Raw genomic sequence first — 144,179 nt, 5'->3', positions numbered from 1 at the left:
CATGATATGAGACGAGATATCGTCTTAGATTTGGATATCGTTATATCGTGATATGGCCTAAGTGTCTTTTACTGGTTTTAGTTGCAGTGAAGAGATGTATTTACCAGACTATAATGGCTGTTCTACTCTTAAACATACCCACTTGGTTATTATATTCACATTACTGATGATTATTTGTGTTAATATTCTGAGAAAGCATTAATAGTCATCCCTATTGCCCCATTATCGATAGAGGCATTTGGTCAAGAATGTTGTGATATTTGATTTTTATTTGATTTTTTTTTTTCCATATTGCCCAGCCCTCCTTTATATACTGTTGGGTGGTATAATCTACAGCAGTGCGTCACATTCTATAAGATCAACACTAGAATTTATAAGAAATAAGCAGAGCCTAAAATGATTGCAGTATTGTTTGTAAACCATATCACCCAGTCCTAATTCCCACCTTTGGTGAACAGGAATAGGCCTTAGGGCCCTTACAACGCCATCCTTTATAATCTCTTTGAATCAAGACATGAGGTTATAATTCCAAGTGGACACCATCATAGGTCAGGGGAGCATCTTGTGCTGCTGCAGAGATGAGGCATCACATCATTATGTACGTTTTTATTCTGGGGCTGGGCGATACGGCATACAAATATTTTAGGCTTTTACGCGATTATATTCTCAATTAGCACAGTTCTCTCTCTAAAATAACATACTGTAAATTCTCAAGCAGTGCAAACATGATGATCTTGTAGAATATGATGCATTGTTGAAGGTTTAACTACCCAACAGTAAATAAAGTAGTTAAAATTAGCTCAGCCGTAAACATCTACATCAATAAAATGCAACACACTCATTGCTGTATCAATAATATTAATCCAAAAACATATTACAATAGTTAAACATTGACAGTAGAACTGGGAAATGTAGACCAGTTCAAACATCTTGATGTTTTTAAACATATACCTGCTGTAGTCTTGGGTCTTAGTTTTGTTTGACATATGTGACAACACCTATTGATATTGCAACAATATCATAGGTATAATAAATAATCATTAGTAATGTGGGTATAATGACAAATATGTAGGCAAATGCAAATAACAGAACTGTTACAACAGTCTGTTAAGTTTACATCAATTTACTGTAATGCAGCCTTTAAAATCAGGAAGAGGCAACACTGTAATGATATAAAGATATCCAAAATCTTAGACAATATCTAGTTATTGTACATTATGCAGCCGTAGTCGTCGTAGGATAAACAGTCTTTTTTTTTTCTTCATAACGCATTTGTCATGTCCTCTGTGAGGGCTGAAGTCACTAGTCTTGAGGCTAAGGGAGGGTAGGGTGAACAGCAGAACAAGGGAGCATCACTGAATCTCGCTGTTGTTCTCTCCTGGAAGCAGGCAGTGGGATGCAGTCACATGGCGCTGGGCCATCCCTGTCTTGTGGTTCAGTCAGTGGGAATACAAAGGCTTGCAGCATTTGGTGTCCTAAATGGATGTTTATTTGGGTGAAATGAAGAAGTCCAGTATCTTGGTGGTGTGTGTGTGTGTATTAGCAGACAGACCCAGAGGAAAGAGCAGCAATAGTGAAGCTCACATGAAGGTTCAGCTTATTCAATACTGTTGGGGCCTATATGTGTTAGTAGCCTTTGGCGTCAGGTTTCTCATGTGATTTGCACATAGGGTGTGTGTGTTTGCGAGCATTTGTGTGACTGGGTGTGCTTAAAGGGCTCCTGTGGTGTTTCACCAACCTTTAGTTTAGGATAGGAGTTAGACTTGGATAGTTTGGATTTTTCTGAATTAGGGTTGTGTGAGGTACGTATACATAGTCAGTGTATTACTCGCAGTAGATGGTGGTCAGTTTGGAAAAGCAGCAGGGGTTCGGGTTGGGCAATATGGCTTATAAATAAAATCTTGATATTTTAGGCTATGCACATGCACTAGGTTATGCATATACAATATATATATATATATATCTCAACATACACATTTTCTCTAAAATAACAACTGTAAAATTTCAGATATTGCAATATGATGCAAGGAATGAACTGCCGCGGACAGAGTGGATTTTAGCCACCTAAAAAAACAATATCAGTTTATATCAGTAGCTGAGAAATACACACACACAGGATCTCTGCCTCGGTCTTGAGAAGCAGCAGGTTTTAGTCACCGACAAACTCAAACCCAAACTGTACATATCCAGCACCATCGCTGTACATTTACTGCCAGACTGACAACTTCACTGCTGACCTTTTCCTCCACTCAGCGTACATTCACCGTTTCTCTCTGCTACCATAGACAGTAATTAGTCTGTCAGTCGTCCACTCCACACTCCCCAAAGTAACAGACTCAGTACAATACACTACTCTAACTGGTTGGTAGTTTGCGGTTTTTGTTAGCTTACCTTTATTATCAAGACTATATCCAAAATACTCCCAGGGCAGTGGTGTTTTTCTTCTCTTTTACTAGTTAATTTGACCTCTGAACTGCACTACCTCACAGAGACTGACCCCTGGTGGCATGAGCTGTGCACTACAATACTGCATCTCCCTATCTGTTTTATAAAAAGAGGAGCGTCTGTATTTAGGACAGTACTGAAAATCATACCGTTGGGATTTCTCTCCCTGGTATACCGTAAGACCTTTTTACTGCTCAAGCATAATTTTCACCGCTTTACAACCTTTTCCGACAGTTCTATAAGCTAAATGTTACCATTTTCAAAGCAACCAAACTCGCAAAAACAGTCATTTTACTACACAGGACAGGATGTTCTCTTAGGTTGTTTGTGTCACTGTGTGGCTTCAGTGAATGCACTAACCCTTTCCAAACACCAAAAGTGGGGCGTGCAGACCACCATCTACTCTAGATAATACACTGACTATGGATAAATACCACAAACAGCTCAACTTCAAAAAATCCACTGCCACTTTAACCCCTTGCTTTGATTAGAATATGGGGTTCCATTAAACCTCAACAGACAACCAACCCTGTTGGTACACACATCAAAAAGATCAACACAGGATCAGCAGCACTGATCAGAAATTTTTTTTTTTTTCAATTATGTTGTTGTTTTTGTTTTTGGCTCATTGCCTCTTTTGTACAATCTGCTGCTTTTTTATCAGGGTTCTAAACCAACCCTTTTTGCTTTCCATTTTCTTTAACAGCACTTAGATAATCCTGTTTTTTAGATAATAAAAACTATTCTTCAGGCACACCAACATCTGACATCCAATAGCACACATTATGAGAAACAGAAAGTTGATTGTCCTCTGTGTAAGATTTTCACGTGAAAGCACGCAAGATTAAGCACGAACGATTGGATGTATGATATGCTTAAGAGTGGACACAAGGTCTAGGCAGAGAGAGAGAGTGTGTAAGTTACACTGGCGGTGTTGCAGCGCACGGGATGCTTAGTATTAGACTTAAAGCCCTAAATCTTCTTATCTACCCACCCGTTACAGGAGCAGATCAAGCTAGGCTGTGGCTGACAGGGAGAAAAGAAAGGGTAGAAAGACAAGATTGTGAGAAAGGGAATAATATATATTTGTATAAGATGACCTTTTTAACCTGCCATCTTTTCACACTGTCTGTCCTCCTCAATGTGGATGCAGCCCATGGTGAAGCCGTCTCCATGGGGCGGGCACCAGGGAAATGGCTGGGGCTCCGGGGGGGTGTCCTGGGGCCGGGACCACCGCAGAGGGAGTGGCATGGGCGTACCTGGCTCAGTCAGTCATGTCTCACCTCTGAAGAAGCCCTTCTCGAGCAACGTCATTGCTCCTCCCAAGTTCCCACGCTCTGGAGGATCACTTGGGCCTAAATCCTGGATAGAGGAGAACATGTTTCGCACAGACAGCAACAGCAACACTTTGTTGCCCCTGCAGGTAAATGTTTTGGGTTGTTACTGAATTGACTGGTATTGGTGGTTTTATAGGACAATTGGTTTAATGTTTGTGTGTGTATGTTGTGGTGTGGGTGGAGTTTTGTGTTACAGTGTGAGAATCAATGGTTTTAAAGGTGGGAAAGGATGCATACCCAATCATTTGAAATAGAGACTGGACAAAGGGACTGATGAAGAGGTGTGTGTTGATGTGTGTATGAGAGTTTCATTTGAGATCTGTTCATGAAATAGAAACCAAAAGAGAACAAGAATTATTTTTATCAAGAGAGAGACTGAAAGCAAAGGATTCTGTAGACATGCAGGGCAATGTATAGATGTAAATTACCATAAGCACAAGCATGGTTAGCATTTCAATCACATGGGGGGAGTTAGCATTGATTTGCTCTGCAGGTTTCAGTAAAGGTGTAACATAGTGGGGGTTGGGCTGAATTCATTTCATCTTGTAGGTGAGATCTATTTCAGGTATTGCTAAAGCTCTTGTTGTAAAGGAACCAGAGGATAATCTTATTCCATGTTATATGTACCAAATTGTGTGTTTTGATAAGATTTTGGAGGCTCACAGGTCTGTCAGAAAGGTGTGTTGGTGGTTATTACATGCTGCTGGAATCTGTATGATGTAACCATAATTAACGCCCCTTAATTTCCACTGTAAGAGGGTTTTCACCATTTGTTCATGTTTTGACAATTTATCTCTGATATTTGGTTTTCTGCCACTTTGCCAACAGCTTAATCTCAATTAGTTCTCTAAATTAGATTAATTAATTTTCTTGGACAAAAACATTTCTTTAGTGATTTAAATTACATCTGAATTATAAGCATGGCTGACATCAACTTGGTGTCTCTTTGTGGTTTGTGCATTTAGTCACTGTATTGATGCAGTGAACCAGAAGTTAGCTAAAATAACATTATCAGTAAATGATTTTTTTGGACATGTGAATGGTATGCAAACAGAATTGTATTGACAGAAATACACTTAATTTTAAGTTTTGAAATATACACATTATGATACAACATATAAACAACACATACACAACAACACATATATCATATACTACTATCAAATAGGTAGGCTACTAATAATGTTGATTATTCGGGCAAGACACATTATTTAAGTAGTTTTATAGTGGTCTAACTGGATTGTTTTTTATTGCCCATGTTTAATTTATGTGTAGTTTATCATTTCTGATACTACTTTGTATATTATTGGCAGTCAGGATAAAATGAGGTTTTAATTCTGATGTAATAACAGTAGTGTGGTGTGGGGTGTCACGATACGCCTGCATTGACAATAACCCTAAAAAATATATTGATATAATGTTAATAATATACAGTGATAGCTTAATATTATATAATAAATACACACTGGCCCATGGGCCATCAAGCTGATACTGCAGTAGCCCTGACATGTTAGTAGCTGACTGGTGATAAGAACTGTTATTTAGACAGAATGTTGAATTAAAAGGCACGGAGGAATCTGAATGGTTGGGGAGTTGTAACACTGTGTTGCTAAAGGCTTGCGGTTTGTGGATAAAACTTGGTGGCCACAGAGGGCCGCCTACGTGGGGTATTTGGTGGCCTTAGATTATTTTTTTGTAGCCATGGGCCATAGAGCCATGGTTAATGTTGAACCCTGGTATACATCCATAATATTGTGTAAATAATCCAGCACCTCTTAAAATACTATATGCTCTTAAATCCCCCAACATTACCCTCACACACCTAATCACCATCCATTGTGTAATAACAGTGTAATAACACTGTCTGCATACTTTTGCACAGTTATGGTGATAGAATGGTTCTCCCTACACTGATATTTTGAATCTAATTCATTTGCCAGATAGAGACTAAATGCACAATAAAGAAACTTAAAGACAAATTGACTGATATAATTTTTTGTTTTTCAAATTTTCTATAGATATTGGGTTAATATAATTATCATAAATTCTTCTGACCACAATAATCCTGTAGAGACTGCACTACAGTTTGTATTACAGTGTTCCTCTTAAGGACAGATATTTAATACTCAGTAAAAGGCACGAAACTTTAAACTTGTTTAATAAATTAGTGTGTATTAATATGTATATGTCTCCATTGTGTCCTTTTAATGGCCTCTAACAGAAAACACATTCATGAATGATAATCACAATGACATCAGCTACATGATGGTGTCACCATGTGGTATTACTGTTGCTATGAGCTCAAATTATTAGTGATATCAGTGCCAAGAAGTACAACACTTCCTATTCCAGGAAACAGGCCTGACTCCATGGATTGTTAATTTCCATAAACAGTCTCAGACCCAGAATTTTTTAGATTCCAAGTCTTTTCCTTCCTTCCTTTCTGTTTAATGTTTGGCAGTCAGTGACACATCTCTGCTGTGTCATGTTTTAGATATCACACAGAGGTAGACTGAGGAAGAAAGGAGAGAGTCGCTCCTAGTTTCAGTGAGAGTATTTTACCTTTAGTCTTTCTTGACTTCTAAATTGTACAGCAATCTTCTACCATTAATGTATACTATCACCCTGGAAACTATATTCTTAAACTAAAAGAGAATATCCACCTCAACAGACATTTGTAGAACTTTTTTATGTTACAAATTCCTCCTGATACATAATGGCAACTGACTGATTTTACACTTTAACATCTGTTTACAGATGTTGGGAAGTACTATTACATATGTGAAAGATGTTGGATAAAGCTTTTTGTAGCTGCAGCTGTGTGAAGTCTGATAAATAGCCTCAAGTGATGTCACTTGACTCAGCATCAGTGCGGCCTGAAGTTTGAAAATGAAAAAAATCTGCAGATGTGTAGTTAGAAAGCTTAATTGACCTCTGTAGGCGGCTCCACGTCTCTGCTTGAGGCTAACAACTCTAGGCTACAATAGCTGCCTCTAGCAAAACACACCTTGGCTGATATCAGAGTAACTGACAACTCATTACACTCCAACTCAGTTGAGTGGGTGGATTCAAACCTTTAGGCCCGGGAAAAAGCACACCCAAATCAGTCAGGTTAATCGAGTCGAGTTGCATTTTTTGTCATGCAGGCAGCAGGTTTTAACAAGGCAGAAAATACATGGGATGAAAAAAGATTATGTCTGCTGCATTCGTTTTGTTCCTTTATCTCAAACTGTCCATCATGAGTCTGAATTGGTCTAGAAGTGAAATTCTGAATCAGTAGGGTACTCATTTAACTGGGTTTGCATGCACACTAGTTTCTGGTTTTGTCTTCTTAAGGATATGTCATTTACATGCAACATCAGAAACCTAATTATTCATATCCCTGCATACATGATTTGGACATTATCCATGTTTCTGATCGTCTGTGTGCTGTTGTATCTTGATGTCAACCTTTTTGTTCTGTACCAATAAAAATGTTCAGAAATTAGATAAGGTGTTTACAGGCCACAGTATCCTGGATTCCATCAGAGAACTCCAGGTTTCTGAAACCAGGATAAGACATTTACATGCTCAAAACCAATCAGAATACTAAAAAAAAAAAAAGATCATAATTACACATGTAAACACACCCAGTGACTAACAGATCAGTGGACAACCTAATTACTTTGCTTTAAAGGGTCAGTTCTCTTTTTTATTTATTTATCCAGCTTTAAGATATCCAGTTAGAGTTATAACATTGAATATTTCCATTTTAAAAAAGCAGTGTGCCTTTCCAGGAACATTGTCCTCATTACTGTGGATATTCCACAGACCTCAAAGTTTTCACTGGAGGAACTTTTGACTGAAGAAATTATCCCCACTGACAGTGTTGGCAGAGGGTTTACCTAGAGTAAAAGCCATACTGGAAAGAGATGATGCTATATAGCAGTGCTTCATTAAGCAACATCCAGCTCCATTTTATTGATGCAATGAAAAGTTTCTTGATTGTATTTCTGGCCTAACCTCTGTTAAAATGACATTTTAGATGTAAATCTGTCTATTATATGCCACCTAATGTAACTCTTTATTCTCCATTTTATGAATTACTGTTTTTTTGTACTAAACTAACAAATGTGAAAACAAATCCAACCCAATCAATCCATCTCTGTCAGCGTATGAAGAATTGACGTTTACGCTCCCACTATGTTGGGTGTGGTGCGGCAGGTCGCCAGAATATTACCAGATGAGTCTGTCATAGTCGGTCATTGAGGAGAACTATCTCAATGGCCTGCTGATGAGCTCATAACCTCCATCTCAGCCCTGCAGCTGAATGCCACTCCTGCTTTTGGTTTCCATTCTCTCTTGGTCTGTCTGTGGGAACAAGTCCAGTGATCCTGGGGAACCCGTCCTATAGGCCACTCACAAATATCCCTTCAGAATAAATGCGGAAAGAATGTTAATCCAAGCTACTTGCTCTTTTAAATCTCTTACATGTTAAGCCAAATACCAACACTTCAGAGGCTTTGTTATGTGTAAGCCAAATCGCAAAAGTGTGTTAGAAACGTGAGGAATTAGATTGTGTGTTTGCGTCATCGGCCCTGACTCTGGTCTGATATAAAACCTCACACCTGTGTGTTTTTTCAGGACCGCTCGAGAATGTACGACAGTCTGAACATGCACTCTCTGGAGAGCTCCCTGATCGACATCATGCGAGCTGAGCAGGATCCGATGAAAGGTAAGACTGCCTTTCCCTTTCTATCTGCGTTCGGGGGGCAGGGGTCAGAGGGAGGTGATCATGTTCGGTGAGGAGGCCTGAGTGCAGCGAAGTGACAGACCCATTGCTCCGAGAGCTGTGTTGTTTTTCCACACGCCAGCTTATTTTCTCCCCCACTGAGAGAGCTTAATACTTCTGCCACCAGCTGCACATTTACATGACCTTCCAGCTCTGATCCTGCTGCTACTTAACCTGGGCAGTACACACAGTGCCGAGGAAGGAATGGAGGAGAGATATGATTGTACTTTTCATCACTGTCAGTATCTCTAATTAGTTACAGATGTTTTCTGACAGATTACATGTGACTCTGTATTTTTTAACGAGAAGGAAACTGAACTGCAAGACTAGAAATAGATTTCTTTTAAATTATTCCTCATGGTTTGGCAGCAGCATGCAGAGAATGGACTGTAGTGTGACACTGTCCTGCCCTCCTGGGCTCAGCTGCTGGACATCAGAGGAGCAGTGTCAAATAACAGCACCGTTCTTACCCTCCTCTCCTACAGACGGCTGCTCATTTACAGCCTCACAGGCCAGCTACACTTTCACTTTAAAACATGACCTAGAAATAACAACACCGTCATATGTGTAGGAGCACCAGAATTCTCAAGCAGATTTGTTTTTCTTTTTATTTGTGTTTCCGTTGAGACTGGATTAAAATCAGTACTGAACCTGTGCTGGCCTCCTTTCCTGGGCGAGTTTCTTGTTTTTCCTGCCGGAGCAGATGGAGAGGACATGGGCCAGTGTGCACAGCAGAGAGAGGGGGATCTGGACTAATTTTAGACGTGATCACACTTTCACACACTGTGCTTGACAGCCAAGAGAGGAGATGAGAGGGAAGGAGGGCTTGCAAGGGGTGGGCTCTGCCATTTATAGGGCTGACAGATCCAACACAACAGTGTACAGTATCCTGACGAGCTGCTCCAAAATACAAGAGGTCATAAACAATTTTACTGTGTTACGTTGATATGTTGAATTAAGTTTTTGTCTTTGTTTTTTTAAACCAGCCAATGAAGACTGAACACTTTAAAGTTTTTTTTTCGGAAAATCCATGTGTAATTTTTAATATTATTGTTAAAATAGTTGACATAACACTTACGGTTGCTATTTAAAATATTAGAAAAATAAAGCTACTGTGTGGAATTTAAACAGTTCTGATTTTAGTGCCACCCAGTGGTAGAATCAAAAAATGACACTGGTAGACAGCAATACACACCTATACACAGATAGTCAGTCAGAATCAGTGACTCAGTGACAACACACAATATGTTTTCCCTGGTATTGTCTATTTTTTTCCACAAAAAATGAGAACAGTCTAAAAGACGCTATAATCACACAGAAAATAATAAAATGAAAAAAGAAAAATGAAAATGTAGACACTTTAACATGTAAACTTTGAGACATTCGGATGTGTTAAAATGACTTAACTGAACTTCACCGAACAAAGCATTTTCTTGACCTAGAGAGTACAGAGAGATCAAAAACAAAAATTGCCACCCCAAAGATTACAGTCTAACTCAAATATTATTGAAATTAGAATTAACCTAATGATTAATTTCATTATTTATGAATATATATGTTATTTGCTTGATTAATGTTTGGTTTTAAAATGTCTTAAAAAGTGAAAAATGTTCATTCCACAGAGTTTAAGCTGACATTTTTTTAATTTGCTTGTTTTCCCCAACCAACAATCCAAAGGGACAACTTCCAGGGGTCGCCAGATTGTTACTGAGAATAAATTATAATGAGATACTGTGGCATGTAGCATGGAATGAGACCCAGGAAGCCATTCAACATAAGGGACAAGCACTCAAACATATCTCAGCTGCCTCACATGGCTGGTTTGGAAAACAAGTACAACAGCAAAAAAACAAACAAAAAAGACATGATTTCTTATCAAATTCATCAAATTTGCAAATTACTGTAATATGCTGTCGATCAAGTAATTGGTTAATAGATGAATTGTAGAATTGAAATATAGATTTTGACTAGAATATTGCATCTTACGCTGATATGATATGATGTTGTTAACTTGAATTTACTTAACCTGTATGTTATAAACATTTGTTTCCTCCAATCAGGCAGCTCCTGCTTCAGTTACATGGTAACAGCACGCTCAGGTGGACAAGTCACAACCTTTCAGGGTCCGATTCTTAGATCTAAAAAGGAAATGATCCATTTTGTCTAAAGACCCCAATCCTGCTGTGATACTGTTGATGAAAACAAAGTGTTTCATTCTGCTAATATATCAAGTCAAGGTATCTTTGGGGATAAGGAGAGCTTTGTTTCCTTTCGCTGACTGCAGTGCTCGCTGTAGACATGTGAGAAGGCTGTTGTAACACATTCACAGAAAGGCATTGTAGTTATAGTTTGTGTGTGTGCGTCTGTGTGTGTTCTCGCTCTCATGTACACACATTGGCCTCGCCCTGTCCACTCCATCTGCTCTGTATCTCATCCCTGTTTGTGTGTGTGTGTGTGTGTGTGTGTGTGTGTGTGTGTGTGTGTGTGTGTGTGTGTGTGTGTGTGTGTACAACATGTGTATGTGTGTCTATTTCTCATGTCAGGCCGTGTGGGATGCCCTAACCCTGGGGCCGACGGCCTACTCATGCTCAATGGTAATTATATCTTAGCACCATCATCTTTCTCTGTTGTGAATTTTAAGTGTTTTCATCCAGTTGCTTTTATGGGCAAATTAAAAATAGGGACCCAGTTCTAAGAATGGCAGTAAAAGCATCATGAGAACTGGAGACTCGGTTCTCATGGTGCTTCCACTGTTAGTCGTTAGCCTCATTAGACACACTTACCAGACTCATAGTGGTACAACAAGGTCACACGAGGTGGCATGTAGTAGACCTGGTGTAGAGAAGAAGATCCACTAGTATTTGTTCATTTGTTTCCTGTTTTCTTTAACACACACATATTATCAGAAAGTACAATTTGTAATGTATTGCCACCAGATTCTGTAAACCTCATTATTTATGTTTTGTAATGTTACTATCAGTGCAGCATTTAGGTTTGGGCGGTATATATTTTTTCTTTCCTGACATTTTACAACAGTATTTGTGTAAAACCTGTGTAAAACAGCTCACATTTTGGGACATTTCTTGATACCTTGCTAGGCCATAATACCTTGACACCATCCAAGCCTAGTTGTATTTTCAAACATTTCAACTGCCACACAACGCAATATGATTTGTGATGGCGCTCACATGATCGAGATTGTTTCCAGTGTTATACGAGGTCACCTGAGGACTTTGAATGCACCACAGATAGGACTTAATAACATCCCTTAATTAAAATGTAGATTTTCAGTGCCAGTTAGTGTATTTGTAGCCCTGCAGACTCTTTTTTTCCCTCACATGTGGACACGCGTCCTGTTCGTGTCAAAAATAAAATCTTGTTTTATAACAGCCTCAATAGGACACAAATCTGGGTCAGACAGCATTTGCAAATAATTGCGAGCACGCTTTTTATTGTTTCTGGTGCTTGCTGTGTCCTTCTGAGATCCAGCAATCAGCCATTCATTTCTGCCCCGTGTTGGAGGCAGTTTTTGGCTCATGTCTCTGAGGCTGAACATGTTGCTGAGATGAGCCTTTCTGTCCCTGACAGAGGACATGCAAGGCTTTTCAGTGATGTAACATATGTGGAGTTGGACCCTGACAAGTTTATTTTTATGGTTTTCCGAATAGCTTCCATCAGATCTGGCACATTTTATGGAAAGAAGAAAGTCAAGCTGTAGAAACTGTGTAAATCGTAGTTAAATGAGTTTTCAGAGGAGTGAAGTGATTGGGAAATGCCTTTATATGTGTCATCTGTAGAGACATCTGGCATTTTATGTTTAGTTGATGTGCTTTATGACACATATAAATGTTCAGACATTTAGTCTTTGTCTTTATGTCCTCAGCAAATAATTGTTGTTTGTTTTGTTGCTATTATTATCATTATTTATTTAATCCAAAGATGTGATGTAGAAAAAAATCTTGTTATGGGTCTATGGTGAATGTAAGCCACTGTAAAAGGTATTAGTGTATGAACAACTCAATTTAGAGCACTTTTTTGTGATTGACAGCTTGTAATTGAGGTCACGAGATTAGATAGAGGTTACATGTACCTTTTGAAAATGTCTGCATAGCTGAAACTTGCACTCTGTACTTTTCTACATGCAGCCAGGAGCTATGGGAGACGTCGAGGTAAACTCAGCTTTCTACAACGTGTCTTTTTCCTTGTGGCTTATTCTCTTGTAGCATGCTTTATTGCTTGAACCGATACCAAACTGAGGCCTTAAGTCTGGAGCCAGACTTCAAATTGTCTTTGAGTTCAAATTTTGCCCAAAAAATTATTATTGGCTATCAAAAAATGTAACAAACATACCTTCCAATTGTTGTTTTAGTATCCAGACATGCCTGGTGTCAAGGGTTTCACGTTTGGTCATGTTTACCTTAAGCATCATGTTGTGTGCACACACACACACACACACACACACACACACACACACACACACACACACACACACACACAGTTGTGTCTCTGCTCTATGGAACCCCAAAGTGTTTAATATTTAAATAAATGAAAAAAACTTATTTTTATGAAATATTATTTTATAATTAGTTTCTCTAATCAGATATCATATCATAAGATACCTATAAGATCTATAGCTGTATTGGATAGGCCTATAATTTTTTACTTTTTATAGACATTGTTATTTCCAAATGCCCTTTTTCAAAAGTCTGTGTTTATTTCATAATGACATTTCGCCAGTGACACTTTAATTTCATATAAAGACTTATTTCACAATGTCACTTTTCATAATGACATATTTTATTTCAAAATATTTAGTCCATTAGCTTCTGTTAGCTAAAGCAACAGCAATGTAACGTTATTCCGAATCAACCAACTATAGTTTGCTGCTGTAAATAAATGCTGTTCTCAGAATCCTTGTCTAAACCTCTTTATTGTGTTTAAGCCTTAGCTTAACATGGCTGCACATGCTGCTGACTGTACCTCGCTGACTTGCTAGTTAAACCGGCTTGTGAACTTTGATGGTTATTCAGCATCAAAGTGTGAAGCCAGCGTTAGCTAGCTCCTGATTGCTAGAGCCACAGAAAAACGAATGTCAAAACACAGCTGTTTGTTTAACCACATGGCGTTTTTATGTTTTTAATAGTTTTTTTTTTCTTTGTCTTTGTTAATATATTTTAACTCCTTTCCACTAAGGATAAAAATGTAACAGCACAGGTAAACATACAATCACCATATAACACACAACAGGCTAATCACTTTGGGGCTCCATACTGTTCAGCGGTGTTATTAACAGCTTTGGTCCACACAGCCTGGCTTTCCACACCCGCTTTATTTGCCTCACTGCTCAGAGCGGAGCACATGTGATTCCTCACTTTAAGCTGGTGCTTTGTCTCACAACTGTGCAGCGTAATAAAAGCAGAAACACCACTTTATTTACAGCATCTCCTCTGGATTTGTCCTTGTCCTAGCAGAGATATGGGATTCCATAAAGGAGAGGCACACACTTTAATTTGAATGTGTGTGATTTGTGATTCTGCTTGCATGTGTTTGTGTGAACGCCTCAAGCTTGCCGTAGTCATAACAGCCCTTTTTTCTCCACCAGGCCGCTCCTCCCTCTTCCCTATTGATGACAATCTCCTTGATGATGGCCATGGCAACCAGGGTGTCCCAGGGGTCCTCGGCTCCCCCAACTGTTACCCCCATCAAAACGGGGAACGCATCGAACGCTTCTCTCGTAAGGTGTTTGTGGGAGGTTTGCCCCCTGACATAGATGAAGGTAAGGACAACTACAAGACCACGGTCTCTCAGGATTTCATTATACTGCTTTTTTTTGTTTTATTTACCCGTCTGTTGTTTCTTTTTCTACTCTCCCTCAGATGAAATAACATCAAGCTTCCGCCGCTTTGGTCACCTGGTGGTCGACTGGCCACACAAAGCTGAGAGCAAATCCTATTTTCCACCTAAAGGTACCGACGAAAGCAGCAAGCCTCCACTTTAAACAAATTTACAACTCTTTTTTACATTGAGCTTTGATACTGTGAAGCTCTGATGCTAATAAATAAGGCAGCTTTGAATACTGATAACATTTTTTGTACAGTCTATTTCTCCGTCCTTAAAGCACATACTCAGGCTGTGGATGTGCGTCTTTCCTAGGATACGCATTCCTGCTGTTCCAGGAGGAGAGCTCGGTGCAGGCTCTGATTGAAGCCTGCATGGAGGAGGATGGGAAGCTCTACCTGTGTGTCTCTAGCCCCACCATCAAGGACAAGCCTGTGAGTTCATCAACAGCAGCTCACACTGAACAGACACACAGCATAGTGTGAGCATTAAAAAAAAGTTCCCTTAATGAAGAGAGAGTGGATTTAAAGTTACATTTTTGCTTTGTTTCAGGTCCAAATTCGACCTTGGAACCTGAGCGACAGTGATTTTGTGATGGATGGATCTCAGCCCCTCGATCCCCGCAAGACCATCTTTGTGGGAGGTGTCCCTCGTCCCCTGAGAGCAAGTAATTACACACCCTTTGTTTCTTTATAAGCAATGCCATCAGTTTTCTGTAGCAATAGATGATCAGCTATATGTTGATGACATCTCCCCATCTGTCTTAACACCTGTAGCGTGGGGACAGGAATCGATAACCTGTTTCAGTTGAGAACTGGTTCCAAATTTTACAATTCACTGGAATTTTTGTCTCTGAGGTTATCGATTGCTTTTTTCATTGCTGGCATGTTTTTCTGACAGTTGTGCTTTGAAAAAATGATGGCAAACTCATGCATGTGTGCCCCTGGAAACTTGCAACAGGAAGGAGTCATGGCAGAGAGAAGAAAACGGTTTAAAGTGTGGCTTCATTTTACAAAGATGTCGAGAGTGCCTCTTGAAATGTCTGTTAAAATATAATTTCCACTTTCTACAGAGCATGGGCTTATATTCCAGAAATGGCATGTATTTGACTCTCAATGCATGAGTGCCACTGCTCTCCATGGCAACATGTTACTGTCACACAAATCACAATATCCTGTTATAGTAACATTAGCTCCACAAGGCAAGTTAAGAAGCCTTTTTTACTTAAAAGTACTCATAACTAACAACTACTTTAAAACCTAAATGAATATGAATGCTGTGAAACGGCATCTGCGTAGGCCCACTACATTCCACACAGAAAACTGATCAAGAATCAATAAGAGAATTGATTAGGGTATTCGATAATCATGATGGCATTGATATCAATAAAATCTTATCAATTTACATCCTTACTGTAGTGTAATTTTCTCACATCATCTCTGACTGTGTCTCCATCCTTTTAATCATCTAAATATATATTTTTTTCTCCTCTTCTTTTCACCCTGACTAGTCGAGCTGGCCATGATTATGGATCGTCTCTATGGTGGAGTCTGCTACGCGGGAATCGACACCGATCCAGAGCTCAAGTACCCCAAGGGGGCGGGGCGAGTGGCCTTCTCCAATCAACAGAGTTACATTGCCGCCATCAGCGCGAGATTCGTCCAGCTGCAGCACGGAGACATTGACAAGCGGGTACAGCCTCCTGTTCATGAACTGTTCCCAAATTTACAGTTTTTTGTAAAGCGTGTATGAATCCTTCATCATTAGGATGTGTCAGTCACACAACTTGTGAATGCAAATCTGTGTGTGTGTACCAGAGGAAGAGAGACTGTTTTTTATTCTGTGCATTGACACACTTTCTCTAAAATGTGTGCGGGCAGGTGGAGGTGAAGCCCTACGTCCTGGATGATCAGCTGTGCGATGAGTGCCAGGGTGCCCGCTGCGGAGGCAAATTCGCTCCCTTTTTCTGCGCTAACGTCACCTGTCTGCAGTACTACTGCGAGTTCTGCTGGGCCAACATCCACTCCCGCGCCGGACGAGAGTTTCACAAGCCGCTGGTCAAAGAGGGAGCCGACCGCCCGCGCCAGATTCACTTCCGCTGGAACTAGAGATGCAACCGCAGCCATGGTGACACAGTCAGAGGGAAGGGAAATGAAACACTGGCTAACAGGAAAAAGAGCGTCGTTCTGCCTCTCCTGCTCTCCTAAGCTATCAGTATAATCGAGTACGTAACACTATACAGTATATATACTATATATATCTATATATCTTTTGTAGCAGCCAAACACCACAAGCCTCAGTTTTTCACCAAAACCCCCCTCACATCTCAGGCTCTGACAACTCTACAACTCTTTTTGTGGTACTTTCATCTTTTTCTAAGAGGAGATTTAAAAAAAAGAGATTGATTTTTGTAGGTTTTTTTATTATTATTATTTTTGTATGTGAGATTTAAAGTGGATATGGGAATGTTTTTGCATGGGGGCAGCTCGTCTGTCTGTTCGTCTGCTGCTAGCCACCCTACAGTGCGTGTAGTGCACACTTGTTTCTGGGAAAACCTTGATTCTCTAATGTTGACACCTGCCCCGGGTCATTAACCAAAGGTAGCAAAAAGATAGGAAGTATCAAATTGACACATTTTCTTGCCGCAAAACAAAACAGTTGTTTTTTAACGTTACCATGGGCTCTTTCTTCTTGTTAGAGGGTTTATTAAAAACAGAAAAAACGATAGGGTTATTTCTGCGCTCATACTGACCCATAGAGTGATACCTCAAAATACTAAATCTGGTTTCTGCTAACTGTATTCAACATTTATACTTAACAAGCTATTTTAGAAGCTTTGCTGCTATATATACAGTACATATATATGAATAAATGTGTAGGTATTATATTTAATGCCATTTATAAACCAGAATCATGTAAAATGAAATGCAGTATGCACTCAACCACTAATGGCCCCCATTGCCATGGAAAGTGCATGTTATGACAATAGGGTTAGTAACACAAATAGCATGCAGGATAGATGTGAGAAAAAAAAACAAACCACTGAAATTATAATTAAAGATAAAGACAAGACATAAAAGTCTAGTAGCATGATCATCTAAGAGGGAAAAAAATCAGACAAAGCTAAATAAATAAAAAAAAGAACATATTTAAACTTGCATGCATTGATGTTTATCTGTTGTTTGATCCGTTTACATACTTAACAATACAAAAAGTGATATTGGTTCTACTGTAGACGTAGTGGACGCCATCTTTTTGTGACACACGATGGCTTGTATGGCAAAAAAAAGAAAAAAATCCAGTTGAGAAGCAGAGTGGTGTTCAGTGGTTTGTGTTTGTGTCGTCCCTGTGCCGTGTGACTGTTCTTAGTGTAGACTGAGGCTCTAGTTTAGTTACCAACAGATTAAGTAGAGGAGAATTCAAACATCAAAATTGACTCCTGCCTTCACCTTTCCTTTCCCGCGTCTTTGTGTGGTTCCAAAGGTTAATATGATACAGCGTCGCCCTCCCAGACCAAATGCATACAAAGAGACTCATTCAGGTTGGATTTAACTTGGAGAAAACTGACGGTCATGTTAATAAGCATCCTGAGAACATTTTATAATGACAGTCAGGCTTTCTTTCACACTGTGTGGCTGCAGCTCAGTAAATCTGGGGAATCTCTGGCTCAGCTACAATGAGGACGATGATTCTTTGCTACGACAGTGTCTGCTGTCACATCAGAAAAAGATACATGGATCAGTATAATATAACATAACATGAAAAGTTAATTATTGTAACAACTTGTTTTTTCACGTTATTATGACAAACAAACTTATCACATTATAAGAATATACTATTCATGTTCTTATGTTTCACGTATGAACAGGATAACTATGAACATGATAAGTTTTCACTTTATAAGACTATAAATAGTTTATTATTATTATTATTATTATTATTATTATTATTATTATTATTATTATTATTAAGAAAAGTTTCTTGTTTCAATATGACATATTAAATATAATACAATATTACAGTATAACGAAAAACATTTAATGTTATAACAATAAATTATGACATTATAATGTGAAACTTTTAATGTTATAACAAGAAAAGTTTCCTGTTATAACATGAAAATATCTTGTTATAATTTGTTATAAATTATGAAACGTTTTATGACGGAACCTTTCAAGACATTTATGACACAGACATGCCATAGAAATTTCAAAATAAAGGTGTATTTTAAAGATGACAGTATAGTTCGATTTCTTGAGCACTGGATGAATATTTCAATTCAAATCAATGTGTCATTACACTCCAAGTTATAATGTGAAAATATCTTGTTATAACAAGAAAATATCTTATTATAACGTAGAAAACATTTTGTTACAACAATAAACTTGTCATGTTATGACATGATACTTGCCCGGTTTCTCTTCTGGCCTGGCAGAAATGCACTTCCGTACTTGGTTCGTGCTAAAGATGAAACTCTCCTCTCTTTGTTTGTATTCTTCATCTGTTTGTTTTCCACCGTGACCCTTGAATTCCTATAATTATTTTTTTTTAAATAACTATTTAGGGACAATCTTTCTGTGAGGACGGTGGCCCAGCCGTCCGCCTGGTACTGTACAAGTGTATCGCTCTCGTGTCATCGTGGTTTTCGTGCTCCATGCCCTGGTGTGTGCTCCTTGGTATAGGTGTTCAAGGTGTCAAGTGTGTACTGTTAAAAAAACCTTAATGAAACTGAGACTCTAAGTTTATTTACTTATAGTTGAGTCATATAATTGAATTTGTTTGTGTCAACTTACTACTTACCCATCACTATATTATGCACTACTTTTCTATATATCCCCACTCATTTGATTTCTTATCTAACCCCCTTAAGTGATTTCAGTGCAGATGTGGACACCTATTTATAATTCTACAGATGATTTATTAAATTTTATTTTTTCATGATTACTTATTTAAGATGTAGCGTGAAGCAGTGGTCTTAAGTTATCTATATTCTGTATGAGTAGAGCAGGAATCCGATATGTTCTAATATATTTTAATGTAGTCTGGATGTTTGTGAGGACTGGGAGTGTGACAGTTAAAGACCGAGCTCCCATCATCCCCCTCGTGGCTTTAGTTCTCATGATGCGAACATGTTTGAATATTGTCACCTGTAACACTTGACTCGTGCTGTTTTTGTGAGGTTCTATTTTCTATGTTGAACACTGTTACTTTGTTCTGTACGTGTCTTTGTTTTTGTAAAAATCATATTTATTTCACTATTTTTGTAGACAAAAAAAAAACTATTTGATTTTGATTGTATTTTTCTATTTGAATAGGACTATTATACAATTTATTTCCCCCCACCTCCCCTCCAGTGCTTATTATATCCAAAAACTTCTGTTCAAAGACAAAGAATCATGTCATTAGTAACAACATCAAAGGTTTTGATATACAGTTGACTTTTATTTTGATACACATGACACACTTCATTTGAAGGAAGGAAACATGAAGGTTTTATTATATTCTTGGAAGACACTTGAGATTCTCCCCTGTCGCATCGAGGCCCCAGCTGCCTGTCCTCGTAGATGCTCTGAAACTTGAATATAACACATTTTGAAAGGCTGACTAACCTCGAATCTGTGTTGTGATGTGCAATACTGTTTCTAATGTTTGTATAAAAATTAAGAACTACAGTGTAAACCTTTTTAATGCAGATTTATTTTTTTCATTGCATATTTTGCAGATTTCTGATCCACAGTGTCATTTTTTACTGTCAGAAAAATAAACCCCGTTTTTTCATTGCAACTATTTTTAAATCCAGATATCTTTGTACTGATGTAAATGATTGTAGTTATTTTGGATAGTGTTTTGCTAACAAAAGGAGAGACTTTTTCATGCATATTTCTATTTCATTTCATCTTGTTTTATCCCACGTTTTGTTGCGTTTAGTAGCAGAATTCTTGGAATAATTTTTCATATTTAAATGTCATTGGTATTATTTTGTATTTTTATGTGGAAATACACTATATATAAATTTAAAAATGCTAATTGCTAAGATATTATTTTGAGTTTAATTATTTTTAAAGCTAAATATTTGTAATTTTATTGTTAAAGTGACTAATTTCTAAATCAGAGTTTGTGTATAGATTCACAAAAGTGGTTTATGAGGTGTTTGGATTGTAATTATTACTGAATGGTTCTTTGATATGCAAAATGAATATCATGTTTATTTTTATTTTTGTTGGTTTTGTATTTAAATGGGGTGTTGATTACAATCTTTTTTCTTTTCTTTCACTTCCTGAATAAAGACCCATTCTGTTTGGACACAACATGACTGCTGCTGCATGAGCTTTACAAAACAAAACAAAAAAAAAATCAAACAAGGGTACAAACAGGAGAATATGCTCAACAACAACAAAAACAATAATACTTGTTTAAGTCCATTACACCCCATTGTCTTATATCAGTCATCCCAGTTACAGTGTTTTGAACACATGTAAAACAAGTACAAGACAATTACTTAAATATATAAATACTAGTCTCCCCGTACCATTTGGAATCTGGTTAGATATGTTAGCTTTTTACTAAATCAGCGCAAATCAGCAGTGGAAAGTAATTAAGTACATTTACTCAAGTTTTGTATTTGAATACAATTATTGTACTTAAAACGGGTAACTAAATTTTCTGCTTCTTTATGTTTCTACTCTGCTACATTTCAAAGGGCAATATTGTACTTTTCACTCCACTACATTTATCAGACTGGAGACTGATAGCATATGGGAACACTCTGTGTCTCCGTCACTCTGAAATTTTGCAAGGCTGGGATAAGTTTATTGTCCCCCATGAACCGTGGCATAAAATATCTGCCCTTGTTTACATTGAAAACCCGATGAAAGGCCTCTTACATTGAATGCATTATTAAAGATTAAACCAGTGACTCACTGTTTGACTCGTGATCCCTCAGAGACAAACATTGGCTATTTTGGGCCCTTTGTCATATTTTTATGTGATGATTAATTGTTAGCAATTCCAACAAAGACACATTTCCCCCTCTAAACGTCTCAGATGGTTTCTATTAAATAACTGTCTGCAGTCCAAAATATTTATTATTTCACATAACATCAGAGAAAAGTCCCCAAAATTTGACTATAAATGTGTGAAGCAGAACTTTTTCACTGTCTTGACAACCCTCATCAATCACCTCTTTCAGAGGAGGCCAGGTCCCTAGATTGTGAACCACTAATCAAGTTTACTGTATATAAAGTGGTTGAAATAGTTCTCCATCTCTGTATCACTGTAAATGCAATATGTGCATTGATGTGTAGTTGTTAACAATCTAATAATAATCATATGTAATCATATATCACTAATGAAGGGCATTCTCTGTACAGTTAGTACTTTAGATACTTCAAATGTATTTCACTGATAACCCAGAGCAGAGGTGGGACCAAGTCATTGCTTTGCAAGTCACAAGTCAAGTCCCAAGTCAAGACAGGCAAGACCCGAGTCAAGTCAAGTACACAAATCAGACTTGGAGTAAAAAAAAACACAGAAGTGTACATTAATATTATGATTCATGATCATAAAAAGTTTTTTATATCAAGTCAACACATCTGTCCATATTCTCTCTCTCTCTCTCTTTTTACTTTTACCTGGTTTCAGGTGGAGCTGCAGTTCATCTCCCTCCTCATATACTTGTGTTTCTTTGCACTGAGTCAGTTGCCTAAACAGACAAACCTGTTTACATTGTCGTTTGACAGAAACTTGCGTCTTCGCGACTGCGAGCTGATTTATTCGTCGAGTTGCGCGGCAGCTGTCGCAGTGCATTGTGGGACTTGTAGAATTAGTGGTGGGACTGCTATTTACCGACGGGCCATTCATAATAGACACATGAAATTATCTGGCGGGCAGTGTTGTGCTAGTTACTGAAAACCAGTAACTAGTTACCGTTACCAGTTACTTTATTTCAAAAGTAACTCAGTTACTTTACTGACACCAAAAAGTAATGCAGTACTTTGAAAAGTAACTTTTTAGTTACTATGAATAAAAAGGTTTCCCATTAAGTTTTGAGTTAAATTTTCTTTAGCTCAGGTAGTTAGAAAAAGTGTTTCGTCCCATTTGCCGTGTGACGCCCGGTATCATGCTAACTAGCTTCCTGAAAGCGAGCGACTCCACAGTAGAAACTGGCTGCATGTCTTCTACAACATACCTTGTAATGACTTTATCAACTTTTTCCTGGTTAGCAGGAGCAGTCAGTCCCTCGGTTCAAATCCAGCTGCTGTTGCTGAGGTGGTGGAGGTGAAGTGGCATCAGAGTCTGTGTCTGTACTCTTAGCTACTAGCATCGTCGCAGCACGTTGTTTCTGTAGGTGTTTCAACAGGTTTGAATTGCTATTTTGGGCAGTAGATAAGATCTTTGATCCAAGACACAACTTATATTTAACTAAAACGTTCTTGTCTTTGTGCTCGACAAAAGTAAAGTAGTGAGAATATCTCCATTTAAGAAACTTGACTTGGGCTCCGCCGCCGACGCCATGATGATACCAGTCTTGTAAACAGACACGCCCACACAGCGTGTCTTCTCCCGTCTCCCCGCTGACACACACACACACACACACACACACACACACACACACACACACACACAAATGCGCAGAGAGAGAGAGAGATGCAGAGCGTTTTAATCTTTGTGTTTTGGTGAAAGTAGCAAGTCTTTCCGAGTCAAAGGGCTCAAGTCCAAGTGAAGTCACGAGTCATTAGTGTTCAAGTCCAAGTCGAGTTGCAAGTCTTTTAACATTTTGTCATGTCGAGTCGAAAGTCATCAAATTCATGACTCGAGTCTGACTCGAGTCCAAGTCATGCGACTCCAGTCCACACCTCTGACCCAGAGGATAGGAAAAGTTCAAAATAAGGTTTCGTCTTTGTCTAGCCTGTGTCTCCAAGACGTAAATGAGCTTTTAATTGAACCAGTATGAGACCATTCCCTCATTTTTTTTTTTTAAATTCGCCTCCTGAGAAATACCCTTTGTCTTGTCTCAGCCCGAGGCTAATTAAAGCCCAACTGAAGATCTGAAAATGTTCTCTTTTGTCTCACTTAAATTTTTTTGGTCAATATTGTACGCACTGAGGTATTTATTGGTCCAAGTGACTGCATTTACCATTGTCAGTGACTGGACATCCACATGAAAAGTGTCAAATCCTTCCTGTAATATATCATTTTAATGTCGGAGACATATTTTAAAGGACCAGTGTGTAGGATTTAGTGGCATGGGCTTGCAGATTGCAAACACCTCCCCTCATCCTTCCATTCTAAATGTGTTGGAGAGCTTATGGTGGCTACGAAATGTGTGGAAAAACACAAAAAAATCCTCCAGAGAGTCTGTATTTGGTTGCTGCCATGTTGCACTGCTGTGTTGCAATATGGCGACGGCCTCTGTGGACGAGAACCCCTCTCTAGATATAAACCTCTCACGCTGAGGTAACAAAAACACAACAATTTGTATTTTCAGGTGATTATACACAACTGAAATCATACTTGTATATTATATTCTGCTATATCTGCCACCAATAAACCCTTGTAAATGTTCCTCATAAGAACTTTAAGATGGTATCTTCATGAATTGTCTCAACTTTATCGTGTGTAGCACCTAAGAAGAAATCCAAGACCCCAACACACTTCCACACATCAGTTCTGGCCCCATCTAGAGGTGAATATCAGAAATACAAGTGAGATCATCACTGAGGTCAACAAGGCTCAAATGACTTTTGCCATTTATCCATCTAACTTTTCATGGAACAACAGCCTTGTTCTACAGGATCCAAGCTGCTGACTTCCACACGGCTGTCTCATATTTAAGGAGTCTTCATCCATGACATCATGGAGTTGTTTCTGTATGCACACACTGTGCTGGCCTGCATGATAGTTGTTTGCCTTGGGAAGTTTATGAGGCAGAGAGAAGGGAGTGGATAAGGGGAGAAGGGGTGGGAGGAGGGTTGGGTTGGATGGAGCGAGTCCAGGCTGCTGGCTGCTGCTGCAGCTCCACAAGACGCTGTCAGAAACACAGCAGCTGAGCTCTGCACACAGATGTTGTGAGAGCCACAGCAGAAAAAAAAACAGGAGTAACATGTTAACCGCAGGGGCAAATCATCAGAAAGACCGGAATCTGAGCAGATAGGACCAAGACACCCAACAGTGAGAAGTTTGATCAGCTTTGGACATGAACAGCTGCCAAGTGTGGGGTAAGAACACTGGTGACATAACTCTGTCTGTGCTGTTCATTGACTATCACAGAACATTTCATTCACAACATTAACAAAAATGATAGAAATACTGTTAAATTTTCAGTAGAACATGCTAAGTGAATACCTTTAATACCGGTTTCTGTGTGTCAGTATTTGTATATGGTTGTCTCATGCATATATGCATGCATGGCTTCAAAGTATGTGTAGTTACATTTATATAGATTACAAATATGTTATATATGGTAAATAATCTAATTGAAAGAAGCTTTTTTAAAAATTTGACACGCATGACAAGTCTCTTGGGATTTATTAGGAGATTTCAGTCTGACATCAATTACAAGCCCCATCATCACTGGAAAAAAAACAGAGAAAGAAATTAAGAAAACATAAAAAGTAAAGCAACCAGTGGCATATCCCATTTTGATTTACCCAGCTAAGGACTTTTATGTAGTACCGTTGATTATTTTTTAATCCACAAGAACACCCAGTGTCCAGTTCATCTAATATAATAATAAAAGTTCATGAGTAGATATGAATAGTAATGTTGAATCTGACAAACTTCAGAGAGTACTTTGAGTGAACTACAGTACATGTAGGCATGAATAGAAATATTAAGTTTGAGAAACTAAAATCTGTCCCTTACATGAACTCACATGAAGTGAAGTAACATGAGTAGATCTAAATGGTAATGTTAAGTTTGATGAACTTAAAATAGCACTTTAGGTGATCTTCTTCATCTAAACTGACACAACAAATTAGTCTTTAGTTGAGTGAACTCAAAAAGCTGCTGGTCGTTTTACTTGTTTAAGTTTTCTCAACTTTTCTATTTTTTACAGTGTAGAGGCTGCCATTGCTCAAAGTGGACACAGACATTTTCAGTGAAGCCAAACACAATCTTTTCATTTTAATGCTCCACCTGTTCACTGTGAGAAAAATACAACGAGAAACATGAGTGTTTAGTAGAGTTCCTAGTGGGACGTTGATGTCTTTATTCTGTGGTTGTTAACAAAGAAGAATTGCAGCCAGAGTTTAAAAAATGTCTATATTTTGAAATTAAAGCTGATTTTTTCCCTCCTTTTTGCATGCATTTACAGTATATCTCCATGCACATGTACATGCACATGTTTGTACCATTTTTTTAATAATGGCTATTTTACTAATGCTGACATCATTGCTGCAGAGCGGAATCGGCGGGCGGGGTTTCTCTCTCGCAGGACCTCACACTGGCTCTGTGACCAGTTCATTACCCTTTAAATCAAAAACATGCTACACTAAGGACATGAAGGGGCCGTGTGCGTGTTTTCATGTTGTGTGTGTGTGCATAAGTGTAGTTCCTGTTTATCTAATTGTGTTTACTGTTGCGTAGTACAGACAAGGGAAACATGCTGCAATAAAAAGACACACTTATTTTTAAAGACAGACGGGGGGATGACCCGTCCCTGTAAACCTGACACACATGTTCCGACGCCCCCACTGATCAGAGACAGCCGGCCAGGCCAAAGAGCAGATGCAGAACTCATATTCTCACACCCACATGGGCAAATGTGCAAAGGACACGCATGTGCCTTCATAAAATCCATAACTCCTAATGATGTGCATTTTTTAAAACTCCCTAAAGATTTCCTTGTAGAAAACTCATCTTGTTGGTAAGCTTCCACAGATGGTTCTATCATGGAATGCTGAAAACATGTGAAGGGTTGCCAGACTGGATTTAAGTGTGTAGCTCCTCATTCACCACTGATTTCCGTCAGTGTTATTACTTTTGAACTCATGGTTATTGTCTGTCAGTAACATAGAGTTATGCATGATAGAGATCATGTCTCAGGCTTTCTGTCTGTGTAAATGTATAGGCTTAATGTTTGTGTGTGCTTGAGTGCCATTGCTTCATGATTAAGTTCCCCTGACAGACGTTTTGCTAGATATTATGTCATAACATGGGAATGTCTTGGCAAAAAATGAAGACTTGGAACAGGGACAAAGGTTTCGTTTGAGGTCTTACATGCGATTGTGTGGTGGATGAGAACATCAGTGTGTGAGACAGTCAGATAGCAATTGCTTCTCATTACAAGACTCACATCTGGACTCATGCTGTACTTCGAAAAATTAGACCCGCTGATAGGTTTTTGTTCTGGCTGCACAAATGACAGCACCACTGTAAGTGTTTGATAGCATTGTGCAAAGACTTTATCTTTCCCTTTTGCTCAACATTTCTGCAAACACAAAATTATTTTAGCCTTGTTTGCACTGCATGAACTAGGAACTAGGAACCTTTGGAAGAAATGCGCTTCCACCACAGGGACCAAGATCTAAATTAAGCTCCAAAGACATTATTTTGGCCCACAGAAAGTCCCTGCTTGGAAGGTTGTATCTTCCAACAGTACAGGGACTTTTGGGGAAATTTCTGATTTGTCCAGCACTCGCAGCATTTTATTTCAGCCAAAAAATCTGCAACCACAAACCAATTTGCTTTTTGTTCACTGTACTTCAACACAACAGAGTGAAGAAACCTTTTAACTCCTTGAAAAAAAGTTCTTTGGGTGGACACACAGCTAAAGGTTCCTTCAGCCTGTCACTGTCTGTGTTTCCACTGCAGTCTGAAAACCTGCAAAGGAGAGGCAAATTGGAGAAATTAGAGAATTATTCTGCAACTCCATGTCGATGTGTCAGACAACAGTGAACAAAAACAAACTGGTTTGCAGCTGCAGATTTTTAAAAATGGTGTCTCAACCAATCAGAAATGTTCAGCGCTGCAAGCCCCACCCCCAAATGTCCCCAGACTTTAATTTAGACCCTGCAGTGGAGATACTTCTCCAGTTCCTCCATAGCTTTCTAGTCCCTATGGAAGTTCTTGCAGTGGAAACATGGCCATTTCTGTCTTATGTTCACTTTATCCTTCCCACAAATATCTGCTAACACAAAACTGTTTTGTTCTGTTTCTTCTATTCTAATATAAATGTGGCATCACATGGTTCAGATGTCCCTAAAATCATGGTAGATGTTAGTAAATTTCTCTAAAAATTGCTGTTTGCATTTACAGATGTGAAGATGTGGGCGTTGATGGGAGTAGTCTGTCTGTGCCACTGTATCTTTGGACAGCTGTTTGACACCAAACTGAAAGGAGCACCCCGTCTGATCTGCAGTGTGCCCGGGTCACCGGGCCTGCCAGGCAAACCTGGTCCCAGTGGGCCCCCGGGAGCAGATGGGAATGTGGGTATCCCAGGAAGAGATGGCAGAGATGGCAGGAAGGGTGAAAAGGGAGAAAAGGGAGACACAGGTATATTATGAAACATAAACAGATACAGCATCAGTGTATGTGTGCAGTTTAATAAACACTACCGCTCTGTGCGCGACTAGCTGGCACAGAAAAGTTTCCTGAGCTGACAGCTGGTTTAGAGAAGATTAACTGATGAGTTCCACAGAAGAACTCCTTGACATTACTGGGATAGTTATGAAATGAATAGTCAGTTTGAGTTGTTTAGAGCAGCACACACTGAAGGCTTGAAGATGACAATCTATAGAAATCAGTTCTCTGACTCCCCCAAAGGACCATGATCATCACAGACAGTGCAAAGGACACTCATTAAAGATATACAAGGCAGGATTTTCAAAAAGAAAAGGCAAAACGTTGTATAGACTCGTCCTTCTATGTCATCACTTCTCTTCTAACCCACCAGAAGTGTGGTGGCATGTGTATCTGCAAAGACACTCCTCTGCCTGTCTTAATTTCTTAGATTTTGTTGTGTTCAGAATGTTTCTGGGCTCCAGCCTGTTTGCCAGTTGCAATAACAGCAAGCAGTTTTTGAGGTTGGGTCTCCATAAAAACATAGTTACCAACGATTACATCAGCGTCTGTGTTTCCTTCCTTTGCTCTCTGTTTGTGAGAGCTGCAGAGAGAGAAACACACACATACACACAGAGAGAACAGACTGAGGACTGCTTCAGTTGTTTTCACTCAAAAACTGGTGTTGTGCAGAGGTGTGGGTGTGTTAATTTGTGCTTCAGGATGTAACCACGGTGAAACAATCAGAAAATGTTTCTTTTTTTTTCCATTTCTCACAAACAGTGCATTCACAAATACAATTTCTGTACCTCTATACCTCTGTAGCTAGCTTTTTTTCTAGAGTTTTAACCAACAGTAGTGTGCTGACTTACCATTTCCCATGTTTTTCTCTCTCATTTTTCTCTACAGTCCCTATCTAATAAAGTCATAACATGCCATGTAAACCAGGCCAAATCACAGTCTAAGATCCATAGTTTCTATCAGTTATGTTGCAAAACACAAGTTAATGGGTGCTACAGACGTAGCCATTTAAAGGTGCAGTAAGCGGTTCTCGAGACAGAGTTGATTGTTGAGTCTCTTTCATAGGTAATTAATTTACGGATATTTTGGATTGGTGGATGGAAGATGGTTGATTGCTGAGTCTCATTCCCAGATCATCAAACATTTTGGAAATGAGACTCAACAATCAGCTTATCGTCTTCTATGATCGGTCAGTCTCCTGGCGCAAGCTAGATTTTCTAAAAACTGACGACAGAGCCAAGAGGAGGAAAAGAAATAATAAGAAGAGAAGAAGAAAAATAAACTGAGTATCCCGGCCTTAATTTCAGCACAATAAAAACAACATATAATGGATGTATTTACAGCTTGGTAAAGATTTGTTATTCAGATGATGAACATTTTTACATAGGTAAGGCAGCCTTGAAGTTGCAAAAAAAAATGGAAGCACTGCATTTGTTGATCTCCTCCAACAGATCCACTGTACCTATATTATCTATCTCTGCAGCCTGAATAAATCTGTCAGTGAAAAATAAACGTCATGCACCTGTGTTTTCCATTATGTGTGGAAACAGGAATTCAGCCGCACACCTTCATCTGAACATGAAACTACATATTCCGAATAGCCCAGTGCTCTTGCACAAACATACAGTATGTGATTCACAGTGTTTTTTTGCTCTGGGGTATTTACAGTGCGGCTGTAGTCAATTGGATATAAAATTGTTGCTGCTCAAATGTCAAGGCGGCTGCATTCCAGGGGTGACTTAATACAGGACATTGGGTGGAGTTTTGTATTTCCGTTGACTATTCTTTTATTAGTCAAGTTCAGCAAGTGCAAAAGAAACTATTTTACCTTTTCCACAGCAGCCATATTGATATGAAATGTTAGGGTAAACACAGATGTTACCAATGATGCTAATTAAGGTCCTGTTCCGTTTACTGCAGCAGAGGAACTTAACTTTAATTAGCATCATTGGTAACACCTGTGTTTACTCCCTGCTCCATATATTACACTGAATGTTATCAGTTCTTCTCTTGTGTGTACTTACCTGTAGCTGCTAAGTTAGCAGTGGTTGTAGCACGGCTAATGCAATCTGCAGTTTCGCCGGAGGTCTCTGAGGTGAAGGGCACGTCACAGTCTGGCTTGTGAAGTTACAAAACAAAATCCATTGTCACTCTTACAAAAGTCCATATGCCTGGAATAATAATATCTGGCCAGTATATTTCTATAATATGTGGCTAACTAGTTAGCCGTTACAGATAGGTGCCACATAGTGATTTAGGAGCAGGCTTGGGGAGTCACAGGATTACATTAAAAAAGATAACTGTATTCCATTACAGTGATTACATTAGTGAACATGGGGATTATTAGCAGGAGTAAAATTCAAAAATGAATTTTAAAATAAAGAAGAATATACTGCCATGCCCAGTGCATACACATTACAACACTTCATGAGTCTCAAAACACCATTCTGGTCTTGACTAAAATCAGCCAATCTTGTAAAGTCCAACATAATTTTGTCTTTAATTGAGAAAAGGGAACATCTGCGTACAGTCGGTTCTTCTAGCTGTGAAAATGCTGTCATTACACAATGACTTCATGACTTGCAGGTATTGTAACTACACAGAAATCCGTTAGCTAGCTAACAACCCCTAAGCTAGGTGCAGTGACAGAACCACCATATATGCAGGTAATGCAGCTGCATTAGCCCCTACAAAACAAAATAAGTTTTACATATACAAGCATATAGTTTATTGTGTCATACATCTATGCCATTTTTCTAAATTAAGTTCAAATAAGGATTGATGGGTAATTCTCTACTGAAGACCCATGGTCTAAAGTTAACTGTTAAATACAGTAATTCTACAGCAGCATACTAGTGAATTACAGTAATATATGACATGGCATAACTACTGTGAGGTCACAGTATAGAGCTGTCATTTTACAATAATTTACAGTAAAAAGATACTGTAATTTACTGTGAAAGTAATGCATGTGATAGCTGGTAATTTATTGTAAATGTACAATCAAATATTTTCCAGAGTGCTATTTCATATCAAAAAAGCAGTTGTGAAAATGGTCTGTTGGCAAAAATATATCAAATTGTGAGTAACTGTCCTGAAATGATGATCCAAGCATATTTTTCTGTTCCAGGGTTAAAAGGTAGAGTTGGCCCAACAGGTAAAATTGGAACCCGAGGTGATCGCGGCCCTGCTGGGAAACGAGGCCCTACAGGGGGGACTGGAGATGTGGGGCTACTTGGTCCTCCAGGCCGTGACGGAGAGAAAGGGGAGAAGGGTGAGAGAGGACCACCTGGAACTGCAGGTATCTGCAAGTGTGGCAGCCTGTTGCCTAAATCTGCCTTCTCTGTGGGGATCACCAGCAGCTACCCTGCAGAGAAAACCCCCATCAAGTTCAACAAGATCCTGTTTAATGAGGGTGGACACTACAACCCACAGACAGGCAAGTTCATCTGCGCGTATCCCGGCGTTTATTATTTCTCCTATGACATTACACTGGCCAACAAACACCTGGCCATCAGTCTGGTGCAGAACGGTCAGTATCGCATCAAAACCTTCGATGCCAACACAGGGAACCATGATGTGGCATCTGGCTCCACTGTGATGTACCTGAACCCAGAAGATGAGGTGTGGATGGAGATCTTCTTCAATGATCAGAATGGTTTATTTGCAGACCCGGGCTGGGCTGACAGCTTGTTCTCTGGCTTTCTTCTCTATGCAGACACAAACTATTTTGACTTACTGGCAGAGGACTATGCATAGAACCCAGAAAACATAAAACAGAAACTGCTAGTCACTTTTGTTTTATCACACATACGGTATGGTCAAACTATATTTTTATACAAATGTTTGTACTGCTAGTTATATTATTACTATAGAGACTTATCTACTGATCTGAAATTATATTATTTAATAAAGCTTGAACAAGTTTCTGATTTATTTTGTTTTGGATGGATCAATAGTAACTTAAAATAAACACTGTTGACAGATAAAGCTTGGATTGGAGGTTTCTGTTGCAAAATGGCTGAACTGAAGCATGTGTGACACAAAGGAATTGCAAAATGTAATAAGAAAAGTTAAAACAGGTCAACCGTAATGTTTTTATTGGCATTACTGCCAAAAACAACAGCTAGAGGGGAGTATACTGGGTTATTGTTATTGTTACAGCAGATGTACACCAAATGGACGTCCCCACACAAATTCCAGTGTGTACAGAGTGCATATCAATCCAACTCAATATGAAAAGTAAATACATTGAATTGTGTAAATAAAGCATCTGAACATAACAATCAGTGGTGGACAAAGTACTCAACCCCAGTACTTGAGTCAAAGTATAGATACTCCTGGTCAAATATTACTCAACTACAAGTGAAAGTTGCTCAGTCAAAATTTTACTTGAGTTAAAGTACTAGAGTTCTTACTTTTAAAAATACTGAAGTATTCAAAAGTACATGTTTTTAAAAATACTTAAGTATTCAAAAGTACAAATTACAAAGTACATTTTCTAATATCAATACATGCTGTATTGTTTTCATAATGCATTTACAGAAGCTTGTAACTCTGAAACCATCTAATGATGCACTGATGCTTGTAGAACCACTCTGCTACACAAAGTCTATAGAAACACCTATAAACACTTCTACATAGAAATACAATCAAAAAACAAAAAGGACAGCTGTTGTCATTTTCTGATGTAACTGTATTAAAATCACCACATAAAATTAGATTTAAGCTAACTGTAAGGAGTCTCCAAGTCTGTTAAATAACTGAGATTTCTTTGTCTTCAGAGGCAGTATGTACATGGATTATGTGGTATTTTTCACCCCAATAAAAAAACCCGTCACCATTACCGCTTTTTTGTTCGAATGAAAGAGGGAGAGTTTGCTTGTTCTTGTTACAGAGCACCTGGATGTATTTCTGCTTTTACATCAGTCCCATTTGAGAGGAGCTACTGTGATTGAACAGCATGTGACCAGCTGCATTTTAGAAAAGAAAAAACACCAACAGCTGACTTCAAAGCTTAGTCGAAAAGTAACAACAACCTTCCTAGAAATCTAGTGGAGTGAAAGTCATAAGTTTCCAAAAAAACAAATACTCAAGTAAAGTACAGATACTCAAAAAATTTACTTAAGTACAGTACTCAAGTAAATGTACTTCACTACTGTCCACCACTGATAACAATACACAATGAGATCAATGAGATCACTAAAATCACTATATCTTAATCAGACAGGGACCAATTACAAGTACTTGTCATGAAACTCAACGGTTTATTATTACATTCAAATTGAGTAATAATGATTTCAGACATAATTATTACAAATGTCCAATCTTGTTGTGAACAAACTTCTCTATGTCAGGAATAATAATTCAAAATATTTCATTGACAAAATTATTTGAAAACGCTATTCCTATATTTGCTATCTAAATAAGATAATGCTATATCAAAAATATGTTGATATTATATGTATGTATCTTTTTGAATATATGTACCTTAATTCCAGATTGACCACTTACATTTTTTCTTTTATCTCATAATTATTTATTTTTGTCATTGTTCTTTTTGTTTAACTATTTGTGCCACTCAGTTGTTCTGTTGTTGTAAACTGTATTCTCCTGAAAATGACTTTTGATTCTTCTATAGATAGATAGATAGATAGATAGATAGATAGATAGATAGATAGATAGATAGATAGATAGATAAACAAACAAATAAATAAATAAATATAAGATGGCCACAAATATATCAAAAAGTGTCTTGCTACAAATTAGAATTACTTGTTCATCAGTTGCATGAATATGAAACGCAAAACTCATGTTAAAACGTTTGAATACATGACTGGTTCTGGTATCTGTGTCAATAAGGTGGAAATCATTGTTTTACTGGGTGGTATCATGTGGTGCTATGGATTGGTAATGCGCACTTGGGGCTTCCCGGACACCGTAGTGGGCAGACCCATATGGCCCCAGGATATTTGATTGACAGTCCACTGGGCGAATGGAAATCCAAAACAGTTGAAAGTGTTTGTCTGCTTCAGCGCCTAGTTTCAAGGTAGGTAGAGATGTAGTTTATCTGGTTACCAGGCAGCGATAGCGGTTTTATTTAGAGAAAATATCTTGCTTGGCAAATTACAAACTCGAGCACAAGCGTCCCCTCATTTTAGCGAGTTAGCCGCTACTAATCCAGAGTAACGTTAGAGCACAACAACAGAGCTCACAGTCAGGTCGCTTTTAGCATTTATTAAGCGCTGTAAAGAAAACTATCATCGCCTCCACCATGTCTTCTTCAAGGTACCGTTAGTTGTTGCTGTCTCGGTTCTTCATTGTTAGCTGTACATAAGTAAGCTAACGTTAGCTCAGTAACTGCCTCTGTTCTGTTCCAGTGACATCCGAGATAAACTGCGAAAGAAAGGGCGAGCTTTGCAGGACAGTTTGGTAAAAAACAAAGATGAAGACGACGTTCAGGTAAAGTTTATATTCTAATTTAATGTTATCAGAGATGAACATAAGATCCTCCGTTATTTCTGTGGTCTGACAGGAGACTTTTTTATGGAAGCACATTTCCACCAATGCGATGAAAATAAAAAGAAATGAGAAACTTTCTCGCAATAAGTTGGTATCTTGAAACAACGAGTCAGTATCGCTAATGTCACACTCTCAAAATTACGACGCTGTTTCTCAAAATAGTGAGTTAGATACTAAACCATTATTTTGACATACTAACTCATTATTTTGAGATAAATACGTCATCATTTTGAGACTATCTCATCATGTTGACACACCAACTACTCATTATTTGGACATACATACGTTTTTTGAGAAAGTTTGGAATTATTTTGAGAAAGTTAGTCATTATTTTGAGATACTAAGTCAGTTGCTTACTTTTTCTTTCATCACATTGGCGGAAATGGGCTTCCCCCTGTAGAGTTGATCCAACACTAACTAAACAACCTTCTTGACAAGACTCAACATGACTTGGAGGGGTGGCTCCTCACTTTATACACAGTCAAAGTCAGAAACACACAGGAACACAGATGAAGGAGCTGCTAACACTTTAGTAAATCTAATTATACTTGACAGGCTCTGGTTCCATCTACCAAATTGATAAAGGGAAAACTACAAACTACAATGAAGGTTGGTGTGTCCTTTGTAGCTTTGCCTGTAGCCTGTAGTTACCCTCCAGTGTGTGCTGCTGCTAACCGCTCAACAATAATCTCCTCTCTCTCTTCCCTCTGCCAATGAAACAGCTGTGCTTAATAGCAGTGTGGACAAAAGTTCAGTTTGCATACGCAGTACTGTTGTTGCTTTTTGTCATTTTAACTGTTTGCTTGTGTTGCACAAGGAATCTCAAAGCAGTGAGGAAGATCCTGGGGAGACACTGAAACGCACAATGACGGCTCAGAGACAGAGGCGAAAGAAAAGGGTACTTCCTTTTGCCCCCTCAGTTCTGTTATTATCGCTGTTTGTAATAACCATAGTGCCAACATATATAACAGTATATAGTTGTTCCATATCTTCGCATACATCAGGTACTTGAACGGTCTTCAGCCCAGGAGTCCCGTGATGATGATGTGGAGGAGATCTCCACCGTTCAGCACCACAGTGAAGATGAAAGACCAGCTGAAAAGGCAGCCGAACCTGTGGTTTTGTCAAGACCGCCGACTGGTTCTCTGAGAGGTTAGTGTCCATTTTATCTCTAAACTTGCCTTTATGTTTTTTAGCTGTTTTATTGCGTCATTAAAAATGACTTGTACCAAAGTCTGTGTGATCCTTTACCCAAGTTTAATAACAAAAATAGGATTTAAATCTTTAATCTTAATATCATGTGAAAGAAAAAGTGTCCAAAACTGAGAGTCTGACAAATCACTTGGTGCAAATATTTTAAATGAGACAGTCAATGTTAGTAATAATACCACACTGATTAACACATGTAATTAGTGTCTAATGATATGTCTTCTTTGTCTTCCAGGTCTCGCCTTGAGAATTCAGCAGACTTCTGGATCTCAGCATTTAGATGACTTTGTGACACGGCGCTTGGAAGAGAGACTGAGAGCAGCCAGAGTAAACACAGCTTTTTTTTCCACAAACCAGCTTGTAGGGATGCACCATATTGAATTTATCCCACTACCTGATGTGACAATATTTTAAAGATTATTTTGGCAGATTGCTGATGCTGATATTGATCATCTCTGCAGATAGGAACAAATGCTATATTTTTGGCTCTGAAGGTTCGTAGTAATTCTCACTGGAAAATCATCATGGCAGAAGTCAAGCGCTAAAGTTAGCGTCCAGCTCACACTGAGGCTGCTGTTGCTGTCTTTGTCAGAAACACTGGTTTGACAGACAGTGGAGGCAGTTAGGGCAAAATAAGTCCAAGGCAGCAGCGTTGTTAGAGACAGAGAGGGAGAAGCAGGCAGGTGCACATGACTGAAACAGCAACTCCAGCTTGATACAGACCAATTAAACAACGGCAGCACAAGTGACACCAAGGCAGCCAACAGGGAAGAGATATATATCTATATGAACAATCAAATACTATTTTTGCTGTTGAATACCATGGCAGCAAACAAAGCTTCAAATAATGTGGTGCATCCCTAGATGGCATGCTGATATTATTAAGCATCCCAACTATCTTCTATATGAACAAGTTTATGAAAACCACCTGTTTGGCAAAAATGTGTATTTGTAAATTAGTATTGAAGTCTGGCCTCTTGTGTTCAGTCTAAAGGTGAGAGCCTTCAGCAGCAGGAGTCGTCTCTCGAGCCAGCCAGTCGTCTACAGAGTCTCAGAGACAGAGACACTGTCACAAGGTTTGACAGAGAGGTGAGCGTCTACCTCAGCTGTGGCCGCACAGGGTTCTCTAGCCACGATTGTACCCATGTAATCTAATCCAGAGGTGGAGCTTTAACTCTCAGTGTTTTACAGGTCGATCTGGACAAAGCTGGAAGACATGAAGTCCCTCCGGGCCTCAGCACCAGGGTCAAGTTCAGAGAAGCAGCAAGACGAGTAAGGCTGGAGACATGATCGCGATCATTTTAAAGACAAATCATTTGTGTTGTTGTATTTATTTCTGTATTCTGTGTGAATTCAGGCTGAAAAGGGCCTCCCAACTGCTGAGGAGGCATACAATTTCTTCACATTCAACTTTGAGCCAGAGCCACAAGAGACGGTTAAGAAGAGCAGCAAGAAAAGAAAAAAACAGAAAAAAGCAGCTGACGAGGACAGAGATGAAGAAAGGGGAGAAGATGTCGAAGAGCAGGAAGATGCTGAGGTTGATGAAGATAATCAAGATGAACATGAAGACCAGGTAATAGATAAGAAGTTTGCTGTGTGCGTCATGATTATTTCCACCTGTTCTATACCTGCAGTTGTGTAAGACCGAGTAGATTCCCAGTGCCTCATGTTCTTCATCCCACCATAGAGGGAAGAAGCTCCTCTAGTGCGAGACGAAGAGGAAGATTTGTTCGTCATTGAACAATCGTCCCAAGACTTTGTTGAAGTGAAGAAAGCAGAGTATGTCAGCTACAGTAAACGTGTTCAGCAAGAAAGTGAGCTCCTCTTCACGCCAAGTTTTCGAACAGGTACAAAAGCACCTGAATCACATGTAGAAATAATGTGATGTCAGTTTCAATATTCTGCCTGAAAAAAATTCTCCCTCTTTTCTTCCCTCTATTTTTTTCATAATCTCAGACAATGTGTCAGTTTTTCCATTATGTAGGTTTCCTCTACTATTTCTATCCATTGTTCCCAGATAAGGAAGGACAACTGTACCCCAGGTCCTTGAGATAGCTTTTTTTTACCAGCTATTACCAATATTTTGATACCTATTCCTTATTCACATATTCTCTCGCTCAACATTAAAATTACACAGATAAAGGACCATGTAGCTCATAGGGATATCATACTGTAGTATCTTTTTGCATAGTTTTGTATACATTTTTCCAGAATATTAATATTTTGTGGCATTTCCAAAATATGAGTGCATCTACTTCAATATCTACGTCTGCATCTGTTACTCCACACTCTCTCCAGCATGTTGAATTCTAGAACTGCAACAATTAATCAGCAATAGAAATGATTATTAAATTAATCATCAGCTATTTTGATAATGAATTAATTGGTTTGAGCAATTTGTTTGGGGAAAAAAGTTATAATTCTCTGATTCCAGCCTCTTAAATGTGAATAGTTTCTGGTTTCTTAACTCTTTTCTGTCAATTAAGTGAATATCTTGGGATTGTGGCCAAAACAAAACATTTGAGGACATCATCTTGGGCTTTGGGGAACACTGATCTACCTTTTTCACCATTTTCTGACAATTTATGAACCAAACAACTAAATGATTAATCAAGAGAAAAGTCAACAGATTAATTGACAATGAAAAGAATCGTTAGTTGCTGCTTTAGTAAATTAATGTTTAAATATTTACTCTTAATATTGGGCGTGTTTTTAAAAATTTGCATCAAAATTTTCCAAGAGAATTCCCCCATATCTGTGAATTAGTGGATGTCTGATGTATTTTCCACAAGTCTTGCCAACGATCACCTGAAATTTTCAGAATATTTACTATTTTTATTTCATTGTCACAGTCCCGACCTCCACTAAGCTGCCTGAAAACATGAAGCCTCGTTTTCTGGAGGATGAGGGTCTATATGTGGGCGAGAGGCCTCCTGTGTCCCTGACCAATGAGAACATTCTGGAGAACCGTGTTTTGAAAACGGAGGAGGTAATGTCAACCGACATGCCAGACAGTGTGTAACTAGTACTGACTTTATTAAGGAACCCTTAAAAATATGTGCATTTTTTTAAATGATTTCTAAAGGGTAAGAAGTGGTTTGGAGACGACGGCAGGATCATGGCTCTGCCTGACCCCATAAAGGAATCATCCACTCGACCTCCTCTCTTCCACATGGAGGAGGACCTGGACCCTGCACTGCACACTGTGTACAGGAAGGTCAGACACACGTCTGCTGTGACTCTCACTTTGATCACTCCACTCATTTGCCATATTTGAAGCACTGTGTGCGTTCATACACTGAAAGTGTTGAGACTCCATTGGACTTGAGTGTTCTCTAATCCCTCTGCCATTATGAAAAAAAGAGAAAGGGCAGTTTGGCATTTGGTACAAAGGGAGGAGGAGGCGTTATCAGGGAATAGAGCAGAGGTGGAGGCTGACACGTGTGATATCATCTTCACAGACAGTATAAAGCTACAACTCCAGCTGGGCATTGTGGGCACTGTGGATTTGTCTTTTGAAGAAGAAGAAGAAGAAGCTGGAATTAAAATTGAATGTTAGCTTTTATATGCATTTCTCTGTCTTTTTATAGCTCCTTTAAGAGTTTAAAACTAAACTCTCTAGTACCTGCACCTGCGGTCTTGAGCGTGATGACCGATAGTATGCACGTCAAAAAATAGGCTTGTTCGAGACGGACTGCGCTTCAGCTAGAAAGTAGATGAGATCAGGCGGCCACAGCAGGAGGCAGGGTCAAAAAGCTGAAGTCAAGTCGGACAGTTTCTAACAACCATCAGAGAATATAGAGGAAGTGGCACAAATATTTGCATCGTGTTAGATCCACCTGTAGTTTGCAGTTCACATACTTAAAAAAAATCAATATAATTTTAAGTATATGCTATATTTTGACAGCAAACTGAAGTTATATCTGCGATTGTATTTCTTAAAGCCATCAGACTAATTTGACAAAAACAGTAATTTAACCTTGCAGAACATGGAAGTTGCTGTAATGTTTTTAAAATGTTACAAGTCTTGTGTTTCTTTGTAACTTAAACCTGTGATTTGTAGGTGGCTAAAACGTGTTGCTGCTGAACCTGTCCACTTTAGTACATTCCTTAGTTTCCAGGCTGACTGCCATCTACTGTAGTACATTGATTATGAATGAGCACATCACTGAATCCACACTTCAAAAAAACTGAACTATCCCTTCAAGTATAATGAATGCTACAGTGCATCTTTAGAGGCTAGAATCACATTATTGAGTGCTGTCAAAATTATTTGTTTTATGTAAATGTTGGCTAATGGCTGTAAAATATTTAATGTGTTGTGTGTTATAGTAATTGACCTGTTATTCATAAATGATCTGCATCTGCATCCTCATTGGAAGCAGCTGATTCTAGACTCTCTTCGCACTAATAAATTGATAAAACTCAGGTTTTGCAATGGCGTGACTGACCATAGAGACACAAGATATGTAAACACAGATCCAAAACAGTGTTCAGATGTGGTTCACTGGTTGGGAGAGTCAGAGTGGGAAGCTTCTCTGTATCCAGTCTGTATCATCAAACTACTCCTGTCTTCTCATGACAGTTTTTTTTTAATTCTGAAGGTACAGCTGCTGTATGTGATCATCTGAAAATGGAGCATTCATTGTAGTTCAGTTGGGTGTTTATGATTCATTGTTGTCATGCATGACTTTTCATTACAGCATTCCCTGTTGTGCTGTCAGTCTTGCCAGCTATTTCATGCTTTCTTTAAGCCTACACACACTCTTAAACACACACACAAGCACAGAGTATATTTCATTATGATTATCATTTTCCAGAACATTGCATGATGGATGATGTTGTTCTATTCTCCAGGCGCTGAAGTCCAAGTACGCTAATCTCTATATCGCTGGAGCGGCGGACCCCGAAGGAGACTACCAGCTGGATGTTGATGTCTCTGGGCTGATCTTCTCCCATCACCCTCTCTTCAGTCGTGAACATGTCCTGGGGGCTCGTCTGGCTCAGCTGTATGATCAGTACCTCACCAGGCAGCACAATAATCTCACAGGACACCTTACTGACAAGGTAAAATTCACTCTCACACTGTCACAACCACTCACTTAACATTCCTGACTATATTTAGAAATTTCTCAGTCACATATATACATCAGATGTGTCTTGTGTTTCCTGTTTGCTGTAGTTGAATGGATTGAGGAGTGCAATGCGGAATATGCTCGACATCCATGGCAGGCAGAGCCTTACTCAAGCCATGCAGCAGAGGATATCTGAGTACAGCCTGGAGGTTAGGTGAGTGTCACCCCCCCGTCTCCCCAACACACACACACACACACACACACACACACACACACACACACCCAAAGACTGTGTTTCATCCGTGTCCTGTTCAGTCTAGAAACAGGCACGATGACTTCAACATTCCTGCTGTGTGTTTTCCTTGAATATCACAGGAATACTCGGCAGCTGCGAGACAGTGAGCAGGAGAAGGACAGGACTCTGCTGAAGAACATAGTTAAAGTGTGGAAGGAGCTCAAGGCCCTAAGAGACTTTCAGAAGTTTGCCAACACACCTTATAAACTCTACCTCAGAAGGTAACTGGCCTGTGATAGTGCATTTGCTGCTGCTGCTCCACAGAACTTACAAAAATATGTGTAGAGAAGTCTTTTCAGAAGGTATAAATCTATCTCTATCTATCTAAAACCAGAGTACATATTCACTACCAGCAAATGCTCGCTGGATAATGTATGTATTTTGTTCTAAAGATTTTTTTTTTTTCAATCCTGCTTCAGAGAGAATGTGGACCGGGCAACAGATGAGAGAGAGTACGAAGATGAGATCTTGGCAGAAGTAGTGGAATTGGAGGCAGAGAGTGAAGAGGACTACCAGAAGAAGTTTGCAGAGTACAGGAAACAGCTGGAGGAGTGGAAGCTCTGGAGGAGGAAACAGGTACCTGCTAGAACCAGACTGATAAACCGCCTGATATGAGCCTAGTGCAGATATATATCAGTATGGTATAGGCTGCCCAGTAAGGAACAATAAATTGCAGTTAGTCTTTTCAGCAGAGAGCACTGACAAGTTGATTTTTCAACTGTTAAATATTCATCTCAGTATGTATCTTGTTTTAGAAAAGAAAAACAAATCTAAGCAATCTGTATCATGTTTATTTGTTTATGTTACGCATTTACATTTTAAAACACAACTTCCCCACCCCCACCTCCACCCACCATACAGTACTTTTGTCATTTTAAGGGGGGCATTGGATTTTTTCTAGTCATCAATCTGTAATGAACATTGTGTTTTGGTTGGGTACCTTCTCCTATTTTGAAAGTTCAGAGTGCAAAATTGCTTAAAACAAGAGGATGCAGGTTATTATGGCCCATGCTCAGTTATGTCTCATAAGTTGTTTGTGGGTTTATACCATTTGCATTTTTCGATAATTGGATAGTGAATACATCTGTTCTTGGGATTGGTCAGAGACCCCCTTATTATCAATATGCACAGAAAAGCCATCCATCCTCTAAGTGACCCAGGTCTCTGGTTTGTAGTTGTGAAATTTCACGAGGCTGTGATTATCCTAGAAGTCGCAGCAGGTCGTTTTATAATATAATATATATATATATATTATATTTTAGAGGTCAAGTTTCAAAAAATGGTCTCACTACAATGAAATGGCTGCTGTGGGGAATAACATCATCACACATCAATACAGGTGCCTCGGCTTTCCAGCCCTACCCAGTTTATGATATCCCAATACTGTTTAGGGATTCAAGTATGCAGAAATATTGAAATATTCATTCAGATGTCCTCAATAAAAAGTTCAATGGACTCATTTGAAAATCGCAATGCCAGTTTTTCACTCGCCAAAATATAGTCTTTAGAGTGTTCTTTAGTCAACTGTATGTACCAATGGATTCCTTTTGTCTACTAGTTTCATACAATACCAGTATCTTCTTCTGGTTTCAAAATCGAGACATCTTTTTACCTTGTGTGAATAAACACACATACATTCATACACACACATCCTATGTTTGCTGTGTTCAGAAAGCCAAAAAGAAGAAGAGAAAAAAGAAGAAGAAAGGCCAGGCACAGGACGACACAGAAGAAGAGGATGAAGACCAGGAGGCAAGCGAATCAGAAGGGCCCACTGAAGAAGGTCCCCCAAAGCCGGAGCCCCCCGAGAAGCCAGAGTTTGACTCTATAGAGCAGCGGGTCAGAGAGAAAGCCTTGAGGATACGCAGGAAACCAGGAGAAGCCATCCTGATCCCCGAGCTGTCTGCATCTGGAAACATCACCGCCAGTGAACTCTGTCCCAGGTATGAGCAAGACTTTTTAGAGACATTTTGAAATATTGCATGTAAATCAGAAATAAAAGGGCTTCACTGTTACTGTGCTACTGTGGGCATTTTTCATCTTGTTTGTTTACTTCTTGTTTCAGGGCTGAAGTAGCTCGAAGAGAGGATGTTGCAAGGCGCTCTCTTTTCACCAAGATCCTGTACAATGGCAAAGAAGTTTCCCGAACAGACAGCCGCTCCCTGAACACTGATTTCAGAGTGCACTTTGGCCAGATTTTCAATCTCAAGATAGTTAACTGTCCCCAAAGCATCAATTTGCAGGTACAGCACAGAAACATTTAGCTGCCACTTTGTCTAATCCACACATCTGCTTGATAGATTGCTACATGACCTGTGTTTTTTCCTCATTCCTTCATACGTGTGTGTGTGTGTACTCTGTGCGAGTAGGTGTTTGAGGAGATTGGCTCATCGTGCTCCCTCCTGGCTCAAGTCTTTATTCCAGTACCAGAGCCCTCAGTTTTAACTGGCAATGGCCCTCTGGAGGAATTTGAGTTTAGCAGCAATCAGAGAGTGATGTTCGACCATGAGGGTGTTGGAAGTGGTAAATGAAGAACAAAATATGTTCCCACTACAAGGATAACATCTGTATTTGAGTGTGAATCATTGCCCACACATTTGTTGGACAGGCATTTTTCAGTTGTCTCAGGTGTCCTTGTCTCCCTGTCTCTCCTCTGTCTGTGTGCCTCATCAGATGTGCCGCTCTCCTTTGAGGCTGACGGCAGTAACAAACAGACCCTGTTGACCTCTGGGAAGCTGTCATGCTGTGTTTCTTGGGGTATTGGACCAGATGATGTACCACTTGCCCCTCCTGTGTCTCAACAACCTGGCGGCATACACAGGTAATATCACTTCGAGGAATAGTTCGGGTTGTATGAGGTACTTATCCATGTTCCGCTGTGTAAAATGAGCCAGTGGAGTCTGGTGATTTGGAGAGAGTGATATTCGGCTTATATAACAGCGGTTTCCCTTCAGAAAAGTAAAACTTAAACTGCATGTGCACTTGAACAGATAATGATTTTTTTAGACTGGCCTTTTTAGGTAGTTAAAATATGTTTTGTTGCTGACCCTGTCAACAGCAGCACGTTGCTTAGCTTCCTTCACCAGCGCTCCTGCTGCCTCTCCAAACTGGGGTCGTTTCATCTGCCATCTACTATAGATAAAACAGTCACTATGGATACGTACCTCACACAAGCCCAGTTTTAATAATGCAAACTATCCCTTTAAAGAATTGTACTGGTGGTTTTGCAAGTTTTAGCCCATGAACTGTATATCCTGTATGATTTACATCATTGCAGATTGTATCCCACAGCGTACCACAGGTGTTTATAATCATGAATGCATATGGTGTCAGTTTATGTCCGCGTGGCAACTACCTCAGACTTTAAACTTTTTTAAGAGCGGTCAGTTGTGTTGAACTTTTGGCTTTATTTTTGCATCAAAGACTAAGCAGCAGGTGAAGTTTCTGTAAAGCATCTGTGTTGATGCCTTTAGCAGCAGCTTATGGGAAATGCTTTAAAGTGGGGTTCCATGAGGTATTTATCCAAAGTCAGTGTATTACCTACAGTTGATGGCGGGTGACAATCCTCCAGTTTTGAAAAGCAACAGGAGTAATGGTGTAGGGCCAGCAGTAAAACTTATTTTAGCCACCTAAAGAAATCTATATCTATATTTAGAATATTTTCACTGCTTTCTCTTGCTGTCAGATGGCCTGCAGGTCACTGTTATGCATGTTAAATATCGCGCTCTTCAGTGCAACCACATTCCTTTAACAAAATCAGTAATTTTATCTCATAGAACATGGGAGCTGCAGACTTGCTGCTGCCTGAACTGGGTAGTTTGTGTTACTAGAATATATAGTGTGTCGACCACCATCTACTGCAGGTAATACACTGACTGTCAATAAATACTACCAACCCCACTTCAATTAATTGGAACTGTCCCTTTAATACTGCCATGCCACAAATATTCCCATGTTTGTATTTTCAACAGCTCATTCATTCTTTATGCAAATTCTCAAAACACTGATGTCAGATCGTCCTCCAAGCACCTGAATGCATCTGTCTGAGGGAAAGCTCAAGACTGTCATGAGTGAAGTGTCATACGACCTTAAAATAAGCTTCAGCTTCTGTGTTGTGCTTGTAGTGTACAGTTTACGGGCTAAAACATGGCAAAATACTTGTGTGGTCCTTTAAGTCTGTCGCTCAAGTTTGAACCTTGTCTATGTAACAAATTATCCACAGGTAATTAGTCTTCAGTAGCATTAATCAATTTCCCCCTCTCTCTGTTTTTAGTGGCTTGAGCCGTCTTGATGCTGTCACATATATTGGAGCATCTGGACTATATGACATGAAGAAAATTGGAGAGTGGGCCACACAGTCCCGTCTTGACCCCAACGATCCAAAAAACGCCTCAATCATGCAGCTGCTAAAAGTGGGTATCAGACTATAGAACTATGCATAAAGCAAGAGATCTTGACAGTGAAAACACAAAACGGTGTCTTTCTTTGTACCTGTGCTTGGCCAGGTTGCCAGTAGTGGAGAGGTGACGGCTCCGGAGTACTTCCGTCTAGAGCAGCTGCAGGAGGAGTTTAACTTTGTGACTGATGAAGAGTTGGACAGGTCCAAAAGATTTCGCCTCCTCAGGCTCAGGAACAAGGAAGTGGCAGAGTTTCGAAATTACAAGTGTGTTCCTGCGCTGGAGAGGGAGGTCACCGATAAGGTGTTCCAGGTCAGCATTCCACACGCTTACTTAAGCAAAAAATTGACCTTTTTCACAGCAGTCACATTGATGTGAAATAGTAGATGAACACAGGTGTTACCACTGCTGCTAATTCAATTTAGTTTATTAGAGCCATGGATGTAGACGCCACATTGACCGGATCAGCCTCACCACCAACATATTGTACCGGGCAAGGCCTGCTGCTGATTTTCTGGATGAAAAGCACTGTAATGTTTACATCTCTCAACCAATTTCAATAAGTCATGATATAAGTAATGGTTTATGATCTACATGAAGAAGGAAAAAAGTTTTTTTAAACCAACTCCATGTAGATCATGAATCTTTGAGTTTAAGAACAATACACTGTAATCAGTTGAGAAATGTGAACGTTTTAGTGCTTTTTAACCAGAAAAAACACTTTTATTTGTTTACAGGCCAGTCTTGCTCTTCTTAATATGGCGGTGACGCTGATGTATGTCCAAAGGCCAGTGTGGCATCTATATGTCAGTGGATCCAACATGCATAGCAACAGCAGCACCCTGACTCTGTTTGACCCGAATGGAACAGAACCTAAACTGGCATCATTGGTAATTGTGTTTACTCTGTACATCAAAGTGGCTGCTGTGAAAAAGGTCATGTTACGACTATGGCAGAATGAGAAGGCATTAGCTCCATAAGAAGCTGTTTTTTTCTCTTTCGTTTGAAAATTATTTCAGGAATATGAGAAGAGACTGAAAGAAGGAGAGATAATTGACACTAAAGAACATCTGGATTCACACCGAGCCTTAGTAGCCAAATACCTGCAGAAGGTGAGCAGCCCTTGTGATGTAAACTTGTTTGTATTACACCAATTTTTTTTTGTGCTAAGCGTTAATTTTGGCATCTTCCCACAGGTCAGAGAGTCAGTCATGAACAGATTTATTCTGGCCAAGCATCACTACCTTCTGTCAGACTTGGTGATAGAAGAGGAGATACCAAGCATCGGGTAAACACTCCCACAGGCATTATAGAAGTCTGTTTCACTTTTAACTCCCATCTTTCATAACTGCCATTCCTTCATGTTTGTGTTCTGCATGTTACAGTAATGTGTCTTTCCTGCCAATCACAGAATAGTTTTTCAAGCATGTATACAAAGTGCTACTTCCCGTTCAGTAATTGATCATATCTGTGTATCTTAAGCTTATTCCTCTTGTCAAAACGAATTGAAAAATTACAAAGAGTGCCTGAACTCTCCGCTTAAGTTGTAAAGACCAAGCTTAGATAAGTTGGATTACTTTGCACTGTGGGATCAACAGCCAAATCAAGCTATCAGAGAGACTGACAGGGCCGGTATAAATCAAGTATGTTTCTTGGCCTGGAGCGTCTTCGGTCTATTTGATCTTGAACTCAACACTACATTCCCCTGGCTGACTAATACTCTCCTCTGGAACTCTTCAAGGCTGTGTTTAAGTGCTGATTTCATAACATGTGGACATGATAACAGAAAATCAGAATTTCATTTAAGTTTCTGACGACATGTGCGCAGATTTATACATGATAATGTACGTCAACGCCAATCACACTGCGGGGTGTTACTTTGCACATTTTTTTCATTATTGAAAGTGAATGTTATAATCTTTTCTGTTCCATTCTTTTTCTGTTATTCTTCTGCTATGCATTTTTAACAGTGGTGCAGGTCCGGGGTATGTGCTTAGAGTTTCTTTCTTTTTCTTCCACCCTCTGTGTCTTTGTTCTGTTCCTCCATTTAGTTTGAACCCACAGTACCAGTACAGTAGTGACCATCACTGTGTAGTATTCAGTCCCTTCAGGATTTTGCAGAGATTATTTCGCCAAAACAATTGATTTTGTGGGGGACTTCTGAAAAATTAAGATGAATATAGGCTTGAGATGGGCCTTGACACATCAAAATGTATCTTGTTACAAATATTAAATCCTCCTCAAATAAATGTATAAAATTTAAATACAAAATACTGGTGATAGAAAATGTATTAGGAATACATGTATTTTGTATTTTCAAAATTCAGGAAAATACTTCTGTAGCAGTGGGTATTCTCAATTTGTACAAAATGCTACTGCATCTAAGAAAATAGCATGTGTTGTACATGATGTACAAACTTTCTCTCTGTCTAGTTTCAAAGACATGGCCGCTGAGATCCAACCACTTCAGTTAGAAGCCTTTAATTGACTTTAAGAGAAACTAACTTTTTTTTTTTAACCGCCTCCTGTAGGGATGGAATATTGTTCCTGCAAGAGAACAATCTCTCAGTCACATTTTAAGATGGGAGGATTGTGTTTAATCTAGCAAAATAAGAGTTTTATGAGTCATAAAGAAAGTATTCTAAAAAAAAAAAAAACCCACTTGAGAGTATCTTGTTACAAATTACATTTTACAAAATACTCAAAAGTATTTCAAATATTGTTTTAAATACAAGTACTAGAAATACTGCCCGTCTCTGTTTATATATTATAATAATATCATATATTCACAACTACAACCTCACAATCCATGCTTTAACACTTGGCAAGACACCATGAGACTTGTACAGGTTTGTCTGTCTGGTATGTTTTTCCTTTGTTCAAACAAGTGAAACATTCTTTGTCCTGGTAGACGCCACAATTTAATCCTGCATATTTTCCAGTAGTAGTAGTAGACAGTGGATACATACCAAGCAACAGTTTTCACTCTGCCATAAAAGTTCACAAAAAAGAAAATGTCAAGGGAAACATGCCCTCAAAATTGTGATCATAAAATCGCAAATACCTGGAGGGACTGAGTACTGTTGGTGGTAATAATTTGGGCTGTACCTAATGTTTTGAAGCTTGGAAACTTCATTCATAACGTTGACATTCAAATTCTAAATCAACACTCAAATGCCGCACAGTGTTTTTAGCTATTCATTCTGTTTAAACATGATTTTTCTGGACAGCTGCAGATAAATATTAAACTACACTAAGATTATCAGTTACTCCAGAGCATTGTGGAGTCTAAATTTAATGGAAAAAAGATGAAAGATATAATCATTTTTAAAATTCTCAAACAAAATAATCTGCTTCAGTCCATATTTATTTGTACTAGAAACAGTTTGCTTGCTGTACACAAAGGGAAGCATGCACTTGTATTAACAAGGCGGTCTATCAGCAAACTAAACAGCATCATAAATTACTTTTATATAACCAAAATAATAAAAAAAATATTTCAGCTCTAATACTGTTATAGTAAATTACTTAAGTCCATCTATAAAAAGATCATATTACTTGTTCAAATTGAGTTGGTTAGTTTTTTTTTTTTAGGGTGATGACATAAAATATGACAGGACATCCAAAACTTCATTCAAAAGCCTCAACAGAAGGTTTAAATGTAAAAAAAAAAAAAAAAAAAAAAGACATTTGGTACAGCCCTAGTATTAATCCTATCCCACAATATAAAATGAAAATATATGATTTCCACTCAGTATGATATCAGTTTAAATTATTTGCAGTCCCTTGTAGGTTATTTACTAAATAATAACAGCTGTTTGTTGTGACAATCAGGATTCTGGGACTAAACCTTTTCAAGCTGGCTGAACCCAAGCGACCGCTGAAACCTCAGAGGAAAGAAAGAAAGAAGGTGACGGCTCAGAACCTGTCTGACGGAGACATTAAACTGCTGATCAACATCATCCGGGCATACGACGTCCCCATCCGCAGACCCCACAGCAAGTGAGTGTCCAGCACACCCAGTCAGATGCATGTAGAGTTTAAAAAAATCCTCATTTGCCCTCAGAAATAAGAGTAAAGAATTATTTTTTACCCGTGTGCCTAACTTGTCGGGTTTTTTTATTCCAGTAAACCAGGACAGACCTCTCAGAGTGCCATCCAGGGCAGCGATTGGCTCCTCAGCCAGGTACAACATACGTTAACTGCATTTTACAGCCGAACGGCAGCAAGATCTTTGCTGGCACTTGATCTACATGTGTGTGTTTGTTGTTGGTGTGATCTAAGGTACAAGTGAGGCCCTTTGTGGAGGTTTCCTTCCAGCGCACAGTACTACAAACAACCACAGCTGATGGACCAAACCCCTGCTGGAACGAGGAGCTGCAGCTCCCATTCAGGTGACATCTGTGTATTTCATGTCTCAGCTTTTATCTTTTATGGTAAACTTTAACTTTGCGTTGAGATGCAGGAAAGCACTGATACATTCAGTAGCTTGTGATCTGTTTATCCGAGACAAATCTAAAAATAGCAGCTCTTAGCAACTGCATCAGAGTAATGCTTTGGAGACAACATTGGGAAAGTGTAAACACACTGTAAAATACTGGAAATGGTTCCAGGAAATATAATTTCTGTCTGTGTTTTATGGCCACTGAGTGCTGCTTGTGCTCACTCCCAAATCAGCTTTATCCACTTGCATACCTTGAAAACCTACAGTTCATTCCAGATACTGCAGCTAAGGGCACTTAAAGGTTAACTTTGTTATTTTTCAACCTGAATCCTATTTTACCATGTTTTTATGTCTAAGTGACTAATCCCTACAGAGAGAGACCTTTTTTTTAAAAAAAAAAAGTAACACGTCTGTTTAACCAGAAATCACTGATTTATTGCTCTTGCTCAAGTACCCAGACTCTCTTTACAGAAATCGTAAAACACATTTCACTCAAACTCAACAGAAACAAAATAAAACTCACCAAAAATGTCTTGGTTCATCTTTCCAATGTTCCACCAATAATACAGCACTGGGTTTTTGGTCAAAATAAACCCTTGGTTCACTGAGGTAGATATGAAAATATTCTGGCAGTACACGCCGTCTCTCTTCACTGCTTCTTACTCCTCTCCTGATATTTTCTCATCTAACATAGAGAAGTCAGGGTTTATTTTGACTAAATCAGATTAAGTAATTGCTGGAACAGTGACAAGAGCAACAACACAGCTGTTTCTAACCAATCTTACATCGGAACAATCAGAATCTGTCACTGCACTTTCAGTGGACATACTTTGACGGTGCGCAGTTGCCCATAAGCAGCGGTCTGCAACCTGCGGCTCCCGAGCTGCGTGTGTCTCTTTTGCCTCTCTCCAGTGGCTACCTGTGGCTCTGACAGAGAATTAAATTGAAATGAATTACAGTTCTTATTGTAACATTTGTAGGCCTAAAGTGATTCTAACATTCCCCAGTTGTAGAAATGTGCAGGCTCTATACCCAATGACAAAATGTTTTTAAAATTTTGTCAACTAAAATGTGCATCAAAGCGCACATCTATGGCTCAGCACCTCTTCCTGTAAATTTTGCCAGTGGTAGGTCTTAGTCTAGGTTAGCTATGGAGTTATGCCAAATTAAAAAAAAGGGGAAAAAAGAGAATTTAGTAGTTGTGGCTCCCAGCATATTTTTCATTTCCCCAGACAAAAATGGTTATTTTGATAGTAGAGGCTGAAGACCCCTGCCCCTGATAAAGTTTTGCTTCTGCTGGCTGCAGCATTCTGACTTGGACTAATTTCAAACATTGTTGAAACTCCCTTCAGTGCCCCAAACGGTGACTACAGCACTGCTAGCTTGCAGTCAGTCAGAGACGAAGTGTTCATCAACATATTTGATGAGGTGGTTTATGAAACTGGAGTGGTGAGTAAAACATTGTTCATGTTTATATCAGAATCTGTCCCTTGAATTGTTCTTTGCTTCATAAATGAACTTTTGCTCCTCAGACTGACAAAGACAAAGCGAAATCAGTGCACACTCGGGTAGAGAAGCACTGGTTGGGCTCTGTCAAGATTCCTTTCAGCACCATTTACTCTCAGTCCAGGGTGAGTCTTTATTTTTGTGTATTTATTAACACACATTTATTAGCATGCTGACCGCCTGAACTGCTCGCTGATTTTTATTGTTTTTAATTCCACTGGATAGATTGATGGAACATTCAAGGTGAACACGCCTGCAGTGTTGCTGGGGTACAGCAAGGAGCGCAGCCACGGCACTAATGGTGGTTATGACACCTTGCGAAGCCTGAGCGAGGGAGCATTCATCACACTCTTCATCACCATTGAACCTCAGCTGGTGCCTGGAGAGTCTATCAGAGAGAAGGTAAGACGTGTTTAAAGTGATAGTTCACCCAAAAATGAAATTTCACTCAATATCTCCTCACCCCTGTGCTGATGTGAGGATGGGTGAAGATCTCCAGTTCACAAAACACTCCTGGAGCTTCATCAGGTCTGAGAGGCTACAGTTGACATTTAGGCTAAAAACATGGTGTAAATTATGTCTTTTTGGGTCAGATTTTAATGTTGTGACTTATAGACACTTGATTACACCACACGAGCAGTATGAAGACATTTTCTGGGTTTTTTTGGTGTTCTTTTTTTACATTTTAAAACTGGTCACCATTCACTTCAGTTGAACTGGATTTGGCTGCAACGCTGTTTTTCGTTGAAGCTCCAGGAGTGTTTTATGAACTGGAGATCTTCACCCATCCTCACATCAGCACAGGGGTGAGGAGATATTGAGTGAAATTTCATTTTTGGGTGAACTATCGCTTTAAGTACCAAACTCAAGGACAGATCCTGTCTGCTTGTAGTAGCCTGCTTCTATCACTGTGTGCTAGTTTGACTTAGTGCATGTGTGTATTTTCATCCACCTTATTTAAGTTTCTATGTGGATTTTCTGTCAGATATGTTTACTTTAAGTGTCTGTATTGTCAGTTCACATGAGAGACTAGTTTATTTGAAGTGGAGGTTGTATGAGGTACTTATTCATAGTCAGTGTATTACCTTCAGTAGATGGCAGTCAGCACTGCCCCAGTTTGGAGAAGTACCAGTGTAGGAAGCTAAGCAGTGGACTGTTGTGGACAGGATCAGCAGCAAAATGTATTTTAGCCCCTTACAAAAGGTCCACCCAGAAGAAATCAAAATCAGTTTGAGTGTACACTATATTTAGAATATTTTTACCACTTTATTTTGCCCTCAGACAGCCTTTTCTGATGAGAAAGCATCATTATATAAGCCAAATATCACTCTATCACACTCTGCAAGGTTCTGCAAGGTTAAATTACTGATTTTGCCAAGGGAGCCTGGTTAAGGAAGAGAGCGTTATGTGGATTATATAACAGCAGTTTCCTGTCACAAAAGGCTGTCTGACGGCAAGGTAAAGCGGTGAAGATCTTCTAAATATAGCTTACACTTTAACTGATGTTTTTTTAGGAGGCTAAAATGTGTTTTGTTCCTGACCCTGTCCACAGCAATGCTTAGCTTCCATGCTGGTGCTGCTCTCTGGGTGTCAACCTCCATCTACTGTAGGTAATACATTGACTGTGGATGAGCACCTTGAACAACACCACTTCAAATAATCCAAATTATCCCTTTAAATCTTTAAGTTTAAAACTTCTACTCACCCTGAAGTGGAAAAAATTGTCCCTTGTTTTGAAGTTTAGTTGTCCATACTCTTAAAAATAGGTGGTTATGTGTCGGTGTATTAATTTCTTCTTTTGTTTGTCATCCTTTTCTGTCACTTATATTTTTACATTCTGCTGCATGTGCTAGATAAAGGAATTGAAGGTAACACTCGCCCTTTTTTATCCACCAAATTCATCGCATCACTCTTAAGGTGTATTAATACATTTACACAGTGCTGCTGATGTGTATTCCTCTGTTGCTAACTTTGACCTTTTCATGCAGTTCGACAGCCAGGAGGACGAGCATCTGCTGCAAGCTTCAGAGAAGTTTGAGAGGGACGCAGCACAGTCTTACCCAGACCGACCCTGCATGACCACTGTCGTAGACCTCAGTGGGAAGACGGTCTTCATCACGCGTTACATTCGACCGCTCAACCCCCCGCAGGAGTTGCTGAATGCATTCCCCAACAGCCCCCAGGAGGCCACGGTCGGTGGCTCGATCGAAGTGAATGTAGAAAGAGGCTGCTGTAATTGTTTCTTATCTGATTGGATACTCCGTAGTGACACTCTGACTTGATCCTCACACAGGCCCTGGTTGCCCGGTTTGTCTCGCTCATCCCTTCGCTGCCAGACAGAGTTTCATTTTCTGGCGCCTGTGACCTGTGGAGCACCTGCGATGTGAGTGAGCCCCTCTCTGAGGTATGGGTTGTGGTAAAAGGAGGGAAAATGCCCTTTTCACAGAGCCTTGTGTTTCCTCTTCTTGTTTGTAGCAATTCCTCACCCTCCTAGCAGGAGACGAAGAAGAACATGCTGTCCTGCTGTGCAACTACTTCCTGTCTATGGGCAAGAAAGCCTGGCTCATCATTGGCACTGCTATACCAGAGGTGTGTAACAATCACTTAAGGAGATTTCAGATATGTGATGATCTGTCACAACAGTACCTACTAGGAGCAGAGATCTAATAAATATGTTATAAATAAGATTTCTGATCTCTTTCTTTCTTTTGTAGGGCCCCACAGCGTATGTCTTGACTTACGAGCAGAGTCGCTACCTGATCTGGAACCCCAGCACTGGACAGTTCTATGGACAGTATGACACCTTCTGTCCACTGCAGACAGTTGGTTCTCTGGTCAATGCTGACAATGTGAGTGAAAAGAGAGTAATGCATGATATCAGATTAGCAATTCATGATGTGTCATTTAACTTTTTAATATTTTTAAAGGTGCAATGTGTAAGATATGACCAGAACATTCAAAACATTACGAATAGAGTTTGAAGGAGTAACAGTTAAGGCGTTATGTCAAAGACACTTGCAGAGACATCTACTGAAATTAGCATGCTAACCAGCTAGCCTCGGCCTGTCCTGTCTGCTGATATCACTTTGTGCTCCAAGAAGCGATAGTCCAATCACCCCACAGTTTCAGCTGGGAGAACTATGCAAGTTTGCTACATTCACAGGCTCTCTTAGCTTTTATAGTTTGATAAATAAACAAAATAAACTCACAAAAGAGAGGAAATATTCTTACACTTATTGTCTGTAATAAATCATGTTCCTTCTGAATTCAAGTTCCTCTCTTTTACTGAATGAAGATGAGCTTACTTGACTTCAGTCATAGTGAAACACACTTCAAACGCAACAAAAAACAAATAAAACTCACCAAAAACATCTAGGTTTGTATTCATTTGTCTTCAACAGTCACAAACTCTGTTTTGGTTGAGATAAATTCTTAATTCACCACATTAGATGTAAAGATATTCTGGCTCCTCGCTGCCTCACTGATACCTGACCTCCCTCTCGCTCCTCTCTGCTATATTCCTCTTTTCCTCTTTTCCTGTCCCCGCCTCAGTGCGCCGTGTCTTTGCCGTCGATGTAGTCGTGTCACAGTCTTGGCTAGAGCCACTGTAATTCACCTTGGTACTGTATTCCCTGATGTCAAGCGGGCCTCCAGCTGTTTCACTGAAAACCCCTTTTCACCTCAGTTAACCTCAATTAGCTTTGGTTCTGGAACCGGTTCAGTTCAAAGTTCTTGGAGTCTTGATGCTATTTAGTGAACCACCTCATGTTTCCACCAGTTTTTTCTTAAGTGGAACATTTGTAGTCAAGGATGTCATCAACAAAGGGCATTGCACTATGCAACCTGTAGAGGAACATACAAACTGTCATTTAAACACAAACACTCCCTCAGTGGTCTGAGCTGCAGGTTCAGGAAGGCTTGACGAGCTACACGGTTAACTGAGCTAATGGCAGCTGGTGGCTACAGCCAAAGGCAGTCGCAGCAAAGACTAGAGTGTTACTCTAATGATTAGCTGCTGCCCGACTTGTTCAGAGTTTGCTTTAACAGGTTGCCATATCTTACACATTGTTCCTTTAATGTCGGAGCGGATTATTTTATTTTCTCTGAATTTTTATTCAGGTGTGGTTCAACATTCAAGAATACACATCGCCAATGACGATGAGTTTCGATGTTACAAAAGCCAATTTGTGGAAGCCGTTTTTCTCCCGATCCTTCTCTCACCCTGGGCTGTCAAGTGTACAAGTGAGCGTTGAACCTTTCTGTATAATCTTTTTGTACATTTAGCTGTATATATTTTTTAATATTTTCCTCTAAATATGCTTCTCTTTAGCCGGAGGAGTTGGTGTATCGGCGCAAAGATAAAGCAGCTGCAGCAGAGCTTCAGGACAGGCAAGTCGATGTTGTTCACAGTGAGTTCATTTTGATTTGTCAGGCTGCAGTACAAAGCAGGCTTACCATTTTGTTCTGCGTAGAATTGAGAAGATCTTGAAGGAGAAGATCATGGAGTGGCGGCCTCGTCACCCGACCCGCTGGAACCGCTACTGCACCAGCACCCTGAAACAATTCCTGCCCAAACTGGAGCTGAGAGGTGGGCGGGACATGGCTGAGGGACACCGCCATGAGTTGCAGAGCCAGCTGGGAGACAACAGGGTAAGAAATGAAATGAGAAAAAAAGGACTGGACTGAGTCACTGAATGATGTCAGCTGGCAGAAAACACCCAGTGTCACATTAATAAATCCCTATCATAAATTACCATTAATAGGCTTTTTTTTTTTGTCCTTATTTTTAGATTTCAGGATTCCCCTTGCATCTGCCGTTCTCTGAGATCCGTCCCATCATAGAGGCCGTGTACAGCACCGGAGTTCACAACGTTCAGGCATCAAATGTGGAGTTTGCCCTGGCTGTGTATGTGCACCCCTACCCTAATAATGTCCTGTCTGTGTGGGTGTACCTGGCCTCACTTGTGCGCTTGTGATAACAAGACTCACCTCACTGTTTTTGTATTTGAATGAGTTTTTGCTGTATTTAAGTCGTTGACTGTAATTACATTACTCACACTGTTTGCACACTGATGTACTGTATATATAAATATGTATATTTGATAAATCTTGATAATTGTTACCAGTTTTCTATTTGTACATCAAATCCAGTACAATGCTGTAACTGTGCATTGAATCCCACCTTTCTGAGCTTTTTATTAAAGGGAAAATTTGGCATTTTTTATGTGGCTGTCCACTCAGTGTTGATGGTAAATGTAGTACTTTGAAGTCCATCTCCAGCAGATGTTTTTATTTTTCTACCTGACATTTTAAAACAAGAACCCTGTGAAGGTGTAGTGAATATGTAAAGTTACTTAGCCCTTCATACATTGATATCCTGTATACTGAAGCTAAAGCTAGCTAACACCCTCATGACAGACAAATATGATAGAAAACTTTCACACCTTATTCTTTCTGAAGTCCTCAAAAATAAATCATGGCTCCACTGCACCCCCTGAGGCAGAGATACTCCTAAATTCCACAATATAAAATATGATTCATTATTTATTCACCCATTTTCTGTAAGATTTTTGTGAGTAACATAAAGGGAACTACAACTAACATCTCATTAAACAACCCTGTGTTGTAAAATCATCCATAAATTAAATTAACCTTAGCCTACATTCAATGGAAAACAATGTAGATATTTAAAAATACTCATTGAACAGCTGGTTAAAACTTAATGTAACGTTCCCTGAATGTTACTTTCTTAATGTTTTTTGACCTTTTTCACAGCAGCAATTTTGACATGAAATAATTTGTTTTTACATCTTCAAAAGTTCAGTAACGCTCCTTGGCTGTTAGTCAGGCAGTCGCATATATCGTTCCTGTCCCTGATGGAGCAGTTTATAATTCTGACATTTGAGTGACTTCATGATGAAGAGGTTCCAGCCATGTTTTATCAGAACCAGACAGATTTATCAGTCGGATCAATATTGTCCTTCCACAGCTCTATCAGTCTGTTACAGTATGATTTATCTTTCATTCATATAGACCTAGTGTGAGTCCTTGTACCAAGTAAATTTAGTTAGTTACTTGAGTAATTTTACCATTACCAGAGTGCAGGTATACCAGGAATTCATATATAAACATTGACAGTTTGTGTTGCCTTTTTTCTTTTGGAAATCTGTGATAAAAGTGGGTCGTTCTGTCATAAACCTACAGCTGATGAAAGCATAAATACAACAGATATGGGAAGTAACTAAGTACAAATATTTCATTACCGTACTTAGAGTAAGTAGATTTTTCAAGTACTTGTATTTCTTTTTCGGACAACATTTTACTTTTACTCCCTACATTATAACACAAACATCTGTACTTTCTACTCCTCACATTTTCCCAAACAGGGTCGGTACTTTAATTTAATACAAGAAGATGTGACAAAACAAAAGCAAGATGAAAACAATGTAAAGTGACATAACACAATTAAACAAATAAAAACAATGTAAAAAGTTGTAACAAAATGAAAACAAGATGAATACACTGTAAAAAAGATGTAAAAAAAAGATGAAAAGACGTAACAGGGTGAGAGATGGAACATGAAGAAGACAACATTATAATACACAACAAGACAAAAGCAGTGTAATGAGGTGTAATGAGACAAAAACAACATTACACTACATACAATAAAAGCAGTGTAACCAGACGTAACAAGATGAAAACATTGCAATACATAACAAGACAAAAACAAGATGTGACAAAACAAAACAGACAGGAAGGAGACTTGACTGTGGAGAAAAGTTTAGGTTCAGTTAGTTTTGCACAACAGTCAGTGGAAATTTTGTGACTTTTTACTTTGATGCATTTCAGAGGCTGTACCTTTTTATTTTTACTTGAGTGAAGAAATTGAAGTATCTGTACTTCTACTTGAGTACAGAATATGAGTACATTTGCCACCTCTGAAACAGAGTCAGTCACAGAGGTATCACTCTGTAGGTTAGTCCCCGCCTCTGACAGCTGAAAGAATCATGGCTGCTACAGTGGCTGTGCTGATGGAGGCCAAGACACGGTGCAATCTCTAAATCATATTCATAAACCATAAATCAAAGCCTGCATATAAAACAGGTAGTCAAACCCCTGCCATGATCTCATTCTGCAACAGGGTCCTGTAAATTATGCATGATCTAATCCATGTGCATTGCTCTCATGGTGCTGAGGACATGTTTGTTATTCTGTCAGCATTCAAGCCTGATATAGAGCTTTACACTGAGGTTTGTGTACCCATCAGTCCTTTGTGTCACAGTGGACACTGAGAGGGCTTCCTCTGAAACCATGTCAGTTCAAGGGTTTTAAATGGTGGGGAGAAATACAAAATTTATTAATATTCTTACAATAACTGCATGAGCACATTCATAGGTTATTAAGAGTATACAAGTGTCAACCAAGTTTTCATTTTTATCATTTATACAGTATATATGTGCTATGACCATGTTGACTGAAAGGATATCATACATAGATATCATATCATACATTAAGTACCATTCTTTTGTCTCTGAGTTTACAGACAATACACAGCTGCAGTAATGAAAATGACCACTGGGAGTCACTGTAAGCACACAAAGCTTTAGGCATAGAGACTTTTCTCAGGGTGATTTCTCTCTCGCTTTTTGTATTCTGGATTATTTATTTCACATTATACTGTAGATAATATACAGACACTGTTGAGCTAAAATAATTATCATAGAACAGTGGCTCACAAATCTTTTGACTCGTGACTAAATAAACACGAGTCAAGATGTAACAGTGCATTCAGTGAAAGTGGGGACCATTAGAACGATTTTTCAATCTCAAAATAAAGTACAGTATCCTACCATGTACAGTTCACACACAGTTGCTGATTCATTATCATGACCTCTAGTGAATAAATGTTTCACTTGGTGAAAATATCACCATTTTTTGTCTTTAAATCAATCAATCAATAAATTGCAAATAGTAAAGGAAGGGACATCTGGACAAACTAATAAACTTAACAACAAACATAAAACAATTAGAGTGGCAATAATCAATCTATTGTTAATCAACTATTAAATTAATTTGCATCTTTTGATAATTGATTAATTGTTTTGAGTCATTTTTAAGAAAAAATGTCGAGATTTTCAGCCTCTTAAATGTGAATATTTTCTGGTTTCTTTACTCCTCTTCTTCCTCTTCTTCCTCTTTACTTTACAGTAAACTGAATATCTTTGGGTTGAGGACAAAACAAGACATCTGAGGACGTCATCTTGGACTTTGAGAAACACCAATCAACACTTTTCACCATTTACTGACATTTTATGGATCAAAAAAAAAAAAAAAAAAAAAAAAAAAAAATCAGTCAGTGGAGAAAATGATTGACAGATGCATCAATAATGAAAATAATTGTCACAAGAAAGAAAGGAAAACTTCCAAGATTGTGACAGAGTTAGTCAACCGATTAACTGTTTTTACTATGTTACTTGATTGACTGAAAATATAATGGACCAATCAATCAATGGTGAAAATATTTGTTAGTTGCAGCCCTAAAAAAACCCGACATCACTACTGATTACACTTTTTAACAGGTAATCAGTAACTGTATCAGAATATATTTTTAAGCAACCGTCTCAACCCTGGTTACATTTGACTGATTTATTCCAAAAAAGCAAGAACTTTCCAGTAAATCACAAACACAAACCAAAGACTGGAGAAAAGCTTTGACATGAGGTGCTCCACCTAGACCAGCTGTTCACGTGTTAATGCAATCAACACAACAGCATTTAATTTAACAATGTTAAAATAATATTATATGATATATGGTAACACAGTGTTTATCAAACTTTTTACATGGTGCACCATCTCGTACATGTTTCAGTAAAAATATATATATTTCTGGCATTCTCCCATGTACCACTAGGGGGAGCTGTTGTACCACCAGTGGTACAGGTAGCACAGTTTGAGAATGTGGGTAATAACATAAAATTTGAAGAATCTGCCCAATGAGTGCTTCTACTTTTGACACATAAAGTACATTTATCTGTATATTACTCTGGTACTTTTAGTTAAAGCATCTATACTCAATATTTTGAAAATAAGACAAGATGTGAAAACAGTGTGACATGAGAAGCAACAGAAGATGAAGATGAGGGGTTTAGCAGCAGCTGATTCAGGAAAAGCTCTGACACTGGACATTAGGTCATTTCCTCCTACTGTACATGTGATAATCTACGGTTATATCATTTCCCCCCCAGCCATTTGATACGGATTAAGAGTGCCTAAAATTGACATCATCATTGCAAGTCTCTTTTCCTGGAACAAATCAATTAACCTCAATTGTTCTGTTGGCAGTTTGGGAATGTGACTGCAGGGTGGTACAGAGTTCAGGAGAGGACACTGAAGGTTGTATGTCTGTAGCGTGGACTGTAGGATTATTAGCTCATGGTTGTTAAGTGATTCCTGGCAGTGTGCCAGACATCAAGCAGAGACAGGGGTCACTCAGGCAATCAAGACAGAGCGGACGTCTTCAGGATACATGAGCATCTCTGATCAGCCCTCTCTCACCTCTGGCTCAGGGGATTTTCAACTCTGCCGAGGGTATGTGAATGTTGACATCATCAAAAGAAGCGGGCAAACGGTCGACCGAAATGTTTACGAGGCAAAAGCAAGGAAGTTGCTTATATCCTAGTTTGTGCCTCGCAGTTTTCACAACCGTGCCCCACAGGATGTCCCACCCAGAGACACAGAGTGATGAGGAGCGGCGTCCATGGTCTCTTGAGACAGATGGTCTGCATGGAAAATAGAAAATAAACACCGACAGTCAGAAAAAGAGGAATTTTAAAGAGGAGTTTGGAGTTTTGGTTTGGAATCCCCAGATGACTCAGGGAACACGCTGGCACGCTTTGGCTGCTGTTTCCCTGTCCAACTTTTTAATATATATATTTTTTTGTATTACAACTTGTTTCGTTTGATGTAATACTCTATTTACCACCAGGGCACTTTGGACCAGCTTCTGCTGTGTAAAGTGTCTTTCAGTAACTTTTTAAGTGCTTATTATTATTATTATTATTATTATTATTATTATTATTATTATTACAACATCCATATAATGGTCACTAGTCCAGACTGAAATATCTCCACAATTGCTGTACTGGATCAATCTGACAGATGGTTTGTTACACAGAACTACCTGGGAAGAAGAAACTGTTTGGAAAAGGGCAGGCACTTTTCTTTAAAAAAAAAAAAAAAAAGGTGAACCATTTGTCTATCACAACTAACACTGGCTTTGTATTTAGTGCTAATTAGTATGCTAAATTACCAAACAAAGATGCTGAAGCTGGCAAACATTGCAGCTTCTAAACATCACCATGTTAGCATTGTCGTTTAGAGGAATATTGTTAGCATTTAGCTCTACCACTACTGCCTCACAGAACTGCTAGAGTGCCAGTCACATAATAACCCAGACTAACCAACAGACCAAAGCAGTGGTTGACCAGCAACTGCTGTGATCTGCAAAGTAAAATTGCATTTTTCTCCCATGGAGTTAGGTTGGTTTAGTAAATTGAAAATTTAGTAATTTAGTAAAATTTTCTTTTTTTAGGGGGACCCTTTTTAAGAAGCTGAAATTCAATATTTGTGGCTGATCCCATCCATAGCAAATCATTGCTTAGCATCCGTGCTAATGCCTGTTTCTGCTACTCCAAACAGTGGTTTGACACTATAATATGCAACATTTCTAAATTCAAATGTGTAAAAAAATATGTCAATGCTTTATATTTTGTTAAATAGTGTCCTCATGTTATCCCAAGTGTTTCTAACAATGTCCAAATGCAGATAAATCCATTATTTATTAGCGTTTCCTGCTAGCTTCTTGCTACTTGCTAGAACTTTTATGAAAACTGGGGCACGGAAAATATGTCAGAAAGTGAAGACTGGAAAGTATGGAGGTTGTTTAAGATGACAGCTCCCATCATCCCTTGTTACCTCATGACATCATCAAGCTATGTCTTTTGTTATTGTTCTCATGTGATGCACAGGTGCACTCCAGGACAGTGTGACCTCACAGCTGGGTGTGGTTACAGATGCTAAACCACGCCCATCAGTAATTCAGGCTGTGGTTTAAACTTTGAACCAGAGAGAGTGCAGTGAAACACTTCTTTCCAGTCCAGTGTTAAGTGTTAAATTATCACACAAATATTTATAATTATTAGTCATGTTTTTTTTTTTCCCCTAAGTGCTCCTGTTTCCTCCTACAGGTGAACTGGAGACTATAAATTACCTGTAGGTGTTTGTCTATCAGTGTGCGTATCGTTGTGCGTCCCTGCTGTTTCTGTTGGATGGATTCCCGTGTCAGTGGGAAGTTCGACTGAAAAAGAGCAGTAATGCTTTGGCTATGACACTCCTACGTGACTGTGCAGAATGGAGCCTTACAATTCCTCCACCAACTGGAAGACAGATGGCCCCGGCTCACAAAAAGGCCTTCATTTGTTATTTGGAATCACAAGCGATGCGGCGTATATCTGCGCTGGTATAAATGAACGAGTCCTCAAGCCTTCGCCGTGGAGTGGTGAGGCTGCAAGGCTTCTTAAAACATAAACAATTCCCATAATCCAGCTCTCTGACGGCTTCATTGGACCAGATTATATACGAGGCAGCCTGGGAAATTGAAAACGTCCTGATTTAAGCTTGTTAAAACAATGGGTCATGAGGCGGGTCAAGATGACTTTAATGACCAGAATCAATGAAGGTCCTCTATGATAAAATGCTAATCAAACTCCATTAGCTTCTGCAGAATTAGTCTCCTGTCTGTGTGTGGACTGCAGGTAATCAAAAAAGTCATTAAAGAAAATGAAAGAAGACGAGAGGAGACTGTGAGGAATCCTTCATTTCCAGAGAGCAGCCAAAAACAAGGAGGAGGAGAGCGAGAGTTTAATTATATTATCAATCTTTTACATGAATTCCTGTATATCAAAATGTGACACGTGATAAAAATCCATTTAATTCACCATATTCACATGGCAGCCATTTTTCTATGACATCACCCACAGGGTGGGACGCTCAGATGACACACTGCTGTGCTTCAGGTTACAAGACATATAACGTTAAGTAATCTGACAAACCATTATCATTTCACCAATTGATCAGCAACTTAAAGGGATAGTTCACCCAAAAATGAAAACTCAGTCATTATCTTCTCACTCTCTAGACCAGTTGTTCCCAAAGACTGGGTCGTGACCCACAGGTGGGTCACAGGAGACTTTATTTGGGTCCCCAAATAAATAAAAGACTATGGAAATTCTGCAAATTTAAGATTTATATCTGCAGAACACCTTTCATATTATTTTACTGTTAAGAGGAAAAAATAAGAGCCTGTTAATTCTGCCTAAAAACACTTATTTTGTCTCATTTATGAAGCTAAAATGTCATGTAATGTTTTCCTGATGAAAGGAATTAACAATGAAATGGCCTGATAACTCAGCTTAAATGATTTTATCTCTCAGTTACAAAGTTTTAACATAAAGTGTCAAGATAGATAATAAGATAATAAGATAATAAGATAATACAGGGTGTGGAAAAAGCAGTAAAAATCATCAAGAATACTTATCTACGCATGAATGAACTTTTCCCAGAATTGGTTAAAGCTTATTCTGTCTTGGTTGCGATGGTTTGTCATTTTTAAAAAGTGGGTCCCCAGGAAAAAAGTTTGGGAAACACTGCTCTAGACTACACTACATCTGTTTTTTCAACAAAACACACAAAAATATATGGAAATCTGTGTTCCAGTGAGCATAATGTCACATAACGTTACTGACTGAACCAGAACATTTCTGAGGTCCAATATGTGCATTGATACTAACTGATGCCTTTTGCTATCGTATTGTGTAACACTATCGAACAATAATGTTAGCTAGGAAGTGGTTGAATGCTAACGTTAGCTGTGGCTAATGGGTGATCAAATATGTTGTTTTTCCTTGAACTGCGGCACAGTGTCCCTCCACATTTTCACTCTCTAATGTCTTTCAGTTGCTGATCAGTTGGGAGGCAATGAAATGATAATGATTTGTTAGATTGTCTATGTTAATAACAGTTTTCGACCCTGAGTGTGATGTCAGAGGAACATGGCTGCCGTGTGAATATGGTGAAATGCATGTGCTGCTTGTCGAATGACACTTTAAACAGATAAATCACAAAAAGAAATGTGCTGAAACTAAAGGAAGCACAATGGCACAAAGGTTCCACACTCGCGCACACAGTATGCAGGAAAAAACAGCTGATCAGTCCGGCTGGTTTACACTCGGGCTTTGAAAGAGATGGAGAGAGCAGCAGTGCGAGGTGAGAGGAGTCATCATTATCTCTGCGTTCAGATGAGGAACCTGCTCTTGCGAAGTGCAGCAGCGGTCAGCAGCATCAGCAGAGCCTCGTCCGTCCCGCCTCCCTCACTGTCTCTTTAAAGAAGCGCCAATAACGTCCCTCTCTCTGGAGATGCTGCGCACAGCAGGCAAAGACAAACCGCCGCAACACCAGGCCAAAGATCATCCATCTCCTGAAGGCCTAGTACATTCCACCTCTGTACAGATGTGTGACCAAAACAGAGACTGAGAGCTGAATCTATGCACGTACATCAGGGTTTCTCAGACTTTTTTTTTTTTCTGGGAACCCACCTTTTAAAAATGCCAAACCATCCAAACCCAATTTACAATAGGCCTTAATCAATAAATCAGAGTTCATTTGTACATAAATAACATTTCTTCTAACTTTCTAATTAATTATTCACTGTCACTTATTCAATCTTGGATTTTTGAAATACAATCTTTTGGAGTTTACATAAAGAAGAAGTATCTCGCCAAACAGCATTAGCTGGTAAAACTTTTTCAGAACTTGACAGTGTGAGTTGGGTTCAAGAGTAAAAAAGTTACTGAAGTAATTTGCTTTGAAATTTTGAGTTTTCTCACCTTTTTTGTTTTTACAGTCTAGGATTAGCCTACTTCATAAATAAGACAAAATTATTGCATTTAGGTGGAAATAACATGTTTTTGTGTTTTCATGTCAAACAGTATATACATTTTAAATGCTTTACTGCAGATATAAATCTTATCAACAATCTTATTACTTTTTTCTTATAATTTCAACTTTTTATCTCATAATTATGACTTTACCTTTCATAATTTATTTCATAAATTCCATTTATTTCATAATTTTGACTGTTTATCTCATAATTATGACTTTTAATCTCATCATTTCCACTTTTTATTTCATAATTATGACATAATGTTTCCTCCACAAAATCTATTGGACTTTGGATCAGTGCAGAAAATAAACACTGTGGTGAACAAAAGTTTATGATACTGACATGTTATGTTCAACAAGACAATCTTCACAAATAAACACCAGTTTCATGAATTTTGAAGTGTAACTGCAATTAGCAGAAGTAAAAAGCTCATGTTAGGCTATGAGTGATCTACACCACAGTCATGTGACTTTTTGTCGCCACCATTAAATGACCAGTGTTGGTCTTGATGTCTGTGACAACCTCTGTAGCCTCAGTTAACCACTTGTTAACAACTGCCTTTTTTTAGACATGTGAAAGCTTCAGAATGCATGAGTGGGGAATTCACTGACATATTTCTGTCATAAAACAAACCGTGAAATTCTCTTCAGCTTGTGTTAACCACAGACCTTATTTCAGGCGTCTAATCAACCCTCTCAAAAATGGACTTGAGTGAACCAAGAAGTGCGAAAAGACCAGGCTCTTAAACCATTTCAGGACTCATTTCTTCAGCTCTTCTTAGGCCTCCATTGCCCAAGATTCTCTTAAGGCATCTGCTTTAAAGCTGTTTGAATACTAAAATAATATTACATATACTACATGTAACATAAAAGGTCAAACTCTCAGAGAATTACCCTGAAGTTCCTCAGCTCCTTCTGGTTTTTATAGCCCGCAGCTTTCCTTTTTTCGGTTCACTCTCGCTGCTTTCATCAGTTTCCACCCACAGCAGGCATTTGTTTTCAGTGATAAATCCACTCCACAGAGCTGTCACGATACCAGAGTGCTAGAATCAAAAAATATACCTGATACCTCTTTTAAAATCACGACAAAAAGAGAAATAGTCCAAAGCACACAAAATAGTTTAATATTTGTCCTTTTTTTAAAAAGAAAACAACGCTGGTACAGAAACAGTTACTGAACACTGAACAGTTTTGCTTTAAGCAAAATTTCAGGCAGGACAATAAAGACTGAAGTGAACTGAGGTTCACTTATTGAAAAAGTGCTTAAGTTTTAACTTTTGACAATTCAGTTCAGTTCAATTCAACTTGCTTTACTGGCATGATACTGTATATTTTGTCAAAGCCCACACACTCCACACTGACCTGACCAGCACCAGACCACAGACAGTCAGCAGCCAGCTGGAGTATTTACTGACTACAGAGACAGATTTGTCCCTCAGGAGTTGGTGGAGACCAAACAGAGCAAGAAGGAAAGGAATACTGGAATCATATTCTTCTGGTGGACACAAACATGATTTCAAACAAGATAAAGTTTTTTTCTCCTCATCTGTTGGATGCAGAAATAGACCGTTTTCATGGCGGCCATATTGATATGGAATAGTTTGGTTTTACTAATTAAGGTTCTGTATATATATCAGAGAGCAGCGCCCTGACTCTGTTTGACCTGAATGGAATGGAACCAGAATTAGTATCACTGGTAAAAACCTGTGCTTAGTTTTCAAAATGTCTGCTGTGAAGACGTGTCGTTCTGGCCTTGTTCCACTGCCAGGACTGGGAGGGTTACTTCCACTTACTACTTACTTATTAATTGCAGTTTGGTCTGTGTCACTAACATTCAGTCGGTCTCACAGATAAATGTCTCTAAAAATGCTTTCACTGGGTAGAAATTTCACCATCATCTTGTCTCAACATTTAATTTAAAAAGACATAATTAGCAATCGTGAAGTGACTCATGAAGTGTTGTGATGTGTGCACACTGCTCATGGTAGTATTGGTTATTTTAAGATCTATTTTAAAACTCTAGTCCATCTGATAATCCCCATTGTTACTAAATGTAACTGTAATCTGATTATGTCTTATTTTTTGTAACTGTAATGGAATGCTGCACCTTTTTTCTGTATCCTAATTACATATTCCTGTTACATGTAATCCATTACTCCCCAAGCCTTTCTGCTGCCCATAATTCTGTCAGTGCTCTCTATCTGTGTATCTTAAAAGTAAAAAAAAAAATGCACTAAGTGAGTGTAATCATTAGGGTGTGGATTCAGCTTCTTTGATTTCAGAATTCTGTTAATATGCATATTATTATTAATACATGTACTTTCCAAAATAAAAGGGGGATGTATTCTGTTAGAGTCTAAATTAGGACACAATTTTAAAAAAAATCAGAATATCATATTAAACATTATTATTTTAGTGTGAGTCCCTTGAGACTGTTACTTTAGATATATTGTAACCTGAGTGAATAAACTTGTTGAACTAGTTTACCTTTCGCCTCCTGGGAGCTCAAAATAAACTCCTTAGCTCAGCTGGACACATCGATCAAGAAAAGCTCAGCATCTGCAGTTTTACTGCAATAACACGAGACAGGCTGTGCTTCCAGCCATGTGGTGTGGTAAACTTTTAGCTGTTTGATTTATTTTTAAACCCCACTGATCTGATACGGGAGCATAGTGCCAAAAACAACAACAACAACAACAACAAAAAAAAAAAACAGGATACATTTGTAAAAGAATAAGAAAATAACCAGAAATATAAAAAAGAATGTATAAGTTATAAAACAGTGGAACTAACAGTGGACAGAAAAATAACAAAATATAATATAAAATAATCATTACAATAATTTTTAATTTTCACATATATTTATGTGCAGCATACTTATTTATATTTTTATGTACATTTAAACAATTTATTAATTGATTTTAACAGAATGCCATTTATTTATTTTGATCCTTGTTGCTTTTGCTTGAACACATGAATCCTTCATTCCTTAAAAGACATTTTTTAATTGACTTGTTTATTATTTTTTATATTCCCACATATTTAATTTACTTGTTAATCTTTTATTTCTTTTACAGATCTTTTTTATGGCACTCCCATGTAGGGCTGCAACTCAACAATTTTCATTGCTGATTAATCTGCTGATTATTCTCTTGATTAATCAATGAATTAATCCTGTCACAATCCTGTCAGTTGAAAAACCTATCTGGACCTATTTTTCAGGTTTTTCCTGTAAGATTAGTTTTATTATTGATCAATCTGTCCACTGACTGATTAGTGATTTGGCCCATGAACATTCAGAAAGTGGTGAAAAATGTCCTCAAATATTTTCAGTTTGCTGCCACAGAGGAAGAAAAAACACCTAACAAAAACTATTCACATTTAAGAAGCTGAAATCAGAAAGTTCTGGAATTTCTTTTCTTTAAAAATGAGATCTATCAATTATCAGAATAGTTGGTGAATAATTTAATAATCCATTGATCACTGCAGTTCTACTCATATGACTCTGTACTCTGAGGTGAAGACTGCAGGTCAAACAAGGACAATAACAAGGACGACAAACTTGAGGACTGAGACATTTTATTGAACAAAAAGTACATCTTTCTGAACAGACAAACAGGGAGCAAAGGATAAATACTTTATTATTATCATTTTTATTTTGTTCACAAGTAGCCGTGGTGCAAGTAGTGTCTAAATAATGAGAAAAAAAACTTAAAATGTAGTTTTTCCAAGTTGGTGACGGTGTTTGCTGCTGTTGTGGACTGGAGCTCTTGAGTGTTTCCAGCTTGCTACAATCCATTTCTTTAGAGACGCTAGACCAAGGACTAAGTGTGATCTCAGTTTTATTAGATATCTAGATTAATACCTTGAAAGATAGTGAACTCAGTGACTTAAACAGCAGATAATTTCCCCATATGAGTGTTACATCTACAACGTAAAACATGAAACTTACAGTAGGCCTACCTTGTAACCAAAATACCAATGAAGAACAAAACAAACTCAGATATGTTCGAGGCCGTTTGCGGTGAGAGTGAACGCTCCTGTGAGGAATTTGTTGAAGTGGGTATGTTCAGCAGTGAATACGCTCGAGCTTCATTCTGGCACATAAAGTGCGACGCCGAAAGAACAGAACAGAACAGAAGAGAACAGACAGAAGCTATAAAACAAAGTGGACAGACTGCGGAGTCAGAATGTGAACAACATGCCAGAAAAAAGGCCCCGTGTGCAAAAACAGACAGGAGGGAAAAAGAAAGCACGTAGCATGTAGCCGCATAAATATGATCTACACCGAGACAAAATGCGCCATCATTGAACAAAGATGCACCGTCATCTTTAAACAAATACAGATTCAGCACTGTAAGCAAACTCTCAGATTTGTAATCTCTTATCCAGTGTTAAGGCACATAACTATTGCTTCGAAAATACAGAAATATAAATGATCTTTGGTAAATGATACACTTTACAAAAATGTACTGCAATGACACAAGATATACAACAATCATAACATGTTAAAGGTGCTGCTGCTTTAACTGCTTAACAACTGAACAAAGTGTGGCATCTTTCCAATAGTCCATACTTTGACTAGTTAGTTTGTGCATGATGACAAATACATCATGATTCCTTTCAAACACATGAAAGGAAATGGAAAAAAAAAATCGTTTCATACTGTGACTGCGCCACCAGCAACAACAACACTCAATACTCAAAGGCAAATCGAAAAAAAATGCTTTCAAAGTGCAAATTTAAATATTAAAGCCACATCTTTTACATTTGGAAAGATCTTCTGTCATCATCGAGTTTTTGGTTTACAGCTGAGCACCAACACAACGAATGGATTTTCTTCACAGCGGCCGTGTTGATGTGAAATAGTAGGTAAACACAGTTACCAATGATAATAATTAAGGTCCCGTTCCATTTAGTGGAGCAGCAGCATCCTGACTCTGTTTGGAACACAAACTTAATCAGCACATTAGTAACACCTGTGTGGAACCTGCTGTTTCGTGTCTAAATGGCCGCTGTGAAGAAGGTCTATTAGTGTGGGCTGAGAGAAACTTGGCACATGAAATAAACTCTTAAAAAAAGAGGACCTTCAAGTAAACTTGTTTATGAAATGTGACGGTAGCTTGTTGTCATCCTACTGAACAGTGCTTAAAGGAACAGTTCTGACACTTTTTGGAAAACAGTGTTTTGTTTTCTTACAAAGTTACATGAGAAGAGTGGTATGTTTCATGTTTGTGTATAAAATATGGAGATACAGCGAGCTCACGCTAGCACTTAGCTTAGCTTAGCATTAAGACTGCAAATGGGCAAAACAACTAGCCAGGCCCCATCCAAAGGTAAAAAAAAAAAGTCTGCCTACTTAAACCTCTAAAGATCACTGAATCACTTATTATATTTTGTGTATTTAACCTGTAAAAACATTAAACATTAAAGACAATATCTTGAGGATGAAAGGGGTTATTTTCTTGGCCGGGTGCAGTGACATCCTGGAGTTTCTGGCTCAGCTAACTGCTTCACTAATTGATATCACTCTTGTGTCTGTATGAAACTAAAGCCAGACAACAGTTGGCTTAGCTTAGCGTAAAAACTGGAAGCAGGGGGAAACAGCTAGCCTGACTCAGTCCAAATGTTTAAAAAAAAAAACAACAAAAAAAACTGCCTAACAACACTTTTAAAACTCACAAAATGTTATATCATGTATGTTTAACACGTAAAAACAATATTTTGTGCATTAAAAGGGTTATTTTCTTGGCTGGGTGCAGTGACTTCCTGGAATTTTCACTGGTTGTGTGCTAACCTCACAGTGATAAAAACACAGGATTAAACAAACAACATATATAATAGTCTGCTGGTGGACACATTTTGTCCGCGTTGGACAGGGCTACAAGCCAATGCTAGCCGTTTCCCGCTGTTTCCAGTCTTCATGCTACGCTAAGCTAACCATCTGCTGGCTCCAGTTTCACTGATTGATACCACTCGTATGTTTGTGTGAAGCTAAAGCTTAGCTTAGCATAAAGACTGGACGCAGGGGGGAACAGCTGGCCTGACTCTGTCCAAATGTAATTACATCTGTCCATGTCCATGAAAAAGAAATATTTTGTAGTTTGACAGGTTATATGCTGGACTGTTTTTCGGTCAAGACCAGTGACCTCCTGGAGTTTCCACTGACTGCTCAGCAACCTTACAGTCTTTATGCTAAGTTATGCTAACTGTCTCCTTGATCTAGCTTCATGATTAAAGGAACAGTTCACGTGAAAATCAAAAATACATAATTCTTCCCCACTGCCTGAAGTGCTATTAATCTACTACTACTACTTTCTTTCTTTGCTAAGAAGAAAATATTTCCTACATGAAACTGCTCACAACAAGGTCTGTGGGTTATTGTGAGTAACAGTGTCATGATTTCTGGAAAGAGACACTGCTATCTCGAGTTTTACAAATGTATTTTTTGGCGCCTTGACTAGTGCCATTTAGCTCCAACACACTGGAGAGAAGGCAGACATCTCTTCAGTTCATATCTCCAAAACTTGGCAACTCACACCAAAACTATGCAGCTAAATAAACAGCACTACAGGCCAGGAGAAAAATATGTATCTTTGAGTTTGGAGTGATCTAGAGACACAGACATTAGAGTCATATCACTCTTCTCATGTAACTATTAGCAAGAAAGTAAATAAACGTTATTTCCCAAAATGCCAAACTTCTCTTTTACTGTGAAACTGGCTAGCACTGTTAAAACAGATCCATAATTATAATAATGCACGATTATATTTAAAGTCAACAGCAACAGCATAATTATTCAGTGGAATGTACTGTACGACAGAACAGCTATAAACAAAAAAAAAATGTTTGCATATCCAGCAACAAGACTGAAGTGTGCAGTGAGCCAATGCCACCGATATAAAGATAAAACTCTTTGAGAATTCTGCACTGAAACACGTTTCTGTCGGGACTTAAAACATATAAAACTTCTCTTCTCAGGAATATCAACACTGATTCAAGGCCACAGTGGCATCTGATCCAGGTCTTTATGCATTTACAGGCGACGCTGAAAGAACAGAGTACCATTTCAGACAATAAAGGCAGCAGTGGAATGTATCTACTCTGCTCTTCCTTCAATTGAAACCTGATCAAGTACTGAGATGCTTCTGTGATATAAAAATTTCCCAGGATAGAAAAAATAAACAAAACAAAACAAAAACAATCGGAAGATATTCCAGTTCTTCCATCTCCGAAACCTCAAAAATATCTTTAGCTTTAAACATCCAAAATATAAAGTACCTATTTGTATCTTTTATAAAAGAATCTCCTTGAAAAATACAATAAAATTAGATTTTTAAAAAAGCTATCGTGCAAATTGGAGTTTGAGTGACTGTGAGACATCACAAGGTGGTGTGCAGCGCCTGCTCTGCCACCGGCTCTGGTTGAACGGTGTGGTCAGACTTGAGTCTTTCCTCTGAGTTCCTCGTGTATTTGACAGAGTGGGAGTGTCCGTCAGGGGGCAGCTTCAGCTGGACGCTGTCTGTCTGTGTGAGCAGAGGCGTGGAGGTGATCCAGCTGGACAGACTCAGGTCTGACGCCTCTAAAGTCTTATCAAGGCACTCCGAGTCTTTGGTGGGAGGGGGCTGCCGCTCCCCCGAGAGCGGAGGGCCGTCTTTGGTGTACGGAAGAGTGTCCATTTCTGTGGGAACTAATGTGTATAGATCTGAGAGGCCCTTCTCACTGTCTGTGGGCCCCAGCGGGCTCCTCCCCCTCTGTTCATGTGTTTGTGAAACGGGTCCCTGTGATGTCTTGGAGCCGGGGAAGCTCTGCTGGTCTTTTATATTGTAACCTTTAGGGGAGGGCTTAGCGAGGGACAGGAAGGGAGGCTTGGGGCTGAGCGGTGACCCCACCTTGACCCTGCTGAGGCTGAGGATGTTCCTGCGGGTTTCAGCGGGGAGTTTATCCAACTGTCTTCCAACTTGGACTGGGCTGGGAAACAGCGTGCCTTGACACGCCCTGTAGAAATATCTGGAAAGCAAAACAGAGCCAGACATTAGGACACACTTCATCATGACTGCAAAGATGGATGCCAGGCTTCTCGGGATAAACACGAAAGGCATCTGGTACAGATAGAATTCATGGCACGGTTCATGGATATTTGAGAAGTAGGCGTGTGTATTCAGTGGAATACAAATCGAGCACGGAGTACCTGGGCAGCAGCGCTGCTACAGGCGTGATGACACAGAGCAGGTAGAAGAGGGGGTCCTGCAGGAGCCTCTGCATGGTCCAGTAGGGATTAGAGGGAGAGTAGCAGGTGGGACAGGAGGCGTTGTAACACAGAGCTACAGTAAAGAATAAGGCGATACTGAAGGAGATCGACAGCCAGTTCATCCAGGTCTGCAGGGGAAGGAGACGAGGACAAGCATTACTGGATTTTCTCTCTCCTTTTTGGAAAAAAAATCATGATGAAATAGAAGAAAATACATTTTTTGCAGCAATTTCACAGCTCTTTCAAGATTCTTAGTGACAAAGTAAAGGTGGACAATAACAATCAATTAATCTTTAATCTTATTTAAAAATCAAACATTTTACTTATACCAGATGATACCAAATGCATTTTTTCCTCCTCAATCAAAGCTTTATATCTACAGTAACATATTGCACATTCTCTGACAGCATTATACAGAAAGACATGAATGCCTCTATATTAAACATATATACTTGAATAAGGGTTCTTCATTACAGGTGAACCCCCACATATTACACACATTTGACTGATTATCAATAGAAAAAAATATTGATTTGCGCAGCTTTAATGTTTGCCTTTAATCTCCTATAAATGTATGACCAAACACACAATCAGCTGTGCAAAGACACAGCTTTCCAGCAAAGTCCAGTTTGTTTACAACCTGTCTGATTGTCTGACCGCTCATGTTCCTGCCATGTTGGACTATTTTAGTGATGGTGACGCTGCATCTCCAAATCTGATGAGCAAAACTAACATATTATTACCCAGGTTATATAATTTTCCTGTGAGCAGGTACATAAAACCAATGAATGCAATCAACAATATTAAAAAGGGATAGTTCAGGTTTGTTGAAGTGGGCATGTCTGAGGTACTTATCCATACTCAGTGTAATACCGACAATAGATGGGGGTCAGGACCCCTCCAGTTTGGACAAGCAGCAGGAGTAGGAAGGTGAGCTACATACTGCTGTGGATGGGATTGTGGCAAAACTTATTTGAGCCACCAACAAAAGGCCCAGTTATACCAGTTTAAGTGCAAGCTATATTAAAAAATATATTCACCTCTGTACGACACTGTTAGGCAGTTTTTTCCAATGCTGTTATAAATGTAAAGCTCTCTCCAAAACCTCCTGACTCCTTTGGCAAAAACTATACTTTTACCTCACAGAACACTGGGGTTGCTGGTCAATCTTTGCCTTAACTGGGTCATTTGTTTGTGTTATTGCATAACTTCAGTGTTTTAAAGGGTTAATCACACAATAATACAAACAAACTAACATATTAAGGCAGTAGTAGACCAGGAATTCCCCTGTTCTGCACAGTAAAATTACTGTTTTTGCCACTGGAGTCTGGTTGCTTTGGAAAGAGGGTGATATTTGGCTTATATATGGCAGTTTACCATCAGAAAAAGCTGTCTGACAACAAGATAAAGCAATGAAAATAGTACCAATACCAATATCTAAATACTAATATTGATTTTTGGCGTGTTGACCTCCATCCACTGAATATAAAACACTGACTATAGATAATTACCTCATACAACATCCACTTCAAACAATCTGAACTATCCCTTTAATATGAGAAGTTTGGACACAAAATGTTCCATGGAGATGTGTGTTCTTGGTCTCTAATGAGTTTAGTCAGTTAGAGGAAACAGTGCAGTCGTGTCACACAGAGGCCTCCGTGAGTTGACGAGCTGATAGACATCTGAAAGAGTGAACTCCGCATAATGGCTCGGTGGAGTTTAGTCCCTCCTGACACGCAGCACACAAGCACACGCAGACGCACATAATTAATTACCTCCTCACAGCTACTGTATGGGGGAAGAGAAAGAGCGCTGCCTGCTGTCACCTCAAATACCTTTAATTGACTTTCACAGCCATTTACCAATCATGCATGCATTATGTTCCCGAGCAGCCGGAGAATGAAGTACCTGCCAGCTGAGCATTTGGAAGTGTTTACCTTCGGTCGATGCCGCTCGCTGTGAATACTTCTCTGCATGAGGGGGCCATCATGTCCAGGAAGGCAGTTAGTGAAAAGGACATTTTTCATGTACAAAACTTGTCAGGCTAAATTTACAGCCTCAGCATAATGGAAAAGACTCTGATTCAATGCAGGGTCATAAATTTAAAATGGCTCGTGACCAAGACCGGCAGGCGGCGAGGCGTTTACGAGAAGCATACGTGGATACCTGAGGATAAAACCGAGGCAGGGAGGGGAAAAAATAGACAGGTATCTGTAGGCTCTGTGGCGGTGTAAAGTGGTAGTGCGCTGTGATGTGGTGGAGCCGCTTCGCAGAGGAACGGAGGCAGACATTCTGTCAGGCTGATATATAGGCTCTGATGCTGCAGAGCTTTCTGGTTCAATCTAATCAGCTGGAGTTAAATATCTACGTGCCTGTCACAGCTGTCGCTGAGCCAATATGCTGATTTGAGTGAGAACATGCAGCGCTGAGGAGGACAGCTGAAGAAATCTAGAAGTATTGCCATCAGTGAGTCTAAAATAAGGTTCCTTACCCAGGTTTTGGTCTCAATGCCCAAGTGCACCAGAATGGTGAATAAAGCAAGGGTGGTGATGGGTGTTCCCCATGTAAACAGATCCACGTCAGAGTCCGCATAGGCCTGGGGAGGACAGGAGGAAGAAGAACGGGAAGGGACGGGGCCAAAACAACGGAAATGATGAGTAAGTAAGAGCAACAAGGAATGACTGAGTGAAAAGCAGCCAGAGGGAATCAAAAGCAGACTCACAAAGTAAGGAATGAAGAAGCAGACCAGACTTTGGTAGAAGGCATCGATCATGTTCATCCAGAACATATATGGCTTATATTCCTAAAAGATGAAAGGAGATTTACAGTTTAAAATCACAGTGACAGAGCAGATGCTGACATCATTTCATTAATGATCAATAACATATCTGAGTTACAGTCAAAGTAAGTCTGCTATGCCTCAGCTTTTTATATATATATTTAATTCAACTAAACCTCAAAATAACTGACAAAGTATTTCTGTTGCTCTTTAAAAGTCTTGCTAAATTGTAATCTGACAAAATTAAAAGCAGAAAAAAACAGCCTGTGAGAATGTGCATAGGCTCAGAGGTGCTTTAATCTAAATGCTACCAGCCTGATGTTCAGCAGTCAGAGCACACATTTGATGACTTTACAAACTTTACAAACATGCATGGGAGGATGAACTGGGCCAACAAATTTCAAAAGACAAATGAGACAAAAGTTTGCAGGATATTCCCACCTGTTTGATTATCTCGTACAGTTTAATGTGCTGCACAGGTTAGTTACTATTCAAAATCTAAACTCAGCAGAATCATCTCTGCTCTGTGAGACACATGCCAGTTCCACTACGCCGCTTTAACCCATAGTTTTGCCCCCAACATAGAAAATCTCTGGACCAAACTATTCAGCATCTTCTCAATTATACTAAAAACACCTCTGGAACAAGATCTGGAAAAGACTATATTGGAAATATCACAAGCTTTTAGGAAATGGACGACCTCTCAACAACATTTTGTCTCGTATGGGCTAATAGCAACTATAAAATGTATATTTAGTTTTAGAAATGTAATGTTACTATGTTCAACATCTTAGTCTGATGTGAAAAAAATCACTAATCTGCACTGAAGTCAAAGTACAGCTCAGCAAAGTTTGAGACAAGTTAAAGTCTGACCTCAGGATGATTGAGAGCTATTATAATTCATTCTGAGAGTGACATAAATGCACCAGTTTAAAAAATTTCACATTGAATGTCTGTCCAAAATTTCATGGCAATCTATCGCATAGCTGTGAGAATAATTCAGTCTGTAGCAAAGCTGTGGACCGATCATTAACATGGCAAGAACATGTCAGATAATTTTATGTCCAATTAACACTTTCTTTCCAGGCATATCTCATTTATTCTAAAAGTATTCGACACAAATGCTACAACTCAAGATCTGCACACTACATGTCCTTGGGAGCATTCAGCCAGATTTTATGGTCTTTATCAGCACTTACTGTTGTGACGTGACAACAACTCATCAAAATCTATCTATCATGAGATGGAACTGAAAGCTTTTAGAGAAACCAAAAGAATGCACTCAAACAACACCTCAAAAAACCCCCCAGATCTTTACACACTAAACAAAGAAGGACAAAGACAAACGGCACAAACACAGCGGCAGACCGGACCTCAGAGTTCTGGCCGTTCACATAGAGCTGAGGTAGTTGTTGGAGAGTCTCTGCTGACACGTCTTTGTCCAGAGTGCCAGTGATGAGTTGTGGGAAGGCGGAGAACATCAGGTTGAAGAAGATAAGATACCACTGGTCGATCATGGCTGAACCTGAGAATCCACAGTAGAACTGATACCAGAAGATGAGCGCTACAAACATCTGTGGGAACAAACACATAACAAGGACGAATTCACACAAGGAGGCTGGAGAGAACAGCAAGAAAACACGGCCGTTTGGGGGAATCATGTCCCTATTTGTTGGCATGATCTGAATCACATGTTTGTTGACTGTATATACAATTTAAAGGGATAGTTTGGATAATTTAACATGCGGGCTGTATGAGATACTTAGTGTATTAGCTATAGTAAATGATGGTCAGCACATCCCCAGTTTCACGATGCAGAGAGGGGCACCAGCACAGAAGCTAAGCAATTAACAGCTGTGGACAGGGTCAACAGCAAAATGTATTTAAAAAATCATTATCAGATAAAGTGTACCTATATTTAGAATATTTTTACAGCTTTACTTTTCCATAAGACAGCTTTCTCTGATGGGAAACCTCTGTTATATAAGTCAGATATCTCTCTCTCCACACCTCCTCCATCCTCTACAGGCAAAATCAGTCATTTTACCTCACAGATCACGAGAGCTACCTCAATCTGTTAGTTAGTGTTATTGTGTGACTTCAGTAAATCTGAACTAAACTTTAAAAACACCAAAGTCACACAATTTCGCAAGTTGAGTTTAGTTGGTTTGCAGTGAGCAATATTTGGGTTAACTACAGTTTCCCATCAGGAAAGGCTGTCTGATGGCAAAGTAAAGAGGTGAAAATATTCTGAATACAGCATACAGTTAAACAGATGTTGAATTTTTACGTAGCAGATTACCTTTCATTGCTGACTCTGTCCAAGGCAGTTCATTGTTTGGCTTCTGTGTTGGTGCCAAACTCTTCTTTTTCAAACTGGGGGTGTGCCAAATCTCATCTACTGTAGCTATCAGCTATCAATAAGTACCTCATACAACCTCATCAAATCATCCAAACTATGTCTGCACAGATTGAAGATGAGTATGTACAGAGGTAAAAGCGGCTTACAGCATTCTTGTAGAAGAAATAGAGAATCATGTTCGCCAGTCTGGAGTAGCACCAGTGTCCATGGACCAGCAGGAGCTTCTGGAGATACCGAAACCGCGGGAGAGCAAAGTCACTCGCCATCACCGCCTGCAAAACACCAGAAGCACCCAAGATTCAGTGTCCTCCATCCTGTGCTCTTCGTCTCCCTCACATGTGACTTGTGTAGTTATTAGGAAACAGGTGTAGGAAATGGCGGGCCCTGCTACACTCGCCTGCCTCCTTTTAATGAGCCTTCAGTGGGTGTAATCTTTCCAAAGCAATAACCCTTAAACGAGTTGTCCACCTTTTGGGATTCATTGTTACAGCAGCGGGAAGCTGTCAGTCTCATCCATCAACATCTTAAACAAAATCCTCCCCACAGTCGGGGCTGGTTTATAACTTACATTTTAAACGGCTGCACTAACTCTTCATGACAGGTCTCAACTGTCAACGATATTTGTCAACAAGAAAAATAACGGCAGATGCCTCGTTGTGCAGCAGTTTTGTCTCCGCTGCGCTCTAATAACGGCCTCCTAACGACTACATGGGGAGTGCGCTCCTGATAGAAGAAAGGTGTGTTAATCATAATGCGGTGTGTGCCGGCACGAGCGCAGAAATGTGTGTGTCAGCAACGCCGTGGAATCCCGAGGAGTGACCGCTGTCTCATTAAGAGCAGGTTTGATTAACGATGATTAATCTAGCGGCCCAGTTAAGGACAGGATACTGAGACTTAAACAGATGTGCTGCACAGCAGCGTGCCTCAGAAGCCCCCCCCGGAAGTTAATTGGGAATCTCCTCCACTGCTATGCAAGATCACCTTTCTGGAACAGGGTGTGTGAGTGAAATGAGCAGGGGGAGGGTCAACTGGGATTTTTATTTCTCTTTTTTCATACCATGCTATTGCCAGCTACCTCGGTTGTGGCATTGGCTGTGACCTTAGAGCTGGGAGAGAAGCTGGTGTGGATGTATTCTAGACTAAAGCACCCATAAAGTGTACTGCTTCACTGCAGGATGAGTCTCCTGACTCAGCAACACACAGGCAATCCTATTTAGAGGATGTGTATAGATGTGGGCTAAAACACACACTTAAGTGTAATGAAAAGCCATTAACTATGCTAAAGAATGTCCGTGTCTTCCCTTATTCGCTTATCTTCTACCCCCCAGCCCCGATCACTCCTCTTACCCTCTCATACTGCGTTTTTTAACGACCCCCTTCAAGTCACCCCACAGTCTCCTGCATCTCATCACTTTCATCCGTCCCTCCCGTGGATGAACAGCTGATCTGTGTACTTCTGTGTCACACCCCGCCCCTTTAAGGTGGAAATAACCACTCTAACTTGACTGGTGGTGAATACATATTCCAAGGTCCTTGCCCGTTGTAACACATAAAAAAGGAAACCTTTTTGCTTTTTAGTAGGTGATACCACAAAATTTTGTTTGGTTTTACTACCAAATAATATAGGGCCAGAACAAATAAATGAAACGATAAAACAAAGCCATAGGATTTAAATTATGTGTTATTTTTCATTTATCTGACCCAGTTTAACAGGTGTTAAACAATATTTGGTGACCTGTCACATTAACACCTGAACGTATCTTATATCATTATAAATAAGGGGAACTGGAAAAATATTTTTATATTTCTATTTTAAAAGTCCATGTGACAACATGTGTAGGTGGTTAACTGATGACAAAAAGTGAAAGCAGTGGTTGATAAACATGATTCAGCTCTTGTTTTTTAGCTGTGTCATTGTACACAGAGCACAGCATGTAAACTGATTCTCTAAATCACTACAAAACTACGTGCGATGGAAACACAGACGAGTGATAGAAAGAGAGCACAGGTGATGTGCTGTCATCCACTTCACCACTCTGGTTTGGTCAAAGTAAATCCTTAATACGCTGCATGAAGAAGTGAATGGCACGTGCAGGGCATGCTGGACAGTGGCTGCTGGGAGATGCTCCACTATTTTATACCTAAACTACAGGAGGATGCACACTTTTACTTCCTCTGACTGTGTGAAAATATGATGATTTCACGTTGCAGATGACGAAGAAGGGCATTAAAACACGAGTCTTGCTTGTAAAACATACTCATATAGGCTGATTTAAGAATGCAGTATGGTGCACTGAAAAAAAGAAAGAAAAAAGAAATGACTCGTTGAATATCCCCGATGACCAAATTTGTTCCCACTGAAATAAATCTTAGTTGGGGATAGTCCTACTTTACTACAAACTAATTATATCTGCAGCGAATCAGAGCTGCTGTCTTTATTTTGTTTGCCATTTGTCCTTATTATAGCGATCTTTTACTACAAGCGGAGAGAAGTAGGAAACAGGTCAGTTTCAGCTTCACCTCCTACGTTACTAGATTAGAAGGTTATTATATAGTAAGTCAGCTCAATTTATGTGAATTATTAACTTTAGAATACCTTCCCTCCTGCTGTTTTACAGAGTAGACAGACTCTTAAACCAAACTCCATTCAAAAAGCAGGAGTTTTATGGTAGGGACATATTTTTTTCACAGTAAAAAGTTACACCATTACTAAAAAACTTTTCTGATTCACTTTCATCTACAGGCACGATCGGCACACATCATTTAAATCATAATCTAGCCTGTGATGAAGTGTTTGGCACAGACACATATGCTGACTGGCTGCTTTACAGTGCTTCTGTCCCCAAGACAGGGATGTTACTTATGGCTTCTCTCATCTGTCCTTTTATGGTACCGCCCACATTTCTACTTACCTGCATGCCCTCCTGTCCGGAGATGCCCACGCCCACGTCCGCTACCTGGATCATGCTGACGTCATTTGCTCCATCACCTGAGATTAATGTAGTGAGAAACAGAAAGAGAAAAAAGTTCCTCAGAATAGAAACTGAGCATGTAGCCTCATTATTCATTAGACATAAACTGCAGCCTGTGAGAAGAAAGAACTTTACTGAGCAATGACAAGGCTGAGCTGTATTGTTATGTACGTGGGAGGAACATCAAGCTTTCACAGAGCTGTCTTCAGCTGGTGGATGAGCTATATGTGCTGTTCGCCAGCTCTGCTGTCTCTCTGGTTAGGCAGATCCGGGCCTGCTGTGGTGTTTTTGCTCCACTTTTGAGGGCTGTGGATTGTTTTTTTTTTTTGTCACCACAGGTGGTGGAGTGGGAGATGAAGAGTTGGTGGGCAGTGAGGGTTTTGTTGTCACAGTAGTAAACACGACTGGAGCGGCAGCGTCGGCTGAATATGGGAGGTGGGCGGCAATGAGTGCTCAAACAGAGGTTACCAGAGGCTTGTGTTGGCTGGCAAATACTGTTCCAGTGTGACATTACATTTATATAGAGCTCCAGTAAAATATACACAGTTATTCTCATACAACAGACAAGATAACACATTTTAAAGCTCTGAGGATGAAAATGTGGCTTCTTGTATCTCATGCTGATAGAATTATTGCTGTCTTCAAAAGGGGTTGAGTTGAGAAGAGTCCATATGAACGCTCTCCTCCTGTCATATTTATGACAGAAAATATTGTGAGTTGTGATGTGTTTGGATGGTAAGTTAACAGTTTATCATTTTAATAGTACAGAGTTTTTCTTCATAATTTAAATGTCAGAAGAAAATGCTGATAACAGCTTCATCTTTTCATCATGCCTTTCCTTCATTATGTTACCCGCTTACTGACTTGCCTCACTGTTAGCCTTGGCAGATTCTAGATGCTAACAGTTTCGATGTCCATGTTGCCGTTGCCTAGCAGCATGTTTTTGTGACTTAACCACTTGCGCGCCAAGCATATTGTGTATTTGACTTCCTATGTTGTAGCTCACAACTTCCATTTGACAGCAGCATATATGATCAAAATTAACTTTATATATTAATCAATTAATTAATTAATATTAATATTAACTGCCAGCAAGCTAGCTATGTGAAGTTTGCAACAACAACCAAAGAGAAGTAAAGACCCTGTGTGTCTTTCTCAATATCTTCAGAATGATAATGCTGCTGAAGTAAGACTGAATTAACCAGCTAGTGTTAGTTGCTGCACTTAAATCTGTCTCCTCACATAAATATTCAATAACAAATACAAGCTCACACACCAACCCCGTCAGTTAGCCAGCTAGCTTGGTAGTATGCAGAACATTGTTAGGCTAAATAAAAGAAGAGGTTAGTTACAGGAGCTGTGTGTTTCACATTATTGCTGTATGAACTTACAGTAGCCAACTTGCTAAATTTACTACCAACTTCACTCTAAATGAAAACGGACATTATGAAAAAGTTTGGAAAAATATCATGAAATAAAAATGAAAATGAGCTCGTGTCTCAAGAAAAAGGTTAATGAAATAAAAGTGAACAACATTTTAAAATAATGATTTTGACTTTCATAACAGACCTCTAATAATCAATTAAATTATTTAAAATAGTAGAGCTCCAAAAATGTATCAATCATTAATTGATAATTAATTGCCAACTAGTGATAATTTGATAAATGATTAATCTGAGTAATTTTAAAAAAAAAAATCCCAAATTCTCAATTTCAGCTTCTTAAATGTGAATATTTTCTTTCTTTTTTCCCCCACTCCTTTCTGACAGTAAACTGAATGTCTTTGAGTTGTGGACAAGACATCTGACTAATCGCCTAACTAATGTATTAGTGGAGAAAATTATATTTATAACATTGTATGCATCTAATATTGGGTTCCATATTGGTCTGCAACTAATGATTATGTTAACTGGCTAGAAGTGTCAGAAAACAGTGACTTCTGACTATCACAGTTTCCCAAACTCCAAGGTGATTTATTTGAACAACAGCCCAAACCCCCAAAGATACTTAATTTACAATTATATAAAGATAGAGAAAAGCAGAAAATCCCCTCATCTGAGACTGGAGCTGGTGGTCGACGTTCTACTTGAGAACATCAACAGTGAGTTGGTTATCATAATTGTTGGTGATGAACCTTTAGTTAATCAGTCAATCAATGAATTGCCTTCTTTTCATCACGATTGATGTGTATTAACATCATTACCTGGTTCTAAATAACAAGCCCCGTTTATATTACAGAATATTCACAGTTATTGTATATTTTTCTTGTCGACAGTAAACGATTTCAGTTCCTGCAACAGACAGAAATGATGACACGCTGAAATGTTACCTGAAGTAAATATACTGTGATTTACATATAGACTACAGCAGGCGGAGGCTCCGTTTTTGTTAATGGTGTAGCAGCCGAAGAGGTCTGAAAATGCAATGTTGTAATGGTGAGGCTCTAATATCTATCAGCGCTCTAATCTCATCATCACCTGCCGTCCCCACGGAGACGTGTGAGGAGCTGCAGTGTTTCCTCCACATTACTGCTAACAAAGCAATGACAGAAAAGCGCTTGGCTGGCAAAAATGGGATCCTCCTGAGAACAGCAGGAACAAATAAATGATAAACAGGGAAAAGACAGTCGTAAGTCACACTGACGTGCTCATGTCACCTCCATTGCGCTACAGCTTCATTAAGCCAAAGTGTATAATTACTAAGGTGCCTTAATATAACGGTGTTTTGACTCGGTGGTCACAGCAAGGGTGCATGAGGTGTGTATGATGAGTGTGCATTTCTTTCTAAAAATTCAAAGTCAACTCGAATCGACGCCAAAGCAAGAGAACATCTAGGAGCTTCAGTACAGCTGTGTCACAGTAAGTTTGCCACTGATATACATGAAAATAGAGACATGATGTGGGAATCTCACTAATGACTGACCAAGAAAAGTTCTTCATGCTGCTTGAAGACTTTGTGGAATGTGTTTCTGTGTATGAATAATAACTGCTGCAGGGTTATTTGACAGTGATGCACAGTAGGAGCTTATTGATTTATGAATATTAGTTTGATGGCCAGAATATTTCAGCTTCTGCCACTAAATTGATCAGCTGTGCAGACTTTTTGTTTGCCAGGACAACGAGTACCTTCTGACTTGGAGGTTGTCCTGGAACCGCGGGATAAATCTTTCATTATCACTAAACACAAGAAAATAAATGTAGTGGCTGCCATGAGGTGTCAAATATTTCACTAAAGGCCTCTTTAAGTACCAATAACTTTTATGAAACTCTGATTAATTCAGATTTTCCCATCAGTTGATGTGTGTATGGGTTCAGACGTGTTTTCATCTGTCTGGATGCTACTGATCTTCCAGCCTGAAGGTTTCAAGACTACAGCTTGTAGATTAAAGAGGTAGTTCAGACTTTTTGAAGTGGGGTTGTGTGAGGTACTTATCCATAGTCAGTGTATTACCTACAGAAGAAGGTGACTGGCACGCTCCCAGTTTGGACAAGCAGCAGGAGTACCTGAGTAAGAAGCTAAGCAATGTACAGAACAACAAAATGCATTTTAGCCACTAAAAATAAGAAAATATCAGTTTAAGTGTATGTAGAAATCTCCATTACATAAGCCAAATATCACTCTCTTTAAAGTCATCAAACTCCTTCAGCAAAAATATGTTTTATCTCACAGCATGTAATGGAAGTTGCTGATCCACCACTGCCTCAATTGCTTGTTTATCTGTTATTGTGTGACTTTAATGAATTTAAAGTAACCTTTTAAAACATTTAGGTCACACATCCAAAAAATTCTAATAATCATTTTGTGACCTCGCCTGAACTTGAGCATTTGGGTTACCTTAAAGGAGCAACTGCGCTTGCAAAGATGAGTACAGCAGACCAACTGGCAAGCTGGAGCCATACACTGTGTCGAAATCCTATTTAATATATGATCTATGGTTGAAGCAAGATGTTTCCTTTTGCCCCCCTCCTCCCCGAGCTCAGGGAAGCTTGGGCTGACTGCAGGAGGGCAGGACACGTGCAACATCATAAACTGACAATAACAAGTGAGGACAAGTCCTACACTGTAAGTTGACCAGCTGTTTACAACTTTCACGTGTTTGTCAGTGTAAAGCTAAGTTCATAATCTTGAAAACAAAAGTCTGCTACTTTAAAAATACACAGTCTTGAGTCTGAGTTAAGTGACTGCCTGTCTCACTGCCTGCCAGACTTCATTAAAACATTGCTCAGTTTCACTGTTATGAACATCTACACTTTCTACAAGATTATTAATGATTTCTTACAACTCAAACAAACACTCATTCAGTGAACATTCAGCATTAATCTGAACTCTATTTAACATAACTACTAACTAATTAGCATACAAAAACAGTTATTCCATCCTAGAATCGACATTTCAAAGGGGGACACTACTGTTGTAGCACCGCTGTCAGCACTGTTTCAACTAAACATGTTTCCTTGATCTCATATCGTGATCATTTCATGATTTATTACAGTAAATATATTACAGATTTCTGATTGATCAGTCTGCTGTCGTGCCCAGTCAGTCTTTCCCCGTCCAAGTGGTTCAGTGAGTCAACACAGTGGCCAGATATTTCTTACACTGAATTACCAGGTATCGTTAGGCCAAGTGCTGTCTGTAAATAACCAGCCTGTCAGTAGACAACTGTTGATGTAAGCTAGGCGGAGATTTAGTCGCAGACGACAGCCTGATGCTGCTGCACTGTAACGTTATGACTGAACCCCAGCAGCCTCACTCTCAAGCTAATGTTAGCTATCTATCAGTAGTAAATACTGGTTTCTAGTTTATTATTGGGCATAATATAAATGACACAATCTAATTCATATTTATTATCATCAAAAAGGGATTTTGACTGCTGCCAAAATAAACACTTGGTGTTCTCTGGAGGCTCAGTCAATCTTACTGCGCTCTCTGTTTGGGATCCACTTCCTGTCCAGGAAGGATGAGGAACTGGAAAGTGTGATTGATTTGTATGTTTACTTGTTGTAACTTGCAACCAAGCAGATGTTTTGCAATTTCTCTTTTTCTCTTATAATGAAACTGTGATCTTTCTCCCAGTAGGAAATCCTCTGGAAAAGTACCCATACAACCCCACTTCAAAAAGATCTTTTTATCCTAAAATTAGATCCTTGGCCTCCAGTTCTTATGTGTCTGACACCAACGACACATGCAAGCATGATATTAGGATTGTCATCAGAACAGGACAGAAGGTTTATTCATTTTATTTATGAGCACTGGACACTTTATTCCACTGTCAGTCAAAGCACTTCTAAAGCACTTGTTTTAATAGCTCAAATAAGGGGTGTCATATGAACATGAATATGTGTCAAACTGGATCTTGAACTTTTACTTACCTATAGCTAGAGTCATGACCTTCAGCTTGTTCCGCACCAGTTTGACCACCATGCTCTTCTGCAGCGGCGTGGAGCGGCAGCAGAGGACCGAGCGGCAGCTTCTTGCGACAGACAGGAACTTATCCTCCAAACTCTTATCCAGGGCATAGGCCAAAGTCCGCCCGTCAATTACCAGGCCCAGCCGGTGCACCGTGAAGGGAGCGGTGTGGGAGGATGAGGAGGAGGACGGAGATGGGGAGGGATAGATCTCAAAGGGTGCAAAGTTACCGTGGAAGGCCTTGGCGGCTTGGTCTGCGGAGCTGCAGAGGAATTTGGCCTGGATGTAGTGCAAACTCTCCTCCAGCAGCAGGGCACACGCCTCCTGGTTCAGAGACAGGCACAGAGCGGGGAGGAGTTCAGGATCAGGTCAACAAGTTGTCTAATATCACACTGCCTGAACTGCTTCACATCTGGCAAACAGATGCTTCAACAGCAGAGAAGTAAACACTGATGGTCCTTAAATGACCTTTAAATCTATTTTTTATGACAAATGTGGAAAAAGGTGGAAAAAACAAGGAAAATTACAATATTATGTTGAAGGAATACTTGGACATTTTGGGAAAATATGCATAATCACAATCACAAGAGTAAGATGGGTTAATCTATACTACGCTCATGTTTGTACAGTAACATGAAGCTGTAGCTTAGCTCATCATAAAGACTGGAAATGAGTGAAAACATGTCCCATGTTTAACTATTCCTTTAAGAATATGATCCAGTTCCATAATTATCTATCTTTTTATTTCCCATAAATAACTATAATTTAGTAGCCAAGCCAAGTTATGTTTTTGTTTTTTATTTATTTTGGACAAGCCTAAGAGTCTACAGCCAAGTTAAACAACTGGTTAGCATGCTAAGATTTCCTTATTAGCATTAAACACAGTCGGGATCACCAAAGTCATCAGGACTCATCCTCTGAGAACTGTGAATATCTGTACCAAATTTCATGGCAATCTAGGGTTATTTATCACGATTAGGGCTACAAAATTAATCACAATATTACTGAAATTGCAATATGGCCAAGTGCAATATCCAAATCACAGAACCAAATCGCAATTTTTGAAAAAGGAAATATGTGTCAGAAAACAGCATTATAATGAGGTCTTGTTGTGCTGCAGGGATGCCCTGGCCTAAAAATCTTGCTCTCCAGATGAAAGAAAACATTTGTTTGGTTCAGACTAGGGATGGGCATTTTCGACAAACTTTTTGATCGATAATCATGAGAATTAACGATCAATTATCGATTTAATCATTAAGAAATGTCTGATAGAAAAAATGATTAAAAATACCACAGGCAGTCTGTTTTTTCTCAATTTAATCCAACAATCCTCTTGCACAATTTAGGCTACAGTTTAAATGTGCAACTGTTAAACAAAACACCGCGAGGTGTCGGGCTGAAACTCTTCACAAAATAAAAGCCAGTGACAGTACTATTTTCTCAAACAAAATACAATTCCGCCTCTTTTAGACAGAATAAAAAATCATAATAAATAATAATAATTTAAGGAGAACTTTAATCCACGTCTTGCGCGATTTACAATTTAAATGTGCAACTGTTAAACAATAGAAATAGACCTACGCGGAGGCGTCGGGACTCGGGATCTTAACAAAATAAGAGCCAGTAGGCTATTCTCTAAAACAAAATAAATAGGCTACATTTCGCCTCTTTTAAACACAAAAATAAAACATCATATTATTAACTAATAGTCATTTAATCAAAGAACAAAGTAGACTCGCAGCTGACCTTTTTTTTTTTTTTTTTTGCCAGAAGGCACGGCCGAGAGAGGGAGATCCCACATAACAATAACACATTATAGGCTTATAGGTTTACATGAAGGCTACGGTGGTAACTGTCCTGGGCTATAGCTTACTTAACCTACTTGTTTTTGTTCGCCGTGCACGCTTCATGTTTACTACCTTCAGATACAGCGGCAGGGCAGAAGTCAGCTCGCAGGCGGTTTTCTCTGCTATATCGCCCCCCGCTGGTGGGATATTTTACTACCGCCACATAGTGAAATTCATTACATTGCTTTCTCGACGCACACTACATGAACTCTGTTTTACACTGTCGAAAAATCGAAAAAAAATTACGTGATCGACAAAATTCTTAATGATCAATTATCGATCATCGATTAATCGTGCCCATCCCTAGTTCAGACCACATTGATTTTCATATAATATTTAATATATAGTATTTTTTTATTGTGCTCTCATTTTTAAATAAAGACAGCACTGCTTCACTTCCATGTTGTGATACATTCTGGCTAATTTATAAATCTGTGCATCAAAATAAGACTGGTCCTTGTTCATAGTGCATTTAAATAAAATTTTAGCAAAACTCTTTTCCTAAAATTAAGTCAGCAGAGCACTGGTTTCCCTTTCATGTTGTGCTACATTCATATGATATCAGAGTTGACACTGGACGACGATAGGGAATCAGTGATGTAACATTAGCTAAGTTATTCCTCTTGGCCTTCATGTATTCACCGTACTGCAGTTTGTGGTGTTTTTTCATTTGGTTGAACAAGTTTGTTGTGTTGCTTTGCAGTGTAGATGTATATGATGCAGTCTTTGCATATGATTTGTTCTTGCTTAAAATTACTGCGTGATCCTGAGTGCGTATATATACATATATAAGTATGAGAACCACTGGTTTATCTTTAATCCAAAATACTTCCAAACAACGAATGATGATCAGTTTCTAGCTCTTCACATTTGGCTCCAGACATCTGATTTTCATTTTGCCTGTCTGCTCTCAGTTGTATTCTTCTACTCTGGACTGCAGCTGCAACATCCAGTAAATTGTGTGCAGGCTGTCGCAGCAGGGTGGCTGGCTGCTCAGGTTTAGTTTAGGAAGCACTTGGTTTGACATACTGTGGAGTTGTTTTTATGAGCGGAGCACACATATGTATTAAATGTCAGTATCGCAGATGATCATCTTCATTTAATTGTGGGGAGCCAAAATCGTGATTAACATTCAATCACATATGCAGCTCCATGGCAACCTGTCTCAAAATTTGTGAGATATTTCAGTCTTGACCAAAGTGAGGGATCAACTAGCTGACACTGTCATCCCCAGAGCCCCCAGGAGTTTGAAGACAACACAGGAGGTTGAAGCCTTCACGGACCGTACTAGAGTTGGGCGATATGTTAAAATTTCCCAAATGATCATCGTCAGCGCATCAATCAGTGATTGGCGACATCTTTGCCCCCTCTCCCACCTCCTCCCGTCCTCTCCAGTCTCAGCTGGGAGATGTGTGCAAGTGGCAAATTCACTATGTGGTGCACGCTGCGTACATTCACTATGTCCAATAGACACACATAAGTCACTAAGTGCCTAGAAATTACATGTTCTCACACTTATTTTCCATTTTAAACAAAGAAATACAACCGTACATGTTCTGAAGTCAAGTTTTTCTCTTTCACCAAACTAAGACGACCTTAATTGGCTCATTAACTCCTCGGAAAACACACTTAATACAAACTCGACAGACTTAGTCAGTCTTAGTCTGTCCACTCTTCCAACAATCACTAACTCTGGTCAAACCAAATCCTTAATTTACTGCATGGAAAGAGTGTAAGAGTCTGACTCTGCAGGCTGTTTTCCTCTCACTCATCACCCAGCTTAGCTCACTCATGGTTGGCCGAGTGGGTGTGTACTGCACCGCTGGATGAGACTGCGGTGCAGAGCAGAGGCTATCACTCTGCTGACTGTTACAACAGCAAAATAAAATAACAAACATCACCCTAAAAATCTGCAAAAAAAGCAATTTGGCGATGGATTCAGACCATTGTCGACAGTCGTCCAATTGCCAAGTCATTGCAAAAATTAGGTACAACTACAAAACAGCAGACTGAGAAGAATACAAATCAAACACAGAAGAAAAACTGAAAGACATCACTCTGACCACCACCCAAAGATCTGGATCAACAAGCAACACTGCCAAATTCTCACCCAAGCCAGAGAGGAACCCAAACCTCAAAACTCTGTCAAAACTCGGATTCTAATATTGCCCTCTCATTCATCCAGTTCAGATCACCCCACACCAAAAAGGAATTACAGAGACACTATTAAAATACAACTTAGCCTCCAAAAACAGAAAACTTGAAGCACATTCTACAGGAAACTTGACCAGGACACAACACTGACAAAAAATAAAGAGCACAAATGGAGATCCAGAAAACAATAGCACACCACCACTCAGACCTCCTGGCACGATCATCAGCAACAGTGAAACACAACTGTGGCACCGAAAACCAACCCTATCACAGAGCACCATCCCCTCACAATCCTGTCACCACCCAAGAAATACAACTGCACCTGTAAAAGTTGAAAAATACAGCACCAGCAGAAAACAACGTGGACACCACTCTTATAAAACAAGCACTGGTCACCTACCTTCAACACCTTGGACCCCTCATCTCCACCTGTCTCACCACTGGTCACTTCCCCTCACCATGGAAAAGTGCCACCATGATCCTCAAACCAGGAAAAGACCTACACAATGTCACAAGCTATCGCCCCATAAGCCTTCTCAGCCACACTGAAAAACTATTTGAAAGAATATTCACCTCACGTCTCACCAACCACACTGAGCCAACAGGTCTGCTTTGAATACATCAGGCCGGTTTTAGAAAAGGTAGAGCCACCAAAGACAACATCCTCTGCTTATCAGAAAACATCCACAGAAACTTCAACAAAAGAGAAATAACTCTGGCAATATTCTTTGACATTGAAAAAGCATTTGATGAAGTATGGCACAGCGGACTGAAATACAGACTTCTGGACCGCCAACCTCAAACTCCCCAAAACCCACCCAATCCATCATCTCAAGTCTCCTCAGTAACCGTCAAATCAAAATCAAAGTTTCCTCCTCAATCTCCTTACCTTTTACCCTCCAAGCAGGCTTTCCCCAAGGTGCAGTTTCTCATGTACATCTCAGATATCTACTTCCCCCCAGCCACCATGGTCAAAGTTTCACAGTACGCAGGCGATCTTTGTAACTGGTAACTTTCCAAAATAACATGACCTGGACCAAACACACCAATAGCCTGGAACAAAAAGCAAACAATAGACTGAACCCTCTCAAAGCCCTCTGTGGGAAAACATAGCACATCACCCTCTACAGTCATCGAAGTCCACCTGTTAAACATCTACCACCTGGATCACTATCTCTACCAATCAACTACAATGTCTGCAAACTATTCAGAACAAAGCATTGAAACTCGCCCACAGACTCCCATCCTACATCAGCAACCATTAAATAAACTCCATAACAGGCCTCCAAACCAGAAGACCACAACACCAAACAATAGCACTGAAATATCTGAACACAGTAACAACCAACCCTGCCCTCCAGAAAACCATCAAGGAAGCACAACAAACAGATACCACCCCCGTCACTCACCCTACAGCTGACCAGGCCCCTCCAACCACCACCATACAGAGCACCATCCCACCCACATGCACACACATGAACAAGCCTTCACTAAACACAAGCTTTCCTTCTTTTCTCTTTCTCCCTTTCTCTTCTTTTCCTTTCTTTGCCTTGACCCACATGCATCCCCCAAACTTAAGAGTCCTCCAGCTCCTCCCACCTCCCCTGCCACCAACCAAGACCACTATGGATAGAAAAGGAAACAAGCCCTGAGCTATCCCTCCAAGCTCCTGATCTACCAGTACCAGTGGTCAGTCAGAACTGAAGAAGCCTCATGGATGAGAGACGAAACGTCTTCAAGAACCCTACCAAAGCCTATGACGACCCTTTCTGTGCATCCCCATAGCCATGGCTTTAGCATGGCTAAAAATGTAAAGCTATCATTAAATTGAATTAAATTTCAGTGAACAAAAATCCCGTCTACTGCTCACCTGAGAATCAGCATTCAGTGTCAGGATCTCCTCCTCAGGGTCCAGCAGCTTGCAGGCATATGCAATATTAACAGCCGTCTCCTGTTTGTCGCCCGTCAGCACCCATATCTGCAAGCCGGCCTTCCGTAAGGAAGCTATGGTTTCAGGCACACCGTCCTGCAGCCGGTCCTCAATACCTGTCGCTCCTGTGGGTGAAGGAACATGACGATGACATACACTCCTACACCAGTACAACAGTAGTGAGCCTCAAGCAATGTTGTGTACAAATTAAAATCAGTATTACAGGGATAGTTTGGGTTATGTGAAATGGAGTTGTGTGACATATTTATCGATAGTCAGTGTTTTACCTACAGTAGATGCCCCTTGACATGCCTTCAGTTTGGAGAAGCAGAGAGGAGTACCAGTATGGAAGCTTAGCAATGTACTGCTGTAGACAGGGTCAACAAAAAGGTATTTTGGCCACTTCAAAAAAAAAAAAAAAAAAAAATCAATATCAGTTTAAGTGTACACTACATTTAGAATATTTTCATTGCTTTACCTTGCTGTGAGACCATCTATTCCAATGGGAAACTGCCGTTACATAAGCTAAACATCGCTCTTTCCAAACCTGAAATCAGTAATTTTATCTCACAGAACTAAGGGGGGTTCTGGTCTGCTGCTGCCTTGATCTGTTAGTTCGTTTGTTTTGTTGTGTGACTTTGGTGTTTTAAAAGGACAGTTCGGATTCAACAAAGTCACAAAAACACAAACTAACAAATCGGGATATGGTAGACCAGCAGCTCCCATGTTCTGTGAGGTAAAATTACTAATTTGGCCGATAGTGGCTGTGGAGAGAACATTATTTGGCTCATATAGTGGCAATTTCCCATCAGAAAAGGCTGCCTGCCAGCAAGGTAAAGCTGTGAAGATATTCTAAAGATAATGTCTGTTTAAACTGAGAGTGATTTTTTTAGATGGACATTTTGAGTGGCTAAAATTCATTGCTGACCCAACAACAGCAGTACGTTAGCTTCTGTGATGCTGTTCCTCTCTGCTTCCCAAAAACTTCGGATGTGTCAATCCACATCTACTGTAGTTAATTCTCTGGCTATAGATAAGGGCCTCATACAACCACACATCAAATAATCTGAACTATCCCTTTAAGACACAGTCCAAGCCACTACAAGAGTAGTGTGGACTTAAAATAAATAAATCAATTACCCAGCAGCTGGAGGTTTGTCTCCAGTCGCAGGGCCGACTCAAACAGCAGCTCCTCTCTTCCCTGGATGGCCGTCTCAGCCTCCAGGTGATGCTGCAGCCAGCAGGCATATTGCTCCTTGCTCAGGATCTGACACAGGAACACAGACACACAAACATGCCATTGTCTGTTCAAGCACTGGGAGAAATTTCACAGTGGAGCAGTTCCTTTGCCTACATGGCAGAGGAGGATCTACAGGAGAATGTGAGACCTTGAGAAGGTGTTTTATCACATCGCTGCGGTGACGGGCTTTTGCACAAGCGGGGATATAATGAGCCCGGCTTGTGAGAGCATAAATTAACAGCCTGGGAAAGTGGCACAGATTGCAGCTGAGTCACGAAGAATGTCACTTTAGAAGGGCCAGTCCATGTGATCATCTGTGCTGGGCTACAAACACAACCTGCCAAAAAGCCACTGAGACACACTGTCTACAACTTCTAAAGCACTTTAATCAAAGACAGAGAGAGCATAATTCTGTTCTAAAGAGATTTATGGATCCTTGTTACCTTTTTTGCAATGCACAATGTGCGAAGGCCATCTGCAGCATACAGGTTCAGGTAGTTTTGGGTCCGGTTGACGATCTTTTTCTGACGTTTCCCTTTGGAGCTTCCTTAAGACAAATAAGAGACAGAAGAATGAAGTGTTAATAGCTTTGTTTTTTTTGTGAATTTTTGCATAAATGGTTCAGCATTTTGGTTCCAGATTGCCAAAGGCGTATTCCAAGAGGAACATGACAGCCATCTGTCTTCACACCTAAATTTACCACGTATGCTGCGCCTCAATATATTTCACATTACTCATCAAGCACTGTCTGGACTATACTGAGCGAAACGTTATAAAAAGATTTCCAACATTTATAAACTTAGTAAATGTCAATGACCTGCCTAAATGATCTCGTAAAATATTACATGTTGTTATAGATGTTCTGAAGTATCATGTTTTGTAATAGAGTCTTGCCTAAGTGTCCCTCTGGCAGCATCTTGGCCATCTTTTTGGCAGGGGGACAGTGCACAAACAGATTGGCTTTATCGGTCTCCTGACACAGATGCACCAGCCAACAGTCTGACCGCCAGCCTTGTAATCTCACTAATAACACAACAGCTTGGCAGGCACCGCTACACATGCACCGCCACGCAAAATTATTTTTACTGAAAAGAACAAATCCACATCTGAAATCTGAAAAAGCACAAAAAAGGGCTGATTGTTTTCTTAGGGTGTCACATACAGAAGTAATATGGCAGCTTGTTGTTTGTGACAAAACTCTATTCTCTCTTTGGTTGTGAAAAACAGTTTTCCCAGGACAGCAGGAGTTTTCCCTTTTGACAAATGGCTGCTCGGACCAGCCGGCCTTGCAGACGCAGGTGGAACTTTGCACAATGTTTATTTTTCCTACAACTGAAAATGGGAAAATCCACCTAAAATAGGATTTTTGTCTTGCATGTCAAAGGTTCCCAGTGGGGTTTTTTGACCACTATTGGCACTACAGAACAATTTTATTATGTGTGGCTCCCTCTTTACAGCCACACAGTGATGTGGTCCACATTTCAGCTTTGCAAATGTTTTATGAGAAAGGAAATGGATTCAGAACATGTGTTAGACCTCAAGGACACACACAATGAGTCTTAGTGAGTAACACTGAATGTAAAACAGAGAGACTCTATCAAGAAAACTCCACTGGGCACCTTCAAGCCCACAATAACATGTTTTTGTGGTAACTTGAGGACACAAGCAACAACAGGCTGTAAACACAACACTGACATATTATTTTAAAGGACCAGTGATTTAGTAGCATTTAGCAGTGAGCTTGCAGATTGCAAACATCTCGCATCACTCCTCCCTTCCATGTGTGTAAGAGAAACTAAGGTGGCAAAATGCAAAAGACCCTCTCTGGAGCTACTGTCTGATTTGTCCGTTCTGGGCTACTGCACGACTCCATGGAAGACAACCCACTCTCTCTAGATAACACAGTTCTTATTTTCAGGTGATTATATTCTAATGTAAACACAAATGAATATTAGATTCCATTTCTGCCATATTCTGCCAATAAATTCCCCCAAACTCACTGGACTTTGAACGTGTTAGAAAACAGTTACACATTTAAACAACCAGCATATACTGAGCAACATTATCATTCATTTAGATTCATGTTTATGAGTCCAACATTGACTCTTAACAACTTTACAACCCCAGTTTCAAAAGATTTAGGACGCTGTGTGAAATGTAAAACAAAAACAGGATTCTTTTGTACTTGTATTCCATGGAATATGGAAAAAAGACAATATACTTAACGTTCAAAGGGATAAACTTTTTTTTTGTAAATATACACATATTCTGAATTTGACGGCTGTGACATGTTCCAAGAATGTTGGATTGAGAGCATGTTTACCGCTGTGTATTTGGGAAGTGTGGACAATAATTGTTGAAGTTTTGAAAGTGAAATTCTTTCACATTCCAGCTTGATATATGATGTTGGGTGCTCAAAAGTCCAGGCTCTTTGTATGGTTCATAATGCACCACATATTTTCAGTAAGAGACAGGTCTGGACTGCAGGTAGACCAGTCTAGTACCTGATTTAGGTATTGTCTTGCTGAAATAAGCAGGGACATCTCTGAAACAGACGATGGACAGCAGCATATGTTGCTCCAAAACCCTTATGTACCTTTCAGTATTTATAAAGGCCTTCTTAGGTGCCATGGGCACTAACACACCCCCATACAATCACAGATGCTGGATTTTGAAGTTGTGCTGGTAACAATCTGAACTTGTGAGAACACACTTTCCCACTTTGCATCAGTCCATCTCAGATGAGCTCTGGTTCTGTCTGCAGTGTTTCTGCATGTTGTTGATATACGTTTTTTGATTTGCATGGTAGAGTCTTAACTTGCATTTGTAGATGCAGCAACAAACTGCACTTACTGGCAACAGTTTTCCAAAGTGTTCCAGAGGTATTTGTTATACAAGTATGTGGGTTTTAAATGCAGTTTTTATTGCAGTGCTGCTTGAGAGGTCAAAGGTCACAGACATTCAATATTGATTTTGAGCTTTGCTCCTCATATGCAGATTTTTGTTTTCAAGTTTTCTGAATTTTGCAATTATATTATGGACTGTAAATGATGTAATCTTTAAATTCCTGCACTTTTGTGTCGAGAAATGTTAAACTGTTGGACGATTTCCCCATGCAGTTTTTCACACCGATTAACCTGTTTACTTGTGGAATTTTCCAAACAGGTGATTTATGAGAATTCCACAACTTTTACAGTCTTTTGTCGCCCTTCTCCCAACATTTTTGAAATGTGTTGCAGGCATCACATTCAGAACGAGTGTATATTTACAAAAATAAAGTTTATAAGTTTGAACATTTAATATACTCTCTTTGTGCTGTATTCAATTGAATACAAGTTGATATCTACATTTTACACAACGTCAAAACTTTTTTTGGAATCTCAGTTGTAACTATTTTTTATTCCACAACCAGTCCTGTGAGGAATATCTGGCTCTTTAGCTGCTATAAGTGCTTCTACTGTATGTTCACCAGCTAGTTGTTGTAGCTGCTTTGTCTGTCTGCCATATGTTTGTGGGCGGTAGCATACAATGCATTTTCAGTGCCTTTTTTGGACAAAAACAGCCACCTGCTTTGGCAGGACAAGATGGCATGAGAGTGAACAGAAACAGGAAAGATGCAGGCTGGAAAACCAAAACAAAGCTGAAAGATGCTAAAATACTCTTTTTGAGTGTTTGGTGAAACTGTTTGTGGGTTTATAACTATGACTGCCCCTTTTTACAATACACAGTATTTTGTTCCATTATTAATATAAAATATTGACTATAGCAACTTTAATAATAAGAACAATAAGCATAATATGCTTTTCAAAGTTCAGAGAACCAAGATCAGGACCCAGAGGTCTGCACTGTCAGCTAGAGCTGAACGATTTTTAAAAAAATGTTTTTATTAAGATTATTTTGGGGGGCTTTGTGCCTCTATTGACAGTGGCGGCTGGAGAATCAACAGGAAAGGGGGGCAGATAAAGAGGGGATGACACGCAGCAAAGGGCTGCAGGTGGGAGCCAAACTGGTGACTGCTGCAGAGGACCAACACCCCCGATTTTGAAAAAATATCTAATTGAGACTATTTTGACTGATATTGCAATTGCGATATGGTTTGTGATATTAAAGGTAACTTTTACAGCATTATTCTTACTCTGATTGAAAAACAAAATGATATCTCAGCCTCATAATATTCATTAATTTAAAAGTAAAAACGATCTAAATAAGTTCATGCTACATGTCAAATTAGGACAAATAACAGAAAAATGTAATTTCTGTTTTAAGGTGGAATTCAGTATTTAACACCCTGCGGCAGTGGTGAGTCTAGAGTTACGCCATGACATAGTCCAACTTCTAAGCCCCAAGGGTCTACAGTCAACCTCCATGTGCACTGTTATTAGAGTGACACTAACAACTCCCTCGTCGCCTGAATGGAGCCATTATGGAGGTCTGTGTTATGAGGAGGCTCAGCTCATGCTGCGTTCTAACTGGCTGGTTTTACCCAATGGGAAAACAAAGTAGTGAGTTGTCTGTATGAAGACACACCCTGTCGGCCATTTAAGTCGCTGAACTGAGACACGTGGTGGAGGAGGGGTGGGGGTGCGTGTGACAACTGTCCCGATGGAGTCTCTCTCCTCCAGTGAGCAGCAGCGCTCTGTGAATTTTAAGTAAGAGAAAAAGTTTTGAAAATGGCACACTGTGCCGGCAAACGCATTGCTCTACAGGGGGCTTTAAAGATGATGAATAATCAGCAGCTCCGACCCCAAACGCAAAGAGATCAGTGTGGTCCTCATATTGGAAAATCATAATTCAGAAATCCTCCAGAGAACAGGACTACAACTGTACATCAGCGAGAAAACATGCCAAAACATGGCGGAAGTGCTTTCTGCCATTAATATGTTGCAGTTAACAAGTCTGCATTAAGCAGAGGAGGATAATTTAGCGGGAAAACATTTCTCTGTGAGGCTGAGCTGCCTCGTAGAGATGAAGTGCCTCCCTCTAATGAACAGGAGGGAGCCACTAACCAAGCATGTGAAATAAATGAATTACCCACCCGACATGACAGCACGCTTTTACTGAAAGGAATTCCAAACGAGCTGCTGCACATGTTTGATTCAGCCCATCAAAATATAAACATGTGGAACATATACAATCAGTTAATGGAGCTTTTACACCCAATACAACATCCTGAAAGAGATCCAGATATTACTAAATCAAGGCTGGTGTGTAAAGTAGAGGCTATCTTAAAGGGTGACTGTGTGATTTAGTACAGCACTTCCATAAAATTGTGAGACTCAGATGAGACAAAACTGATACATATGCATCAGTTTTGTAGTTCACTTCATGTTCACACTGACCTAAGACAAAGAACCAAGAGCAGTAAACAAGAAGTCGTACAGACTGTCATCTGTCATCCTGCATCATAAGGACCTTTTTGCGGGGAAATCAAATTCCTGTGACTTCCAGGAAATCATGCAAGACTTCACTGGACTTCATGGGTTTATTTGTCTTCTCTGGAGTCACAAAGAGCTCATGAAGAAAGAAATAATTGATTTTGAGCAGTAAGCTTGACCTTTTAGACTGTAACTGGACAAAAAGGAGACATTTCGTGTAGTCATATGACGAGGGAAAAGTAAGGACTCTGCAGGGCTCAGCAATAAGGCTTGTCAACTAAATGTAAAATGTCATGTCAGGCAAATAAGTATTTTGATAATCAATTAATCGATTAATCATTACAGTAATTTTTCATGCAGAACAGCAGAAAATGCATAAAAAAACAAACAAACAAAAAAAACAAAAAGAAGCAGCAGCATGCGCAAGAAAATGATAACCTCATGACAGCAAGAAGAACTCCTGTGTTTGTTTTTGGCTGAACAACAAGAAAAAGGCAAAAAGAGAAAATATGATGTGGGACTGCTGAATGAGCACAGGGGCAGGGACGTGGAATGCAGTACAGTGGTTCAAGAAATGAGAAGCATAGCATTCACTATTGGACGACGCTCGCAAATATAGGTGGCTGACAACATTTACGTCACATGGAAAAGTGGACTAAGTGGACACATGGATATAGAATTGGCTATTACTGTGTGGACACTTTTTCACTTTCTGATATATCAGGAAGAATCGCTGCACTGTGCATGCACCTGTGCATATGTGTTACCACGGTTACCCAATAAACCTCCATAAATAAAAGCCTATACATCACATATACAGATATTTTGAGATCTTGGTAGGTTAGCTCTTGAATTCATACTAAAATACACGTCTAAAATCACAAAGTCTCATTGGTTAAAATTTCAGCTGCCCTGTCCGTACCTCTGGCTCAAACCCAAAGCTCTCTCACAGACACCAAAGAGTACGTATATTTATAATATATTACATTATATCATTAACTGCATTTACAGGCTGATGAGTTCTTCTACTGACAAATAAATTCATCTTAATATGCAGCCACAGAGCATCAATTTAGGTAGTCTTAACTCTGTTTCAACTTTTCCTAAAAATCTCCAGCAGAATGGATTTCAAAGTGGTGCTAAAAGTATTAGCACATTCTCAGAAAATTAACTGCAGACCATTTTAAAAATCGATTGTTTAAATCATTAATCAAGAAACAAAATGCCAAACATTTGTTGCCTCCAACTGTTCAGAGAGGATTTGTCTCTGTTGTATAGAATTTTAAATAAAAGGTCTTTGAATAATGAAAACAATCATTATTTGCAGCGCTACAAACTGCATGTTGTGTTAAGCCTTCAGTATGTGGGCTGAAGCAGTCCTTACTAAGCACCACTGGACAGATGTCTGGTGACTGTGTACAAAACATTAGTGAAAAGTGCCTCTGTAGCTCTTTGTGCGCCTGGAATACGAACAACCTGGGGCACCTTTGCCATTAGGAGGTTAAAGAACCTATGGAACAAGGTTTTAAGATCAGAGGGAAAAACACACAAGGAAGTGCTTATTTTAAAAAGGGCACCAAGACGCATGGAGTTTAGCAGCAGTGACTTGCTCTAAAAACACTAGTTGTTACGTAACATTTTACCTTATAGGTTTACATCAGTGAAAAGTATGAAGGTTTAGGGTAGGAGGATGGAAACATGGGTGCTCTATAAAGGCAAACAGCTCCTCTCTGTGCAGGCATGTTAGTTCGCAGACTGTGCATGGTGTAATCACAATTTTTCACAAAACATGTTGCAACTGAAAACAAGTCATCATCTGGGACTGACTAAAGTGAAGTGAAAATATTCTCAGCTTGCTGAGATGAGATGTCCAGTGAGCTCATGTGCCAAGTGAAGATTACATCAAGTGATTTGCAGCCAACTGCAGGTTCACAACCACGATTCATCAGTTCTGGTGGAGACGTCTGCAGACGTGATGCAGCATCTTGCTTCAAATGACATCGCAAGACCATGCAGACAGCAGTGTAATCGTTTATCAAGAGTGTACCGCCACTAAATTCAGTTTCATGTTATGACACATACCTAACTGGAAACAATAATCTCAATCGTTTTATGCCCAAACTAGCATGTATATGCAGGTTTTTTAAACATGGGTAATCCCATGAAAAATAGGCAATTGATTCCTTTCCAATTGCCAGTAGACAAGTTTGCTTTTCTGTTTTGTTTTTTTTTTATTCTGGTGTGCGCCTGAAAACCAAGACTCAACTCCTGTCTGTGCAGGAGAGCAGAGAGATGTTTTTAAAAGTGTCTGTGTGTTCAGCACTCAGTATTTTTTGTAGCTCCTAACTGAATCTCTGTGTTTTGGAACTCTAGATTCTTTCCCACATGCCCTTTTGTATTTTCAGGTTTCTGCTTTATTTTACTGTTAAATGTTTGCTGTCAGTTACTGCTGATTGAAAACCTACCATTTCCTGATTTTGCTGCTTCATAATAAAAGCTTGTAACAAAAATAAGAGAGGACATTTCTATCAAGCAATCACCGTTTTACAGTCACTTGACTCAAGATGCACCTCGTCATCTATTAAATACACAAGTTCAAGTGAGTGCAAACTCTGCCGTGCTGGGCTGACTCGCCGAGTGAAACCAAGCAGCACATGTGTATGAAGAAGGAGCAAGGGTTGCAGATGTTACAGACAGAGACAACAAGCCTTCATTGCCTTAGCGTGTCCACCTGGGTGTCCTGTTTTCATCATTGTCGATACTAGAGCTGATAAATACCTGTGAATGACCAGAGTCATGTGACCTTAGAATAAATGCTGATTGTACCCTTTCCTTTCCCATTAAACACAAAAGCCAGATGTTAGTGGGTTTTTTTTTGGAGCAGTGTGATAGCGGATTAAATGAGCATTTCCTACCTGTGTCAGGAGGTTTGATGAGGTCCATGATGACAGAGTCTGCTCCTTTAGTGTATACGGTGATCTGATCAGTCAGAGGGTGTCTAACCACCACAGACATGCGTTTCCTGGTGGAGTCGAAGCCTAGCGTGTGCAGCAGCTCAAAGCTCAGCTTCCCCAGGTGCGGCAGTTCCACGGTCACCTGGTCGGGGAGGCGGCCAACGAGGGAGCACTTGTAGGCCCTGGCGGCGTAGACCAGCGCAGCCTCGTCGGGCGACTCGGCCTCGTAGCGCAGTTCGCCCTCCTCCAGGTTCCACGGCTTCCCGTCGTAGCAGGGTGGGACGGGGCTGAAGGTGTGCTCCAAGCCTCCGCGATTCCGCTCCTCGTCCAGTTTGGTGAGCGTGCTCTCTGCAGAGGGGGAGGACAGCATACTGGAGCATCCCTTGTTGGAGGAGCGGTTGGTGATGAGGCTGGAGGAGCTGCTGCTGTTGGAGCCCGAGGTCAGTCGGCTGGGGGTGAAGCGTTTAATGAAGTCCTCAAAGGTCTTAACTGGGGACTTCAGTTCAAACCTCATCCGGACCTAGAGGACAAGGAAACCAGAGTCAATCACAACTGCAGAAACTATCAGAACTTATTCTTATTCTCAACAGCATCTGAAACCCACACACATTTTTCTGACACTGGACAATGTTTCACAGAAACCTTAAGACATATTTTTTTAGCCTGGCTTTTACTTTAGGTGCCTTGTCATTTATTGCCAACATTTTTAAGTCTTAATCTTTGGTCTTCTTACTATTATTATTTTTACTTTATTTATTTTTGGACTTTTACTTACTTTTAACATTTTTACTATTGTAATTTTTAGTCTAACAAAATCCTATTTATTGTACTTCTTTGTCTGTGCTGTGTTAATTATGCTCTGTGAGAACTTCGGGCTTCTTGGTTGTATGAAAGGTGCTATAAAAATACAGCTGAGGTGAGGTGGATTAGGAGGAACTGTGTCCAACCATTTCTTTCACTTTTCCAAAACAGACCATCTAAAAACTGTTGAGATATATATGCACATTCTTTGCAGCATGATTGCTATCACTTTTCATGTGAACAGCCAAGTACAACACTATTAATGCCTTTCAAGAAAGACTGACTGACAATCTGAAAAAGTGCCTATTTTTAGACATTATTATTTAGACCCATGATAAAAGGCATACGCACCACAGAATTAAAAAAAAACATAACAAAACAAAACATAACAGAAGATATGGACACTGAAAACAGGACAGCCTTTCCAAATAAATAAAATACAAACAAAATCCAGCACCTCCACCTTTCTCCATCAAAGTATTGCACTCATCACTCTTGTGATGTGATGGTGGCAGTGATGTAGATGCACACTTAAGTGTTAGTTGACACACAGTCCACTTTGGCCATTTTGTGCAAATCAATAAATATTTAATTGTGTGGTTTTTTTTTGTTACTTTAGTTTACATTCTTATTTTCTAATTCAAAAAATTTGCACTCATTTTACATCATCTGGGAGATCCATAATTATTTTAGCCTTAAAGGACCACTGTGTAAGATTTATAGGAATTTATTGGCAGAATATGGCACAGAGTATAATATTCATTAAGTGTTTCATTAGTGTATAATCACTTGTTTCCTTAGAAAGAACCCAGGTCCTCTTTCATGTTGTACTGCCATGTTGCCACAGTAGCCCAGAATGGACAAACCAAACACTGGCTCTTTCACGTTTTTTGCAGCCACTGTAGATTCTCCGGTGAGATGAGGTGTCTGCAATCTGCAAGCTCACCACTAGATGCCACTATTTTCTACACACTGGTCCTTTAAGGTGCTTTTAAGAAACCAGGCCCAACTGTGGTGGTATAGCACTGATGAAAATGCACCTCCTGGCTATATTCCTTTGGCCAATCATTTTCCCCAAGGTGGTGCAGTACAATAGCAGCAAGAGTGACTCACGTTGAGGACTCCTGGCAGCAGGAGTTCTCACATACATAGATATAAATCATTCAGGTGCAGGGTTAGCCGCAAGGGCATTATAATAAAATGTGAACAATTGTGTTGGCCCAAAGGAGAGAAAAAAAAAGCACAAACAATAAAAACGAGAGAGAGGAAACTGCATCACAACCCGTGTTTCTAGGCAGATTTACATTTCCTTCCATCTTATCAGATAACCTCCAAACAGAAACACACAGTTCATAAATTATGTGTCACTCTGTGAGGCTTAATCCGAACAGGTTTGTGCTTGTGACTGGCAGGACAGCGAGCTGGTGCACACAGCATGTGGTGAGCAGAGGATATCACCTCTGAACAGGACAACCACACCCAGGCTCACACAAAAACAAAACAAAACACGGATACACAACTGTGACTGGACTGAGCACATCAAAGATACAGGCAGCAAAACAGTGAAAGCTACGTGCAAAATGAGTCTTTGTGAGTATTTTGGAGGGTTTCTGTGCTTCTGAGACTGTTTTTTTAGGAAAAGAAGCCAGAAGAACACTGAACAAATTGAATTCTTCTTGTCAAAAGATGGAAACTACTCCTGTGAGGTTCAAAAAAACAACAACAAACGTGCAACATTAGTTTGGTGGGAATGTTGGTGGTTTGGAAAGATATCAGTAGAATTAGTCCCTGTGGCTCCTCCATTGATGCTCCTTTTTGGATGGCTTGAGAGGAGTGAGTCCCAAACTGTTTGGCTTGTGACCACGTTATGAAAAGGAAAAAGTATGACGGCCTAATTGCCTGAGTCCTATGATGGAGTACTGATCTCTTGGAGTTACACATACTTTGTAAATATTGTGTATATATTAGGTAAATGTCATTTATATTATTATGTGTATATGGGTAAACGTATGTATATGTGTATATATATTGTTGTATTGTGACTAGCGAATGTCATTATATTGGCAGGAATGGTGGATATGCAACATGTTTTTGTACTTGATTATATTCGTGTAGAGCTGCAATGATCTGACTCGTATATTGTGTCTTCTGACCTTTATGCAGTGGGGTGTTGCAGCTCTATATGTACAAAAGCTTCTATATATATTGTTCTACATATTATATATTTGTCTACATATTATATATTTTTTTTCTTCTATACATGACCACATATGTGCTAAGTATTTTTATCAAATGGTAGATTTGTACTCTTGCTATTGGAATTGTACCATGTGGTGTAATCCTTGCATTATGGGTATTTAAGATGGCGACTCTGTTCTAATGATTAGCAGTCTGAGGAAGGGTGTAAAGCTCAAAACATTACACAAAAAAAAAATGTATACGGGAGTGCTTTTGGTGTGTGGATCACTGTTTTCCGTTTCGTGTTTTTGATATTGTTATGATCCAGTTGGCCTCTGGGATGTGCGTGTCCCATTTTTATCACACTTGTGACCACGTTAAACAAAATAACGTCTACTTGTGTCATTGTTTGTTAGCTGTGGCCAGTACCACAAAATATTTTGTCTTTTGTTTGAATACTACTAAAGTCCTGAAAAATCTTAAATCGTCAAGCAATTCATAATTAAAATGATTAAATCTGCAGCCGTGCTAGCAGCTCTGTGGCCTGTACTTTGGCCAAATGGTGCTTTAAAGCTGAAATATGTAACATTTTTGCAATAAAAATGGAATGCTAGACCCATGTTGTATATTTTGTTGAGCTGTGTATTTACTAAGGATGCAACGGATAAACAATTTACAGTTCAGATCATGTCATGTTTTTGAATCAGGGATCGGATCATTTTTCCGATCAGCAAAAAAGAAAAAAAAGGTGGGATTAAGGTTAAATTATTTTAAAAATGCACTTGGCTTTTAGCTCTGTCTGTAATCATCACAATAATAATGTAATGTAATGATAATGTTACTAATTATACATATATATGATTAAAATGACACTATAACAATAATACTATACAGTATACTTTGCATACCATACTCTACTGTATTATATGATATTATAGTACATATGATATACAATTGATACAATACTACACTCTGTAGTCTGGCTCAGTGTCCCGCCCACAGCGCTATCTGATTGGTGAGCCACAGCCAATCAACACACACACACTGTCACAGACAGGCAGACTCAGAGCTTCACCTCTGAGCAGAGAGGAGCTGTGTTGAAGTTAAGACAGCTGAGATCGCCAAAGTTTCAATAAATATCTCATGATCTGTTTCTATGACAACAGGATAGTTACACCAGTGAAAATGCCCAAAGTCATGGCCAGAATTTCAGTCGAGGCAATGTGATGGCTCTTACATCAGTCCCTCTTCCTCTTTTTTTAGTCTCTGCTGCCTCACAGAGATGTGCTGCAGAGTAAAACACAGCACAGATCTGTCCTCTCAATTCACTTCAACTCTGCTTTGAGATTTTGGTTATTATATGAAAGTAACAGTGACAGTAAGACTGTGTTTCGCACCATGATAGTTACATGCGGTCACATGTGTACTAAACCATGGGTGGAGGGTCCCTACGGAACATGGGACTCTGGCGAAACCCAGAGAAATCTGTAACATAATCAAGCTAAATCAATAGAATAAAATCAATAGTCAATAGAATAAAAGTCAAGGGATCATAATTATCCTACAGGAGATACTACTGTCTGAATAAACGTCACAGCCATAAAACTCCACTCCTCACAGGAAACAGATGTTGCTGGTCTACTGCTGTCTTGATCTGCAGCAAGTAATGTTAATTTGGAAGTTGCACTGAGGTCAAACAATACGACAAATTAACCAACAAATACAAACGCACACTCCAACAGCACCTGAATCCTGCAAAGTAAAAAGACTGTTTCTGGGGACTGACTGCCTGCAGCCCTTAGCTGCATGTCATCCCCTCTTTCTACCTGCTTTCCTGTCTGCTCTTCAACTATCCAGACAAATCAAGGCAAAAGCCTGAAAAATAGCCTTTAAAAAAAAGAGGTGGTGTAAAGAGAGCAGAGATAGATGGCTGCTTCAGTTCCTCACTGTCTGTCGACAAAGTAAAGCAATAAACATGTTGTAAATACAGCATACACTTGAACCAATTTTTTTTTAGGTGGTCCTTTGATTAGGTGGCTAAAATTTGTTTTGCTGCTGCTCATGTCTACAGCGGTCTACACACTACAGAACCAGGTTTTCTAATAGTTACTAATGTTTATTTTCATTCAGATTTTTGTAGATGCTTAAACAGAAACTGAACTTTGATATTGTATATGCATTTTTAATATTTCAAGCTAAATTTCCAGAAGCTTTAAAAAATGTAACTGTTTTTTCTAAACAGGACTGTAAAAGTTCTGACAGCAGGATCTTGCAGTGACTTGAATCTTCATCCTCATGTGTTTGAACCCAAAATACTGAAGATATTCAGTTTACTGTCATAAAAGGAGGAAAGAAACCAGAAAATATTCATATTTGAGAGGCGGGAAATCAGCGAATTTGGGCATTTTTTATTAAAAAGTTACTCAAAACGATTTATCATTCATCATCATAGCAATTAATTTACTTATCAACTAATAATTGATTAATTGTTGCAGCTCTAGATCAGATTCAGTCCTGTAAGTAGCATTATGTTTAACAAGCCAGTGTGCACAGTCACTGAAACCTTGTCAGGTTTATAAGTGTAGCCTCTTCACCATCCAGAGACACTTAGAGTACTGTAAGTATCGCAGTAATTAAACACAAGGGCTGCTTTGTCTGCCAGTTAGATACAAGCATCTACTTTACCTTTCTTACTCACACACAAAAGCAAGAAAGAAAGGCCAGGACAGTCAAACCAGAAAGACCAACTATCTGACAGCTAATCTGACACGGTTAACAATCTCATTAACTTCTAAATGGTAACAGATAATCCCTTATTGACCCAAGGAAGCTTTGACTGGATAGATTTGGTTAAGGTGAGTTTTACCTTGTGCCTGGGCTGGTTGGGGGAGGACACCACCACCGTGTTGCAGATGGTGAGAGCGATGAAGAAATCAATGATGTCAGCGAGGTCAGAGGGCAGCTGGGACATGGACTGGCTGTGGAAGCGCATGAAGTCCATCTGACTGCCACATTCGTTGACTTTGTCCAGGAGCTGAGGGTCAGGGGTGATATCTTTCTCCTGCAGGACAGAGGAGGGTTTATCAGTGGACAGCATGCAGTATACAGTACACCTCTGAGGACGGCGTGAAGGTGACGCGCACTGACCATGGGGCTGCTGAAGGCTGTGTGTTTAGACAGGATGCTGGCTCGCTTGGCCTCCGCCCTGCTACCCGTCCTGCGGTGGGACTTTGTGCTCTGGGAGCGCAGCACCACCCGGGCACTCTGGTGGCTGGTCACACTGTCTCGCCTGGGCAGGGTGCCACCGTGAGACGTACACTCTTCCTCCTCAGAATCCATCTCCTGGTACATAGCAAGTCTCCTAGCTGGATAACAAACACAAACACACACATCGTTAAGAGTGACTTTAAAAGGCAACAACTGCTAACTGTTTTTGTAAGGGAGTGTTTGTATGCGTGTGTTTGCTGGCTTGGCTTACCATTGGCATCATGGGAGTACTCCACCCCTGCCACAGTGCAGCGCCGAAACACCATCTTGTTCTCCGTCAGCGTGCCTGTCTTGTCAGAGAAGATGTATTGCATCTGGCCGAGATCCTCAGTGATGTTAAGAGCTCTGCACTGCAGGTGAGAGTCTGTCTCCTCATCATACAGCTCCATGTCCTGATGGATGAAGTACACTTGGCAGATCTTGACTATCTCAATCGACACAAAAAGGGAGATGGGTATCAGCACCTGGGAGAGGACAGAATTCTTGTTAGAAAAAGGGTAGAGATCGTTGTCAGTTTTCACAGCCTACTTTGTGAGACATTTACAGTATTATGCTTTTTAGAGCAGCGATTCCCAGCCAGGAGTACCTGTACCTCAAGGGGTACTTCTGCAGTTGGATGGGGTTTTTTGGAAAGATTGTGGAGTCAACTAATTTCCATGCATAAAAAATTACATTTTAAAAGAAAATGCACACACCGAGTCATCTGTAACAACTGGGAACTACAAGTTGAGCATGTGAAAACTACAATCAGCAAATGAGGAGAAGCTAAAAGTAATGAATAAACAGTTAAAATAGAAAGTCAAAAGTAATGGATAAAGGGCTAAAATAGTGAGCTAGCTAAAGTAATGTTAGCTAGCTGAAAGTCTTAGTTAAATGGTTGATATGGCTTACTAAAAGTAAAGGGTAAATAGTTAAAATAGCTAGCTAAAAGACAAGGATAAGCAGTTAAATCAGAAAGTCAAAAGTAATGGATTAATGACTAAATAGCTAGCTGGCTAAAAATAAAAGTTAAATAGTTAAAATAGCTAGCTAGCTGAAAGTCATGTTTAAATGGGATAGATAGCTAGTTAAAAATATGTTTATTTATGTTTAAGTGGTAATAGATACCTAAAAGTAATGGTTAAATTGTTAGATAGTTAGCTAAAAGCCATGATTAAATGTGCAAGAGAAATAGCTAGCTAAAGGTAATGGTCAAATGATCACCAGGTCAAATCCTGATCATTTTAAGTACCTACAAGGAACTTTCATATTGTGTTGATTTTTGAGGTGCCTGCGAATTAAAAAAAAAAAAAAAACTAAATAAAAAATCTCTTCTGCTTACTTTTAAATGGCTGATTAACTACTCAGTGCAAATTTGCCTGGGGAGATGGTTCACATAAAATCTTCTGGTCTGCATGCTGTTAATCATTTCATATGATTTGAAGGAGAATCTGACCCAGCGGCAGACATTAAGAATAACTACATAGAAACAACCAATGGGCTTGTTTACTTATAAGTCATATAGAGGCATCAGTATTAAATTGAGATGGGTTATGAGCTACATAACCCGTTAAAAGCTCCTTGTAGGGCGTTTAAAATGATATACACGTGTACTGGGTACATGTTTGATTGTTTGAAAACTGTTGGTGTGATCCCGAGCGAGACATTTCCAGGCAACATTTCTGGAAAGTAGTTCCGAAGAACTGACTCATAGCCTTTGAGTCAGTTCTTCAGACTTCAGCCTGCACACTCGCCCTGTGCCTGAACGCCAGCGGAGTCATGTGTTTATTTGAAAGTGTATCAAGCAATGTCTGGCAACACTGGTAGGTCTCCAACCTCAGACAGTTACTGTTTGTACAATGAGACCAAACTGCATTGATTTCTCATTCATTTCAAAAGTTAGCTGATATCAGGGGAGCTAGCAGCAGGACAGGGTGTGACACAGGACAGGGTGACATTTTTTATTGACGTTTCTGCATGCAAGCAAAAAACAAACAAAACAAATCAATAGCTGCCAGGTGGCATTTTTTCCTACTTTTATCCTCTATTATAAAGATTATTTTCCAGTATGAAGCGAATACCTCCACTCCACTGCTGGTTTTCCAGATTAAATGTGCAGATAAAGATCTAGAGGTCACACACACACACACACACACGGAGGGGGGGCCGAAATAACTACTGTCAGTGTCTTGATTCACAGTGATGCAGCAGGATAAAACATTTCAAACTTACTGATACTGTGTGTCTTGTTTCTATCTTTATCTTTGCCTTTGTTTCTTTAGGCTTCTCTCTGTTTCGTACCTGAAAGACGATGATCATGGTGAGGAAGAGATAAATAGCAGACATGATGGGCGATAAGTCTGTCCCCTCTGGACTAAGAACGTCAAACACAGGTCTCTTATCTCCGTACTGAAACATCCACAGCCCATGACCTGGAACAGCACCAGCACAAGGTCAACTCATATAAACACTGGCATGACAAGATATAAATGAGAAGCACAGAAAAAAAACAATCCAAAGGGAGATGTTCTTTACTTTTTCATAATAAAGATAAGATAAACAAAGGTTATAAATTGAAATTTATCAATAGAGATAATGCTACGCACCAACAGCAGCAAACAGGCACATGACCAGCAGGATGATGACACACCAGAACACATCTACATTCATCTGTCGCTCCAGTTTGCTGCGCTTGTAGCGCGGGCCGTTGTTGTTTAGCATGGCTTTGGTCTCGTGACCTGTGGAGACGCACGGCGTGTTAGCAGAAGCTGGTCAGAGGTCAAACATGGAGCATAACAGCTGGCAACACAGTTATTCTGGGGGGGGGGGGCAAACCTGCATAAATGACTATTCCCACAGCCTCCTCTGTGTTGCGGATGGTGCAGCCTCTCAGCAGCAGGTTTTCTTTGTAAAGTGCATCTCGTCTGCCACTTCGATGGATTCTGTCACGGTAGAAAATGCATAAAAATCGATTCAGTCTAAGTGCAGCTCCAAAATGTGAACAAATAAAGGCAAAACGATCATGGGTATGTTTTCACACTCAGGTAAAGAATTCTGATGCTCTAGGATGTTGGTTTTTAACCATTTTGTGTTGTGATTAGTGTTGCCACGATACTGGAATTTCTAACTTCAATGCAATACTTTGAAAAAATATTGATATTCAACACAATTTTCAACACATTGGGGGAAAGTTTACACTACATTGAGAGCATAAAGGTTTAGATTTTTATATTAAAAGACAAATATAACAAGGCTATAACAACAGACGGACATTCAACCGGAGCAAATGGGGCAAATGAGGAGAAGACAGCACTGTGAGTAAGTGGACAGACTATGAGGCACTGCAGCAGTGTGTGTATTGAAAGCATTTCAAATATTTAGAATCTGTGTGTATCAATATATTGATATGTTTGAAAACACAATTCATGACACCCCAGAATAACCAGGTTGGTGATCGTGGGCCCCCCACCCTGTGTGCGTGAGAAACTCAAAAACAAAGACCGTTTCTTTGACTCTCACTGTCAATAGAATCTATTCTAAGGCACATTACATCACTGGTACAGGTGACGCAATGTAAAAAACAGTCTACAGCCTCATTTTCCATCATGCCCGAGTAAGGACTAATACATTAAATTCTTTGGCAATCAGTAAAATCACTATTATGTCGACATTTACAGGCTAATATATGCTGATACCAATGTAAATCAATATAGCTGGAGAGGCCAATAATTTATCAACCCTGATGTTTATCATTCATCCCTAGTTTATAGTTTTAACCAGTAGTGGGTTGACTGTTTTTTGCATATTTTTGAGTGCTTGTCCCTTATTTTGAATGTCTTTAAGGGGCTGATGTCACAGAGAGCTGCTTCCCGACTCTTATTCTGTGCTGCTTGCCACAATATTTTATTTTACTCTTCACAGCCATCTGGCGACCCCCAGAAATCACCTTGCGACCCTCAGGTTGAGAACCACTGCTCTAGGAAAAATAGAGTATCTCTCTATACCAGAGCCCCCCAGACAACATCAGTTTACTCTGCAAAGCACCTCAATCGATCACGCTCTAAAGCAGCGTGGTCTTCCCTCAGCAGGAGCCCTTATCTCAGCACAAATTCCCTCTGACATAGAAGCACTGACTGCGCTCCCGCTCCACAGAAACCCCCCGGGCTTAGAGTCGATCAGGCAATTCACTGCTTCATCATTGCTGACCATCAGATCTCACTTCAGACTCAAGTTTAAAGCTCGTCGGGATAATCTAGAGGGACCCTGAAGTGAGTTTCCAGATACTTTCTGGGTGTTGGCAGGTGGTTGTAGGCAAAAAAACAAAACAAAACAACATATTGTGGCAAGTAGGGCTGTAAATCACAAGTTTCATCAGGGTAAGATATTATATTGATTCTTTGGACAATGATATGATATCTGCTGATATCACAGAGTCTGCCACAATAAGAACTGATTCAATTTAGGGGCCTGCAATCAATATCAGACGATATTGTGTGTTCATTTTACTGGAGCTGCAACAATTAATGGGATATCTGATTATTAATCGATTATTCAATTAACTGGCAACTATTTTGATAATCAATTCATCGGTGTGAGTCATTTTTTTAAAGAAGAAAATTATGAAAATTCTCTAATTTCAGGTTCTTCAGTGTGAATATTTTCTGGTTTCTCCACCCCTCTATAACAGTAAACTGAATATCTTTGGGTCGTGGACAAAATAAGACATCTGATGATGTCATCTTGGGCTTTGGGAAACACTGATGGACATTTATTACCATTTCCTGACATTTCATAGACCAACCAATAATTGATCAAGTAAATAACTGACAGACTAATCAGTGAAAATACTTGTTAGTTGCAACATTTAACACATTCAGTTCATTTATGTCAACTCAAAAAAGCAACTAAATTATGATTCTTAAAGACTTGCCATGGAAATTCCAAAATAAAGCCATATCTTAAAGATGACATTATGTCTTTGCATCAATCATTTTGGATCATTGAATCAATCCAGATTCATGTAAGGCAGCAGCTAAGCAGATCTAAGCGACATCAGCTTCTTTAAGACGGCCATCATAATGTTCAACCACTCTAAAATCACTTGCTATTCCATAAACCATTTATCTCCACATTTGGTGATTTTGAATTTTTCAAGAAAACTGAAGGAGGGAGTGGAGACAATTCTCCTATTTCTTAAGCCAAGCAGATCATTTACAAAGCCACTGGATCATGGCTGTTTTTCTTAGCTCCTGAAAAGCTGACATTTTGGAGATAAGTGATTTTCACTGGACAAAAAATGCAAAAAGGTCTACCCCACTAACGGTTAAAACTACAAACAGCACCAAAATGACAATTAACATAAATCACCAGGTTTTGAACAGACACAAACAACAGCAAAAAGCAACATTTGTGTTTTGTAAAATAAAACAGCAAACTTAATAATCCACTCAGTCCTAGGTATGATGGGAAATGAGGCCATATTTTAGACAGAAATGGTTTTGACATGACATTGCCTGTACAACTGATATAATCTGACCTAGAACAGATTGTATTGAGTGTGTTTGTGAGAGTCAAATCAATGGCTTTCCTGTTTTCAGTTTCTTGGACAAACCAAACCAAACAGGATCACCAATCTGATTATTCTAGGGGGGGTGGCAACTTGAAAAAAGTTGAGAACCACTGATCTAGAGCGTCTGTGTCAAACAAAGACTGAATTCAGCTCTTAGCCAGCCCACCAAGGAAGTTGAAACCCGTCTGAGAAAAGACTTTTTGACAAAAAGTGAGATGTATGTGGATCTGCATTAAATGAGGGGCAAATATGCCTGTTGAGGAAGCTGAGCTTTTAATGTCATCTTTAATCCCATTACTAAATCAAGGATTACAAGTGTGTTAGCTGAAGAGCCCTACGACCTTTAGGTGGAAGCAGCACTTAACCATCTCTGTTGTAGCCTCTTTCAAAGTCACGCAACTGTCAGCATGTTTACCAACAGGAATGTTTATCCTTTGGCCCCTGACAGCAGGCCCGCTGACACGTCATCACCACTATAGATTAATAACAGTGTCCCTGAGCGCCGAGCAGCCAGAGCTCACACACAGCACGTCCTGGTTCATGGCTCAAACTGTTCAAGACATTGATAACACACAGAGACACAGAGTGTGCTCTCTCCCAGAGAGGTAGTGTGATTACACTTGGGGCCATTGGCTATAATGTAATAAAACACTGCTGAGACAACTGCCCCCGCCTCCTTCTCGACTCCGCCGCTGTACCCTGTGCTCCACTGTAGCCTGGCAACTGAATACCTGCAGCATCTGGTCTCCTTCTGGACAAAGAATAAATGTCATAATCATGTGAGTGCGGTTCGGCGCGGACACTTTACTGTAGGTTTCACATCTTCTGCCTCACGCAAACTTCTCCAACACGCCATGAAAAGGCCAAGCAGACACAGCTGGCATACGTCCAGGTCTCTGGAGACAATATCAGGGAGTGAACGTGCTGCATCCCATTGATAAATACGACCATGAATATGCTAAAGGAATAGTTTGACATTTTGGAAAATGCACTTATTCTCTTTCTTGCTGTGGAGTAGATGAGAAGATTGATACCACTCTCATGTCTGTACTGTAAATATGAAGTTAAAGCCAGCAGCTGGTTAGCTTAGCTTAGCATAGAGACTGGAAACAGCTAGCATGGCTCTGTCAAAAGGTACCAGTACCTCTAAAGTTCACTGATTAACATGCTTTATGTTATTTGTTTAAACTAAGGTGTAGAAACACCACATTGTGGTTTTACAGGGGTAGCTCTGGGTGATATATCTCTGTACTGATAACTATTGATACTGTAACAATACTGTCAGGACGAATATTCGATCTTTCACAAAATATTAACACAGTGAGATTTTCTTTTACAAATGATATTCAGTAATTTGGATATTACAGCTGTACTATATATTGACAAGAATCTGGTGATACAATATGTATCACGATACAGAGGTTACGATTCAGTATACTGAAAAATATTACAATACTGTAAGCAGGACAGTATAATGCTTTAACCCAATTCTGGGACAACTAAAAACTGTATAAAGGAAAAAAAAAAATTGCCATCAGAGAAGATACTAAGACAGTATCTGGTCTCATGTCGATGTAATGTCATTATATTGTCCAGCCCTAATGGGAGTTCATGTGTGGAACTATTTCTTGGCCAGGTGCAGAGACAGAGTCTTGTCCTCACTATCAAGTTGCCAGGCAGTCAACCAAGACTTTTATGTTTTATGTAGACGTGAAAACTTATCACATTAAAGACTAACACATTACACTGCATGTGTCAAAATAATCCAATTTCCACAGCATTACTGAAAATGTAACAGTGCTAACTGAAACAGAGTATTTAAAGGGATACTCTATCAATTTAGTACTGTTTTTCTACAATGTCGGGGAACTCACAAGAGATAAATATGAAAAAAAGGTTACTATTAAAGCAGCAGATGCTGAAACATGCTCACTTTTAGTTGTGACCATGACCAAAACACTGGATCCTACAACAAATCCTGCATTTGTCCACATCTTTCAAGGCCCACATGTCCATTCTGTGTCCAAAACCAAGCCATGATAGTTCCAGGGTTCCCACACCTTTTCTGAAGTCAAATTCAAGCACTTTTCAAGAATTTTTAAGGTGTATTTTTAGGACCTTTCCAGGACTGACGGCATATTTATAAACATGAATATACTACACGCCAAAAAACAAAAACAAAAAAACAAAACAAAAACAAAAAAAAAAAACAATTATTTTGTGATTTTCATGAGTGCATTCTACATCTGGATGACAAACATCAAAATGTTATGTTTCAAAATGTGTCATCTGTCTGGAAATAGACTTGGCATCCCATACATCCTGACTGAGCCAATATCCAACTTATTTATCTTGATCTAAAAAGCAAACCTTTTCAGTCAGGTCATTATATATTATGAAAGTAATATGATTGGAATTTCAAGTAGTTTCAAGCGCATCACTCAAAACCCAAGCACGTTTCAAACCTTGAAAACACTACATCAAAATTCACGTGTTTTCAAGGATTTCCAGCAGCCATAGAAACCCTGTAATTCTGACATCACTGTCAGTCAGGGTTATTTTCAGACTTGAAGATTACAAGTCTAAAGCTCTTCTGATCAACAGAAGATATTAAATAACTGTAAACTACAGGCTGAGCAGTGCTCTTCATGATGAGTAAACTGACATTTTAACAGAATATCAAAGCTGGTTGGCCAATAAAAAGTGGACTAAGTGTGTTATTTCTCACACTGCGATAGTACAACATCTACAAACTAAATACCAATTAGCAATTAACTTAACAAATATGAATATGTATGTCATAAAGTAATGTAATATAATAAAGCAGAGGGACACAGTACAGACAGGATGAACTGAATCACTGTGTGACAAGCATTTCCTCCTTTCTCATCTCTGTCAAAAACATGTCCTGCAACCTCTGAAACTTCTGCTGCAAACAGACAGAAAGGAAGTAAAGGTATAACACAGGAAATCAGCTGAGAGAGGGCAACCTGTTGTTGCTAAATACTGACGCTGGTTCTCATACAGGTTTGGGGACTGCAGCTTCAGTAATCAGGTTGCAAAGAGCAGCTGGAGGTTCAGTTTATTCTGGTCATGAGGAAACACATCTTCAAATGCGCGTGGTCAAACGGGCAAAACCCTGCAACCACATCCCAAGAAAGCAAATCGTAATCTTGACTTGGAAAAACTGCATTAGTCATAATTATAAGTTGGAAACTCTTGGCTTGTCAACAGACCGCAGTTTCACATTATTTCCATTTGGGAGCTTAACATTACTCAAAATGTGACTGTTAATTTACAACGAAATGAAAATGAAACTTGAGACCCTTTTTTTTTTTACAAATAACAGAAACTTAAGCATCTTGGGTTCAAAACACAGTCACATACTGTACAGAGCTGACAAACCAGGAGAGAACTCACATGTAGCCTCGGAACCTGTTCAGGTCATTGTTGGGCTTCTCACATTCAATGACGCTGTTGTACTTCAGTGGGTCAAAATCACAATCCTGAAACAGAAAACAAACAGATGATTATAACTTTCAATCAAAAATGGATGGTCCACTGTTCAGTTTGGCCAAACATATACAGAGACATACACCAGGGATCTGCAACCTGTACGATCAAACAAGCCATTTTTGGTTCACAAAAACAAAAAAAAAATCTGTCTGGAGCTGCAACTATAAAATTCTCTCTTTTCCCTGAAGACTTTTTTTTTTAATTTGACATCCATAGCTGGCTTATGGAGACTCAAGAAGACAAGCTACTGTCAAAATTTAGAGGAAAAGGCACAAAGCTTGACGTAGGCGACAATGCACATTTTAGTTGAGAAAATATTAAAACTTTTTAAACATATTTTTACAGTTGGCAAATGTAAGAATCATTTTACACTGTTTAAAAAAAAAAAGCTGAGACGACTCAAAATTTCAGTGAAACATTACAGCAACAGATTTGACTTTTAAGACACCTCAGACTCTTGTGTTTTGAAATAAACTTTAAAAACTTTTGCTGAGATAATATACCATTATTCTTGGTTAAACTTGAATCTCTGAGTTTTAGAAACTCAAAAAAATTGTATTTCATAATTTGGTCACAGTGAGCCGTGAACCTGATTTGTCACTATTTTGGTGCCTGAAAATTAAATGTTTTAACTGAAAATATAAATATTTTAACCATCAGTCACTTTCACTTTTTAAATACAATTTTTAGGTTTTCTAAAACACAGAGGATTTAAGTTTATCTAAAGAGGAAAAGTAAATTATATCCACAAAAGATTAGTAGTTGGTAAAACTTTCAAAATGTAAAAATCTATTGCGTACGTGCAGTACGCATTTAAATTTTGAGTTGTCTCAGCTTTTTCATAGACCTGCAACCCTGACAAAAGGAAATTAAAATGTTAAAGAAAAAGACGTTATTCATTTCCAAATAATTTTTTGCCAAAGTCAAAGGGAGCCACTAGAGAGGGGCTAATGGCTGGTTCACACTAAATACTGGAGCAGTGCGTGACGGCATCATCACTGAACGTTGCTGAGAAGAGAAAAGAGAGAAAGGAAAAAAAACACTGCCCTCCACCAGATTTGTTTCATGTCTGTGACATACTGCACAGATGTAGACAATTAAACTAATGTTGATATGACTGTCAACAGATCATTTTTAATGTGTATTTTTGCACATCACATGGAAAAAATAGGTGAGCGAAACTATATGAAATGTAGCTACAGCTGCACCTTACATACGCATGAGCAGCACTGTACATGCACGCTGTATGGACACTCTATCTTCTTAATATGGGCACCAAAATGAAAACCAACAGGTAATGCCACGCACACACGCTGCTCAAGCACGTAGTGTGAACCAGCTGTAAGGAGCTGCATGCGTCTCCAGAGCTGCAGGTTGCAGACCTCTGCACTGCACAAAGAGGTGTCTGTAATATTCAGTCCACCCTCATCAATATTTATGGGGTGGCCATAAAATTACAAACACTGCTCCATATAACAACAAAATACAATTGGACAGCATCACAAACTACAGTCCTCAAAATGATCATAAATTTGAACAAACAGGTCTCTGAAACTGTTTCAACAAAAACTGAACATTATAACCTTCATGAAGGGAGGATTTATTCTAGGACTGCATTAGATAAACTGGCAAGCTGATAACTAATGTTGTCTGGCTGAGTGTAAATGTCAAATAAACTGCAATGAATCTGAAAAGATCTACCTTGTGTAGCCCATATAGAGTAACTCCTGTTAGTGATTCTCACTATTCACCCCTCTTTAGTTAACATGTGAACAGCGTAATACTGTCTTAAGAAATTCAGTTATTTAATCTGTAAAGATATGAAAGTACTGGAAGATAACAAATCTTCTACATACAAACATTAGCTGGTTATCGAAATCATCTGCATGACCATTCTACTACAGAAGGCTACTTTCTAATCAGTTATGAAACAGCCTTGATTTAATACAGATACTTCTACATGACCTAAATAAGCTAACACGACCATCAGCAAGAAGATGAGCTGTTACTGTCTGGTTATTCTTAATGTCTGTCACTGAGTTGGCTTGTCCATGAAATCAGATAAAACAAACCTGTGATTACATCTCGCCGGTCAAAAGATACAGTGAGGAGTACACTAGCCAGTTAAAAGGAAGCAGGAACTCACTCCTCCTTTTGTCCACAGGGGGATCTAAAATCACCAAAATATGAAAGTTCCTGGTAGAAGCTTTAAAATGAAAAACTGTCACCAGATGTATAAAAAAAATTCATCTTTGGTAAAGAGCTTGACTGATATCACTTAATAGGTTGCACACTAGGGCTGGGTATCATTACTTGATACCTTTAAGGTACCTACTGAAATAACCCCAAGTACAATCCCAACTGCAAAAAAGTTAGGATGCTGTGTAAGGCGAAAACAAAAACAGAATGCAATGATCTGCAAATACTAATAGGGGTCAAAGGTCATCAGCATTCAATGCTGATTTTAATTTAATGCTGCTGGCATTAAATTCAGAATTGGATAATACCTTTTTAAGAGTTGGGGTTGTAGTATCAGACCATCTCCATCTACAAAAACATGACTACACGTTTGGTTTCAGTTGCAGCCGCAGGTGTTGTTCAGTTCAATATAATGTGTGATTGTCTCACTACTACAGCAGCAACATCCCATACAGTCTGTGGTGTGGTGAAGACGAGCACTTGACACAGTTGGCAGTTGAGTGAGCCAAGGTGCCACCAAAACAATCAGAAGTATGGCTATACTACACACCTGTGACGTCTCATAAAGACATACAGTGGAGAAGGATTATCTCAGGAATCTTTCATTCACAGGATGAAGTAGGAAAAAATCAAATGAAGTACTCTATTGATAACAGTATCACTTTAAGAGTGCTGGTACTGGTACTGGTAATAATACCCAGCCTTACTGCAAACACAACTTGCAAGTAGAAAGAGTCTGAGAAACCAGCGCAACCTCAGTAACATGATGAAACTGCTGGTAACACAGCTAATAGTCCAAGTTTTCATAATGATGAAACCAAAGTTTTTTTACACTCATCTAAAACAGACCCAACTTGTTGGACCAATTATGACGACATGGAAACACAAAGAAGGTATCGTCCAATCTCACCAGGTCAAAGAAGCTGCGGACGACCTGCCTCTGCTTGAGGTTGGTCTCTCCATCCAGTGTGGCGGTCTCAATGTGGCACAGGCGGTCGGGGTCGCTGGAGCTCAGCAGCAGAACGTCGGCGGGGAGGATCTCGTTGCATCGCAGCCTGATGAAGTCTCCCACCCGTACCTCCTTCCAGTACTTCTCCACATAGCGTCTCTCCGCTCTGCCAAAACAATGAGAGGGCAAACGGCTGGTGTAAGCTGCGAGGTGAAAGACGCAGAGCTATTGTTTTCAATAATTGGTGGTTGCTATAAACAGCTCGACTTCCATAAATCTGTATGGGACAGCAAATATGTTTTGTATGAAAGAGGATGGTTGAGTTGTTGATGGTAAAAACTAGTGTGAAGAACTCCAAAATTCCGCTTAGTCAGAGATATACCTCTCAAAAAAACGTGTCCAAAATATATCTTAGCAGGAACATAACACTTTATCTTTATTGGATTATATACAGGTTTGAGATGGCAGTGGATGAGATGAGACCTTTCAAAGGGTTAAACAAACACGATTACACAACTGAGGCAGAATGATGCAACTTGTATGACAACATTGACTATCTTTGAAGAAAATCTCACAGGATTTTCTATTTTTAGTCAGGTCAAAAGACTGATTCCTCTGACCACAAATGAGTTTGTAAATGACGTAACTATTCTGAACAGGAGTTACTGTATTCTCACCCACCAATGTACAACAACACTAGTGGCCAGATAAGTCTTAATAGTAACTAGTGTTCATTTCTGAACAAAGAGATGTTCCTGGTAACACATATGCTAAATAATGCATATGACCAAGCTCTAAACAGCCGAGAAGTGAAAGGAAAAAAAAAAAACAACAGTCTGTTATTTATTCATAACAACATAACAGCCCCCCTGGCATTAATGACTCACATCTGAGTATATAAAAACATTCCTTTCCCTGAATTCTGCCACTGCAATATGCACGTGGTGTCGGCATGAAAATCAGACTTTTTCCCATGCACGTTATATTCCAGACTGGACAAACAGATGGCGAACAGAACAAAAACAAAAGAACAATGACAAACTAAAAACTTATGTGAGTACAATTTGCATTTTTCCCTATTTTTCCATTGAAAAGGAGGAAACAAAGAATAGTCTCTCCAAACTTCGAACACAGAATTCTTCAATAAGTGACCCAGATTTGTGATGTTTGCTATTACAGGAAAAATAGTCTCAAACTAATTTAGACAAATAAGCGAATGAGGCCAAATATACTACCTGACATAAATAACGTTATGCTGCAAAAGACACTTATTTTGGGTCTAGGTTTACTTGACGTATCCAAACAGGGCATTTTGGGTAAGTAATTACTTGTAGATTTTTGCTAGACATTCCCTGACTCCAGATTCTTAAACTTGTGGATGTTGATACTTTTCTTTGTCAGATCTGATAGTAAATTGAATATTTTGGAGTTTTGTGCTGATGAATACATCACCTTGGCCTGTGGAAAACAGTAACCGACATTTTTATTTTTACTGCTTTCTAACATTTCCTATCTGTTTAGATAGGAAAAATGCTGGTATTGGAGCAACCCTAATTGTTTAATTAAGGTTGCTCCAATACCAATATCAGAATACAGCACAAACTGCCTAAAATGATGGTAATGTATCAGCGAGCAAACAAGCCTACGTATTGATACAATAACATGTAATCCATCAACCCAGGAGCAGGACCGTACTACCACCCAGCAGCATCCTGTATGCCTTATTTTCTCAGGATGGAGAAGTATAAGGCATTAATTCTTTGTTCATGTTTTACAAACCCAAACACAAGAATCCTTTGGGTAGTATAGTTGGGTTGAGTGTAGGTTTTTTTCTCTTCTTCTACAGAGTAATTTTACGCATGTCTTAAAGGGGAATTCTTCCTGTATTTGTTCTGCATATATACTGATTATCTTTACATTTAACTTGTATATATTCACCAGCGCTTCTTTTATTTGCATATTTAGACATGATCTGTGCAAAGTGAACACCCGCGGTTGGTGAATTAACATTTTATACGCTTGCATCTAATGGGCACATGGTTTGTATTATCTTTGACTTCACACTTTATTAAATGTACATAGCCCTCTGTAACCATAACATACCAAGATAGTGTATCTATGAATACTATGTCTGTTGGAAATACCCCCGAGCGCTCTTCTTACTGCTGATCTTTGTTGAAAAAGGTCACAGCCACTGCTCACACTTAATGTTAAACTGAGTCCTGAACACAGGAAAAGTCACAGCAGCCATGCACCTTTTGTATTGTATCCAAATGCTGCAACAGTATTTATTATTTTATTGCTTTGTTGTTTTCTATGCTTGCATTAAACCACACAAGAAATATTCTCTGAAACAAACAAAAAAAGTGAAACAAGGATGAAAACGTCTGATGAAAATTGATTATTTCTGCAGCATACTGGCAGTCAAAAGTCTCCTTGAATGGTGCCTCAATGTGAAATCTATCTTCCATTCTCTGGGCATGATCACAAAACAACTACAGTAAACAGAGCAGTGGAAAGATGGCCCACACACCACGTTACTTATAATTCATCCAGTTAAGGAGGCCAGTATATCATCTTAGATAGATAACAACAGGATCAAACTGGACTGTTCAGTGACCTCGGACTGTGGACAGCAGCAACGGATGTTGTTAGCAGTGTGTAAAAAGTAGATTAAGAGCAAACTATTTACATTCCACTTAACTTAATTTACTACTGCAAATGCAAATACGTGTTTGTCTTCGTGGCTGCTCCAAACCCAAATTTTCAAGATGACTCCACGGAAGTAAATCAGTCATGATAAATGCTGAGAAACATTTACCAGCATGTCTGTTTCCATCAGTCAGACTTTGTAAATATTAGTGTTTTTGATTAGAATGGAATTTCACATATAAATACAAGTTCCTCCTGTTTAACCACATGAAAAGTAAAAAGATTCATCGGGTAAACAATATAGATGTGGTCAAACTGCAGTGAAAAGTAAGAAGTAAGAAAGAAAGTGTTTAGTGATAGTTTTCTGTGACTGTGTTTTTAACCTTGAGAAAAATACAATAACACTGCCATGTAGGTTTAGTCAAGTCAGCTGCTGCCAGGTTGAGAATGAGGATGTTTTGCACAATATTGCCACAGTAGAAGAAAATTCAATTATGTCCAACCTTGACAGAACAACTTGGGTCAAGACTTAGCTAAAACTGTGGAGCCACTAAACACTGAGCCTTTTGATGACCATGAATTATGCTCTGTACATGGACCACAGTGCTGCTTTTCATTAGCAAAACACACTGCGCACACACAGAACGCAGGAAAATAGTTCGGAGTAGAGAAAGCCTGGGAGTGAAACAGGTCATCAGGTAACAAACTGACTCATAAGTCATAATGACAGCATGAGGCAACATCTGTATTGTTAGAAAAACAGTTTCGCGCATCTCTGACAGATACGTGGGCAGCAGACTGGAGGATTTCTGAACTTTTGGATTCCACGTGCGACATATATTCCTCATGTGTTTGCCAGGTGCAGCTCTGAGGCCTGAAATGTCATTTGTTTGGACCTGCACAGGGCTGCAACTATCAGTTATTTTCATTATCGATTAATCTGTCTATCATGTTCTCAATTAATCAATTAGGTGTTCAGAAAATGGCGAAGCCTCTTGATTGGTTGGGTCCACAACCTTAAGATATTCTGTTTACTGTCATAGAGGAGCAAAGAAACCAGAAAATATTCATATTTGAGAAACTTAAATCAGAATGTTTAGACATTTTTTACTGACTTAAAACAAGTAATTGATTGTCAAAATAATTGGCAATTAATTCAATAGTTGACAAGTAATGAATTAATCAGCTGATTGTTGTAGCTCTTGACTAGGGCTGGGCAATATATCGATATTGTATAAATACCGTGATATGAGAGTGAGATTTCAGATTTTGGATATTCTTATATTGTGATATGACAGAAGTGTTTTCTTTTCATGAACGTAACTGTTTCAGCTGATCTGTTATTTGTCTTTACCCACTTAGTCATTATATCCACATTACTGATGATTATTTATCAAAAATCCCATTGTGATAATATTTTGTGATAGTACCAACAGTCAATATTAATAAGTTATTTTTTCAAAAAGTATGACATTTGATTTTGTCCCTATTGCCCGGCCCTAACTTCAGTACAAGTTTAAGTTCTGCTAAAAACTTATTACAGCCAAAAAATATGTTACTCGGCTTACTTGAAGTAGTCAATTGTGGAGGAAAATGGTTCTTGACAGTGTTTTAGTATTATATCTGATGTTTTTGGATTAATATCACTGCTGCATTACCGTGTGTGTTGCACGTTACTGCTCTAAGACAGAACTGTCACTGGTCTATAATCAGTATTGGAATATATGTCATCCAGTATGTGCTTATATGAAAACTTTTTTTTAAGCAGAGCATAATACAGATTGTTTTTGTTAGCTTTACAGGCAGCATCTCATGTATATTTGATCATTTTTCATCATTCATCTTTAATAGATAAATATATTTTGCTCAAACTGTGTTTTTTTAATAGTTTTTAAATTATTAAAAAAAATAGGTGAAAGTTTACCATTTCAGTGCCCCAGTTCCACTGTGGACAATAAAGTTCATTGTTAAACTGTAAAACATCCTGCCTCGATATCTTTGTCACACGTGTCAACCCCTTTTGAGGGGTCATTGCAAATAATATGTGTTTGTGTACAAATGCTATACAAAGAACATCAGACGATAGAGTGATGCTGGAATTTTTTTCACTCCCTAAAATCAGCTTTGGGCCCAAACATCCAGTATGTCCTGTACATTCTGAGGTATTATAGCAAAATTTACTTAAAACCCTCACTGCAGAGTAATCTGCTTCCTGACAGTATTTTACTATTACATCTGATGTTTTTGGATTATCATTACTGCTGCATTAATGCATAACTTGCATTTTACTTAAGTAGATATTTAAGGTTGAGCTAAATTATATATATAAGTATTTCACATACTGTTGAACAGTTTGATTTGCAGTGATTCATCATATTCCATAAGATCAACATATGCTTGCACTATTTAAGCATTTCTGTTATTTTAGAGAAAATGTGTACATGGTGATATATTTACATATTTATGGAAAGAGAGGTATTATTTATAGACCACACCATCCAGCTCTACTCTAAAGCCACAAAGTGAGAGACTGAGAGGCTGACAGCTGGCCTCTAGCATGAAGGCCAGCTTGCACGGGGCAACAAAGTAAAGTGTGTTTTGATTAGTTTACTAGTCTGTCTTCATCAGCTGTGTGAATGTGTGTGAGATGCCTTGGGGAAGGACAGTTTGTACTGATGGAAAAAATATCCGTACACACACACACACACACAAAGTTCGAGCAACAGCTGGACACAGCTGGCTGCTGGTATTTAGGCCCAACTTACCTGCTGTAGACCAGACAGTCCATGTGATTGATTTCTTTATCCGACCTGTGCCTCCTGTAGTCCTCCCATAAGTCTTTGATGGCAGTGACAGACAAAATGAAGACGACAGGAGCCAGAGCGAGTTCTGGCTGAAACGCGTTGACAACTGGGACGAAATTAAGCAAAGCGATGAAGACAAAGTAAACATTGGCAAACCTATGAAACTGTTCGAAAAGGTTCTTTGGCAGGAAAGACAGCACAGTGTATTTGGTCGTCTTAATCTTGTTGTTTGCATAGCGTCGGTTTGGGTTCTCCTCTCCTTTGGCGTGGTCATACAGTATGTTTGCGTGGACAGTCCTGGTTTTGTTCTCCTTACTTTTCTTCTTTCTTCTTTGCCTTTTCTCTTTGACTTTTGGGGCAGCTTTGGGCTCTTCGCTCTCCCGCGCCATAGCCTGGCTGTGGCTTCAAACTTTTCACACAGTTGAGCTTTTCGTCTCCTCTCATGCAAAACAACACAAAGTGCTAGCTAAGTTATCATTCTTTTACCGTGCGGAGGCTGTTTTCCTCAAGTCGTTTCATTTATTCACACACACACAGCTCCTTTTCATCCATGTCGACTCCTCTTTTCGCGAGTCAGAGGAAAACTTTTGCTTGTTTAGCGTCTCCTTTTTTTTTTTTTCCCCCTACCGCTGCTGGGAAGGATGCTGAGATAGTGGGGAGGCACAGCTTGGACTTCCCACAGATCGACTCATGATTTGTACGTCATGTGGATGGGTCTCAGCCGCTGCGGCTCGGCCTGTGTGGAGTGTGTAGATCTGCGCAGGCGCACAAACAGGACGCTCGTCAGCGGCTCCGGGGTCGCTCTCCTCTGGAAATCTGACCCGCAGGCCCCTCCTCGATCTAACCTGGGTTTTTTTTTTTGTCTCCAAGTGCCACGCGGTATTATTGGAGTTTACACTGGTTCACAGGAAGCAGCCAAATATCGACAGTGAAGGTGTGTGTAGTTTTTATACAAGGAAAAGTTTGTTGAGAGAGAGAAAAAAAGAAGTATACCGCTTAAAAAAGGACAATTATTTTTTTCTTTATGTAGCCAGAGAATCACTATATTACTTACTACCTCTACTACAACAACAACAACAACAACAATAATAGATAGATGGGTGGATAGATGGATGGATGGATTAGGAATTAAACCAAAAGTCTTATGGGAAAATATGAGAAATAACCAATAATAAGTAATAAAACAACTAAATAGCTAATATCTTAACTAGAAACTGAAATAAAACTAAACAAACTAAAGCCTACTGTCATATTCATTTAGCTAAAAATCCAAATATACGCGTACAATTAAAAGCCATATTCTCCTCATGGTTAGTGCATTATTGAAACATTATGTACTTAAAGGAACAGTTGACTCCAAAATTAAAAATAAACATTGTTCCTCTTACATATTTATCCATCTAGATTTTTTTGATGTGAGTAGCAGTTTTTGAGGTAACAGCTGTAGAAATGTCTGCTGTCTTTAAAATATAATGGTACTAGATGATGCATGGTTTGTCATTATCAAAGCAAAAAGGACAGATAATTTCTTTCTTTATATAGCCTGAGAATCACTATACTACCACAACAATAACATTAATAATAATAGATAGATAGATAGATAGATAGATAGATAGATAGATAGATAGATAGATAGATAGATAGGTAAGGTACTTATCTTATGAGTCTTATGAGAACTAAGTAATAATGAGTAATAAAACCATAAATAACTAATATCTTTTCTAGAAACCAAACTAAAACTAAACAACAAAAAGCTATGGCCATACTCATTTCACTTCTTTGCATTTCTAAATCTTTATGTATACAATTAAAATTATGGTAGCCACATTCTCCACATGTCTAGTGCATTATTAAAACATTAAAGGGACAGTTCACTCCAAAAACAAAAATACATACTGTTCCTCTCACCTGCCAAGTTACTGAAATTTAATAAAGAGTTATAGTTACCAGTCACTTTTCTCAAAATAATTGAATTACTCTACCAATTGCGGCACAGGTGTGGGGAGTACTTGATTACATGTAATGGGATTACATAATTAAAATACAAAAATGATAAGTGTATTCAATTACAGTTACATAAAAAGTAATCAGATTACAGATTCATTTTGTAAAGCGTTTTAACATAATGAACAATATAATACCATGTGCACACATTCCAACACTTCACGAGTCTCGTGACACCACTCTGGTCTGGTCCACAGATCATTATCATGACCTTGCTGCTCCACTGGGTGGAAATTTCAACATTATTTTATCTTCAAATCAGAAAAGAGGCATGTGTCTTAAATACTGTCATCATCCAAAAACTCGACATCTAATTTAAAGAAACACAGGAAAGATAAACTGCTAACATTAGCTACATAGACCATCTGCCAACATTAGCGACGCAGTGGGAAATTAAACTGGAATGCCCCCTGAAGTCAGATTCTGACTCAAAATGTCAAACGAACCTCGCCAACCCCAACCTCAAAATCCAAGATAGCTGCCCTGCACATCATAGTAAGAGAAAGCTGTAGTATATAATGTTGATTAGCACTTCTGTCTTTTTTTTGGTCTCATTAAATCAGTTGTACACACAGTACAGTCCCAGTTCTAAGATGTGTGGACACATTGCATTGGTGTCTGTGTATGTAAACACTGCGAAATATGTTTTTCTCAACAGGTATTGTTAACAATGGCTAACCACTTCCAGAAGACTGACGCACAACAGCGACTTTCCTGGTGTCATCCATCTTGGTTTTTCGACTTGTTTACTTGTCAGATATCATACAGCTTTTGTTTTGCAGATGTGTTTTACCATATTGAAGCATGAAACATCAGTGTTCATGTAACTATTTGCAATTTTAACCTTTTTTGTTTTGATTGTATCAAGAGTAAATATGATAGACACCATGCTCTGCCTTTTTAGATTCTTCCATTAAGAATCACCAGTCAGAAAATCCTGCATATAGGGGCTTTAAAGTTTGTTGCATGGACTTTAAAGCACCAATTTGACATAATGACCCAGTCAGTCCTACAGAATGCTTCAAAGTCCCAGCAAAACTTAATGTACACACTGTTACATTGTGGGAAGACATTCCAAAAGAAACATGGAGCCATGAGCCCTGTAATACACTGAACGAACATGAGACTTGGACTCAGAGCTCTGATATATTAGTACCTCCAGAGATTGACTGGCCACTTAGCCCGCAGGCTCCCCAAAGGAGATAAATCAAAGGCCTATCCCAGGGCAGTCTGCAGCAATTTGCTACAGGAGCATCCAGCTGTTGAGCTAAAAACTAATGGCTGATTGTACACTGTGGCATCTTGGCATGGAGAACAATTCAATTTCCCCATGATGAATGACTGGACTGAGGTGGATCTGAGACAACAGGCCGACTCTGGCCACAAAAAGGCAACTACTGGACTGAGAAAAAAAAAATCTGGTCTCAAATGAAAATAAAACCATCCCATATTCTTTTTTCTTTTCGGGAAATAAGGTTTTGTTTATCCAGTCTTTGTCAATCACTGTCATTATCTAGTGGTACAGTAGTATCAGCGGTGGAATAAGTGCTCAAACTATTTTTTTAATAATAATAATGATGATAATTAACTATTTGAATAGCAACTAGCATGCAACAAATGCAGCCCAAAGAGCTTTACAACTAAGAAATTACAGACAACAAGTGCCTCACAAAAGAGACTTAGAATGGACATAAAAACAGGAATATAATGCCATAATTAATGTAAAATAAGATGAAAACTAAAACTCACATGCAAAAGTACAATGAGAAGAGAATACGTAGAATGCATCTTAACATGGACATGTTAAGATACATGGAATGGAATGCACAACATAAAATAAAACAGATTAAGATTATAATAATAAAATTTAAGTTAAAATAGAGAATACAGAATGCATAAAATCAGGAAAATACAAATGCATATATGCACCGCTGCACAAGGAAGTGCAGCGGTGCATATATGCAAAGCTAAACGCAAGGCAGAGGGTTAGTTTTGCTTTCTACCCTGAATCCAACTAATGAGCATTTAATTTTCTTACATGTCATGCACACGTTGTAGGATAATACATTTCCATTTTTATGTGATGAATTTGCTTTTGGAGTGTTTATCCCTTTCTTTTACTGAGTCGAGAGCATATTCACGCTCTCTGTCATTTTGTTGTCCTTGCTGTTTTGGACCTGGCCTTAAGTGAGTGATTCCCCATCTTTCGCTCAAAGCTATAAAAAAAAAATACCCCAAAACCACTGAATAATTTCTTGTCTAATTGTGAACATGGAGGCAAAACATTCAACAAATGTAAGTGATTTGACACAGCGTATCCACAGCACATGGCTTTATTAATGCATGTTGTGTCTCCATGGTGACATGAGATGAGAGGCTGACGGTTCGCTCTCCATCTGTGTCCACTTTGATTTCGTCCTGGTGTCCTTCAGTGTGACATAAAAATGACATCACCAGAACCGCTCCCTCCCAGACTGAACTGACATCCTGCAGCCACTGAGGAGAAACTCACAGCTCATCATGAAGATCATGGACAGGGCTGGGCTTTAAAAATGTACTCTGATACAGTTACTAATTACTTGTTAAAAACTGTACACAGCAATGTAATCCAAGTATCACAATGTTAAAGTCATGTAGCTTGATTACTTTCCGCTCGCTTCTCTAACCTTTAGGCCACCACTGCCTCTGATACAGTTACTAATTGCCTGTTAAAAATTGTTGTCAGTAATGTAGTATCTCAATATTTAAGTAATGTAACTTGATTACTTTCTGTTACTTTTGGATTACCTCAGTATGAAATTGGATGACACTGTGTAGCCTACTAAAGTGATTTAGGGCCGAAACTAAGGATTTTTTTTCATCATCGATTAATTGATTGATTATTTTCTCAATTAACTGATTAGTTGTTTGGTCCATGAAATGTCAGAAAATGGTGAAAAATGTTGATCAAAGTTGTTTTATCCACAACTTTTTTACTTTTTTTAAATTAAAAAATGACTTAAAATAATGAATCAATGAATTGATCCTGTCACAATCTTGTCAGCTGTCTTTCCTGCAATAATTATTTTCATTATCAATTAATTGATAATAACAATTAACAGATAATTATCATTATCTGTCAAGCATTTTCTCCATTAATCGATTAGTTTGGTCCATAAAATATCAGAAAATGGTGAAAAAAGTCCAAGATGACGTCCTCCAATGTCTTGTTTTGTCCACAACTCAAAAATATTCAGTTTACTGTCAGAGAGGAGTAAAGAAACCAGAAAAAATGACTCAAAACAATCATCAAAATTAATCCAGATTAATTTAATAGTTGGTTAATGATAGATCAGTCATTGCAGCTCTAAGTGTTTTATATTTGTTGTTAGGTTTATTAGTTTGTCCAGCTGCCCTTTTCTTTGTTGTGCGCAACTTATTGATCGATTGATTTAAAGATAGAAAATTGCAAAAAATTTCCACCCAGTGAAGCATTTTTTCACTAGAGGCCATGATGGTGAATTGGCAACTGTGTGCACACTGTGCATGGTAGTATATATTTCTTTGTTTTAAAATTGTATGCATACTAATAATCCCAATTTACTAAATGTAACTGTAATTTTGTTTGTATCCAGATTCCATAATCCTGTTACATGTAATCCGTTACTTCCCGAGCCTGGATTCTGTGCAGTTGCCACTTTTCAAAAAGGCTGTGTGAGAGAAACTTGTACATGAAACACAGCGAGCAGATCAAAAGTTAACACAGACACAGTTGCAGTTCATCTCCTCTCACAGACAGCGAACAAGCTGCCAGAAGAGGGCATGATACTCCAGTCAGTACACACTCTGTGCTCCACTACTGACAGTGTAATGTCTAAACTATAGTATGTCTGAGCACACACAGATAATCTGTGTGTGTTTGTGTGTGTGAGTGGGTGCAGAAGCAAGGAACACTGTGGGTGTTGACAAATTGACAACATCTTTTATCACAGTTTCTTTTCTTAATTTGTGTTGTTCAAATCCGAATCCCCAGTCAAACTCTGTAAGAAGTCTATCTGCACACTGAATATGAACTAAAAGGTGAATTAGATCATGTATATAGAGGCCTAATAACATCCACTAAGTCACACAGGTTATGTGATCAAACACAATTCACATTTCTTCTCTCAGGGAACATTTGACCTCGACAAAATAAGAAGGTTTTGACATGAACTGTGAGCGGAAGGCCTCAGAAATAAATCCCACAATGTCTATACTGAGAATAGCATCCTCCTGTTGCCTAGAGACAGTGTGATGTTTGGCACCTCAGTTTGTCTGAAGTGATCCGGAGGTGTTGAGAAACCACGAGGAAGCTATAAATGTAAATGAAAAGACAGAAATTAGCTCCAACTTCTTGTACGGTAACAAAATATGCCAGATTTTTTACTATGTCTGGCTGCTTTCCTATTTGAATCTGTCTTTCTCTGGTAAATGAAGCAAATATGCCAACAAAATCTCAGAAGTTAGGAGTTATATTCAGTGGTTACATGTAATTTATATGCTAGCATCTAAAAATATCAGTTGCCAGATAAAAAAAAAGTAAAAATAGGTCAAGTCAGACTGATGAGGACAGGCAAACAGGTGAGAGGTTGTGAAGGAGCATCTGTCTCACCTGATTCACCCTCTCTCCGTAATGACTTCACTGGATGGATATTACCTCTGTCACACAGATAAGCAATAACCGCCCAGGCCGCTGATTTCCAGGTGAGGAAAGCTGCTGATTCGGTTGCAGTTGCAGATCAATCTGCTGGAATGATGTACAGTGGCTTGAGGCCGCTGTAGCAAAGGTAATCAGTTGCTGCAGATGGCTTCCAAAACCCGACAAAAATACACTGGTGCTGCAACAAACAGCAGATGGATGGTTCAGATCCCTCACCTGTGCAACTTCCTAATGCAGCATCTCAGGACCAAGTGGCCAGCACAGTTTCCAATAGACTGCAGTGAGACCAGAGACCACTTCAGAGGGCTGTTGTCATATCATATCTTCTTTTCAATAAAGCATCTTTGATTTGACATCACATGACTTTTGGCCAATCATAATCAAGATAACTGCGTCATCTTCTTTTCCCTCCATAATGTGGATATGTTCAGTGGATACTACTTGTTGTTTCTTCCGAGCATCCAAATACTCGCAACCTGCTTGGACCATGATAATTGACGCTTGTGACTATATTTGTAACTGAGTTTGTGCTGAAAACTAAAATCACCACAGAATCACCACAGTTTCTCAGTTACGTTAAGACCTCAAACAGGCAGGAAAAGTCTGACCTGTTGACTGGTTGAGGAGCCAGAATATCACCAAAGTCAGTAGGATTCATCCTCTGGAGACCACGAATGTCTATATAATATTTCTTTGCAATCTATTAAATAGTAGTTGAGATATTTCAGTGTGGACCAAATTGGTCAACTGATGGACAGACTGACATTTCCATCCCTTAGTCTGGTTAAAAATTACTGGGCAAAATTTTTTGCCATTTCATTTTTTGATATTGGCCTCTAGAGTTGATTACCCTGATTTGTAACACCTGACCGAGTGTAAATGAGTCGGGTTACAGTGTCTTTTTTTTTTTTTTAATGTCTGCCTGTAAGCCAGCGCCTCAGTAGAAAAGGTGTGTTTTCCCTCCACTTTATACAAATCATTGTTACCAAATATACTGAGTGATCAAGTGATTTTTCATAGCAGCCATACTGATATGAAATAGTAAACACAGCTCGTACCAATGATACTAATTAAGGTACCATTCCATTTAATGTAGCAGAGCTACAGAAGCTGATATCAGGATATCAGGAATGAACCATAATGGAAAGATGCCCTAATTTTTAAATAATCTAAAGTGCTTCTGGATGAATTATTCAGTTATAATTCAAGTATGAAAAACATGGTAACTTTATCCTGCTGAGTTCTGTGGAGAGACGTTTATACAAGAAGGAGTTTTTTTTTCATTGTTCAACAACCACCGTTGCAGATGAAAAAGATTTAGGCAGATCTTGTCATGGTCATGGACAAGGTATTGTATCAAGTTTATTCATTATGTTTAGTCACATTTGCCAGCTTCCCTCCTGACTCTGACGTGTCCAATGTATCATGTATCCGGTGTTTTCACAGAAGTTATAGCAAGTAGCGGCTATAAAGGAAACATACTTACCTGGAATAAATTATGGATTTCCCAGCTTCAAAACATTTGGGATAATGTAAGTACATAACTCAACAAAACATATGTTGTACATTTTTAGACATTTTCATCATTCCACAGTGGTCAAAAAACAGGTAGTTCTTATTTTCCTTCCAAGCAGCATCAACTTGTAGAAGTGCTCCTCCTGCGCTCCCCTACTCTCAATCCAGGCATTTATTGCAGACTAGTGGTAATAAATGAATAAAAAGCAAATGTAGCAAAGTAAAAAGTAGATTACTGGCTCAAAAATGTACTCAAGTAAAGAGTAAAAGTACAGCTTTAAAAAAAAGAACTTGCAATTTGCGAACCACCCCTGTTCATATGCAAAATAATTTAATAATTGCATGTTATCTTGTCTTTTCACACTGGCTACCAGTGTTTGATAGCTTGCATGCTAGCTAAGAAAAGCTAAAACTAGCTAAAACTTACTTTGCAAACTAGCTGCTGTGCAATTAAAAATAGAATACAAAAATTAAAATACTTAATGATATACTTTATACTGAAATCAGATTAGATTTTTTTTGTACATATCAAGTGAAGACATCAATCAAGAAACCATTGAAGAGGCTCCTTTCGGTCACAGCCTACAGTCAGTGTCACCAGACGTCAGGATAAAAACTGTTTGTGAACTTATGTGTGTTTAGAACATCTGTGGAAAAACTCTAATTTGGGTTCTGATTGAATCTGGGACAAGAGGACAATGTCACCTCTTGTCAGAACATCCATTTGGACAGACATCTCTAATTTTAGCCAATAAGATAACTGGTCTGGGACTACACCAGCTTGCATTTGACCACTGGACGAACACCTTGAGGATATGTCTGTCTACCAAACAAAGATATCACAACTGTCCTCAGGGGCAGTGCATCCACCAATACACTGATAAAAATGATTAGGATGTAAATATAACACTATTACATCTATGATGTTAACAAGAAAAATGTAAGTTTTTATTTCTACATTTATAAAAAATGCAGTCCTGGACTTAATCTGCATTTGTTCAAAATACAAGACATTGTGATTTTTTTATTCCTTAACAATATGTATTTATATAATCACAACAAATCTTCAACAGCCACTCAACAAACAAATCATTGTTGAATTTACTCTGCAAAGTGGGTGGAATCACATGATCTCTTTCAAACGCAAGGCGTGCGCGTTGCTCACTGCAAGGTCCATTTTATCTAGCGACTGTTGGATGTTAACTGATCTCCTTGACAGAGGACGTGCAGACTGAACTTCAAGGTAAGAATAAAGTGTGCAAAGTAAAGTGAGTTAGCTTCAGTCTTTTCAGCTTTCAGATTGTTGTAGAAATAAAAACAAAGTAAAACAGAGGCTTTTTTTTGGAAGATATTTTTAGCAAGCGGTTTTATACTAGAGGTCTGTAGTGTAATAAATGGGTAAAAGGTTCCAACCAGGAGTTATTATAATTTTATATTAAGATTATGAATGGGGGAAAGCGATTTCACAAGATCATGGTTGATTGAATTTGATAAAAAGCAGAGATTAAATTCGATTAGAATAGGACATCCCACCTTTAACAAAGCTAGAGGTGCTTTTAGTCAACTTTGTAACATGTGGAAGTCCAAGCAATACAGCCTCAAAACTAAGATCAGGCTTTACAACAGCAATGTTCTGGCTGTCTTTCTGTATGACTGACAGCACATAGGTGCTCAAAGATGAAATATGTAAGAATGTTAGTTTCAAACATGAGAAAATGAACTCAATTTATTGACATAATGTGAAAAAACAACACTTGTGACATTATGTCAAAGACATCTACATATGTGTTGTGTTGCTGAGATATCTTACTGAAATTAGCATGCTAACCTGCTAGCCCCAGCCAATCCTGTCTGAAGAGATGTTAGTCCAATAGCGTAGCTTCAGTTGGTAGATGTGTGCAACCAGTGAGTTTGCTGCATTACATAAGCTCTCTTTGCTTTTTTAGTCCAATGAACAAAATAAACACACAACATAGGAAGAAAATGGATAGGAAATCTTAAGCCTCTTTTTCTTATTGAGAAGAAAAATAAAATTGAACACCATCTGAATTCAGATTTCTACATAATTCAATATGAAACCAGAGCTGTGACTGTTCCAAAGATCAGCAGCTCTGGATTGGTCCAATTAAACCCCTAAGTCACAGAATGAAAAGAAATAGCTGTTGTATCGCTCGCCAGACTCCATTCACAAAAACAGTAATTCTACCTTGCTGATTGACGTAAAACACACTTCATTCAAACTTGTAAAAAAATTAAATAAACCTTACCAAAACCATCTTGGTGAGTCACTGTTGCATGCTTTAAAATCAAGTCTAAGGGCGGGTTCACACCAGCCTGGTTTAGTCCCATTGAACTGAACACTGGAACATTTACTTGCTTGGTGTGGTTAGTTTGAGTTGGAGTCAGTGCCAGTCTGTATCATCCTAGGGTTAGATTCAGGAATCAGACCTTTAGGTGAGAGAATGATGGATAAATATGTCTAAACCTAAGCCTATGTCTAGGTATATATAGATATGGGAAACCTTGCAGGATTTGACACTGGACTTTTCCAAATCCTCAAAATAGAAAGAAAAAACAAACTGTTGTGACCTTTTGCTGTCTATAAAAGTACAAAAGAAGAATCCAGGTTATGGAAAACCTCATACTATAGCATCCAACTAGACCCTGTGCACCTTTGGTACCCACCCACACCTTCTTGGGACGCCACCATCGCAAATACCGACTCCAACTGTGTCCCCAAATTGCTCTGGGACACAGTAGAGGCTTGTTTGGAAATTAGCGTTGAAATCATCACAGAGACTTCCACTAGGCATTACCAGCACACCCTTCAGGCAAGTCTGATTAACAACATGACATTAACTTTAATAAAGTCGGAGACGTCTCTTGGTTCTTCTGGGTGTTTAGGGCTGCACTAGCATACGTTTATTACCAAATGTAAAGTGCAGCAGCATTAAGTGAAAACCTGTGTACAAAGAATGCAGGGCCTGATTGGTGTTTAATGAGAAAGCTCACTGAATGAACGTTTCTCTTGAGAGTTCAGGATGTGGATACTGGTCTGCTTAATTAAAGAGACATGTTGCCATTTTGATGTAGATGAGATAAAATTAGTATCTCCCTTAGCCGCGACTGAGCATCCTACTTTCACATTTTGCACCTCGGAGAATGTGGACTGATGTGACATAAGCAGGGGAGTCAGGATGGGAACTGCAGTAACAATTTGCTAAGATGAAATCAGGTGGGGTAAAATTTACTTTGATACCAACTGGAGGAGAGACAATGAATTTTGTCTGAAAATATTAAAGGAGATTTAATGACATGACAAACTGTTGAAATGCCTATTCAAGTTACTAAAATTACTGATGGTAGCAACTGCTCATGCTGTGTGCATAATTTCTTTAGCCATGCTGGTGCCATGGTTTTATGGATGTCAGTACTGGTCAATCAGTCAAGCCTCTTTTGGCTTTTCGTGTCATGTCTCATAAACTATAGAATGGATTGGCATGAACTTTGGTAAAGATATTCGTAGTTCCCAGAGGATGAATCCTAGTGACTTTGGAGACACCCTGACAGTTGTTATAGTGCTGCAAGCAGATCAGCGTTTCCACTTATCATGTGAAATATCTCAACATCTATTTGATTGGCACCAAAAAGTCTACTAACCTGGTGATCCATTGACTATTCTTCTAGTGGCACCTTGAGGTGGTTCGAGTGAAATATCTCAACATCTACTGGATGGATAACCACAGAATTTCTCAGGATGAAGCCTGCCAACTTGAATGATATCCAAACCTTTCTGTAGTTCCACCAGCAGATTGACATTTTTGTATTGGGTGGATTGCCATGAAATTTGGTGAAGATATTCAGGATGAATCCCAGTGACTTTGGAGATATCCTGACTTACTAGTGCACTACAAGCAAGTCAAAGTTTCCCCTTCGCAGGTGAAATATCTCAACATCTGTTGCATGGATTGCCACAAAATTTTGTAAAGAATTTCATGCTTCACTGAGGATGGAGCCTACTGACTTTTGTGATCCCCAGACTTTTCCTCTAGCACCACCTCAAGGTGGTTTTGACTGAAGCGTCTGCCACAAATATTTGTCCAGAGTCTCATGGTCCCCAGAGGATTGAGCCTATTAACTCTAGTAATACTCAATACATTTTTTGCTTTTGGTGACATGTCTCAGCAACTATGGAGTGGACTGTGGACTTGAAATTTGGTGAGGATAGTCATAGTTCCCAGAGGATGAATCCTAGTGACTTTGGAGATATGCTGACTTTTGCTCTACTGCTACAAAAAGGGTTAAGTTTCCACTTACCATGTAAAATGTCTCTACATCTGCTAGTTGGATTGGTGCAAAATGTTGTACAGAATTTCATGGTCACCAGAGGGTGAAGTCCTTTGACATTGGTAATTCATTGTCTTTTTCTCTAACACCACCCTTAGATGGCTCTCAATATCTTTAGGACAAAATGCTACAATATTTTGTATAGATGTTCATAGTTCCCACGGGATGAATCCAAAATCAGAGGTTAAGGGTTTTACCATCATGACTTTTCCTCTTTCACCACCATGAGGTGTACAGTGAGGGTATTTCAGTTAAGTGTTTTTTCGACAGTGAAGTTTGGTATAATATTCATGTTCCCTGCAGGATCAAGTCACAATTGTAATCAGCCTACTATTTGACTAAATACTTGTAGAAGTAGTCACAATTCCATCAGGCTCAGCTATGCTTTGTATTAGGTGCTAATCTCCAAGGCTAACAACCTAAGCTATGATGCTGAATATGTTAAACAGCATGCCCACTAAACATTAGCGTGTTAGTATTGTCATTGTGAGCATGTTAGCATACCAATGGTAGCATTTATCTCAAAGCACCGCTGTGCCTCAGTACAGCCTCACCAAGCAGCTAACATGACTGTAGAAATTTTCTCTTGTTCTCAGAAAGACCGATACTGGTTAATTATTCACAGCATCTCTGTTGTATTATTACTGTTGATCCATAGCACTGGAAAAACACCACTCACTCTCTGCTGTGTGTGTGCGATCCAGTTATCAAAGGATTTAGCTGACTGCCTCTTGAATGTATAATGCTTTCAGAAGTTCAGTGTGCAGAGGCCCAAATAAATCAAAGTAATTAACTCAATAATTGATTTGATGAATTTCCCGGCAAAATGGAGACATTTTTGCTCAATCTGCAGAAATGTGCAGCTGGTGGGGCTCGGGGAAATCACACAGAGAGAGATCTTGCATAAACAATGGGCACGGCGTTATGCCAGAGGGTAAGGCACTTTTAATTACAAGACACTAGAATCTACAGACACAAAATGACCCTTTAATCAATGACTGACTGGTGGATACATGCCAGTCAGATGTGAAAATTAAAGCAGAGAATGGATGACACTTCCTGTCATGCAGATAATGATCACTCACAAATGTTTTTGGAAAATGTTTTTCCAAAAGTGAGTCTTATCTTCTAATTATTACAGTAAGATATACACAGCCTTGAGTTAATGATTATTTGTACTGCTTACAGACAGAAAATGAATATGAGAGAGACAGTTGGGGGGACTGATCACAGTCACAGCTTATAGCTACTGATTGCTTGCCTCATACCTATTCTATTTGATGACTTTCATGTTTGCTAGTTAGGACATTTGCAAAGGTCTAGATTGTGTGTGACTGAAGATTCACATGCATATGATGTGACCTCACAATGCTCCAAAACATCCAGTAACAACTCCTTCAAGACTAAGCTGAAATGATATTTTATTCATTTATATTATAAATTTCGAAGTAAGTTCTACAGCTAGGGGTCTTTCTCACATCAAAACAATAACAAAGACATAGTTTGATGATGTTGAAATGTGGCATGGGATCATGGGAGCTGTTATCTTCACTTATAAACAACCACCATAGCTGATGAACATTTATCTGATAATAAGCACTACTTCCTTCCTCACTGACATGTCTAACGTATCCCGTGTTTTCCTGGAAGTTATTTATCATGTGAGGCAGCTGGATTTGCCGGATGCTGAGATGACATGTGAATCCATCCTGCCAGGCATCCAAGTTATATGTGTGTCCACACCAGAAGTGGTGCAGCCAATCAGGACGGACTACTGGCAGCTATGGGGGTGCTTTTAGATGTGACGACAGCAAGAAGCGTCCATGGAAGCTGTTTGGTGATAGATCGTTCCTCCAATCACCAATTGCCAAGTGTTTTTTTTTTTTTTTTGAAAGTGCCTGCCCTTTTCCAAACAGTTTCTAAGATCAACAAATGGTTCTCTGTAACGAAAACCATCTGACATGTCAGAAAAGGAAGTTACAGCAACTAGGTAGCAATGCTTTTCGGGAAACGCACCTGTTAACATTGAAAAAATTTCCAAATTCTCTGGCGATAATATAAGTACACATCTTAAAATATATCACACACGTCTAGCCTTTTTAGACATTTTAATGCAAAATGTTACATGTTACAACTGTAATCCTGTGGGGGACATTTTTGCCACTGCCACAGCAACTACAGCCCATACAGTGCCCGGTGTGGTAAAGTTGAGCATGGCACGTTTGACAGAGTTGCATTTCAGTATGTGGCGATGCCACGAAAATGTTTGAATGTATGTCTGTACCACACAGCTGTGGCGCCTGATAAAAATAAATATATAAAATGTGAAAGGATTGTTTCAGGAATACTTCCATTCACATGATGGGTATTGAATAAAGTACTCTACTGATATCAGTATCACTTTAAGGGTACTGGTATTGGAATTGCAATTTTTCAAACAATGCCCAGCCCTGCCCCTCCCCCATACCACATGTACAGTAATGAATAAATATCAAAGTGTGATGAATTGAAACATTACTCTAATGTAAAATGCTGTTTTCAAATGAAAAACAGCGGCAGCTCTGTTGACTCCCATGACATTGTTGAATGACTTGAATCAATATTTAATTCCAAATTAACAGCAGTTTGTTCTTGGGCAGGTATTGATCCCACAGACCTGAGGAAGAGTTATTGCACACAAATCATTAAAAATTATTTTGCTATTCCTGCTCTGCTTACCCACGGGGACGGGGTAACTGCGGCATATGTGTGTACAGTGTGGAGGCTTTCCGGGCTGAGGTTAAACAGAGAGAAGGATTGTTTTTGCGTTCATTCAAGAGCGTTTCACCCTGAAGGCAGAAAGACGAGGAAAATGGCCACCCTTCATCACCAACACCGAAATCAGTCAGCAGTTGATCTGATAATGACATGTGTGAGTTTCACCTGCTGGCTGATTGGTGGGAACAATTATTTCAGTTCATTTAATTACTCATATTCTTACAATCACCGTATGGTTAGAAATGTAATATAAATATGTTTCTTGTTAGTCTTGTTAGAATATTTTAGTCCCTTTATTGTGGTATATTCTCTATGGGAACCTCTGCAGACTAAAGTAAGGCTGGATGATCACTTTATCTTTCTGGTCATCGGTCTTATTGGCTTTAATGTCACTTATGTTTAATGACACTTAATATGTCATTATGGTTAATCTAACATGAAATTGGAAATTGTCAGTATTTGTCATGCAGCTGATGGAAGCTTTCCATTTTGAAATCAGTGTAACGAGTGGAGAAATCCATGCTTCTGGTCAGGGCTGCCCGCTACGAGAGGCCATAAATCATTGTCCCTGTGCACAGAATTACAATGCTTTTCCAAACACACTGTAAAATCTAAAATACACTCTTTTATACATAATCTCTTAGACAGAATCCTATTCTTTTGTGTCACAGCAAAGCTCTCCTAAAGGGTAATTACACCCTCAAATTTAGCTAGAACCTCTGTTGCAGTACATATTCAAAATATGCAGCACAGATAGAGGAGGCCGCACGGCTACGTAGCACGTGACAGGAGGGTAAGGGACACATGGGACAGCTAGTAGTATGAGCTAAAATCCATGAAAAGCTACTGACTGTCTGTCTCTACTGGAAAGACAGTCTGATGGAGTTTTGACAGGACAAGAAACTCGTTTGGCATAGTGACTGTGTGGGTACCTGTGTTGCAGCTGAGCTAGCAGCTCTATGACAAGAGGCTCTTCTCTCTCTCTCTGTGTGTGTGTGTGTGTGTGTGTGTGTGTGTGTGTGTGTGTGTGTGCATGGAGGAGTGTCGGTAAATAGTCATAGCCCTGCTGTTTAGCACGGTAAATGTTACATAGTGCAGTTATCAGCGGGCACTTGTGTTTACAGCCACTGCAGAGAAATAAATCTTGTTTATGTATGAATGCTTGCTGGTCCGACCCAGAGTCCTGCTCTGGGTCTGGTATCCGCAGGGACCTTCTGTGTAAACAGTCAACGGCTAAAAATATAGTGGATGAGAATAATATAACACCAGATAAGGGAACTATCTAAGTACAAATACTTTGTCACTGTACATAGTAGAGTTTTCAGGTACCTGTACTTTACTTGAGTATTTATTTTCCTTTATTTTCCAACATTTTTCTTTTCCTCCCTACATTTTAACAGAAATATCTGTACTTTCTACTCCTTTTGCATCGTTGTGTGCGAAGAGACCAGATTGAAAGTTTTGACACAAAACAACGTGATTGGCTGATGGAGACTGTGGCTAAATCTGGTTGGTTAACTTAAAAAAGTGAACGCCTATAGATAGCTGATTGAGAATAAGTGGGTAAAGAGAGAGGGGGGGGGGGGGGGGGGGGGGGGCATAGTAAGATAAGATTGTCTTCCTGATTGAATTTATGCTGAGCTTCATAAAACACATAAGAAAAATGACATGAGAATAAAAAGATGTAAAAATGCAGCAGGACAAAAAAAATAACATAAAAGATATATCAAGACAAAAAAGACATAATGACAAAAAATGTAAAAAATGCAACAAGACAAAATGGACAGAGAGGAAGACTTGATTGTTCAGAAAATGTCAGGTTCAGTTAGCTTTGCACAGAAACAGTCAGGAAAATGTCTTTCAGAGGATGATTTTTTACTTTTATACTGAAGTACATTTCAGATCCTGTCCTTTTTCACTTTTAATTGAGTAAAAAAGTTGAATCAATACTTCTGCTTTTACCAGTATCTGTACTTCTACCTGGGTACAGAATGTGTGTACCTTTGCCACCTCTGGTCTTACCACAGAACAGGTATAAAACGGATACCTTGTGACCAGTATAAAAAACATCTCTAAAGCTAGACTTTACTTCAAGTTTCACCAAGCTGGAACTGTGGCCCAGAAAGCAGAGTGATATGGGTGTGAGTGCCTGTGATCAGTGTGAAAACAGCTTTACTTGGCATCTCCTGAGCAGGAACATCTCATAAATAACCAGTGGAAGCAGGAAATGCAACCATTTTTCCAGAACAGATATAATACTGCAGTGAAAATATAATAAAGCAGGTCTTTTATTGGCATAAAGTCATTAATAATGTCTCTCCTGCATTATT

At 39.1% G+C, this 144,179-nt stretch overlaps 4 protein-coding genes across 6 annotated transcripts in view; 3 read left to right on the top strand and 1 right to left on the bottom strand.

The window, feature by feature from the left end:
• cpeb2 (cytoplasmic polyadenylation element binding protein 2) overlaps positions 1 to 18,314 on the top strand; it is a 19,772-nt gene extending 1,458 nt beyond the window's left edge. The window contains exons 2-11 of one of the 2 annotated variants that reach the window (XM_084722571.1): positions 3,599 to 3,868; positions 8,406 to 8,496; positions 11,097 to 11,147; positions 12,699 to 12,722; positions 14,156 to 14,329; positions 14,430 to 14,519; positions 14,707 to 14,825; positions 14,944 to 15,058; positions 15,902 to 16,083; positions 16,272 to 18,314. In XM_084722571.1, the coding sequence (XP_084578697.1) occupies positions 3,599 to 3,868; positions 8,406 to 8,496; positions 11,097 to 11,147; positions 12,699 to 12,722; positions 14,156 to 14,329; positions 14,430 to 14,519; positions 14,707 to 14,825; positions 14,944 to 15,058; positions 15,902 to 16,083; positions 16,272 to 16,499 (1,344 nt within the window). In that variant the 3' untranslated portion in view covers positions 16,500 to 18,314. The remainder of the gene's footprint in view (positions 1 to 3,598; positions 3,869 to 8,405; positions 8,497 to 11,096; positions 11,148 to 12,698; positions 12,723 to 14,155; positions 14,330 to 14,429; positions 14,520 to 14,706; positions 14,826 to 14,943; positions 15,059 to 15,901; positions 16,084 to 16,271) is intronic. The other variant, XM_084722572.1, reaches the window with a different exon arrangement.
• A 6,086-nt stretch (positions 18,315 to 24,400) lies between these two features.
• c1qtnf7 (C1q and TNF related 7) lies at positions 24,401 to 31,902 on the top strand. Its single transcript, XM_084722141.1, has 3 exons — positions 24,401 to 24,608; positions 27,649 to 27,885; positions 31,043 to 31,902. Exons 1-3 carry the CDS (start codon positions 24,587 to 24,589, stop codon positions 31,669 to 31,671), a joined length of 888 nt encoding a protein of 295 aa, XP_084578267.1. The 5' UTR covers positions 24,401 to 24,586; the 3' UTR covers positions 31,672 to 31,902.
• Positions 31,903 to 33,971: 2,069 nt separating this feature from the next.
• Positions 33,972 to 56,584, top strand: cc2d2a (coiled-coil and C2 domain containing 2A). Of its 2 annotated transcripts, XM_084722568.1 has the most exons (38): positions 33,972 to 34,200; positions 34,293 to 34,374; positions 34,990 to 35,043; positions 35,252 to 35,332; positions 35,439 to 35,586; positions 35,879 to 35,970; positions 36,631 to 36,732; positions 36,835 to 36,915; positions 37,001 to 37,216; positions 37,331 to 37,490; positions 38,496 to 38,632; positions 38,729 to 38,860; positions 40,501 to 40,710; positions 40,826 to 40,932; positions 41,094 to 41,234; positions 41,433 to 41,589; positions 42,685 to 42,956; positions 43,079 to 43,256; positions 43,383 to 43,536; positions 43,687 to 43,834; positions 45,287 to 45,425; positions 45,519 to 45,722; positions 46,430 to 46,522; positions 46,607 to 46,698; positions 49,245 to 49,412; positions 49,539 to 49,596; positions 49,695 to 49,804; positions 51,207 to 51,303; positions 51,387 to 51,485; positions 51,586 to 51,762; positions 53,349 to 53,552; positions 53,654 to 53,743; positions 53,836 to 53,949; positions 54,075 to 54,209; positions 55,480 to 55,602; positions 55,691 to 55,749; positions 55,833 to 56,010; positions 56,151 to 56,584. In XM_084722568.1, exons 1-38 carry the CDS (start codon positions 34,187 to 34,189, stop codon positions 56,334 to 56,336), a joined length of 4,992 nt encoding a protein of 1,663 aa, XP_084578694.1. In that variant the 5' UTR covers positions 33,972 to 34,186; the 3' UTR covers positions 56,337 to 56,584. The 2 variants fall into 2 exon arrangements, with proteins under 2 accessions (XP_084578694.1, XP_084578695.1); XM_084722569.1 differs by lacking the exon at positions 34,990 to 35,043.
• Positions 56,585 to 71,654: 15,070 nt separating this feature from the next.
• On the bottom strand, positions 71,655 to 127,485 carry atp10a (ATPase phospholipid transporting 10A). The gene is made up of 21 exons (XM_084722567.1): positions 126,510 to 127,485; positions 121,054 to 121,258; positions 117,849 to 117,934; positions 111,695 to 111,801; positions 111,466 to 111,597; positions 111,161 to 111,291; positions 109,092 to 109,344; positions 108,761 to 108,978; positions 108,480 to 108,674; positions 102,596 to 103,154; positions 94,749 to 94,852; positions 94,206 to 94,332; positions 93,006 to 93,190; positions 87,098 to 87,458; positions 81,666 to 81,742; positions 78,900 to 79,025; positions 77,765 to 77,965; positions 76,335 to 76,415; positions 76,104 to 76,208; positions 73,550 to 73,737; positions 71,655 to 73,368 (listed from the first exon to the last, which is right to left on the bottom strand). Exons 1-21 carry the CDS (start codon positions 126,935 to 126,937, stop codon positions 72,741 to 72,743), a joined length of 4,497 nt encoding a protein of 1,498 aa, XP_084578693.1. The 5' UTR covers positions 126,938 to 127,485; the 3' UTR covers positions 71,655 to 72,740.
• Positions 127,486 to 144,179: the final 16,694 nt, after the last annotated feature.

Source organism: Lutjanus erythropterus, chromosome 7 (assembly GCF_056507025.1).
Source record: "Lutjanus erythropterus isolate fLutEry1 chromosome 7, fLutEry1.hap2, whole genome shotgun sequence".
Classification (NCBI taxonomy): domain Eukaryota; kingdom Metazoa; phylum Chordata; class Actinopteri; order Lutjaniformes; family Lutjanidae; genus Lutjanus; species Lutjanus erythropterus.
Note: the sequence above shows the minus strand (reverse complement) of the source record. Positions and strands in the feature narration are given on the sequence as shown.

What these genes read in the sequence shown, in the direction of transcription:
- atp10a (XM_084722567.1), bottom strand. Translation starts at nt 126,937, where the DNA reads ATGGCGCGGGAGAGCGAAGAGCCCAAAGCTGCCCCAAAAGTCAAAGAG. An exon ending in CACTGAATGCTGATTCTCAG is followed by an intron (nt 87,459 to 93,005) that starts GTGAGCAGTAGA and finishes TCTCTGAACCAG; the next exon opens with GAGGCGTGTGCCCTGCTGCT. An exon ending in GCTTCTTCATTCCTTACTTT is followed by an intron (nt 76,209 to 76,334) that starts GTGAGTCTGCTT and finishes TGTCCTCCCCAG; the next exon opens with GCCTATGCGGACTCTGACGT.
- cc2d2a (XM_084722568.1), top strand. An exon ending in TCAGAGAAGCAGCAAGACGA is followed by an intron (nt 36,916 to 37,000) that starts GTAAGGCTGGAG and finishes GTGTGAATTCAG; the next exon opens with GCTGAAAAGGGCCTCCCAAC. An exon ending in CAATCATGCAGCTGCTAAAA is followed by an intron (nt 45,426 to 45,518) that starts GTGGGTATCAGA and finishes GTGCTTGGCCAG; the next exon opens with GTTGCCAGTAGTGGAGAGGT.
- c1qtnf7 (XM_084722141.1), top strand. Translation starts at nt 24,587, where the DNA reads ATGAACAGCTGCCAAGTGTGGG. An exon ending in GAACAGCTGCCAAGTGTGGG is followed by an intron (nt 24,609 to 27,648) that starts GTAAGAACACTG and finishes TTGCATTTACAG; the next exon opens with ATGTGAAGATGTGGGCGTTG. An exon ending in GGGAGAAAAGGGAGACACAG is followed by an intron (nt 27,886 to 31,042) that starts GTATATTATGAA and finishes TTTCTGTTCCAG; the next exon opens with GGTTAAAAGGTAGAGTTGGC.